This window comes from Prionailurus bengalensis, chromosome C2 (genome assembly GCF_016509475.1).
Source record: "Prionailurus bengalensis isolate Pbe53 chromosome C2, Fcat_Pben_1.1_paternal_pri, whole genome shotgun sequence".
Taxonomy (NCBI): domain Eukaryota; kingdom Metazoa; phylum Chordata; class Mammalia; order Carnivora; family Felidae; genus Prionailurus; species Prionailurus bengalensis.
The window spans coordinates 107,027,578-107,171,756 of record NC_057350.1 but is presented as its reverse complement, the minus strand read 5'-3'; the positions used below and the strand labels follow the sequence as shown (position 1 = coordinate 107,171,756).

Genomic DNA, 144,179 nt, shown 5'->3' with positions numbered 1-144,179 from the left:
TATCTCACCAGAATATTTTAATTGAAAAAAAAAAATACACAGCTGTGCATATAACTCATAGCTCTGACTTACTATCATATAATTATCATAGCATTTTGAAGATTTTAAACCTGTCCAAATTTAGCAATAATCTAAACCAAATAAGAATCATATGTATTTCATTATGTGCAGCTTGACCAACTGTATTGGAACATACAGAAACAGAGAGAGTTTAGTAATATAGATTTATTATTACCTATACTTTAATAATATAATAATGTGCCATTTAGGGCTTTTCTTGATTAAAAGACAAGAATCTTCTTTGCATTTATTTGAAGAGAAAGACTGTAATGAGAAGCAAGTGTTGACAAAATGGTGGAACAAACAGAAAGGAGATTATAATTACAGACATCAGAATTCAGTTTAGGATGTGTATATATATATATTGCTTCTTAAATGATAGTTTGAGGAGTAAGAGATTATTCATTCGATTTGGATGTAGATGCCCCAGTTATTTTCCCTGAACAGGTAGAATTTCTCCAAATAGTTCAGATTCTTAAACATATGTACTCACCCTTGGTTCTTGTTTCTTTATAAGTCCCTGGAAATTTGCCCTTTCTATTAATCTGTCATCCCTTATTCTCCTTTCTGATTTTCTTTCATCAGTTATGCCTGAATACATTTTCCAGGCTACATTCTTAAACTAAAGAAAAAAAAAAACCTGCCATCAATATTTAGTCATTTAAACCATTATCTTCTTATGTGGCAACTTCTTTATAAAGTAATATGAATGTGGCTCAATTTTTTACTCTAAAATCAGAAGAAATAAAAATTTAACATAACAGTATCTCTTGGTGATAAATAACATGTTTACAACTTGACCAGTTCCCCCGAACTCTTTTATTTATTTTTTTTTTAATTTTTTTTTTTTAAATTTTAGAGGGAAAGAGTGTATGCAAGTAGGGTCAGGGGGAGAGAGAGAGGGAGAGGGAGAACAGTGGGAGAGGGAGAGAGGGAATCCCAAGCAGGCTCCATGCTCAGCACGGAGCCCAACAGGGGCTCAGTCTCTCGAACTGTGAGATCATAACCTGAGCCGGTATCAACAATCATCAAGAGTCGGATGCTTAACCAATTGAGCCACCCAGGTGCCTCCACAAAAACTATTTTTAAAGTTGATTTAAGTAATTGATCGTTGTTGTTTTTTGTTTTTTTTTTTTTTTATTTTAAGTGCTGTACCTAACAAGTTAATATTTGGAGAGGGTCTAATTTTATTAATCATTTGTATTTCAACTTATTCCTGAAAGTGAATTTCATTATATATTATACTTTGCATCCTAATGCTAAAATTCAACTTAAGTGTTAGGAACAAAGTTTCTACTAAGAATCAGTTTTAGGGGCAGGCACCTGGGTGGCTCAGCCAGTTAAGTGTCTGACTCTTGATTTCAGTTCAGGTCATGATCTCACAGCTTGTGGGTTTGAGCCCTACATCTGGCTCTGCTCTGACAGTGTGGAGCCTGCTTGGGATTCTCTCTCTCTCCCTCTTTCTCTGCCCCTCCAGTGCTCTCTCTCTGTCTCTCTCTTTCAAAATAAATAAATAAACTTTTAAAATATTAAAAGAACAAAGATGATTTACACTCCCTAATTTTGAGATTCACTATAAAATTACAGTAATTAAGACTGTGTACTATAAAGATAAACATATAGATACATGGAACAGACTTAGAGAGATAGAAATTAACTTTCACATATATGGCCAATTAATTTTCAACAAAACTACCAAACAATACAGTGGGAAAAGGAAAGTCTTTTTAATAAATAATGCTGAAAAAACTGAATATCCTTATGGGGAAAATAAGTAATGACACTTATTTCACACAATACATAAAAATTAGCTTGAAATGTATTATACAGCTAGAAGAAAATGTTTGCAGCCTTGAGGTAGGCAAATATTTTTTTGATAGACACAAAAAAGCACAAAATTTTAAAAATAATAAATTGGACTTTTTTTTTAATTTAAAAGTTTTGCTCTTTGAAAGACACCATAAAGAACAGAAAGGCAGAGTGGGGCGCCTGGGTGACTCGGTTGGTTGATCGTCTGCCTCAGCTCAGGTCATGGTCTCACAGTTCATGAGTTCAAGCCCCAAACTGGGTTCCCTGCTATCAGCACTGAGCCCGCTTTGGATCTTCAGGCCCCCTCTATCATCCCCTCCCCACTGGCTCGTTCTTTCTCTCTCTCTCTCAAAAGTAAATAAACATCAAAAAAATGTGTTAAAGAAAAGGCAAGTCACAGAATGGGAGAAAATACTGGCAATACATATTGACAAAGGATATATCCAGAACAGATATAAAGTTTTTGAAACTCAGTGAGAAGAATACAGACAACCTAATTAAATAATGACCAAAAGATTTGCGACACAATTTAAAAAAGAAGTGAATGGTTAATAGAGCACTAAAAATGCTCAATATCATTAGTCATCAGAGAAATACAAACTTACTGTATAATCCAGCCATTCCAATATTACATATGTACCCAAGAGAAGGGAAATACACAAAGACATTACATAAATGTTATAGTAACTTTATTCTCAAAAGCCAGAAACTGGAGGGGTGCCTGGGTGGCTGTCAGTTAAGTGTACGACTTCAGCTCAGGTCATCATCTTGTGGTTCGTGAGTTCCAGGCCTGCTTCCGGCTCTGTGCTGAGAGCTCAGAGCCTGGAGCCTCCTTCAGATTCTGTGTCTCCCTCTCTCTCTCTGCCTCCTCCCCTGCTCGCAATCTGTCTCTCTGTCTCTCAAAAATAAGTAAACATTTTTAAAAAACTTTTTTTTAAGTCAGAAATTAGAAACAACCCAAATGTCTATCAGCAGGTGAATGGATAAACAAATTGTGGATATTCATGTAACAGAATTCTACCAATAATAAAAGGAACAATAGATCTACCCAACAACAAGGAGCTATTACAAAAACATGTTGAGTGAAAGACATCAGCCATGAAAGAGTATACCATTTGTATGAAATTCTAGAAAATGCAGACTAACCCATACTGGGTTTCTTTAAATGTTATAGTTTTATATGCTGCACTTCATTAATATAGCAAAATACTCTGCTTTTAAGAAAAAGAAATTAATGTCTTCTAACATCCTCCCTACCCCATCTCTGTTTAAAAGATCAAAATTTTATATAAATTTGATAAGCATATGAAATAAGCTTAAACAGCCATGTAGTTATCAGATTCAAAAGCTTAGGAGACACCTGTTACATTGAGAAATATACAGAATTTGACGTGCAACGACTTGTTTCATATTCCAACTCTGCCTCTTTTGGGTCCTCTTAAACTTTGAGAGTATCAGATACTGTATTTGAAAAATGGGGATATTATTTATTACCAAAAATTATGTCTCTTTGAGAATCAAATAAAATAACAATTGCACTTTGTAAACAAAATAAATCCCTGTGCCTACCCACAGTCAGCTCATAATTCCTTATAAATAAGAATTCTTGGGGCGCCTGGGTGGCTCAGTCGGTTAAGCGTCCGACTGACTCAGGTCATGATCTCACAGTCCTTGGGTTCGAGCCCCGCGTCAGGCTCTGTGCTGACAGCTCAGAGCCTGGAGCCTGTTTCAGATTCTGTGTCTCCCTCTTTCTCTGACCCTCCCGTTCATGCTCTCGCTCTCTCTGTCTCAAAAATAAATAAATGTTAAAAAAAATTTTTTTAAGATGAAATCTAATAGAGAATGAACCATGAGAGGAAACAGAAGATATCTTATGTTAATGATTCAAAGCTTTGTTGTTGTTGTTGTTGTTGTTGTTGTTGTTAGAAGATTCCTGAATATACCCTGTACTCCCTTCCCCAGTATCATGGTGTTAAGGGTAGGCAGCAGCTGTGCAACTGCCAGAGGTGACGGGGCTGGCCCCAACACCAGTGTTACTGACATTTTCCCAGTAAGTTTCCTTTTCCCCAGTTTTATTTCATATCTTAATGCCACATAGGTACCCTTTGTCTAGCTAGTGGGTGGCCAGAACATAACAACTTACAAACAAAGGCAAAGGCATTACTGGGTTGATAGAGGGAGAGAGTTGCAGGGTTGTTTGTTTGTTTGTTTGTTTGTTTGTTTTTTATCTCCTCTGCACCTAGGAGTGAACATAACCAATGCTTATTGGGGGACTATAAAGAGAGTACATCTTTTGACTTTCTCTGGGTTGGAGGAAGGAGTGGATTGCTGCCTTTGGGTTCAGTATTTATTTCTGGAAAATCTGTCTTTTTACTACAGTCATCTTCGTATAAACTGCTGCTTCCACACAGTATAAGACTGTGGAGTCCTTACATGTACTTGTAAACACACTTTTGGATAAACGGTTCTTCTGATCTTCATTTTCAGTACTCTTCATTTTCATTTTCATTCCATTTTCATCTCATTACTTTTCAGGTTTTGACACAATGTTTTTAAATAAGGATTTAAATATAAAACATTAACCCGAGGTAAAGAACTAAGGGATTTTTATATGCCATAGTTATTCATTCTATTTCTAGTAGTTGTTGGACTCTTACATATGTGTATACTAGCCAACTGTTATTAATATTCCTATTTTCTTTCTCTAATTTGTTACCAAATTATAACTTTAGTACAATGATGCATTACATTTTAATCATGAGAAACCATAATAATACCATTATATTTGAACCTGAACTATAATATGAATTTGTGACATCTTATTTTTATATTAACATCTGTATTTTATAATGTATGTGGTGTGTGTGTATACATATCTATGTTTATTGTAGATACATTTGACTACATTTATATGTTCACAAAGGTTTATATAGAGACATTAAAAAAACAAACAGGCATAGGCAGCCATGGGTATTCGTTATATATAAAGGTTACTGGGGATGCAAAGATATAAAAGAAGAACCTAGTAATTGCCTTTAAGATCAGAGCACAAAGCATTAGTTTGGATTTTACAAGGCCAGCCAGCAACAAAAGAGCAGTAATTTATGAGCTCAGCGTAAAAGAATAGCATAATTGCATTAAAAATTAATGCTAATGAACACTAAAATGGGGAAGGTGGTTATGATGAAAGTTTGTATTCATCTTCTCTGGTTTGAATGATGGCTAGTGGCTTGATTAATGGCTTAATTTCTATCAATTAGCGGGGAAAAATCTCCTGCGAGACAAGGGTAAATTGAGCATTGAATTACATATCTTGCTTTTGTGTGCTAAGAAAAAAGAGCTGCGTATCTCTGATATTAGCCACAGTGACAAATGTGGTGTGCCCTGCGATGTCTGCATTAGCTCTCCTGACAGGCAAGTTGTGTGTGGTTATGGGGTGTTTGGAGATGGCTGGCAGACAGCATTCGCTGCAAGTTCCTTAGAAACATACAACTCTTCCATCTACAGAATTTTAATTAGAGTCAATAAGAATTCTAGAATTAAAATGGACAGCAAACAGTGACTTCAGAGTCTGTATTCTGCCCTATTAATCTGGTATACTTCGAATTATAGTCCTTTCTCAGTCCTGTTAAAATAAGAAAGCTTCCAGTAGCTTTAGCTTTGTTGGAGTTATTATTTCTTGCCATTCGTTTAAAGTAGGTTTGACTACCCACGTTTGTTACACTTGAAGCGAGCATAAGGCAATAGTCTATGTAGTAGATTACATAGTAGTTAGGGTTTAGCCAAATTTGCAGAAACCATTTTAGTTCTTTGCAACAACAATTGCTACACAATTAATAAAGAACAGTTCTAAAATGGTAATTTACTACTCAGGTTGTTCTCAGGCTTAAATGAAAGAATAGCCAGGTTTTCTAAAAACTTTATATTTTTTAATTCATTGATAAAAGTTTTCAGGATATGACATTTATAATTCTTTAAAAACTTTTTCAAATGTGTAAGCTTCTGAAAATATCATTTGTAATCTAGCTCAAGATAATGCCAGAAGACCGAGATAATATTTATGGCATCTTCTCTACCAAAAAAAAAAAAAAAGCCACATTGTATTGAATGAATAAGCATTAAAATGCAGAATAAGAACAATACCAAGAACATTTATTATTTCTAGTAAATGGATGGGAAGGAGGAAAAAAATAATCTGTTAGTTGGCAGGTGTGGGTAAAGAATTTATTTGACTAGGAGGTAATGACTAGATCACGGTTCGTGAACTGCATCCCATTTCCACCACCAACTAGTTATGTGACCTTGATCAAGTTATTTAGCCTTAGTTTCTCAACTGTACAATGAGAATAATAGCACTGTTTCTTATAGTTATGATAGTTAAATGAGGTAACCCATGTGAAGTGCTTAGCACAGGGTGCCATAAATGTAAGCTTCTGTTACTGCTGTGATTACTACTTCTTCCACCAGAACAGCTCCTCTGGCCTTTTCAACAACCATTTAAATAAAAAATTAGCCTTTGTGACCTTCCTCACAAGGTCATTCCAGATATTGATGATCAAAACAAAGTGTCTGTAGATTTACAGACACTAAGCTAAAATGCATTTGCTTTATAACATGATTTTTACCACACAACTACTATTTTGGGGAGTTTGCGTTACAAGGCACCCATTAGGAAGTGGCAGGACCTCCCATCTCTTGAGTCACTGGAGGATGGGAGGCCATGAAACACTACTTCCCCACTCAGCCTGCAGCATTCAGTGAGCCAGGGTGGAGTCCAGCGTCTTGGGGGTGATAAAAGTCAGCTGGACCTTTTGTGCCTTCTCAAAGATGTGCGTAGTCCTGTCCCCTCTTCCAGTCATTCCCACAGCCCTGCCACACCACAGGTGATGCCCCAAAAGGTGTGAGCTAAAGCTAGTTACTGTGTGGCTAAACTCCTAAAAGGTTGCCAGCCTTAAATGATACGGCCAGAAATTGAGGTTATATCCAAACGTTTTAGCCAACTTCCACGTCTCTACTACTACTACTACTACTACTACTACTACTACTAAATTAACACTCTAGTACTAAGTCTGTCATTTATGAAGTCTGTCATTTATTAAGTGCTTTTAGTGCTTCCTTACCCTGTTCTAGCACATGTATCATCTCCTAAATTTTCTTGGCTTGATCCTTCACATGATTCTTCTGTCTGCTGGATTCTGCATGTCAGAGAGTTTTCCCCTGATCATCCCATTTGAAATAGCTCCTGTTCTCCTTTCTAGCCTTCTACCTGCTCTATTTTTCTTGATATTGTTTATGTACATGTTCATTATTGGTCTCTCCCATGACAAATATAAGCCTCATGAGGAAAGAAACTTATTTGTTTCTAAACCCTTGTATTTGGAACAATGCCTGGTACATTGAATGTGCTCAAATATTTGAAACGAAGAAAGGAGAGGAGGGAAAAAGAGTCACCTCTCAGCCATTCTGTGATGTTTAGGTTGTTATTCCCATGACACAGAGGAGAAAACTGAGACCATTACAGCTTGAACTGCTTGCCCAAGGTCACACAACTGGTTATTAGCAGAGATAAAGTGTAATCCAGATAGTCTGAACCCAGAGCTCTTTAACTACTTAAAGACACCTAATTTTTTAAGTTACAAAAACTTCTTATAATTTGACATTCCCTCTCTCCCCGCAAGAAGGTGGGTTTTTTTTTAATGGTTACCTTCATGCCTTTTAATTTTTAGTTTTTCAACAAAAGTTTATTGACGGCTTACTAAATAATAGAGCATACTACACTAAGTCCTGGGGTTGACAGAAAAAGTTATGTTCCCTCTAGCTGGGGAAATGAAGCTTTCACTAATGAAGAGATTAATATCAGTGCAAGGCAACATATGCTAAGAGCCAAATGAATTATGGAAAAGGCCCTTTTCTCACAGGTGGCAAGTGAAGGTAATAGGGAAGATTAAGAAAAGGTGAAAGCATTCTAGGTGAGAGGAGCTAAATGAGGTATTCAGTGTGTATTTTGTTTTTTAATAAAACCTAGCCTGATACCCACTTATTAAAATGTTTATCAGAAACTCTTCACTGGTACAGTCACATTAAAGTTACTCCTATTACTTAATTTGATACAGAAAGCAGTTTAATATAAGATTAGTCTGTCTTGGACCTTATCCAAAGAGGGTTGTTACTAGAAGCCTTCAGGAGCCTCATTGACATATATAACCTGGTACTGTATTATCGGCTTCCAGAAGACTAATAGACCAGCCACATTCTATTTAAGTTTTCTCATCTTTCAAGTTATTTGTGGATATCATTTCTGGGAATTTGTGCCCAGGGATCTGGGTCTTATGAACAGTCTTAAAATATTGAGGTTGGATTTCTAATATTTGCTTTATGAAAGAAACTTATTTAAAATATACTGTTTTGGGGGCGCCTGGGTGGCGCAGTCGGTTAAGCGTCCGACTTCAGCCAGGTCACAATCTGGGCTGATGGCTCAGAGCCTGGAGCCTGTTTCCGATTCTGTGTCTCCCTCTCTCTCTGCCCCTCCCCCGTTCATGCTCTGTCTCTCTCTGTCCCAAAAATAAATAAAAACGTTGAAAAAAAATTTTTTTAAAAATACTGTTTTGAAGGGAAAGCAATGCTGTGTCTTGTTAAAATTTGTGTTCATGAGAAACTGTTATAATCACCTTAGATTATTATCACCTTACTTAGAATTTCAAGTAAGCTTTGTGGCTTTTTCCTGGTAAGCTTTATTTGTTTATAGTCTATTGAATAACTATCTTTGTTTACTGGCCAATTTGTTTGCTTTTTTTTTTTTTTAATTGTAATAGCAGTTGAAAATGCTTTACATTTCAGACTGGTTTGTTTTCAGTATCTATATTTTACCATAAATAGGAATTTCATGAATATTTCCATTCTTGACTAAAATTTGAGTCCATTTAAACAGAAAATAAGATATTCTTTTGTATTATTCATGTATTTATAGCAATACTATTAGTATATAAATATTTTTTTCCTGGAAGAGTAGCATGAGTACCTCAATAACTATGAGGGCAATTGACCCAAACTCTTTGTAACATAAAATGCATTTTAACTTTGGGGAAATTCATAAAATATTAATATTCAAAAGGAGTCAATTGAAGATGAGATTTTCATGTGTAAGATACCTTTCATGAAACATTGGCAGTTATTCCATGATTACATCTTGGGTAATAGTGCCATCTGCTGTTTTCAGCCTTGTATTGCTGCCAGTTTAGAGAGATTGGTTTGTGTAACCCACAAATGGTATATAGATTAAAATTTTGTCTTTTCAAATAAAAGGCTTATATCAGACCTTATCATCTTTACTAACATATCTTAATATTAACTTTGTGTTTCACTTGATAATATTTTTAAAGAAAATTCTTCAAAAGCTATGTCATGTGAAATTATCAAATACACCTTGAAGTGGTAGGTGAGCCTAATTTGTATAATGCAACATCAATAGTGACTAATAAAATGTTTGACTAGAACTTTTTATCACATAGGAAACAAAATGACTTTCCATGTGGTGAATTAGTATTGATTTTTTTTAATCTGTGGTGACTTAGATTTCTGACTTAATTATTTTTTATTTTACTATAATATGTATCCCTTCCACTGAAAGTTTACAAACTGCCTATGGATGTCATTTTATTTACCAATAATGTGTTTATCAGACAGGATCAAGGGCTAATAGATACGTTTCCTTCGTGTTTGCCATGTTGATATTTAAAAACATCCCATAACTTTGATTCTCCCAATCATGTGTCCCTTGGTCTTTATTTTTACCTCATGACTGATAAATACAAGATAACCTTGTATGCTAGGCATTCATGCCAATCATGTAAATGATAAGGAGTTTTAATTCACATTTTTCCCAGTCAAAATTGGTAAAGAATTTTTAAATGACAAATTGATATGTAAACCTTAAAGAACCTGAATTTAAAACAATTTACTATATATTATTGATGTGTTTTATTCCATTTCCCAAAATGACAGGATTATATTGAACACATACATTTGTATGACATTGATACTCGAATTTTGACTATGAAGCCATTCGATGCCTGTTTTTAGACAGCATGAAGCTGAGCTATTTTAAAACGAAAAATGTAAATCTCCCATGAGTTTTTCAATTTTGACTTAGATATCTCTCTCTTACTCTTTAAATATCATACTCTTTAAGTATGGTAAAATGGTTCTTGCATTGAAACATACAAGCTCTGTTGGTTTATTTTCATATTGTAAGTGAGGCAAACTAGCTTTCCCTTATCTGCCCTGTCACTTTGTTAGTCCTGAAGTGATCTTTAAAGAAACACAAAGACAACGTTCTGGTTTTCTCTAATCTTTTTCCTTCCTTCCTTTATTATTTCTCCAGTGGTGTTTTGTTAAACATACTGACCCTTTGGCCAGCTTCCATGATAACACTTTTATTTGTTTTAGGAGCTGGTTGTTTGTCCATATTTAAAGCTGTAAACACTATAAACTTTACACATCAAGTACTATTGGTGAGCTCACCTCTGACTTTTAGTACTAATGATGTGCTTTGTAAATCCAAATAAGAGAATATGTTGGAGAAAAAAATCCAAGACTTCAAATAGTTGATATACATGAGACATCATCCTGAAGTCAGAAATATTCTCTTTTGGTTGAGAATTAATTATGGCGAAATAATAGTGAAACTAATTAAGACCTGCCCAAACAGATGTATTTTCATATTGACAAATTAAAGTTGGATCACATGGAATGGTATCCATTGTGACTTTTCTCTGCCATATTAACACTGTTATACATGTAACTAATAAAAATACCATCCACAGGTATGAGATATGTTCACATTAATAAATTAGCTGGGCAAAGAATTTTCTCTCATTTTTTATGCTCAATTAGTACGCTGCATAATTAAAATCCACAGGAGCTTTTATTCTAAAGCATGTGGAACTGTTTGCTCATCCATGACACTCTAGCAGTGCTTGCTTTTATGTTGTAAAATATATTCTTTCAAAGATGGGAGTGTTGGCTCTGGTGGCTGTTGCTTCCAGACATTCCATGCATTATTTTTCACATGAGAAAGGACTGGTTACATCTGTCAGGGACACATCCCCAGAAGCGTATTTTTCCCTTAAATAAACTGGAGCTTGCATAAGACTATGTAATTATAATTTGTGGGGGTGCCTGGGTGGCTCAGTTAAGTATCTGACTTTGGGTCAGGTCGTGATCTTGTGGTTCATGAGTTCGAGCCCTGCTTCAGGCTCTGTGCTGATGCCTTAGAGCCCGAGCCTGCTTCAGATTCTGTGTCTCCCTCTCTGTCTGCCCTTCCCCCACTCACACACTCTCTCTCTCCAAAATAAATAAACATTAAAAAAATTATAATTTGTGATTGGCCAAAAGTTGAAGCAAATATTTTTCATAAGTCGTTAATTTTTATTGAAATTATTAAACCAAATTTCTTTTCATACTCTCTGTAACACTTAGCCTTTTAAGCTTAGATCTGCTGGGATGTGAAAAGTCCTTTGGTGCAAACAACTACCTTATTGCCACACCACTTATTACAGTTGTTTCTTAGCATGTAAATCCAGTTATTGTCCATAAAGTCTAAAACCCCAAAATTTTTTAGATGCCCTAGTTGAATATACAGTGACTCCTAATTCAGCCATGTATTCCTATCAGCCTAGAGCAAGAGTTTAAATCGTGAGTGTGTGAACCATAAGGTTGCATTTTTCCAGCCTAGGGAGAAAGAAAAAAAAAAAACAAAGAAAACATTTTTTTAAGGAAAAAAAAAAACACCTAAAATATGAAACAACACATGCACATGGCTATTTAGGAAAGCACTAATTATAAAAACAAAAGACTGCAAACAGCTCAAATGACCACCAATAGGGCATTGGTGAGGAAAAAAACTATCATAAAACCATAAAATAGGTAACTGTATAGTTATAAAATAGAATGGGGAAGTCTTTATACTGGGGTGAAATGATATTGAAGACATATTGTGTAGTATGTTAATTTTGTGTAAGAAAGAAGAGAATATGTATACTTAACATTTTCAGAAAGAAACAAAGGAAGGATAAAAAACCAAAATCTCATAAAAATGGTTACCTATGGATTGGGGAAAGAACTGAGAGAATGGGATGGGAAAGGAAACCTAGACTTCTCTGAATGATGTTTTGTTTTGACTTCAGAATCATGTGTTTTATGCAACTAAAAAATATTAAAGACAAGAAATAAAAAGTGTTTTTTGTTCCTCAAAAAATTAAAAATAGACATACCATATGATCCAGTAATTCCACTAATGGATATTTACCCAAAGAAAATGAAAACAATTCAAAAAGGTATCTGCACCCCTATGTTTATTACAGCATTATTTACAACAACCAAGATATGGAAGCAACCCAAGTGTCCAACGATAAGTGAATGGATAAAGAAGATGTACACGTGCGTACACACACGCGCGCACGCGCACACACACACACACACACACACACACAGAGGAATATTACACAGCCATAAAAAAAGATGACACCTTGCCATTTGCAACAACATGGATGGACCTAGAGGCTATTATGCTAAGTGAAATAAATCAGACAGACAAAAGAAAACACCCTATGATTTCACTTATATGTGGAATCTAAAAAACAAAACAAGTGAATAACAAAAAGCAGAATCATATGCAAATACAGAGAACAAACTGATGGTTGCCAGAAGAGGGGGGGTTGGGAGATGGACAGAATGGGTGAAGAGGAGTGGAAGATATAGTCTTCTAGTAATGGAATGAATACATCATTGGAACAAAAAGATATAGTTTAGGGTAATATAGTCATTGGTATTATAATAGCATTTTATGGTGATAGTAGCTACACTTGTGAGTATAGCATAACATATAGAGTTGTTGAATTATTGTGTTGTACACCTGAAACTAATGTAATATCGTGTGTCAACTATATCAAATAAAAAATATTAATATTATTCACAAGGACAGCAAGACCTCAAAGACCAAAGACCAAAAAACAAGACCTAAAAATCAAAAATGAATCCAAACAAACTAAACCTAGCCATATACCAAGTTGGTAGCATAATCACATGGAAAATTATTTTAAATAACCTTAGAGTATAGTGTTTTGACAGTTGATTCCTAAGATCTAAAAGAACCATAAAGAAATGTTAAACTGTGTTAATTTATCTTGTTGTTAATAGTGATATTTATCTTGTTATTATGAAACAAATACATACTCAACTTTCATATTAGGAGAAACAGCTAAGTACTTTTGACCATATCATTAAGACTTAAAATTTTTAAAGTGAAAGAAAAGACATACAAATAAAAAATCAAAGACTTTAAAAGTCCTCTAATCTTTAATTTGATTGATAGTATCAGCAAGAACTCATATTGTTTTCTCTTCTTAAAATATGTATTTCCTATCCCACCCACTGAAAAAGCTGAGAAGCAGTGACAGACTAATAACAAAAAAGACCCCGGTGTCCCAGTTACTGTTTCGGAATATCATTCCCCACTAACAGGAGTCTGAGCCCTTTGAAGAAACAGCTAATTTCAGGTCTTGGATAGGGACTATACAAAATGAACCTGGAACATCTGAGTCACCCTTAACTATATCAAGAGGATACAGGACCAACTTCAAGAGATTCCCACCACCCAAAGGTAGAATAATCTGAGCAACAATATATTAAAATGATTACATGGAGTAAAATATGTTAAGTATATAAATATTCAGGAACTCATTCATCTTTGGATCAAAATTGACAAGTAAAGGGAAAAAATTAAGCATTTATTCTCCCTTTCCTGTACAGACTATATACTTCACAGCCAGTGAGGGAAGTTCTTCATTACATAGAAATCAGAGCTAATAAATGCAGGAAGAATAATAGAATTAGAAAATCACCATTTTACAACATCTCATGAAATAATGGGTCTAATCAACAAACATTAATGTCTGCTAAAAACATTAAGTGAAAAGTTGATGAAGAACTTTATAAGAGGGTCAGGCTGACATCAACTTAGACCCACTGATCAATCTTAACATCTTTAAAATTGGGAGAAGCACATCCTCATATGGTGTGATAGGAATTACAAAGCATCACCTATGACGTGTTCTTGACTAAAAGAAATTGAACTTGAATCTTATCCAGTCACTAGATCTAACTACTGGCTTACACAAAATACGAAGGATAGAGGAACATGTTAAATGACATCATGAGAATAAAATCAGCCAGATCTAGAATGTAGAAAAATTTTAAGTATAAATGATCCATTTTCTCCAACAAATAAATGGCAATGAAAGGGAGGGACTGAAGACTGTCAGTGATTAAAAGGGTTTAACATACTTATCAAACAAGTCTAATGTGTGGACCTTGTATGGATCCTGTTTTAAGCAAACTACCTATAAAAAAGACGTTTTTTTTTTTTTTTTAGACAGTGAAAATTAAACATGGACTGTATAAGATGATATTAAGGCATTATTGGTAATATTGTTGGATATAAAAATGGTATTGTAGTTGCGTTACTGTTGTTTGGGTTTTTTTTTTTTTAAAGCCCTTACCTGAAATACCTACTAAATACTTAGGGGTAACATGGTACAGTGTCTGGGAGCTACTTTTGAGTACTCCATGTCTACCTAAAAAGATGAAGTGAGGATCAATAAAGTAAATAAGAAGTAACAAAGTTCATGACTATAGAAGCTGAGTGATGGGTGCAAATGGATTCATTGTGCTGTTATTCCTTTTATATGTATTTCCATAATATTTTTTTAATTTTCAAAGCCCTCCCACTAGATTAGCCCAGATTAGCTTATATCATTATAGCAATGACTTCTCAGCAATGTTTTAGGTTTTAGATGAGAGCCTTAGTGTGTAAGAATATTATATTTGTGGATCTCCGGGGGGAAATAGTTTTTTGTTACAGCTTAACTATAACATCTTTTCATCCAGGTAAATTCCAGAAGTCATAAAATTACTTCACAGAAAGAAAGAAACTTGCTTAGAATAGTGTTGTTAACAAGCTTACACACAAAATACACTGACATTATACCCCCCCCCCTTTTTTTTAGACCAAGCCACCCTGGTAGAACAAGTAAAAAGAGTAAAAGAAATTGAAGCCATTGAAAGTGATTCTTTTGTTCAGCAGACATTCAGATCAAGTAAAGAAGTCAAAAAGGTAAGTTTTCATCCAGACATTATGAATAAGCCTTTAGATCCCCTCTGAGGAGGTGCTTTATTAATGGATTTTACTTAAATGTAAGTGCTTCTTCTAACAGATAGATGAAGTAGGGTGAGCGAGTGTCAGCATGTTATTGAGAGAGAGAGAACGAATCAGTGAGAATCCGTTCAAGTTTCACTTGTAAAAATATATCTGATGCCATTTTTATTTTAAAATTCACTGAGAAGACAAAGTAAAATGTCAACAGTTCTAAAGCAGTAATATGCATTTTATGAACATATAGTTTTCTTTTCAAATGCCTGCATCTACTTTTGAATTGACATTTCTGGACAAAAGTTAGAGGAGAGCTTTAACAATCAGATTTTTACCCAAATAGTAACATATATCTACACCCTTTGCCCAGATGGGTATCACTTATTCAACTCTAGTAAAAGAGTTCTGATTGGCATTTTATTTCTGTTGAATATTGCATGTATTCTTTCAGTTAGTGTCAAGGCTGTCTTTAGGAATCTGTTCCTTGAGTCAGAAAAGGCATTCTACTGTGAAATACATGTATTCTTTAATAACATACATGTAATAAAGTCATGAATATTATTCAAAAATATTCTACATCTGTAAATACATTAGTGACTATACAGTATCCTGCTGATGAATTTACCATAATTCATTGATTTTTTCCTTGATACTAGATATTTAAGTAGTTGTAAGCTTGAAAGTATTACATACATATTTGTAAATATCCATTATTATCCTCGTAAAAGAAAATTTTCAAGTTGGAGATATTTGCTTAAGGTTAATATTGTTTATCTTCATATATGTTCCCAAAGTCATCCTCCAAAAACATTGTACCAATTCAGATTCTGCCCACAAGTGCAAGATGTCTGCCTCTCACACCCTGGTTAACACCAAATCCTTATCAGATATTTTTACATTTACTGACCTGATACGTGGTCAGGTAGAATTGACCTTTTGTTTTTCTATTAGCATTTCCCCTGTTGCTGGTGACATGGACATCTTTTCAATTACCATATACTTTTTAAAATAATTCATCCTGGAGAAGTGACTTGAGCACTGGCGCCTGGTGCATAGCAGTAGACAGCCCTGGTTATTCCGTGGTCCTTGCCTTGTTGTTTCCTGAATTTCATTTGAACTTTTTATAATTTGCCACCATAACTCCTAAAAAATGGTGGAACTCTACAATGGACATCCATAAATATAGTTGCTCATTTTATTTACTATCTTACTCTTTAATATCTTACATATAAAGGTCATTCACATGTCCTCATAGAATTGTAATTTATTTTGTTTCCTAGTATTTGCTTTCTGAAGTTCATCCTGACTTCCCAGCTCTGACTGGACTCAAGATAACCTAGCATTTTCTTTCTGTGGAAATACTCATTCCTCTCTAGTTAATACACCAAGTTTTCCTCTAAACAACTTTTTCTCTTTGGTACTAATTATTAATATAATAAACTTATTTTTACTTCCATTTTTTTCCTCCAAGATACTAGTAGCTCTTCCAATAACAAGCAAAATCAGCAATGAGCAAGGATATTGATCAGAAGTATACCTGATAAGGGCGTCTGGGTGGCTCAGTCAGTTGAGCATCAGACTTCAGCTCAGGTCATGAACTTGTGGTTCATGAGTTTGAGCCCCGCGTCAGGCTCTGTGTAGACAGCTCAGAGCCTGGAGCCTGCTTCAGATTCTGTGTCTCCCTCCCCCTTTGTTCCTCCCCCACTTGCACTCTGTCTCTCTGCCTCTCAAAAAAATAAAGATTAAAAAAAGAAGAAGAAAAAGAAGAAGAAGTATACCTGATGTAGTGTAAAGAGGGTGAGCTTTGAACTCCAAGAGATCTAAGTTTGAATCTTAACTTCCACACTTCTTGCCATGATCTTCAGTGAGCTTCTCAACCTCTTTGGGCCTCAATTTCCAAATTCATAAAATAGAACTAATAATACCTACCTGTTGGATTTGTTGAGGAGTAAATATGATGATTATCAAATACTTAACATGGTTCTTGATCCAATAAGTGCTTATTTTTAAATAGCATTTTATAACATCTAAATTATTTGATATTTAAGTACATTCTGTAAACTAAGCATAGTGCTTAAAAACTTCTACTGTAGTTGCTCAGTCTTTTTTAAGTATAAACATCTTACCCCAGTTACATTTCTTTTTTTTTTTTTAATTTTTTTTTTCAACGTTTATTTATTTTTTGGGGGACAGAGAGAGACAGAGCATGAACGGGGGAGGGGCAGAGAGAGAGGGAGACACAGAATCAGAAACAGGCTCCAGGCTCTGAGCCATCAGCCCAGAGCCCGATGCGGGGCTCGAACTCACGGACCGCGAGATCGTGACCTGGCTGAAGTCGGACGCTTAACCGACTGCGCCACCCAGGCGCCCCCCAATTACATTTCTTAATATGCCCCTGATTTTCTCCAAGTATCCATGCTCAGCAGTAAGGCAGACCTCTTGCTGAGAAACACAGAAAATCTTTAGACATCTGGCTTTACCTTTAAAGTCTTTTGAAAGGTATAAATGTATTAATATCTGTATATTTCAATTCCAGAATCTGTAATGCTTTCACCTCACTGTATCCGCTAAGAAAGTTTTAAAACTTATTTTTTTTTTTACATTTATTTATTTTTGAGAGACAGAGAAAGACAGAGCGTGAGCAAGGGAGGGGCAGAGAAGGAGACACAGAATCTGAAGCAGGCTTCAGACTCTGAGCTGTCAGCACAGAACCCTACACGGGGCTCAAACCCATGAACCACAAAGTCATGACCTGAGCCGAAGTCGGACACTTAACCAACTGAGCCACCCAGGCGCCCCTCCCCTAGGAAAGTTTTAAAAGATTATTTCCTTTAACATCTTAAGGTTATTAATGTTAAGATAACTGGCTAAATCCAAGAGAAAAGCTCTTCTTCCTAAATCTCCAACAAAACCCTATATAGCTAAATGGCTTTCCATGGGACCAATAGAAAGGAATTTCACCTACATCGCTGATCAAAGGGACCACCATTATTAATTATTTTAATAATTAATTTCTGTTGCTTTAGTTTTTAGTGATGAGCTGGAATTTTCTCTCAGCTTTAATACAGCTTTTCTTGTACATCTAATTCAGATGCCACTGTTAGGATTCAGATGAAATAGAGACCTCTCATAAGGAACATAAGGACCATTCATGAATTTGTATGGAAGAAATCCATCTATGGTTCCAACTGGCTTTTAGAAGAAGTGGCCCTTAACAGTAATTCACACAAAGAAATAAAATCAATTCTGGAAGGGAAAGCCTAGAACTGAATAGTTCTAGATTGGATAAGTATGACAGAGAAGCAAAAGCAGCCTAGAAATTATTATTGATCCAGCACTGTGAGTTGTGCCACTTAAAAATATATTCAGTTAAAATATTTTCTTTCTTTCCTCTAAAATTAAAACCAAATTATAATAAATCTCAGGTTTAGCAATTAGGAAGCAGTGGTCAAAAGCATGCGATATAAGGTCAGACAGATGTAGGGTCAGGTCTGATTCTGCCATTTACTGGCTGTGTCCTTAAACCATATGATAAACTCATGACTCTCATATCTTTTTTTTTTTTAATTTTAAATTTATTTTGAGAGATAGAGAACAAGTGGGGGAGGGGCAGAGAGTGAAGGAGAAAGAAAGTCCCAAGCAGGCTCCATGCTGTCAGCGCAGATCCCAATGTGGGGCTCGATCCCACAAACCATGAGATCATGGACCTGAGCCAAGATCAAGAGCTGGATGTGTAATTGACTAAAAAAAAAGATCTTGAAAGAAAGATAATACCCCTGCCAGAAGTTTTTATAAGGATAAGCAAGATACTTTACATAAAACAACCAAGCGCCTGGCACATAGGAAGCATTCCAGAAATGGAAGTGTTACTGCTCTTCTCCCTGTTCCTGCGTCCACCTCTTCCCCTTACTGAATGCTGAGGGCTGCATTTGTCTGTGGCTTCCTTAAAAGAAATTGGAGATGCAAGGGTTCTCATTTTGGTTCAGTCACAGATTGTTTTACATAATTTTTTTTATGGTCTGTAGATCCTAAAATTCTCATTTGAGGCTTGGTGACCTATTGTATTACTAAGCAACTGGTTAAAAAATTACTTCGCAGCTTTACAGTTTACTAAACTTACTGGTTTAGTATACACACATCAGCTTTGGGCCAATTTGTTTCAGCACAGCATTGGGAAACATTAAAGCACTAATAAGAAAATGATGGAAAACAATGGTGTATTGTAGCCCCACTTTGTTTTTTATATTTAAATAATCTAAAGTAACTAAAATAATAATGGCTATCTTTAATGCTAGACATTTACCATATGTGATTTGTCTAATATACCAGTAACCTTTATTTACAGCTGAGTAAGCCGAGGCTCAGCAAACTTTATAACCCACAGTCAAAGTGCTAATAAATGACAAGAAGGAGCATCCAAACAATATTTATTCAGCTCCAGAGCCTGTGTTTGTTTTTACTAATCCAGTGTCTCTCATAATTATGAATTCAGTGCATTTTTTCTATTGAAGTATAAAGAAAGCGTGCATTCACTAACTGGAACATATGCTAAAAAAACAAGATGGCATTTACCTTGATGAATGTACAGTCTAAAGTATTAGACTGTATCCAACACCAGATTTTTATTAGTCACTGCATTTCAAAATGATCAGAAAAGAATTGCTGGGCCAACAATGAATAAATTTACACTCAACTGTAATATAAAACAGAGAGCCAATTTATTAGTTTAGAAAATGATATCCCTTTCCAGTTTCTAAAATATCTGTGTCTGCAATATAAGGTAGGGATTCAGGATGCCCAAGAAGCTGAATTATTTATCAGGAGATTACTTAGCAAAGGGAGGTAAATTATCAGGAGGACTATTTTATCCAAATCATGGGGAGATACGGGCTATCCCTGATGCATAGCAAAGACTAACTCTCCTGAGGACTAAATTACTCATGACCCAAGTTTCAACATCTTTCTCTCCTGGACAGTTCTACACATACTGGTATAAAGTTTGTATGTCTGAAAAAAAAGGTTTCTCTATACTAAAACCCCCTTCAGTTGATAGAGTCTCTTAGCTGTGTTAATTGTACTGATTAATCTAGAGAGCTGTTACTATAAAAGTGGCTATTACAATAACATGCTAGACATTGTGTCTCCGTCAACACATATCGATTTAACTAGTTTAACTCTCTGCAATCATGTATCTCTTGTGTGAGTAGATAATCTGATAGCTCCCACTATATAATCAACTTCTGGAACCAAGATGCAGTTTGTGTCCCAAATAAGCCTATTGCCAGTTATTCAACCCTAAAATTTTTGTAGCTAACAGATATTCACCTATGTTCAGAAAGAGGGTAAATAACCCTAAGCAGCTGGGTCATTTATTCTTTTACTTGAGGTGCATTTTAAGCCAGGTTTTCCAAGCTGAACCACCAGGTGGCAGTGCTACTCAAAGCCGGATATTGATAGTGACCGTGTTGTGGATTTTTCTTTAAGTCGCATTTTTCTCAGTTTTCCTCAAATAAAGAAGCAATTAATGATCCTTGTCATACATTTTTAATTACTAATTATTAAATAATAATAACTTCCATGCTCTCATCCTAACCTCTGAAAACTGTACCTTAAATGTGTATAAGCACTTCTCAAAAGAAAACCTTAATGTTCTATAGGTAGATACAGAATGAGAAATTATTTCATTTTTATAAATAGGATGTTATCTCTGCCACCTGAATATGTGCAATCCACATCTTTGACAACTAAAGTAACAGCACTTCACTATTTTCAAGGCAGTTCAACACTGCCAGCCTCCTGGCTAAATAGAAGCATGACTAAGATATACAGAATTGCATGCTCTTCTATTCTCTGCATGGCAGCATAGACTACCAAAAAATGATATCTGGACCTCATTGGATTAGCATTCTTCCCACTTTGCCCTATACAGAATGTTGGGCTTTACTGTTATATGTCCTCAGTTTTATAAAGGGTGAGTATAATACCACAAGGCCTCATGGGCCCGGTATGTTGGAGACATAGAAATGTTTGACACCTGGGGGGGAAGGGGGGAATATTGGCCTCATAGTATAAGAAGACAACTTCTAAGTCAAATTTAACAGTTATTTGTCTAAGTATCTCTATGTCCCTTGTTACAATTTGTGATTATGTATTGATTTTTATTTTGATTTGTTTGTAATCTGTTGGCCGGTCCCATTCACAAAATATAATCTCTAGTTGGGGCAGGGACCATATCTATTTTACTGTCCCTTGGTACCCAGTGCTTAACAATTATTAGCACTCAATAAGTACTAAATAGATGGATAACCAGTTCTAAGATAAGTCATCCTAAGAAAGGATTAATCCATGTAGATTTCATTTTCTAGATGTCTTTCCTGGTGACGTTTGTTTTACCCTTCATTTAAAAAAGTGGATGTTCAGGGGCGCCTGGGTGGCTCAGTCGGTTAAGCGTCCGACTTCAGCTCAGGTCATGATCTCGCGATCCGTGAGTTCAAGCCCCGCGTCGGGCTCTGTGCTGACAGCTCAGAGCCTGGAGCCTGTTTCGGATTCTGTGTCTCCCTCTCTCTCTGACCCTCCCCCGTTCATGCTCTGTCTCTCTCTGTCTCAAAAATAAATAAATGTTAAAAAAAATTTTTTTTAGAAAAGTGGATGTTCAGTAGTAGCTAAAATAAAGAAAATGGAAGTTCAAAAACTACACATACGGAACCAGTACTTTAACTTCAATTCCAACTTCTCATCTAGTCTATTTCATGTTATCCCTGCAGACTTGCTGCTAATCAGCCACTTCCCTGTCCTCCTTTCTCAGGGAGGGGTGTGCTGGAATTAACCTGATAAAGCATAACACTGCTGGCTCCTTCTAGGCAGCAGCAACGATTTATTAGTCTTCACGTGCCCAGCATTGAGCACAATGCCTGGCACCTAATATTCCATAATGGAATATCATTCAGCAATAAAAAGGAATGACGTCCTGACATATACTGAACCTTACATGGATGAACCTTGAAAACGTGCTGAGTAAAAGAAGCTGGGGTGTCTGGGTGGCTCAGTCGGTTAAGCGTCCGACTTTGGCTCGGGTCATAATCTCATGGTTTGTGAGTTCAAGCCCTGCATCAGACTCTGTGCTCAGATCTTGGAGCCTGCTTCAGATTCTGTGTCTCCCTCTTTCTCTCTGCCTCCTCCCCTGCTTGTGCTTGCTCTCTCGCTCTCTCTCTCTCTCCCTCTCTCTCAAAAATAAATTTAGAAAATAATAAATGAAAGAAGCTGGTCACAGAAAACAAAACCACATATTTTATGACTTCTTTTATATGAAGTATCCAGAATAGGCAAATCCATAGTGACAAGAAAGTAGATTAGTGTTTGCATAGGGATGGGAAGGCTGGGAGAAGTGGGGAGCAGTGACTGCTAATGGGTATGTGGTTTTTTGGGAGAATGATGAAAATATTCTGAAGTTGCTTGTGGTGTTGGTTACAAAACCCTGTGGATATGCTAAGAGCTATATGAATAGTGATATGTGAAATATATCTCACTGAGGCTGTTATTTAAAAAGCAAAAACAAAATAACCTTTGAATTTTTTTTTTATATCTGAAGAAGCCAACTAAATGCTGGAGATTTGTCACAAGCTTGTTTTAACTAATAGAATTTAGTTTTATGAAATATATTTTTCCATAGTATGGACTCAAAGTACCAATTTCTTAAGAAAAGTATGCTGATCATAAAAAATGATAAACATTCTCTCAATGTTTTTATATCTGCTTATTTTATGACTAATTGTTTCTTATTCAATAACCTAGGGTCTTTTCGTGCTTTATCTCAAAGGAGACTAAACGAACAATTACAATTCAAAATCTGAGATATTATTAAAGCAAAATTTTAATTGTGTGTTGTGATCTAATTAATGATATATTTTATGTTTCAGTCGGTGGAACCTGGTGACGTGAAGCACACAACTGCAGCATCAGGACCAGCATCAGTAGTTGCTGATCCACCCAGTACTGAAAAAGAAATAGACCCTAGCAGCATCCCCACTACCATCAAGTACCAAGATGACAATTCTCTGGCCCATCCAAATGTAAGAGCCTTAAATCGTAAGAATGTCAATTGAAGTCTAGTTGACTGAAATTAATTCAAACTGTTGTCCTTTTTTGCTGATGACAAGAAGACCATTGGAAGAAAAGGATTCATATGTTCCTATTCGTTACAAATAAACAGCTAACCCCCATCCCTTAGAGCAGTGACATTGAATCTGGTGTGGCCCAAATCATGTTGTCTGACTTTTAGAAGTATTCTTTCTATGCTTAACAAAAATAAGCAAAAAAAAAAAAAAAAAAAAAAAAAAAAGATTTTTGTTTTCTTTTTAATCTGGCACTAAAAGATCTAATTCTGGTTCAGCTCCAGTTGGTTCATTGACTGTGAACATGTCACTGACACACATATTTTTCTGTCTACTCTGAAGTGGTATCATTCCACTGTGTCTCTGATAAAGGGTATAGGAAATACACTTCACAAAATAAGGTGTAAAATTGTTAACACATGATGCTGATATTAGTCCTTTTACTCCAAGACTTTCTGAACATTAACTCCAGATAGAATATCTTCAATTGAGAAGGCAATTGTTAAACTGAGAAGTAGCCAAAACTTGCGCTAAAAGATGTATTCTATAAAGATGTTTTCTATGATTCATGTTATGTAAGGTCAAATCCAAGTTATTGGCAAACTATAACATTTTTCCTTTTTCTTTTCCTTTTTTAGCTATTTATTGAGAAAGCTGATGCTGAGGAAAAGTGGTTCAAGAGATTAATTGCTCTCCGACAAGAAAGGCTAATGGGCAGTCCTGTGGCCTAAGTGAAATACATATGGTTGAATTGACAGTAACATTGGAAATTTAGGTTTTAAAATCCCAGTATTAACGTTTTACTCTTAAAAAGCAGTTAGCTGATTATATTAAAAGGTAATACCATTTCATTTTTTTCTCACGTAGGCTTGAATATTTGTTGATTTGAACTTAAACATTGCGAATATTAAAACTAGTGTGAAATTTAACAATGCATGAAAATGTCATACTGTTAATAAAGCTAATCTTAAAAATATCAGTGATAATAAAAATAAATGGTACATAGTAGTGTTTCTGAGTACAATTTAGAAGATACCAGTCGTCATGTAAGAACACAATTTTGCATATGTAAGAATCAAACTATATCCTATACATATGAGATTTCATCTTCCATGTATTATGAAACCATTTTTGAATCTTTTATTTCACCTTATTATAAAAATTTAGGCAGAATAAAAAGCACTCTAACCAACCTAAGCAGAATGAGCATTTTAATCTTAAAAGAAAAACATTTTTTAAAAATTCTTGACAAATAATGATTTTTGCTTAGAGATCAGCATTTACGAAGTATTCCTTTTTAAACATGTTAGCAGATCCCAGCTCATTCTTCTAGAAATCATATGTTCATGCTAGACCTCCTCAGTTGACCAAATACCCAAGATGGGGAAATCATTTCTGAGGAAACTGAAAAAGAGCTCTCATTTCGGCCTTACTTAACCAACTGCTGTTCCCTGCAGAGGAAGCCAGCTAATTGTAATTTTGATAAGGCTGTCTGTCATTGTAGAATACCTTTCTCTAGTAGCTGAATGAAAATCAACTATGCAGTCGTGCTAAACATGCCAGAGATAAGATTCTCTAGGCCTTGCCTTACAAAACTAGTTTTCAACAACTGCCATGAATATTTCCTTTCTATTTTGTTCTGTTGTCTGGTCTCACTCTAATTTAGTCTCTCTGGAGACTATACCTCAGAATACAAGATACGCAAAGTGTTTGGGAGAAGATTACCAATATTTAGGACAGTTTAAAGCCATCTTTGTTATATTTCTGAGACTACTACAATTCTAATTCCTGTTAAAAAATTTTTTTAAATATTAAGATTCCAGGTGCAAAAGGTCTGGAAAATAGACTGATGACAAAATACTTGTTTTCATACAAGAATGGTTCACATTCTAAAATAGATGCCTGGGTTTTTTTTTTTCTTTTTAGCTCTCAGTAAAAGTGCCCAGCATAAACTAAAGTTTGTGTGATTTTTAATATAGATAGGCACGTTTTTAGTGACTAAAAAAGAGCTTACAATTTTTGAAATATTTTGTATTTCATTCTTTGCATAACTTGTAAACAGTAAAAGTACACCCTTTTGGAAAGTATACCTTAGTGGTCTAGGCAAGACTCTGGGTTGTCATTTGGGCCACTAGTTATTCTCCAGAGAGCCTGGACTAGGCATTTTTTTCTCAGTATGCCTAATGTTCCTTACCGGTAATATAGTGAAAATATTATTATATACTTTAATTATGTTTAACACCAGTGTTCCTTTGTGGCAAGTAGCCCAAATACAGAAGTTTAAATTACAATTGATTTGTATTTTAAAGCTAAATACAGAGATAAAGAATCAAGTTTTTTTTTTTTAATTAACTAAACTTTGGTCCCTGCAGGAACTCAATGACTATTCCCCTCTTTCCTGATTGCCAGTATGATTCATTTTAATATATTATTAACTTCATTTACTTACATTCCTGTTGAAGCCTACAATATTACCACACAAGCCAAATCAAATTTAATGAGAAAGACCTCAGAGACTACTATCAAATATATCACCATACTCAAGCTAGGTGATGCATCCTGGCTTTCTTTAATATCCTAATATAATGAGTCTATAAAACAGAATAATCCCTTTCATGTCACTTGACTAATGATAACAATTTGGACTTAACATGAGACCTCAGTGTTTCTTGAAGCGTTGATTTCATACAAAATGATGAGTGCTAGTAATATAAGTTGGTTTTTCATTTCTGACTGCATCCTCAGGGAAAATGGAATAAGAACACTAAGTCACTCACCTGCTGCACTTCAGCATCCTCACATTAAAATGAGGATGCTAATAGTGGACCTGCTTTCTTTGGGTTTTCAGTAAAATAACATAAAAGAATGCCCTTTATAGAAAAAGTATACTATTTTGTCAAAATAACACTTTGGCATGGTAGCCATCTTCATGAAATACGGAACAAATAGTTGCATGTTATGGTGCAAAAGCTACACCTCAACATCCATGTATTCCACATGTATGCGCTTGAAATGCCACAGCCAATGGATTCCCCCTCCCTCCCTGCCAAGAACACAGGAAATCCTACTTGCTCTGCAGTTAACGACCTGCCATCTACTTACTGGAGGGACCTCAGGTCTTCTTCAGTCAAATTTACCCACTTATTCGTTAATCTTTTTTTGAATACCTAGTTTGCACTGGGTACAGTGCATGCAGTTGGGTATACACACGTGAATCTACTGGGGATCCTGCCTCCTCAAGGCTTAGTTATGAAGCCCAGACATGTAATATGATATAACTAATAGAATACTTAGTGGCAGAGGAGAGGGCATGGTTGCAGTCGAAAGAGAAATTACTCCAAGTTAGAAAATTAAAGAAGACTTCATGGAAGAAATCCCAACTGACAAAGACTTGAAAAACAAGATAGCTCCTGGAGCCACAAGAACTCACAGCCACCCCCCTCCATCTTCCTAATAGTTGATCTAGACGGCTGGGAACCATCACAGTGCTAATGCAGGGAAGAATCTCTCTCACGAAAGACCCAAGTGGCCCTGCCTCTCAAGAAAATATTTGAGGGGTGCCTGGGTGACTCAGTTAAGCAACTGCCTCTTGGTTTCAGCTCATGTCATGCTCTCACCATCACGAGATTGAGCCCCATGCTGGGCTCTGCTCTGACAGCACAGGGCCTGCTTGGGTTTCTCTCTCTCTCTCTCTCTCTCTCTCTCTCTCTCTCTCTCTCTCTTTCTTTTTTTTTTTTTTTTTTTTCAACGTTTATTTATTTTTGGGACAGAGGGAGACAAAGCATGAACGGGGGAAGGGCAGAGAGAGAGGGAGACACAGAATCAGAAACAGGCTCCAGGCTCTGAGCCATCAGCCCAGAGCCCGACGCGGGGCTCGAACTCACAGACCGCGAGATCGTGACCTGGCTGAAGTCGGACGCTTAACCAACTGCGCCACCCAGGCGCCCCTCTCTCTCTCTCGTTCTCTCTCTCTCTCTCTCTCTCTCTCAAAAATAAATGAATAAACTTAAAGAAAATATTTGAGTCTTTACAGCAGAACAGGAGTACAAATGGAGGTAAGAAAGAACACTTTGTGAATTCTCTAATCATCTTCACCTTTTATCATAGGGATAGATGTTGATCAATATATTTAATTCATGGGGTTTTTTTTCTAAATCAAAGAAAATGCTCTATCATCTATATTTCCAAGTTATTTTTACTATCATTGGATCCCAGCATCTAGCCCATTCCTGACACAAAGAAGTCTTTCAATAAATACTTTCCAATGAAGGAAGAATAGATTTGTCCATGTTGAATGAGCAGTCTATTTAATAGTCTGGCTATTTAAATGAATCAGGCTATTGGGGCACCTGGGTGGCTCAGTTGGTTAAGTATCCAACTTCGGCTCAGGTCATGATCTCACCGTTCATGAGTTCGAGCCCCGTGTCAGGCCCTGTGTTGACAGCTCTGAGCCTGGAGACTGCTTTGGATTCTGTGTCTCCTTCTCTCTTGGCCCCTCCCCTGCTCGCTCACTCTCTCTCTCTCAAAAATAAACATTAAATGACTCCAGCTATTTATTTGGAGCCAGTACAATTAATCAATCAAAAATTCTATACCAAAAGAATTGAAAGTAGGGTCTCAAAGAGATGCTTGCACACCCATGTTCATAATAGCATTATTCACAATAGCTAAAACATGAAAGAAACCCAAGTGTCCATGGATAGATGAATGGATAAGTAAAATGTGGCCTATATATACAATGGAATGTTATTTGGCCTTAAAGAGGAAGGAAATTCTGAGTGAAATAAGTCAGAGAAAGACAAATACCATATGAGCTCACTCATATGTGGGATTTAAGAAACAAAACAATGGAGAGGCATCTGGGTGGCAGTCCAACTCTTGATTTCAGCTCAGGTCATGATCTCAAGGTTCATGAGTTCGAACCCCACATCGAGTTCTGTACTGACAGCCCTGAGTCTACTTGGGATTCTCCCTCTCTCTGCCCCTCCCTCGCTCACACTGTGCTCTCTATTTCTCTCTCACAGACAAAATGAATAAATAAGCTTAAAAAAGGAAAAAAAAAAAAAAAAAAACAATGGGCAAAGGGGGAAAAAAAGAGACAAACCAGGAAATAGACTCTTAGTTATAGAGAACAAGCTGATGGTTACCAGATGGGTGAAATAGGTGATGGGGACTAAGGAGTGCCCTTGTCGTGATGAGCACTGAAATGTATAGAACTGTTGAATCAGTATATTGTATGCTTGAAAATAATATAACACTATATGGTAACTAACTTAAAAGGAGGAAGGAAATTCCACAATATACTACAACATGGATGACCCTTGAGGACATTATGTTCAGTAAAATAACCCAATCCCAAAAAGACAAACACTGTATGGTTCCACTTTTATGAGATACTCAGAGTAGTTAAGATCATAAAGACAGAAGGCATAATGGTAGTTGCCCAGGCTGAGGGAGGGGGAAATGAGCTATTATTTAATGGGTAAAGAATTTCAGTTTCACAAGGTGAAAAGAGGGGTGCCTGACTGGCTCAGTCAGTACAGCATGCAACTCTTCATCTCCGGTTGTAAGTTTGAGTCCCACGTTGGGTGGAAGGATTACTTTTTTTTAAAAAATCTTAAAAAATTAAAAAGAGGAAAAGAATTATGGGGATGGATGGTAGTGATAGTTTCACAGTAATGTGAATGTATTAGTACCACTGAACTGTACATTTAAAAATGGTTGGGGCGCCTGGGTGGCGCAGTCGGTTAAGCGCCCGACTTCAGCCAGGTCACGATCTCGGGGTCCGTGAGTTCGAGCCCCGCAACAGGCTCTGGGCTGATGGCTCAGAGCCTGGAGCCTGTTTCCGATTCTGTGTCTCCCTCTCTCTCTGCCCCTCCCCCGTTCATGCTCTGTCTCTCTCTGTCCCAAAAATAAAAATAAACGTTGAGAAAAAAAAAAATTAAAAATGGTTAAGATGGGGGCGCCTTGGTGGCTCAGTCGGTTGAGCGTCAGACTTCAGCTCAGGTCATGATCTCACATTCCATGAGTTCGAGCCCCGCGTCGGGCCCTGTGCTGACAGCTCAGAGCCTGCAGCCTGCCTCTGATTCTGTCTCCCTCTCTCTCTGCTCCTCCCCTGTTCCCCTGTTCTCTCTCTCTCTCTCTCTCTCTCTCTCACAAATGAACAAACATTAAAAAAAAAGAAAAAAAATTTTTTTAAAAAGTAAAAATGGTTAAGATGGTAATTGTTACGTTTATTATACCACAGTAAAAAAAATTCTAAAATAAAATGTCATCAGTAGGTAGAAAGTGCTTTCTGTTGCATTTGGGACTTTGACAAATGGAGCAGAGTTTAAGCAAGGATCTTACTAGTTCTACCCTACACCAGACTTTCTGGTCTAATTTTTTTATTGCTTAAATGATATTGCAAATGATGTGGATGTGGTCATTCAGGGTCCACCCGCTGGCTCCTATGATTGCTGTCCTTGCAAGGCCAGTGTTCAAGAAATAAAGGCTACCAATATAGTAATACCGTAAACTCAACAATGTACCGTTTTATTTTTAGATCTTGAGAAGGAATGGCAAAATGATCCTGCTACAGCTCTCAGACAGAATGATGAACTGAACTGACCCTAACCCTCTCTTAGCATCTTGCAACATGGTACTTGGGCTTAAATCCCACAGTGTAAAAGACATAGTAGAGTGCAGGCTCCCTTCTTGGTCTTTTTTAAAAATCAACTGCTAAAATCCCTTGTCTTCCATAAACTCCATAACTACAGTCTATCTGCCTGTGCTTATTCCACAAAAATTGTGCCATAAAATGAAAAATGAAATTGGAATTTTAAATAGTTGAGAAATAAATGTTTTCCAAATGCCAGCACAATGACTGAATGACTATTGTTAAAGATTAGGTAGATTTTTTTAAGCAAATTCTGTCACTGGATTGTTTATTTAGCAGCACTGTAGCTTTTCTCTTTTCTCTTTCTGCTGTAGTAAGTCTAACTGACCTGGAGAAGATAACTCCTATGGCAACTAATTTATTAATAGTTTGAAAAATACCTTTTTCAAAATGCTGTGTATATGGGCCCAACACACTTCCACTGCATGACTCTGCTCAAAATGCTGTGTAGAATCACCTGGAATCTCAATGTGTGAGGTGAAAATGGAGAGGCATCTAAAATGATGATCTCCCATAAATATGCTTTTCTCCATGTTTATTTCATTAAAAAGAAATTGTAGGGACGCCTGGTGGCTCAGTCAGTTAAGCATCCGACTTCAGGCCAGGTCATGATCTCAGGGTTCGTGAGTTCGAGCCCCACGTTGGGCTCTGTGCTGACAGCTCAGCCTGGAGCCTGTTTCGGATTCTGTGTCTCCCTCTCTCTCTGCCCCTCCCCCCCCTCTCAAAAATAAATAAACATTAAAAAATTAAAAGTAAAATTTGTATACCTACCATAGAGCATAATCAGCCTGTCCTGTGTTACTTAATAGCTATTCCACAAAAACAATTCAAGGGGAAACCCTATTCACATTCACACTGTTCTCCTTACAACCAAGCTTATGTTTTAAGGTCATGTGGGCTACTTTCAGAAAAGATGCTCAGAGACTTTTAACTTCCCTTCTTTATAATTAATAAGAACAAATGTGTTAGCATTCACCACAGCCTAGAAAATACCAGAGACTCCATTTTTATTTGTTGTCCTTCACTTGAAATTCCAATTTCAAAGCATTTTCATCTTGCAATAATACCTGTGCAATGTAATTCCAAAGAGACGTTATTCAATTAATTTCTAAATCCCTTCGAAAGGCATTTACAGCTTAGCTTTAAAAGAGTTATAAAAATATGTTTTTATCTCTTTATTTATTATTTTTATTGAGAAGCTACCTTAAAATTCTCACAATCTCTGGAAAAAATGTCTGTCCTCTTACCAGCAAAGACAGCATGATATTAAAATGTATTTTTACTTTGGGAGTCAAAAAAAATGATCTAATATTTAAATGTTATTGGGGGGTTTGAATATTGGATTCTAGTTCAAATGTGGAATGTGTACATTAAATGAATGGCCACTATTTTACTAAACTAATTCTGTTTCTAAGTACTTAAAAATTTTCTCAAGTTTCATGTATGTTTTCTATAAATTACATAATTTAATATACCCTGGTACAAATGGTCTCGTACAATTTATTAAATCTGCTCATTTGCTAGCCTTGCATAAATACAAGCAACAGCTTGATAAAAGAATATAGATAGTGAAAGTTATATCAAGAATTAACCTTTTACAGGGCACCTGGATGGCTCAGTCAGTTAAGCATCCAACTCTTGATTTCAGCTCAGGTCATGATCTCACAGTTTGTGAGTTCGAGCCCCACCTCAGGCTCTGTGCTGACAGTGTGGAGCCTGCTTGGGATTCTCTCTCTCCCTCTCTCTGCCCCTCCCCTGCTCACATTCTCTCTCTCAAGATAAATAAGTAAATAAAAAGAATTAACATTTTTCTTAAGTGATATGTTCAACATTTTTGTGATTTGTGAGTTTTTTTCATTAAAAAAATTTTTTTAAAACACAAAAGGAAAGTCAAGCCATCTGTATGCAACCAGTTTTTTAATGTAAAGAAATGTCTGCCCCTCCTGTTATGCCGTTGCTTTGTCTTTCCCTGAAAAGTGACCATTGTTAACAGTCCTTCCCAACCTTGCCGTATGTTTAAAAATATATATCTCTGTGGAGATATTGGTGCATGGGCTCTCTTTTCAGACCATGAAAACAGATTGGTCTGTAATTAACTTTTTTCCCTGATATGCTGTCAATAACTTTTTTGAAGCAATATATCTACATGCCTCATTCTTTTTTTTTTTATTTTTTTAACATTTATTTATTATTGAGAGACAGAGAGAGACAGATCATGAGCAGGGGAGGGAGAGAGGGAGACACAGAATCCGAAACAGGCTCCAGGCTCCGAGCTGTCAGCACAGTGCCCGACGTGGGGCTCGAACTCACAGACCAAGAGATCATGACCTGAGCCGCAGTCAGATGCTCAACCGACTGAGCCACCCAGGCGTCCCGACATGCCTCATTCTTTTTTAATGGCTGCATAGATTTCCTAAAAGTGAAATTGCTGTCACAGAATATGCACATTTTGCATTTCAACTATAACAGCAGCAGTAAGTAAACAAATTAGATGATTTTATGCAAATTAGGATTGTATCACTCTCTTCAAATAATTTAAGAACTAAAAATAATTTTATAATCAGAATACATTTTATGTAGCTAGTTCCTTCCATATTCTCTTCAAAATAATTCTTCACAGTGTCCCAGGAGGCTAAACTTTACAGACTGCATCACCCAGTTTCCCTTGCCCTCCAGCTTCTGGTTGGGTTCAGCCAATAGGAAGCACCAGCAGGACTTCAGAAGAAGGAGGAGAGAAAATCTATACCTTTGCTGGGCCATGTTTCAGTTGTGGCTGGTTTCCTAAGGCCACAGCTCTTGTAGGCTAGCCCCTTTCCCAAAGGTGCATCTCTCACTGTGTTATACTAACAGCTCCTTCCTCTCATCCCTTCAAACCCAGGGGCTGAAACAGTTTCCTGTAGCTACTACCACCTGATTGGGGCCCTTAACCCTGCCCACATCCCACATCCCACATCCCTGTATTTAATACCTTCATTAAACTCTTTTTAGTATGTCATCTGTTTCCTGCTGAGACCAAAGCTGATAAAGTTATCTTCAAGGGCAGTGTATCAATTAGGACTAATTAAGTATATCAGTTTCATAACAATAGCATAACAGCAATAGCAACAACAAACCAGCTCAAATAAGAAAAATGTTTCTCTCTCAAGTAAAGAACATTTAAAGGCAGCTGTGATGGACTCATATGTCAGGGACTTGGGCTCTTGTTCCACCGTCTTCAGTAGATGGCTTCCACCACATGCTTCAAACATGGCTGAAGCTGTATCCAACATTCTCACATTCCACATGCCCAGATTCCAGGCAGCATAAAGGATATACGCTCTCCCTTTTAAAAAGACCAAGAAGTTAAAGTTAAAAGAGACTTGGCCCACAATCGTAGAGTCAACTAATCTTCGACCAAGCAGGAAAGAATATCCAGTGAAAAAAAACGTCTCTTCAACAAATGGTGTTGGGAAAACTGGATGGCGACATGCAAAAGAATGAAACTGGACCACTTTCTTACACCATACACAAAAATAAATTCAAAATGGATGAAAGGCCTAAATGTGAGACAGGAAAATATCAAAATCCTAGAGAAGAATACAGGCAATAACCTCTTTGCCTTCAGCTGGAGCAACTTCTTACTAGACAGGTCACCAAAGGCAAGGAAAACAAAAGCAAACATGAACCATTGGGACCTCATCAAGATAAAAAGCTTCTGCACAGCGAAGGAAACAATTAACAAAACTAAAAGGCAGCCTACAGAATGTGAGAAGATATTTGCACATGATATCCAAAAATCTATAAAGAATTTATCAATCTCAGCACCCAAAAAACAAATAACCCATTTAAGAAATGGCCAGAAGACATGAATAGACACTTTTCCAAAGAAGACATCCAGATGGCCAACCGACACATGAAAAAATGCTGAACATCACTCATCCTCAGGGAAATACAAATCAAAACCACAACGAGATACCACCTCACACCAGTCAGAATGGCTAAAATGAACAACACAGGAAACACCAGATGTCAGCAAGGATGTGGAGAAAGGGGGACCCTTCTTGCACTGCTGGTGGGAATGCAAATTGGTACAGCCACTCTGGAGGACAGTACGGAGGATCCTCAAAAAAAACTAAAAACAGAACTACCCTATAATCCACCATTTGCACTCTTAGGTATTTACCCAAAGGACACAAAAATACAGATTCGAGGGGTACATGTACCCCAATTTTTATAGCAGCATTATCAACAATAGCCAAACTGTGGAGAGAACCCAAATGGTCAATGAATTATAAATGAATACAGAAGAGGCGGTATATGCTAAGCAAAATAAGTCAGTCAGAGAAAGACAAATACCATATGATTTCACTCACATGGATTACTTAAGAAACAAAATAGATGAACATAAGGGGGTAAGAGGAGAGACAGAAACAAACCACAAGAGACTCCTTTTTTTAACGTTTATTTATTTATTTTGAGAGAGAGGCTCAAAAGGAGGAGGAGAAGAGAGAGAGGGAGAGGCAGAGAGAATCCCAAGCAGGCTTAATGCGTGTCTTGAACTCACAAACCGTGAGATCATGACGTGAGCCGAAACCAAGGGCCGGACGCTTAACCAACTGAGCCTCCCAGATGCCCCACCACAAGATACTGTTAATGACAGAGAACAAACTGAGGGTTGATGGAGGGAGGTGGGTGGAAGATGCGCTAGATAGGTGACGGATATTAAGAAGGGGACTCGTTGTGATGAGCACTGGGTGTTGTAAATGATGAATCACTGAATTCTATTCCTGAAACCAATATTGCACTGTGTATTAATTAAAATTTAAATTAAAAACTTAAAAGAACTTCAAAATTTATACCATACCAACTAAAACTTAATCAAATGACTACTTTCCTAGTGCAAGAAAGATTAGGAAATGTAGTGTGTTAGCTCATCATAGTAGAAAATACTCTGATAATTATGAATCATAAGATAATATTTCCCTTAAAAATATAGTAAGATCCTAAAATGGACTCTTAACTATAGAGAACAAACTGATGGTTACCAGAGGAGAGGTGGGTGGGAGGATGGATGAAATGGGTGATGGGAATTAAGGAGGGTGCTTGTCCTGATGAGCACTGAGTAACGTATAGAATTGGTTAATCACTGTATTGTACACCTGAAAATAATATAAATATAGTAAAATCCTGAAAAAACTCAGCTACATAGACCATCTACACATTCAAATTCCCATTAATTTAGAAAACAATTTTAAGGAACACAGCTGGGGGCGGGGAAGGGCATGTTCCCTTTCCCAGCTCTCCAAAGGCTAGATACCTTTTCATGAAGTTATATTAAGCAGTAACAGCAATAGCTTTATGTGCAAACATCTCAAATATGAAGTAAGTGGCATTTAGAGCCCAAGAATTCCTAATCACTATTGCTCCTTAGCTTTCTTCCAGACCAATACTAATCAGTTAAGAGTAGTTCTCTGAGCCTGAATGTATCACCTTAAGAGAGATCTGGCATGCATGTTTCAGCTTGACTTTATGTCATAATGGAATGATCTCTTGGGTGAGGGTCCAGGGAAAGGAGGCACCAAATCATCAATTTAACTCTGGTGCCCAACCACCTCCTTTTACATTTAAGTAGTTTCCATGTCTTTATTCAACTTTTTCTCCTCTAGAGGGGGGAAGAAAAGCCCTTTCATTCATCTTATATTGTAAGCACATGGAAAACGCTGAATTCAATTCTAATTCTACATTTATCAAGCAACCTTCTATCGGTGATTTCTGTCTTCACCAGCAGAGTCCTGTCAACAAGTATTTTAATTTGCTAAAGATTGAATTAACCAGTTGCATGATTGCATGCGAATGAAGCAATAAATTTGAATTTTTTATACTTCTCTTGCTCCTGAGAAACCAAGAGAAACCATCTAAGGTAAATGAGAGGCACAGTCTGCCTCTTACTGTCCTTAGAAGAAATGGTTGAAAACAGGTCTACTAATGCTTCTACCCTTTCCAGTCAATGTGTCAGGGGTAGCAGATCATTTAGAAATTAGGGGCAGAGGCCCCAACTAGTAATAGAGGCCCATTTGCCTGAAGCATGCCCTTGCTTATAGGTCTGGAAACCAAGTGAATTGACAGAAGGGGATGGGGTCCAACAAGGGAAATAGATGAGAACCCCAACTCCAACATGTAAACCAGAAATAGCAGTATGTAGTAAAGTATTTGTTTCCACTGTGATGGCTTTAAAACATGTCTGCAGGGGCGCCTGGGTGGCGCAGTCGGTTAAGCGTCCGACTTCAGCCAGGTCACGATCTCGCAGTCCGTGAGTTCGAGCCCCACGTCAGGCTCTGGGCTGATGGCTCAGAGCCTGGAGCCTGTTTCCGATTCTGTGTCTCCCTCTCTCTCTGCCCCTCCCCCGTTCATGCTCTGTCTCTCTCTGACGTTGAAAAACGTTGAAAAACGTTGAAAAAAAAATTAAAAAAAAAAAAAAAAACATGTCTGCAAATTCTTTGATACATTTCCTATTGAGGAGTGAGGGGCTAAGTCCCCTTCCTTGAATCTGGGTCAGTCTTAGGGACTTGCTTTTAACCAAAAGAATGCATCAGAAGTATCACGGCATAACTTCCAAGTCTAGTTTAGGAAAGGCCCATGCCTAATTCTCAGGATACTCACCCTTGGAGCCCTGAGCTGCCATATAAGATGACCAACTACCCAGGAGCTGCCCTGTTGTGGGAAAAGCCGGGCAATATGGAGAGTCCACAGGTTGGTGTTCTGGTTCATAGTCCCAACCAGTCAATAACCCGCCTGTAAGTGAACTCCAACATCTGAATCACCCTAACTGGGGTCCAGAGATTAGCCATCATCATTTCCCCGTCTAAATTCCTTTACCCATGGAATCTATGAGTGTCATAGAATGGCTCTTCTATACCACACAGTTTTGGGGTGGTTTTTGCCTGGTCAGAACACCAATGCTATTGAGTCACTGAAAATCTGGTTGAACCACATACTGGTAAAGCACTGATGTTTATATGCGGGTCTGCCGAAAGCTGGGTGGTTGCCACCACTGAGGCTGCATGGCATGGTGCTATGAACATGAGCTATCGAGTTAAATCTCTGCTCTGCTTCCTAAATCTCTGTTTCACGATCTATTAAACAGAAATGGTAATTCCTATCTTGCAGAGTTCCTATGCGGATTAGAGTTGATGTGTATAAAACATTCAGCACAGTGCCTAGCAAAGACCCAGAATCGATTAAAAAAAAAAGTTTAAAATAGCAATGCTATTTTACGTTTTTATGTTTCCTGTCATTTCACTTAGAATGAAGCTTTATTCTCTTGTGAGTGATCTTATTTTATAAAGCCAACTCACCATATACAGCTAAGTTGGACAGACAAACCTATAAGAAGGTTTGGGTTAAATGATAAATATAATTAGAAAATGAGAGTGCCATGTGAAAACAAATACAGGGTTATTTAGTGCCTTTAGCTAGAAATCAGCATGTCATATAAAACTGCCATGTGGAAGAGTGAATGAACCGTAATCATCAAAATGACTGAGAATTAAGAAAGAAAATTAATTCCCAAAGGAAATCACTGTAGATCTCATTAGTTCAGGGATAACCTACCTTAGGACTTTAATTAAAAATAATATTTATTCCAAATAAATGAGTGCTGACAGGTTTCTGCAGAATCCACAATCTTGGTTATGCTAAATCTTCTTATATTAAGGCAGACATCATTAATCTCATTTGAGATGCCCTCCAGTCGGACAGCTCTTACAGCACTGGGGCAATTTCTTGCAGCAGCCTTTTTATCTTCACAAAGGAGTTATAACTCATGCAGATACCTAATGCAAAAAGGTCTAGGCAATTAGAGACATCACTCTGAGATCCACACTGGCATTTTATCACGTTAGAAAGCATCTCATAATGAGTTTGTTCTCAAATGGAGGCCAATATCTCAACACTACCATCAAATTAACAGTGGTTATTTTATTATTTTATTTACTGTTACCATTCTTGCTTCCAGAAAAGCATCAGGTGTTCTATGAAAATTCATAAAATACAGCAAGATAAAAGAGAAATTTTAACAATTCAATGAAGAAAATAGAGCAAAAGAGATAATGAGGGTGGAAAAGGTAGGAAGAAATTGGAAGAAATCAAGTTAATATCCAAAATGCCTACTATAAAGTTTTATGAAGGTATGCACTTTCAAGCTGCCAGCTCATTGTTGGCTTTTATTTCAAGTCGTGTTTAATGATTAATTTTAAGAATTTTGTTTTGTACCTATTCTGATTATTTTTGTAGAAATTACTAATAGACGTATGCACTGGGTTGAACAGTGTTTCCCCGAAATGCACGTCCACTTCAAATCTGTGGTGCCCTTTTGGGAAATAGGCTCCTTGCAGATGTAATCAAGTTAAAATGAGGTCATTCTGGCTTAGTTTCGATCCTAAATCCAGCGACTGGTGTCCTTGTAAGGAGAGAGAGATTTGGATCCAGATACAGGGGAGAAGGCCATGTAATGGCAGAGGCAGAAATCAATGCAATACAGGGATAAGCCAAGGAACACTGAGCACTGTCAACCAGGAGGAAAGAGGCAAGGAAGGACTCTTCCCTAGAGCCTTTAGATGGAACATGGCCCTGCTGACAGCTTGACTTCTAACCTCCAGAACTGTAAGAGAATACATTTCTATTGTTTAAGCCAACCAGTTTGCTGTTAGTCTGTTATGAGAGCCCTAAGAAACGAGTAACAGTGCTTAAATATTTTTCCCCTAATAACCTAGGATACATGCCCAGTGTGAATATTAAGGCCTGAAAGGAAAAAAAAATGAAGTAAAAGAAACAAAATTCTAACCATGCTGCCTAGTAAGCTTTTTGTTTAAAACCTATGGCTCTCCTATACACCCTGGCTAGCGACAGAACAAATGTAAGTGAACAAGTGACAAATACTAAGAGGGAAAAGAGATCTTGGAAGCATCCAATCCCATTTAGTTTAACAGATTCTTTTTATGTGGATAAATGGGCTTTTAAAATTGTAATACCTACATTGTTAGATTCTAATTTTTCCAAAGCCATCCAGGGAGGATAGACTTCAAAAAAGGGAAAATTGGAATACAAGTAAATAGTGCACAGGCAAGATGATTTCAGGACCACTTTAAGACTGCACAGAATTAGAGGGGCACCTGGGTGGCTCAGTCGGTTGAGCGTCCGACTTCGGCTCAGGTCATGATCTCTCAGTCTGTGAGTTCAAGCCCTGCGTCGGGCTCTGTGCTGGAGCCTGGAACCTGCTTCACATTCTGTGTCTCCCTCTCTCTCTGCCCCTTCCCTGCTCACGCTCTGTCTCTCTCTGTCTCAAAAATAAATAAAAACTTAAAAAATATATTTAAAAATAAAAAAAATTTAAAAAAAGACTGCACAGAATTAGAAAGTTAATATAATACCCAGAACCTGATAAATTTATGCTGGACTTTTGCAAACCAGATGAAAATATTAGTTTGCAATCTAAAGATCCTGCAGAAATGAAACTACTGCCTCATGGCCCTGGTATTTTAAGATATGGGTAGCCAGCGATGTGGTGGTGACTGGTGTCCACTCACAAAGGCCTTTTGTGAGGAGTCAGGACACTTAGCTCTCACAGCACAAGACTTGCTGTCAACACAGTTCTGAGTTACGTTCAGAAGACAATATGTGGATGTTACCGGGCTCGGGTATCCTTTCATGCCATGAAAACTCACACTCTCCGTAACTAGATCACAGACTCAAAGCCTGTGGGCCAGATCCAGTCCACAGGCTTGTTCTGTTTGTCTTACTCAGGTATTTTGTTTTTAATTAATGGCTAGCTTTTAAAAATTGGGAGATTCCATATGAAATTCCATATCACCAGTGGGCATGAATTTCTGCAGGGCAATCATCTGGAGCTGAATAGCAATTTCCCCCTTGGCTGGGGGGCAAGCCCCCCAGTGCCCCACTGTGCACCCCTCCAGGAGCCCGTGGCCCTACAGCACAGGGTTAAGAGTACAGGTTCTCGGTCCAGACTCCTGGATGTGTGACCTTGAGCAAATGATTTCTCCTCTGTGGCCCTCAGCTTCCTCTCATGTAAAGTGGGTGTAATAACAGTGTCCATCCCATTAGATGGTTCAGGGGACTGAGGGAGTTAAAACACGTAAAGCACTTTGAGTGTGCCTGACACAATAGTGTTTGTTGTTACTTTGATTATTAATTCTTACCATCTTACCTATCCCACTTCCCTCATTTTTATTCCTTGCCTGGCCTTTATTGTTGTGTTTTTGACTCCAGTTCCAGGTCATAGCCTTGCCATCATCTGGAGGGAAAGGAGACAGTCTACCATGTGCCAGCAAAGATTTGCGTGGTGTATTAATAAGAGCCCAGAATCTACAGTCAGACAAGCTGGCTTTCAATCCCAGCTCTACTTCCTAACAATATGTCCTTAGACAGATTACTTAGCTCTCTAAAGCCTGTGTTTACTTACTTCTAGAAAAATAGCAATGGGAGATATGAATGAAGGGGAAACTAAGTATGACTTGGAGGCACTTATTAACCCCCTGACACCACTTTATCTTATTATCCCAAAATACATGCCCGGGATAGTATTAAAACTTGCATGGCCTTGAAATTAAAAAAAACTCTTCTAAGATGGAAGCACATTTTTTCCCCTACCATTTCAAATAGTAGAAGTATCTAAGCATAAGACAAATGGATGAAGGCATTTCAAGTTCTTGATGTTTTCCAAAGTAATTCCCTTAACCCCTGGACAGACTTCTCAAATCATTGCCTTCATAGTGAGACATCCACCCACAGCTTGAATTCTCTCCAAATCTTATCAAAGATTTAAAAATAACTTTTAAAATAGCACTTTAGACAGTCACATTAAACAGTTCCTGAGAACAGATGACCTCAACGGTATTTCTTAAAGAATACTTTCTACTATTCAACTTGTTTTAGGCTCTATGATTCTAAAATTTTTCATTTTTTAGAAAAAGCAGCAATGTGTTTCTTCTACACACAAAAGAAATAGAGACAGTCACAACATCAAAGTGTTGACCCAATAGAAAAATCCTTATAAAATTATTTCCTGTAGAGAAAAGTTTCCCAAATCTCAATGATGATAAGATTAAAAAGAGCTGAATGTTAAACTGATTTTTAAAATGAATCAAGACATGCACAAGAATGATCATATAAGCTTTATTCTTAAAAGCCAAAAAAAATTAAAGGAAGGAAGGAAGGTAGGAAGGAAGGAAGGAAAAGGAAGAAAGAAATGAAGGAAGGAAGGAAGGAAGAAAAGGAACAAAACTTGATCAACAGTAAATGAGTAACTTGTAAATGCACACAATAAAATACTTCACAGCAATGAAAAAGAATAAAGTACTGCTATATGTAACAACATGAATGATTTGCAGACATGATGCTAAGCAAAAGAAACAAATCTCAGAATACTGGTTACCTTTGAGAGAGATTGACTGGGAGGGATCATGAGGGAATTTCTGGGGTATTGGAAATGTCTTATATCCTCAACTGAGCTGTGTTTTCATTGTTTTATTTGTATGTAAAAATTTATTGAGCTGTATACTTAAGATTAGTGAACTTTGGGGCACCTGGGTGGCTCAGTCAGTTAAGTGTCCGACTTCGGCTCAGGTCATGATCTCACATTCCGTGAGTTGAAGCCCTGCATCGGGCTCTGTGCTGACAGGTCAGAACCTGGAGCCTGCTTCACAAAAGGCCTCTCCATCTCTCTCTGCCTCTCCCCCTCTCACACTCTGTCTGTCTCTCTCTCTCAAAAATAAATTATAAACATTAAAAATTTTTTAAAGATTAGTGTGCTTTATCACATGTAAATTATACCTCAATTAAAAGTAAACTTAAAAAATGAATCAGGTTTTGGATGTGGATGTTTATCAACTACATATGGATCCATTAAGGGCTCTGTAGAAAGTTTGAGTTTTGTCACTACAAATAAAAATTAATATAACATATTTGTATTTTACATTGTCATTAAAATTGTCCTTGGAGTAATAGTCTTGGTTTTATTCATTAAATAATATTTTTGTTGTTTGTTTTTCAGGAAAACCTCTTCATGTACTTAAACCAAACAATCTACATCAAAGTTTGAACGATCTTGGATGCCTCATGTTTATGTACTTCCATACTATTGAGTCCTTTTTTGTTTGAGAGCTGGCTATGGGTGTAGTGAGAAGAAAATGACCTTGAAATTGTTAGATCAGTACTGGAATCCTTAGGGGGGAAGCAAATCACTCCTCCTTTCTGAATTTCTGTGTTCTTACCTGCAAAATGGAGACGATGCCTCCCTCATAGGTCTATTGAAAGAGTCCATTGAGAGAAAGTTTGTAAAACTCTTGGTACACACTTTTTAAATGGAAACTACTGCTAAATGAAAGAGAGCATTTATCTCTTTGTATTAAAAAGATCATGGCATACAGTCCCAAGTAGCCAAGCCTCAAAGATTTACCTCCGAGAAATGTAGGAAAAGCCAAAACTTTTGCCCACATATATTAACAATAGTATAATCTCTGGCTCAGCCCTGAGCCTACAGTGGGTCTTCACTTCCTCCACAGCCTTTTCTAATATCTCCTTCCTCTCTGGCCTTCCATTACTAAAACAAAACATTCCTTTGCTTCTCTCCTAGGAGCTTCCTGTCTACCACCTGAATGTTAGTCCCACTCCAGGGCCCGGAGCCTCTGCTTCTGCCCCCAAGAGGCTGCCTGAAGCATCTTTCCACCAAGGCAGATAGTAGTTACCCATACTCCAGAAAGTGACATCTTCTTTACATTTTTTTCCAATAAAATAACTCAGTTACAGTTTGTGAAAAATAAACAGCCAGCCATGAATGAATGTACACGTCCACAGAAATGGAAAATAAATGTAACTGAAAAAGTCTGCTGCTTGTTTATAGTTCAGTGTGAATAAAACTCCAGCCCTAGGCTCAGTAGCAGGCACCAAAAAGAAGTGAACATTGGAAAATTCTTTCTGTAAACTCAAACTTGCTTTGGATTTTTATGGCACTGGAGGATAAATGTGAGTGTATTACTCACAGAGATGGTCCTATTGGCATTTAGGGCAAGACAATTCTTCCCTGTACTGTATTGCGCGGCACATGGTGAGGTGCTCAGCGGCCTTGGCTCCAGCCATTGAGGGGAATAAAGACGCCTTCAGGGAGGCAGCATGGTTGAAAACCAACTACAGCTTGGCATTGTCTCCCTGGGGGTGGGGGATGTTACTGCCAATGAAATGGGAACTCAGAATGTAAATTAAGTTTAGTTGCAGGAAAATACATAATTTTTTTTGTTTGAGAGGGACAGCGCACAGAAGGTGGGGGGGGGGCAGTGGGGGGGGGGAGAGAGCCCATGAGTTTGTGGATGGAGTTTGGTACTCATTAACTCCTGTCTGGTGGAAGGAATTCAGGCTTGGGAGTGGGGCTGCCATGGGCAAATGTGTAACACCTGAGGGGACACCAAGCATATCATATGCACTGCAGATTTGTGTATTTATTAAACAATGTTACCGTCAGTAAAGGTATCTTGAGAGAAAGGCAGCTGTTCCCAATTTGGACAATGATGCCATACTGACTAGACTTGGCCCTGACAGGGAGTTTGAAGACCTTGGGATCTATGCTCTTATTAGATGTCACGTCATTGCTATGCACCATTCCCCCATCTACCATAAGAGGACGATGTAAACCTATCAGAGGCTGGTAAGACAGCTAACTGAAAAGAAGAGAAATGCTAAGAAGAAAATTAATCCCATCTTTTAGAGAAAACGTATTCATGACACAATTTTCAATTTAAAAACAGAAATTTGGAAAAATAAAAATCCTGGCGTTAGGACGGAGGTTTCCAAACTATCTCAGTCCATGAGCCCTTAGTGCCTCAGAGCTGTTTGGAAATACCAAACAATTCTGTTTACTATGTAGTAAGGTCCAAACAACTTAAGTCCTAAAAACTCAGGAGCATTTTTAAAAATAATGCACATAGGGGCGCCTGAGTGGCTCGGTTGGTTGAGCATCTGACTTCAGCTCGGGTCATGATCTCACAGCTTGTGTCGGTTCGAGCCCTGTGTCATGCTCTGGGCTGACAGCTCAAAGCCTGGAGCCTGCTTCAGCTTCTGTGTCTCCCTCTCTCTCCACCCCTCCCCACTTGCCCTCTATCTGTCTTTCTCAAAAATAAATAAACATTAAAAATTAAAAATTAAAAAAAAATAATGCACATAAATTGAAAGAAAAATAATTTTATGTCATTTTTTAGTAATCATACTTACTAACAGATGTGTTCTACTCTAGCACAACTCGCCTTCTCAAACTTTGGAAGCAGAGTAAACTCTGCCACCGGCAATTCCTGTTCCACATGGATTTCCATGGGGTACTTCCTTTTTATCATAGTAATTTTTAAAAACCTAGCTTTCCAAAGATACGCATCATCTAAAGGAATATAGCACAATCTAATATTGAAATGTGAACTATTTCAAATACTAGTTTGTGCAATGTCCAAAAGATGTCAAGTTTCTCAAAATTTTAAGAGTCTCATGATGCCACCTGTGAATTTGCTGTAACATCTCATTCCTGGAACACAGCTGAAGACAAATGGATTAGGACAATGAAACCCTAGATACATTGAAAGTAACTGTGGTAAAGGTGTTTATAATGGCCTACCACCGATGGCTCTGGTGATCTATGATTAAGTCTGAAAGTCCAGCACTCAAGAGCCTGTTTATTTCTTCTTGGGCACTTGAGATAATGTCTTTGAAAGCGTTTTAAAAATTCTGAAGTGCTGTAACAATGGTAATTGCAGAATTAGCTGCTGAAAGAGCTGTCTACTAGAATGTAAGCTCCACGAGGCCAGGGAGTTTTGCATCCTCAATGCCTAGAACAGTGCCTGGTATATAATTGGTCCTTAATAAATAGTTGATGAATTAATGGATAAAAGAAAAGAGGACTCATTGACATTTTGACTCTTGGTGTTTTTAATAGCGTTGTAAGGTTAGTGTTGGTCTTTCTCTGTATTTTCTCAATTCAGTTAGTGATCTTCCTAATGAAACATAAGTTGACGTGTGGTTAAAGATTACGTATGTACATAGAAGTGCTCAGCAAATGATTGATTTTTTATAGGGAGGCAAAGTAGGGTGGTGGCAAGGATATAAGCATTGGGGTCGGACTAATCTGGATTTGAACTGACAGGACATTCACCAGATTTCTATGGGTCTCAGCTTTTTCGCATGTAATATGGGTATAAACATCTTAGCATATAGGATTGCTGTAGGGCTTAAATGAGAAAATGTATGTAAAGAACTTAATGCAGTGCTTGGAACATAGGACGTATAGATAGGAGCTATTATCCCAAAACATAATTTTCACTTTACTTAGCTCATCTCATTCCTCTGAAGGTAAATTTCAGGACATATGAATAGATCGTATGTTATATGTACCAGACTACCTCATGTTACATACACATGCTACCTCAGGACCTTTGCGTTGGCCTGGAGTGTTTTTCTGATAGATGTCCATTTTCTTCCACTGAGACTTCTCAGATTTACCTTCTCGATGAGTCCTACACAGAATTTCCATTCATAATTCACAAGTCCATCCCCTTACACCTATCACCTTTTAACATACTACTTTCCATGCCATTTATTTTTATTCCGCTCTTACAAGAATATAAATTCCAGGACAGGGATTTTTGTCTGTTTTGTTCTCCAATACCTTAGTGTCTAGATCAGTGCCTAACACAAGGTAGGCCCTCAATAAATATTTATAAAAATTGAATTGTTGGTTTAAATATATTTCCACTGAATCTTATGCTTTTTAGTTTGGACCCACTATTTAGTTTGTCAGTATGATTCTGAGAAATTATTACCTGCTTTCATCCTGCATCTTTCAGTGTGACCAATCACCCACATTTCATGCGACCAGCCACACGAGGGGAAGTGCCAGGAATCCATCCCTGTTCAATAACTAGCTGTGTGAATCTTGGCGATTTACTTAGCCTCTCTGTTTCTTGGTTGCCTCACTTATAACTGAATATAAAAGCCATCTCTACTCCACAAAAATCTTGTGAGGATTCAATGAGTTAATGCACATGAAGTGCTTACAATTAGCTATTGTGATTCTATTTATAGTCAAATCTAGGCCCCTCTCCCCTGTAATCCTGCTCTAGCCTCTACTGCTCCCTGTTGGGAAATTCATCCTCTCATACTTCTTTCATTTCCCATATCTTACACATCAGGTCTGAAACTATGAGGTCTCTTCAGCTTCAACTCTTCTCCATTATTATTATTTTTTTTTTCTCAACGTTTATTTATTTTTGGGACAGAGAGAGACAGAGCATGAACGGGGGAGGGGCAGAGAGAGAGGGAGACACAGAATCGGAAACAGGCTCCAGGCTCTGAGCCATCAGCCCAGAGCCCGACAGGGGGCTCGAACTCCCGGACCGCGAGATCGTGACCTGGCTGAAGTCGGACGCTTAACCGACTGCGCCACCCAGGCGCCCCATATTATGTTTTTTTTTTAAAGCATTTGCTATTAGGCCCAAATTGCTTTTTGGATCTCCAGGTAACTCTGTCACGAACCTGTGCCTGGAATAAAGCTTTCATGTTTTGACAATGTGAGCCTAAGGAAAACCCCAGTGGAAACAAGGGGAAAATTTTTCCTCCAAGTAGCTTTATTCGACTTTAATCCAAAGCTATTTTAATACTTACTATCATTTATCACCAATAATCTACCCCATTTCATTTAAGGGGGTTTTTGTTTTTAGATTTTTAAAAACCCTGTCCCTCCTTAACATCTTGGGTTGTACTATTTTAAAGAGAAAATAATTTCAAGTCTTCTAAAACACTTTTTTTTTTTACCATGAAACTAATTTATAAAATCCCTAACATGTATATACTCTTTGAACTTCATTCTGAGGCCAGAGGAGAAGAAAATATCCTCTTCCTGGAAGGGCTACGCTATCTTAACTTGGACAGCGTAAAATCTGCCCTACCTCACACCACCAGTCTCAGGAAAAGGAGGCTGCCAGCGAACTTGGCTAAAGGTGGGGAGGTAAGAGGTCCAAAGGATTAAATTTCCAGCTCCCAAAATAACCTCTGAGCACTCCTGCCACCTCCAAATCAGGTCCTGCATGCTTCTTCATGCTGGAAGAGTGCCACCTCTCTGGCCTGGTCCCAGAAAGCCCTGTGGAGCCCTGGATGGCCCTCTGTCTCCACAGAACAGCCCCCTAAAGAGTCTGGGGTGTGCACTGTATTTAAGGTAGACATACAAGGTGCATCTCTTCTTATACTCTTATCATTCTTCACTTTCTTTAATGTCCTCTTTTTCTTCTACCTTCTCCTCCACCTGCCTTTAGACTAGTGGAGGGTCTCAGGACAGTGTTTTCCAAAACTCAGTAATGTGAGTAGCACTGTCCTATATCCTTCCCCTGCACCATGTCTGAATCCCACCTGTATTATTTCTTTAAGTTAGCTCACTTTTTCACTTACATTTGTAGACACTAGCTATTAATGTATTGCACTGTTTTAAATTTAAAACCATTTTCATTTGCCATAAACAGAAGGCTCACATGTAGATACAATTAAAACAAAACTACATAGTACTGGAATTTTAGTTGGATATGGGGGCTTGCTTCAGGCCTTATGACTGGGTCTACTCTGTTAGGTTAAGGAATTCTGGAGATGTATTAAAGACATATTAGTAGCAGAGTGAGACTTGTGCCTTGAAATGGAGACTGGAAAGAAGACCAAAACGAGAGCAACTCTCTCATCTTCTTTTGAAATGCCATATCTACATATAACAAGCATTCCCACTTTGGGAAATATTGCTTTGTTGAATTTTAGACTCACAAAAGGCAAATAAGTTTGTGAAACTTGATAAGTCTCATTTCTTTCAAGCACTGAGTACATTATTTATTAACTGTACTCAAAAACTTGTTGCACATTTTTTCTCATTATTTGTGCCCAGCTTTTGACCAACTACCGCAGTGTTTTTGCATATGACTCCTGTGGATCACAAAATGCAGCAAGTGAATGGATCTTTGGAAGCCATCCAGCCCAAATGCCGAGGAAGATTTGCCCAAGGTCACACAGAGAGTGGTCTAATTTTTGTGTTCCTTGTTCCAAGGAACAAGCTATCTCGTCCCTCAGGAGTCTTCATGAAGGGCTGCCTGACTGGAGGGAAGCCAAACCTCTCGCCTCCACTGTGTTGACTACAGTTGCCATGGCAACGGCGCATTGTTCCACGCCTCGTCTTGGTGACGTCAAGATAACAGCATCCAATGGGAAAGTAGCTCGGCGTCATGCACCGCCTTTCCCGGCGGGCACCGCCTTCGCAGCCGGGAGAGAAGCGTTGACTGTGTGCGGAAGGCTGGCTCGGGTCGCGGCCGCGGCGAGTCACATCCTTTTCCAATCTGTCCGCGTCCGCCGCCACCCGTGACGGAGCCAGGATGTTCGGGATGCTGAGCAGCAGCTTTGAGGATGATCCCTTCTTCTCGTGAGTGGGGAGGGAGGGGCGGGAGCCCACGGTTGCGCGGGAATTCGGGGATCTTGAAGGGAGCTATTTTAAGGGACAAGAGCGAGTTAAAACTCTGAAGAGGACGAGAGGGAATTTAAGTAACTCCGGGAGGCGGTCTGGAGAAGAAAAGGACTCGAGGCCGTGAGAGGGAAGGGAGAAGAGAATTTAGGGGTGTGGGAGATTGGGGAGAGAAGAATTGGGGGGGCTTGGGGGGGAGAGAGGAAGACTTGGGGGTGTGTGGGGGGAGAAGATTGGGGGGCCGTGGGGAGGGAGAGGACTTGGGGACGTGCGAGGGAGGGGAGACAAGGATTTGGGGGCGTGAGGTGGGGAGAGGTGCGAGCCGGCCCCTGGCACTGGACTTCGGGTGCCCGAGCGAGTTCCCGCGTTCAGAGGTCCGCCTTGGCAGCCGCAGAGCTTTGCAGGTGACGGTAACTGCCGTTTAGGTGGAATTTCTGGTGAGAATTATGCTTACAGGACCCTTTTCACACCTGTTTCGATCCCAAATGAGGGGCAGGGAATGTCTTACAAGATGACAATTGTTTGTAAAGGGAAACATTTTTAAAATAGCATTTTTCATAGTATGTGCTTATGAGAGCACAAGAAAGTTGGAGAGTTATGCTGTCCCTCACCACGGAGTGGTTGGAAGTTGCCATGTTCACTGTTTGGTTTGTTTCTGCTTGCTTTGTCACAAAGCTAGCCTTGTTTGTAAAGGGACTCCTTTTTCTGCCAAAGTGCAAATAGGACAGGGAAGCAGAGGGTGCATTTAACACCGCAGGTAAACAAGCATCAACCCTGTGGACAGTCCCAAGTGAATTAACGTGATGCCTTAGGAAGAAGGCATCCAGAACTTAGTTACTTCATTATAATGTAGTTTTCTTGGGGGTGGGTAGGTTGCCTGTGGGTTTTTTTAGTTCTTCCTTTGGCAATTATATAAAAGTAGTACAATCTAGTTGAATTCCCAAGACAGGAGGATTTGTGATACTTTTTTGCCCAAATGTTTTGCCAGTTTGAATTTTGACTTGGTGTCCTAATTTATTTTAATCAATTAAATTCTTATGCAACTTGGAGACATTTTTTAAGAAGTTTAAAATGTTGACAGTTTACCACATAGATTGTTTCATTGTTTTTTTAAAAAAAATATCATGGTGGCTTAAATGTGTTAGTAATATTTTAAACCAAATAACATAAAATAATAATTGAAAGGATAATTAATGGTAAAAAAGATGAAATGATTAACATAGAAAAATATAATGATTAATATTTTATTCTAAAGATTATTCATTAAAATTAAGGAGTGTGTGGATTCAGGCAAATTTATTGTGCTGTTGTAGTTAACTTGTTTGGGAGCTGTTGGGACATTTACAATTAATGTCATTTTAACAAATTTTAAATTTTGTGCTATATTATGATTTGCTCTTGTAAAAGCCTCTGAGAATAGGGACTAAATATATCCATAGATTAGTTGAGCTGTTGAAATGGTTCCTAAGTAATTGTGACAGCAGTACAATGGGTAACAGTTAAGAAGATTATGGTAGACAACTTTTGAGTTGTATTATGTCCTTGATTATATCAAAAAGAGCAATGGCCTTAACTAAACCATGAGTGTATAATTAGTACCTTCTTTAAAACGTCTCGCAAAAGTGTAATTTAAACTCTTGGGTAACTGTCTGAGCAAAAGCAATGAACCCAAGAGTCAGGGTCAGAAATAGTAACAGATCACAAATAGTAGGCATACATCAAAGAACACTCTTCTCCATGCTTAGGATGGAAAGGACCATCAGTTATAACTCTCCATAGACTTTTTCAAATGCAGGCAGCCGTTTCATATAAATTGAGGATAAAACTATTGTAATTAACTTTATAAAATAGATGCATGCTTATAATTTCGTTGCTCCACATTTAACTATATAAAGAGTAAACATAATTGGGTGGGTAGGGGAGTAAAGAAGAAAGAGAATGTGAGTTCCTATTTATTTCCAGTAATCTGTCATTTGACACATCCCCTTGACCCCAACCCCAAACAAAATGAATATCCATTACTCAATATAAGTCAAACATAAGGAATTCATAAAGATGGCAGACTCCTTATCAAATCATCCACTGACCTTAAAAAACACAGAAAGGTTCTATGCCCACCATCTTTTGTACAAATATTAGCCCTATTACTAACATTTTGTGTCATTGGGGTCCTTTGTTGCTAATTTAATGTCTGACATGTAGAAAGTATTCAGTAAATATTGTTTAATGATAATCTGGTGTCCTTTTACCCTGTTTTTTTTTTTTTAATTTTTGTTTTTCAACGTTTATTTATTTTTGGGACAGAGAGAGACAAAGCATGAACGGGGGAGGGGCAGAGAGAGAGGGAGACACAGAATCGGAAACAGGCTCCAGGCTCTGAGCCATCAGCCCAGAGCCTGACGCGGGGCTCGAACTCCCGGACCGCGAGATCGTGACCTGGCTGAAGTTGGACGCTTAACCGACTGCGCCACCCAGGCGCCCCTTTTACACTGTTTTAAAGTTAATCTGGTATTTAGGTGATTGCTGAAAGTATTTGCATTCAACATATGCTGTTGTTGATGTTGACACTCCTTACTTTGAACACTACCATTGTCTAAATAACCATTAGTTCAGTTCAAGGATACCAATATAAGCACACAGTCTAATTTACTAATTATTCAAAAGTGGGCAAACAAAAAATACTTTTTGGATATAAAATTAGAATTATTAAATAATTTGAGACTGGTAAAATACTGTAATCAAATTGTCAAATGTTTAAAAGATTTGAGTTAAAAAAACAATTAAAATCTATAGTCTTGATTCAAATATGTTCATTTTAATTTTTTTAATTTTTTAATTTTTTAGAGAGAGTGCAAGAGAGAGTGGGGATAGAGAGAGAATCTTAAGCAGGCTCCATGCCCAGCGTGGAGCCTGACTCAGGGCTTGATCTCATGATCTTAAGATCATGGCCTGAGCTGAAATCAAGAGTCAGACGCTTAACTGACTGAGCCACCCAGGTGCCTCCAAATATGTTCATTTTCAATGTTTACTATAAATGGTGTGTCTTAAATGTTTCATGAGAAAATTAGAAAGAAACTTTAAAAGTGATATGTTGAAGGTTAGTGTTTTATTATATGTTTGGAACCTTTGGGGGGGGATATCTGATGTTGCAAAACTGAAATTCAGTGAAAATTGCTGTTCCTTCTTAACTGAATAATACTTGTAATTTGGGTCAGAACATAAAAGCTGAAAACTGGCATTTCTGGCATGCAGTTTGCTTTCAAGAATATCACTTTCCCTTCTCACTTATGTTTGCTTAATAAGAAATAGAAATGCGTATGTATGGACAGGAAAATTAATTTGTGGTTAAAAGGGTTTTGGCATTTATACTGTATCCTAAAAGCATTGATTATTTAGTACAGAAGTTTACATATATCTGGTATATAGGTCTACTTTGTGCAGAAACATGAACTTTGAATCTTCTGAACTACAGAAGGAAATTCTGATCATGCAAGTCTACAAAGAACAGCTATGTTACCACGTATCAGCTGTTAGATATTAAAGGCTCAGAAACAAGTTGGCAAATCTATTGGCCTTAGTTTTAATTGTAAATGTTAGCCTTTCGGGGCGCCTTGGTAGCCCAGTCAATTGAGCATCCGACTTTGGTTCATGTCATGATCTTACGGTTCATGAGTTCGAGCCCCACGTCGTGCTCTGTGCTGACAGCTTGGAGCCTGGAGCCTGCTTCGGATTCTGTGTCTCCCTCTTTCTCTGCCTCCCCCCCCCCCCCCCCCCACCGAATCATGCTCTGTCTCTCTCTGTCCCTCAAAAATAAATAAACATAAATAATAATAATAAATAAATAGCCTTTCCTTTAGGGCACCGTATGTGTTATGACCAGTCTTTGGTCAAAGAACCCCTGCATATTTTCACAGGATGTTACTTTTTCCCATCTCTTTCCTCTCAGTAAGAGCTAAAACTTACATATCTATAATCTCTTTAAATAAAAAAAAATTATTTTGCTCTTTGGAGGTAGTTGAAGGAAGTTGAAGGCTTTGATTTTTTTTTAAATGTTTATTTATTTTTGAGAGAGAGTAAACATGCATGAGCAAGGGAGGGGAAGAGAGGGAGGGAGAGAGAGAATCCTAAGCAGGTTCCACACTGTCAGCATGGAGTCTGACATGGTGCTCAAACTCACGAACTGTGAGATCATTACCTAAGCTGAAATCAAGAGTTGGCTGCTTAACCAACTGAGCCACCCAGGCAGCCCAACCCTGGCTTTGACTTAGTCACTGAGTTGAAAGTGAATACATTCCATGGACATTTCATTGACTGATATTCTCTTGAATAAGAATATTGTCATAAAACAGGCAATAAAACAAAAGCACCTTTCTAAATAAGCTTTTGTGAACAATGAATGTTTGGGTTAAGGTTTGGATTTTCAGGATCCCATTTTATGTTAAGACCTAACAGCTATTGTGATTTTTAGCACCTAAAAGTTTGTTCTCAGAAATATTTTAATATAGATATTTAATATAGATATTATAAATGAACTTCACAGATTTTAAGATCATATTTGATGGAATGAGACACTATGAGCTTTGAACTGAAAGAATTTCTAAAGTAGACTTTTGGGGCATTCTGTGGTTCATTAGGTATAAACCATCGAATTAGGAGCTAAGGAGCATAACATGATATGACATAGTTGCTGGGTCAAGAAATGGCATTTGGTAGCATCTAATCATATCATAATGCTTAGTTTTATCAGGAAACATTGTAAAAATCCACACAGAAGTAGGGGAGTACTTAAAGGATGGGAGAGGCCATAGTCATTCCTACAACCCTTTTAACATCAAAGGCTTCTGCCACATCACCATTTTAAACTGTGCTTCTAAACAGTGGGGAAATAAAGACTTGCCTATGGAAATGTAATTCATTCTTCAAATATTTCTTAGGTTTCTATTATAGGCCTAATGCTGTGGACTGTATTATAAATTTGTAGAAGTCATGGCCCATACCCTCAAGATTCTCTTTTGAGTGTAATATGCATTATTTCTAGTGTTAAAACTTAGATCACTTTTGGATTTTCTTTATGGACCTGTATACCTCATTGGAACTAGGGAACATTTCTTTATCATCAAGAGAGCAGTAACAATCTGCTAATAACTTTTTTACCATCACTGTGTATAGTGGAAGGAAGGCATTCCCTTGATGAATGGAACTGCCATGTCAATTATCTGAGACCCATATGTTTAAAGAAAAATATATTCCTTTTTACTATATTATTGTATTGGCCAAATGAAATTGTAACTGGCCATATATATATATATATATATATATATATATATATATATATATTCCTGAGAGAGAGAGAGAGAGAGAGTCTTAAAAACAGGAACTTATTTTGAAGTAAAACATATTATCCATTAAAAAAAAAGCCTTGGGGCGCCTGGGTGGCGCAGTCGGTTAAGCGTCCGACTTCAGCCAGGTCACGATCTCGCGGTCCGTGAGTTCGAGTCCCGCGTCAGGCTCTGGGCTGATGGCTCGGAGCCTGGAGCCTGTTTCCGATTCTGTGTCTCCCTCTCTCTCTGCCCCTCCCCCGTTCATGCTCTGTCTCTCTCTGTCCCAAAAATAAATAAAAACGTTGAAAAGAAAATTAAAAAAAAAAAAGCCTTTTGGGGCACCTGGGTGGCTCAGTCGGTTGAGCTTCCAGCTTCGGCTCAGGTCATGATCTTGCGGTCTGTGAGTTCCAGCCCCACATCAGGCTCTGTGCTGACAGCTCGGAGCCTGGAGCCTGCTTCAGATTCTGTGTCTCCCTCTCTCTCTGCCCCTCCCCTGCTCATGCTCTCTCTCTCTCTCTCTCTCTCTCTCTCTCTCTCTGTCAAAAATAAACATTAAAAAAAAAGCCTTTTATGTTGAAATTATTCCCAATCTAAAAAAAAAAGAAATTATTCCCAGTCTGAGTTAAGTTAATTTTGGTCAGGGGGCAAAAATTTATTTTTCCTAGCTTGTGATAGATAAATAATATGAAGTAGAAAAAGTACATTTGGTGTCAAACATCATCCTGTTTGGTTGTGGTTTGTGTTAGCAATCTTAAAAGAGGTAGTATGGCCATCATAATAGCATAAGTAAATTTTTTCTTATTTAAATGAAAATGCATCCTCATGGAAAATCTGAAAACTATAGGAAGTTTGGTAAAGGAAATCATGCAACCAAGATTTTAGCTACTATCATTTTGGTGCACTTCATTTCCATTTTCCATATGTGAAAAATATTTTCCAATATTAGAACAAAGCTTTATGGTCATAAATACACTCTTTTCCTCAACATATACCACAATCATTTTCCTAGTCTTTAGATATTCTTTAAAGCGTGAATTTAGTGTCTGCAAGTATTGCATCCTGTGGATGGACAAAGAATATTTTTAAAATTTTATTTTTGAGAGAGTGCAAGTTGGGGAGGGGGTGGAGGGAGAGAGAGAAAGAGAAAGAAACAGAGAGAATTTCAAGCATGCTCCACACTCAACATGGAGCCCAACATGGGGCTCGATCCCATGACTCTGGGATCATGACCTGAGCTGAAATCGAGTTGGATGCTCAACCGACTGAGCCACCCAGGTGCCCCTTCATATAAATCTTTGACCACGTTTCAAATTATTACTTTAAACTAGTTTATGTGTATGAAATGACTGGTTTGTAATATATGAACTTTATAAGGCTTCATCATATTTCCAATTTATTTTCCTAGAATGAAACATCAGTTTTCAAGAGAATAATATGAATAGGTAGAAAAATATAAAAGCAATTGACTTCTCACCTGAGAAAACAAACTCTGCATTAGGTTAATTTTTAAAATCATAAAATAGCTCCTTGCTACCACAAGAAATCTTGGCTTTAATAAAAAAGACTTTAAGGTTGAACAAGAGAACTTTTAGTCTTATCTCTGAGCAGCTGCTGTTCTGGGTAGACAAGAATTGAACTCACTTCAGGGAGGGCCCATCCAGATTTCTTCCTGAATGGTTCGGACAGGTGCAAAAGCCAGACTGTGAGCCCAATTTTGTCTTAATGCTTTTTCCAACAGGCAGCCTTTTGTTCATGTCACTCAAAAAACAAAGACGTTTTTAACAGTTGTTCTATATATAAATATATCTACTTTATTTAAATAAAGAGATATGGACAACATATTAAATGAGCCACATTTAGTTATTGAATTTGTAGCCCAATTATAATGCAATCAGAATAATAAATCTTACTAAATTTTACGTTCCTATAGGAAAATAATAGCTGTTAAATACTCACTTATTCATAGAACAAAATCTAGTATTCTCTGAAGTATTTTTCTTTTTTTTAAGGTTATTTTGAGAGAGTGTGTGCTCACGTGAGTGGGAGAGGGGCAAAGAGGGAGAGAGAATCCCAAGCAGGCTCCGTGCTGTCTGCAAGGAGCTCCGTGCTGTCTTCAAAAAGCCCCACGGCGGGCTCAGTCCCGCGAACCACAAGCTCATGACCTGAGCCAAAATCAAGAGTTGGACTCTTAACCAACTGAGCCAGCCAGGCACCCTTGAAGTATTTTTCTTCATTGCAGTTCAAGCTCATCCACATATCTAAAGGGAAAGTTGACTGGTTTTCTCAAGTGACTGCATATTAATAAGAATGAATATTTTAATATCTACACTTGTACCCATGTTCTAAGCTGTAAATATCCAGTGAATATAGAGCTCTAAGCAAAAGGACTGTCTTTTGGATCATCTGCTTTAAAATATCAGGTAGTGTGAAATCCTTTAACTCCACATAGTTCTTTTTCTTTTTGTTCTTCTAAGATTTTTTTTAATGAAAATTTTCAAACACATACTACAGAAGTATAACAATACTGTGTATTGGGGCACCTGGGTGACTCAGTCGGTTAAGCATCTGACTCTTGATTTTCTGCTCAGGTCATGATTATGCACAGTTCATGGGATTGAGCCCCGAGATGGGCTTTGTGCTGACAGTGTGGAGCCTGCTTGGGATTCTCTCTCCCTCTCTCTCTCTGTCTCTCTCTGTCTCTCTCTGCCCCTCTCCTGCTCACCCTCTCTCTTAAAATAAATAAACTTAAAAAAACTTAAAAAGCAATTCTGTGTATTTGTCACCCAGAATTTCAAAATTTATACCTGCTTTATCTGTCTCTATTGCTGCTGGTGTCTCTAATGTATTGTAAAGCAAATTCAGATTTCTTGTCATCTAACCCCTATGTATTTCCAAATACATTTCTGAAAAATATGGTCATCTAACATAAACACAGTACCATATCACATGTAATAAAATTAAAAGAATTTCAATTACTTGCTATCATTTGACATTAAGTATCATCTAGATATGAAATATTTTGGAATAACCTAGTTTTTGAGCTAAGAATTAGAAAATCGTTTCTTAGACAACTCATTTATGGGTCTTAGAACTACTTGAAACTTGGGGCACCTGGGTGGCTCAGTCTGTTAAGCGGCTGACTTTGACTCAGGTCATGATCTCACGGCTCATGAGTTCGAGGCCCGTGTTGGGCTATGTGCTGGCAGCTGGGAGCCTGGAGCCTGCTTCGGATTCTATGTCTCCCTCTTTCTCTGCCCCTCCCCCACTTGCTCTCTGTGTCTCTCAACAATAAATAAATGTTTTAAAAAAAAAAAACTACTTGAAACTCTGTTCTTTTAAGTAAAAAGTGGAAGATCCAGACACCAAATTCTGATTCCTTAATTATGAACTTAACTTGATCTTCATATCTTGTTTTTTTGAAGCATAAAACAACTCCCTTTCTGCTCTCCATTGTGTTAAAACCTAAGGTGCTCATTGTGTACAATTGATCTATTTAATTTTTAAATTGTTACAACTTCCTTGTAATGCTAGTTGCCTATACTGTTAAAATAGTGATTCTGAAATCCTTAACAGGTGGAAGATTTAGGAATAGTAGTCTCTTTAATTTTCTGTGCCTATCACTTTTATCAATAAGACAGAAATCCCAAACTAAAAATGCCACAAGAATTCATGGAAAAATGACCTTATTTATGATATTTTTCTGCATTGTATGTATGATATCTTTACTTCTTTGTTTCTTATTATGTTAGTGTGTTTTTAGTTGGAAAGGATGAAATATGTATACTATCTAAATAAAGCTAATGTCTGGGGTCTTCATTTTATTTTACTTTCTGAGTGAATTTGGTACAACTGTGTTTTTTAAGTTACTACCTATCATTTATCTAAAATGACTATTCATCCTGAGCGATTCATTTACTAATTTGGTTAAGAATAGTTTAATTTTCCTGTAAAAATTTTTTGTATTCTGTTTCATTAAGAGTATCCTTAACCTGCACACACCGGAAAAAACACTTTCTTTTAGGACTTTGCATAAAATTTGTCAGTGAGGAAGGAAGAGGCTGGAAAATAGAGCAGTGTTACCAAGTGGATCAGTATGTAAAGGATAAGAGAGTTATGGCAGGAGAGTAAATGCAGAAGTAAGAATACTAACATGTTACAATTTTTTAGAATATGGATTTGTGAAACATGTTTTGTAAAGTGGTTATCAATCATCTAGACCAGCAGTGGTCCTAATGCAGAGATGGTTGGAAATTATCATGTTGGTAAGGTATGTAGAGGATCTGCTATTTTTCTGCTATATTTTTCTGTTTAACCGTCTCTTTACTCATTTGATATTGGGCAAGAATAAACAGATCTGTAGAATAAAACAGTCTAGAAATACTCTCATATATAGCCTCCCTGTAGGTTCATGTAGACAATATTTATTACTTATTATTTTTAAGATTTTATTTTTAAGTAATTTCTACCCATACCCAGCATGGGGCTCAAACTTAACCCCAAGATCAAGAGCCACACACTCTACTGACTGAGCCAGCCAGGCACTCCTCATCTTTTTATTTTTTAATATTTTGTAATATTATCAAGTGCACCTGGGCAATGGCACTGCTTTCTGAGAAGATTAAATTGTGATTGATGGGATTATTGGCACCTTGTTCTTTATTTTTAGTAAAACTTCACTGCTTAGATGTTGTGTTTCTGAACTGCAAAGCAGTGATCTAATTTACTTAAGCACAGTAAAAAAAAATCCTTTAGATAAGTTAAAAGCACTCACCTTTGCACCGTATATGGTAGAATCAATCATTCACAACATTCTGTGTAATAAATTTCTACATTCATTTTCGGGAATTATGTCCCAAGTTTAATTAAAGCAAAAAGGCCTCACAACTATATTGTTTTGGAGTACAGTTTCTGCCTTAGCATATTTTTAAAACTAATGCCTAATTAATAACATCTAGGAAATATTAATTTATTAAACAAAATTTAACAGCATCTCACCATAAACTTTGACAAGTTAATAACTTTAGGGTTTTCACAGAATAAGATAAATTGGCATACTTTATTTTACAGCATTTTAGTGGGATTTGTGAAGAGATAAGCTTTAGTACTATTAAGAAAGAAAAACGCATTTATACAGCCTGGAGTGAACATTTTCATTTGATTTGGAATTACAGAAGTCTTTTCTCATATCAATTTTCCATATTTATGTATGCACTATAAGACTTTTTAAAACTTTTTAAAACTTTTTAAATCTTAAAATTCAATAACATCCAACATTTGGTAATTAATACCTTATTTTATAAAGTATCTAGGTGCTTTACATTTTCAAAAAGGTGTTTTTGGAATATGTAATACATGCTTATGGCAAAAACTCAAAATGTATAGAATACATGGACAAAAGACTCCCTCCTCACAATGATGTGAATATACTTAACACTAAACTGTGTGTTTAAAAATGGTTAAGATGGGGAAAAAGCTCAGTAAATTTTATGCTTATGATATGTGCACTTTTCCGTATGTGTTGTCCTTCAATAACATGGCTTATTGAGACCAGGAAAAAAAAGGACTCCCTCTCACCTCTGGTCCTTTGTTACCCTCCCTGCATGCAACCACTGTAACCAGTTGGCTGTATTGCTTTCCAGGGATATACGCTATATATTTATAAGCATATATACATGAACTTCTTGTACAAATGGAGGTATACTACATATCTTGCTAATGGAGGTATACTGTATATCTTGCTAATCCTTCCATGTCAGCACATAAACATCTGCCTTGCTCTTTTAAAGGTAGCATAATATTCCACTTAAATTCTTTTTAGAAGTGCTGAAAAGTTTTTTAATGACTTTTTTCCTATCCGTTTTTCATTATTGTTCCATCAGTAAAGAAACCTCTGTGGGCTAGGTAATTTTGGACATAGAGTGAACAAGAGAGATCTGTTCCTTTTCCTCAAGAAGCTTTTAATCTAGTGGAAAAGACAAGCAATATTTTCTGTATGTTATTTTGTTTCCAATAGTCTTTACTTATAAAGAAGGCTTTCACAAATAACAAGACTATTTTTAGCATGAATTTTTAAAAAATGTCTCCTTTGACTCTCAATAATGGTAACCTATGCCTTCTTTTTGAGGGAAAGAAAGTAGAAAAGAAGATAGTGAAGAGTGCTTTAAAGAAAAATGATAAAATAGTTTGAATAGTCAATACTACTTAGAAGTGCTGGAATGGGATTAAAGCTGACGAAAGTAAACCTTCCTACCTACATTAGTTCAGTTGCAGAAAACAAATTTACTCTGGTGACTTTAGGAAGAAACTTTAGGAAGAATTTATTACAGGACATTAAACAGCTTAGAGAATTGTTGTGATGGCTTAAGAAACAGACTCTAGATTAAATTTTCAAGAATGACTCCTAAAGCCAAGTCACAGATCTAGACCACCAAGGGCGTAATCGCCAATTCTCCCATTAGGAATTGTTGAATTGGAAGGCTGCTGTTACTGCTGCTGGCTGCAAAGCCATGGTGTCCCTGCTAGGTCCCATACTAGCAAAATGGATTTCCCTTTCCTGTTCCCCAGTACTCATAAACTCTAGTGATCAGACACTTGGAGTTCTGCTAACACTGCTACGGAAAGACTGTGTACTTCTGTGAACATGATTACCAAAAAAGAGAATAGTACATACAGACTCTTTTGCACTTTTACCTTCCAGTTCTCAGATAATGGCCCGTAAGTGGCAGAACCTAAATCCAGAAACTTTGCTGTAGAGTCCACAAAATTGTCTTAAGCTTTCATATATATATATATATATATATATATATATATATATATATATATATATATATATATATGTTTTATTTTATTTATTTTGAGAGAGAGGAGAGAGCAAGGTGGGGTCAGAGAGAGAGGGAGAGAGAATTCCAAGCGGGCTTCACACTGTCAGTACAGAACCCGATGCAGGGCTCAGACTCACAAACCATGAGATCATGACCTGAGCCAAAACCAAGAGTTGGACAGTTAACCAACTGAGCTGCCTAGGTACCCCAAGTCTTAAGCTTTCTAGTGTCTGAAGTATGGAAAGGCAGTTGATAAGAGGTTGAAATGTATTGAATGTGAAAAACTTTAGATATGTCAGAGGATAGTGCAGTCATTTAAAAATAACCAGAGATACCAGAAATTAAATTTTTGATCTTAAAATGAAAAAAAAATGAGATAAGGAGAATTTTCACAAAGACTAGTAACCTGGGAAACTGAGCCAAGGGATTTCTTCCAATATGCAGGACAAAATCATAGAGGGTTCAAGGTTCTACAAGGAAGGAATGGATAGAATGGCAAATATGCAAAGAAATATGTTGAGAGCAATTTCTGAAACTAACAAAATACTGAAATCCTTAGAACACATATTGAAAAGGGAAATTTGAGGGTTGACAGGATATATTTTTTAAATTCTATACCTGGACCAATAATAATGTAATTTTGATACATTAAAAAATATATAAAGAATCATAGACCTTCCAGAGAGTATAGCTCCCTTAGAAAGAATGAGAACCAGATTGTCATCAGACTTCTCTTAACACTAAGTAAGGAAGATAATGAAGCAACATCCTCAAACTAGTGATGAGAAATGGTCAGATTTGTGTACCCAGATGCCCATTGTTTGAGTGTGAAAGAAAACTAGACATGACTACTAAAAATTTACTGTGGTCAAATTAATAGATGTTAGAATCCAGAAAAGAAATAGTAAAATTCAAGAAGTAATGATAATTAAGAAGCAAACCAACCTCAGCTTTTCTTGGTAGAGGGAGATTGATGGCACTTGCCATCTTCTTTATTCTTCCTATGGAACCAGAGTTCACCCTTTTCGTCTCTTGAAGCTCGCACAGGACAGATAAAAAACCCAACTAATATCCAGCCCATTCCTGAAGTTTTGAGTTTGGACGACTTGGAGAATAATGACTGTGCCTTTAATAGAAACAGGGACGTAAAGAGGAAGAAAGGAAAAAGTTGGGGCGGGGGGGGAAAGGCTAAGGAAAAAGTGTTGGAAATGTTAGGTTAAAGACTTACCAGGATAGAAATAGGCAAATGTCCAATAATTACTGTATAATTATTTGTAATTTATACTCCTGAGTATTTTGGAAAGTATTACAATGTCTTGGCCAATATGAAGTTGAAAATTGGCTTTAGCCCTACAAAGATCAGCTCTCTATCCCCACTGCCTGGCACAGTGCCTTTTACATAGGTATTCAGTAAATATTTGTAAAATAAATGGAGACCATTTGTATCAAAACAAGCAGAAATTGAACTTAGAAGTTCCTGATGAAATGGTTGAAGAGGATAGATTAGTGTTTATTCATGTGAGGTTCTTGGAATGTCTGAATTAGAGTTAATAGAAATCCTTGCTTAAATGCAGGTTATTGGGCCATGCCCCAGACACAATAAATCAAAAATCCTTGGTGTATGTTTCAGGACTCTGCATTTTATCTCCCATGATTTTTAAGAATGTTCAAGTTAAAAGGAATAGCCCCACAGAAGCCAGAAAAAAACAAGAATGGATAAAGGGTAAAACCTAGAGAAAGTACAGCTCTCCCTCAATTTACAGTGGAATTACATCCTCATAAACCCACTGTAAATTGAAAATAGTGTAATTTGAAAATACATTTCCTACACCTAACCCACTGAACACCATAGTTTAGCCTCCCCTATTTTAATGTGCTCCGAACACTTGCATTAGCCTACAGTTGGGCAAAATCAACTAATATAAAGCCTATTTTACAATAAACTGTTGAATATCTCATGTAATTTATTGAATCCTGTACTGAAAATGAAAAATGGAATGGTTGTATGGGTACATGATGGTTCTCGGTGTACAGGTTGTTTGCCTTCGTGATTGTAAAGCTGACTGGGAGCTGAAGCTGCTGCTGCTGCTCAGCATCACTAGAGAGTATGGTACCACGTGTTCCTAGTCCAGGAAAGGATCAAAATTCGAAGGGCAACTTCTACTGAATGCATAGCATTCTCACACCATTGTGATTCCAAAAATCATCAGTCCAGCCATCATAAGTCGGGGACTATATGTCTTTAGGAGACGGTACTTTTCAACATTTTAATGTCATATACAATTAGAAAATATTTACAAAGCACCTTGGGGTAGAAGAAGGAAAGACTGATGGAAGCCGGAAGTAACCCGCGCCAGTGGCTTTGGCAGGCTTGGGTCCCACCCAGCTGCTTCAAGGCTGAGCGTGTCAACATCTTGACACGCTAGTTACGTTTGACTCTCTGGAAGCTCTGTCAAGGGTGAGAAGGAAAATGTTCAATCAAAGGAGAATTTAAAGGAGACATTTGTCAAACAAGTCTCCAAAGTTAGATATGCTGCTGAGTATTCAAGGAACCGGAATGACCTTTGGGTTTCAGTAATTGGAAGGAAGGTTGAGGGAATCCTTGGCGTTTTAATGTGAAAGTGAAGGGAAGGAAAGAGGCATTTGTAAAAAAATAAAGCTACAAGGAAGTAAAGGATACAAGTATAGATGACTATTGGAAGATTTTAAGTGCTAAAGGGAAGAAGACAGTAGCTCAAAGAGTATCAGGAGTTGGGTTGGGTAGGGAGGGGAAGTATAGTAGATGACTTACTTTGCTACATTAAGAACAGAAAGTAGTTTTCATCAGTATGGATTTTGTTCTTATTTACTTTTTTTTTTAACTTTGTGATCATTTAGTTGTCTTTTATTAAAATCTTTTTTAATGTTTATTTGTTTTTGAGAGAGAAGAGCACAAGTGGGGAAGGGGCAGAGAGAGATGGAGACACAGAATCCCAAGCAGGTTCCAGACTCTGAGCTGTCAGCACAGAGCCCGACACAGGGCTCGAACTCCCGAACTGCGAGATCATGACCTGAGCCGAATGGATGCTTAACCAACTGAGCCACCCAGGTGCCCCATGTGATCATTTAGTAGTCTTAAGAAAGGACATCAAAAGTCACCTTGAATTATAAGAGGAAATAATAATTACAAATTAGGCCATTTAGTGCCGAGAGAATGCTGCCATTGGAGTGTACTTCAGGAGCTAATGCTTTCAAGATCTCTATTGACTTGTCATAACTTAGGTTTATATTCTGTATTACTATCTTAATCGTCAGTCATAGAAATCCCATTCAGCATTCTAGTGCCAGGTTAATCACAGGCTGTATTTTCTAGCATTTTAATCTTCTGAGACTATTTTATGCAGACTAGGAGGAACAGTTGGAAATTGTTTTAAATACTATGATTTTAGGACTATATCTGGACTATATCTGAAGTATTTAGAATACGTCCCTTCCTTCCAAAGATGTCCATGTCCTAGTCCCCAGAATTTGTAAATATGTTACTTTACGTGACAAGGGGAATTAAGATTACAGATGAAATTAAGGTTATGAATCACCTTAAAGTAACCTTAAGAGAGTAACCTTTATTACCCAGGTGGGCTCAGTTTAATGATGCTTTAGAGAGTTAGAGAGATTTAAAGACGCTTTGTTGCTGGCTTTAAAAATGGAAGGAAGGGCCACAAGCCAGAGAACCTGGGCAGTTTCTAGAAGATTGAAGAGACAAGAAAGAAACAGATTTTCCCCTAGAGCCTGCAGAAAGAATGCAGCCCTGTCAACACCTTGATTCTGGCCCAGTGGTACCCATTCTGGGCTTCTGACCTCCAGAACTGTCAGAAAGTAAATTTTTTGTTTTAAATCACTAAATTTATGGTAATTTCTTACATTGACTAAACTAATATAATATCCAACTTTTATAATCTTAATTTTAAAACATTTTTGTGTCAGACTCATGTCAAGTCTCATTTTTGTGTCAGACTATATGTTCCTCTAGACCAGTAATCAACCTCTGTCCTTGACACTCAGTATACATGATAAATGTTTATTGAATTTGAACCATTCTCTATATCAGATGGTCTGTGCCATTTTTGGGGAGAGTTGTTTACCATTCTCCACTCACCTGGGTGCATGCTACATAAAGAAGCATCTGTATTGCAATCAATATCTGCAGTTCTGAAGCTTTTCCTTAGTGACTTTTGATTGGAGAAAGGGTATTCATTTAAACCAGAGTTGGTTTTCTCTGGCTCAAGTGCTTTAATACATGAGACTTGTGTCTTCTAATCAACAGTTTCAAGGGCTTCTTGTGTCTGTTTCAACTGCTCTAGAGTAAGACCACCTGTCCGAGAAACCCCATCCTCCTGAGGTTTGTGGAAGCTTATATTTTAATTCATACCATCCCAAACATAGTCTCAAAATTTGGTGAAAATCAAAAAAAATTTTTTCATGATACCAAACAGACCTACAGACAAACTATTTTTATAGATTTGCATTCATTTTGCTCCTAGTCTTTAGATAAAACCAACAAAATTGAAGAATTAGAATGAGGATAGTTTTGGATGTGTTATATGCTGTGCTTTGGGATGTAATAGGTGTTATTTATTGCTGCTATAATTTAGTAGCTTAAAACAACAAACATTTATTATATCATTTCTGTTGGTTAGAAATCCAGAAACAGCTTTCTGGGCTGTTCCGGGCTGGGTGGTTCTGACTCAGGGCTTCTTAGGAGGCTGCATCAAGTTGTGAGTCAAGGCTGCCATCATTTCAAGGCTTGACCGATAGAGAATTTACTTCCAAGTTCTTAAACGTGGTTGTTGACGTCTCAAAAATCTGCTTCTAAGCTCATGCAGGTAGGCCTGTCCACAGGGCTGTCTCACAGCATAGCAGCTGCTTGCCCCAGAATGAGTCATCGTGCTAATACAGTGCCCAAGCAGAATCCACATTCTATTAGGGGCAAGTCAGTAAATCCAGCCCATACTTAAAGGAAGGGGATCATTGGGGGCCATCTTAGAAGCTGCCTACCACACATATAAATTAGTGAGTTCATTAGTTTACCAGAGACTAGATAATCAAGTTTATAATATTCCTAACTGAAATTAAGTTCAATAATGTCAAAAATTTTTGTAAGAAAACCTAAAATAAATTTCTCATATTAGAAGATATAAAATACAAATAAGCCTTTTAACTTTTAGATAGGAAATTCAGAAGGTACATTAAAATAATCAACACAGTTTACTTTTTTAAACAATACTTCCCTCAGATTGTCTACTTCTATCTAACTTCCTGTTTCAATTCTTCCCTTCATTTTAAAAATTGTACTTATGCCTCATCTTCTAAAAATAATTGAAAGCAGCTTATGGAAATATATAAAATGTTTTGAGAACGGAAATTAGTTATGCAATGATGACACAGATAAAAAACTAAGTCAGAAATAAAACTACTACGCAAAGGTCTGGCGAAACTGAAGACCTAACAAAGATCCATGTGGCTGAATAAGTTGATGTTAAGAGAATGAAAAGGCAAGTCCAAGACTAGGAAGCAATACTTACAAGACAGACATCTGATAAAAGTCTTATGTCTACAATAAATAAAGAACTCTTACAAGTCTACAATAATAAGACAAACAACCTGGTTTTTTTAAATAGGGAAAAAATTTGAACACATTTTATCAAATAAGATATATGAATGACACACAAAATAAAACCCCAATGAGAGGGGCGCCTGGGTGGCTCAGTCGGTTAAGCGGCCGACTTCGGCTCAGGTCACGATCTCGCGGTCCGTGAGTTCGAGCCCCGCGTCAGGCTCTGGGCTGATGGCTCAGAGCCTGGAGCCTGCTTCCGATTCTGTGTCTCCCTCTCTCTCTGCCCCTCCCCCGTTCATGCTCTGTCTCTCTCTGTCTCAAAAATAAATAAAAAACATTAAAAAAATTAAAAAAAAAAAACCCCAATGAGATACTATTACACCACCATTCAAATGAATAAAATCAAAAAGACTGATAATACCAATTATCAAGCAAGAATGTAGCACAACGAGAACTCTAAGTTCACGTTTTTTATAAAATTAAACAATCACCGCACAACTCTGAAATCCTATTGCTAGTTATTTTACGCAAGAGAAATGAAATCATATATACATAAAAAACAGTACATGAATGTTCATAGAAGCTTTATTTATAATAGCAAAAAACTAGAAACTGTTTATTATTACATTGTGACATAATCACATACATACAATGTACCTAGCAATAAAACTGAATAAATGGAACAACGTGGATGAATCACAAGCATTATGCTAAGTAAAAGAAGCTAGGCACAAAAGACAACATAATGTATGATTCCATTATATGAAATTCTGGAAAAGGTGAAACTATAGTGACAGAAAGCCTGTCAGTGGTGGGGCGCCTGGATGACTCAGTAGGTTAAGCATCCAACTCTTGATTTCAGCTCAGGTCATGATGTCACGGTCTGTGAGTTCGAGCCCCACAAGGGGCTCTGTGCTGGCCATGAGGAACCTGCTTGGGATTCTCTCCTGTCTCTCTCTCTCTCTGTCTCTACTCCACTTGCTCTCTTTCAAAATAAATAAATAGGCTTTCTTTATCTTTTTTTTTTTTAAGTTTGTCAGTGGTAACTAGGGTTAGAAGGAGCTAATTATCTGCAAAGAGGCAGGATGGAACATTGGGGGTAGAAATGTTCTACACCTTTGTGGTGGTGGTTGTTACTATAATGCATTTTTCAAAATTCATCAAACAGTATGACTAAAATGGATAAATTTCATATTTAAATTAAACCTAAACAAAGCTGAATTAAAATGAAAACCTCTTTTATAACATAAGCATAATCCAGTTGAGTGGTTTACTAATCATTTGCACTTGAAGTTTTTATTATTATTTTTTTAACCTCCAAGGTGACAATATGACTCAATCTGAGCTCCTTTGAGATAGGGTTATGTATACAAATACTGCACAATTCAAAGGAAAGCTCTTTCTGCCTGAGACTACTGAAGGAAGACAGAATTTTTGAGCTTCCTCATGATGACATTAGAAGGTTGGAGTTTAGAATGAGAAGTGGGAAGGGTAACCCCAGGAGGATGAAACTAAGGTGGGGAAGTCTGAAAGGGGGACAAACTATTAGGGGGCTCCAATAGACTACAGGGAAGAGTAAGATTGCCTTGGTAAAGTGCACTCCAGTGGTGATGTGCCTTAACTTCTAGAGTGAGCAGTAAGGAAGTGACCAGTGGGTCAGTGATTTTCAAACTGAAATGAAGTTAAGAAACCACTATAATAAGGCAATAAAATTTTACGTTCTTTTTAAAAATGTTTTTTTTTTAATGTTTATTTATTTTTGAGACAGAGACAGAGTGCAAGTGGGGGAGGGGCAGAGAGAGAGGGAGACACAGAATCTGAAACAGGCTCCAGGCTCCAGGCTCCAGGCTCTGAGCGGTCAGCACAGAGCCTGACGCGGGGCTCGAACCCACGGACTGTGAGATCATGACCTGAGCCGAAGTCGGACGCTCAACCGACTGAGCCACCCAGGCGCCCCTTAATGTTTATTTTTGGGAGAGAGAGAGAGAGAGAGAGAGCATGAGCAGGGGAGGAGCAGAGAGAGAGGGAGACACAGAATCCAAAGCAGACTCCAGGCTCCAAGCTGTCAGCCCAGAGCCCGATGCAGGGCTCGAACTCACAAACTGTGAGATCACAAACTGTGAGCCGAAGTCAGACACTTAACCGACTGAGCCTCCCAGGTACCCCTAAAATTTTACAGTCTTGAATGGGACTTGGGGTGATTGGGATAACATCAGATTAAGAACACTGATATTTATACAAATAGAAAACAGCCTGGAACATGGTTATTGCTATATGTATTTTTAAATAAAATACATATCTTTTCTCAATGAGAGGTATTTAATATTAATAATAGAATTATAGCAAGTAGCATTCATACATGGGCTAAGAAGAGGAGAAGGTAAGGGAGATTAACATTTAACATATTATATGGACTAGATACTGTACTTTGTGCCTTCAGATTACATGCTTTAATCTCAGCAACAGGGATGTGCAATATTATCCTCATTTTACAGCTATGGAAACAGGTTCAGAAAGCAGGCTTGGGTTCTAATTAATTTGGGTACTGTGTACACAGAAAGGATACTATTCCTCAAAGGTTGGTGAAAGGACTGCTTGAGTTATGATCACCAGGGATGCATGTCCACAAATCACACCCAGAACTAATAAATGTGATTGGAATGTTGTGGGGGAGGGGGGGAGGACAGAAGTCTGCATTTCAAACCTCATTACCTGCTTGGTAATTTCAAAGTTTGAGAACAGCTATCTTAAGACTAGAAAATATTTTTACTATGCGGTGATTTCTGATATTAAGAGTTCTTAGCAGGAGCGCCTGGGTGGCTTATTCAGTTGAGCGTCCGACCCTTAATTTTGGTTTAGGTCATGATCCAGGGTCGTGGGATTCAGCCCTGCATCGGGCTCCACGCTGAGTGTGGAGCCTGCTTGGGATTCTGTCTGTCTCTCCCTTTGCTCCTCTCCCCCTCTCATGAATGGTCTCACTCTCTAAAACTAAAAAAAAAAAAAAAAAAAAAAAAAGAGTTCTAAGAACTTAAGAGTTCTTAGAAACAAAAGTTAGCCTCGTAAAGGTGATCTGTAGCTTTATTTTTGACTATTAAGATAATGTATATTTACAGTGTTGTAACATAGCTATAGTTCTCAATGCTCATATTTCATAAATAAGAGTTAAAAAATAGGCCAGCATAATTTTTTTTATGTTTATTTTTGAGAAAGAGGGAGAGAGGGAGACAGAGTGTGAGTGGGTGAGGGGCAGAGAAACCGAGAGACACAATCTGACGCAGGCTTCAGGCTCTGAGCTGTCAGCACAGAGCCCATCACCGGGCTCGAACCCACAAATCATGAGATCATGACCTGAACTGAAGTCAGATGTTTAACCGACTGAGCCACCCAGGTGCCCCAAGCCAGCATTCTTTATTAGTTCTCAGTAGAAGTTATATTGGTGGCTACCTAGAATGACCTCTACCTGGTAGCAAAATTTTCCGGTCCTTTTTTTTTTTTGCCATTTTTCTTATTGCTGGCTTAAGCTACCCAAGATGTGTCAGTTTGTGTTTGTCATTTTTATACAATAAAGGATAAATAAAGGTGTATTTATACATAGATGAATTATAGTAGATAGCAAATGGAACAGTTTCTGTATTTATGAGTTAGTGGGTCTTAGCGAGATAATTCTACTTGCCTAAACTCTTCTTTTGTCTCTTCAACAAGAATATTAGACCAAAATAATTCTTTGTAGTATTTAGCTGCCTACGTATTAATTATTTAAATTCCAACACTTACTCTTGAATGATTATATGTATTTTCAACAGTGATTCTTTTATTGCACACCGAGAAAGTATGCGACAGATGATGAGAAGTTTTTCTGAACCTTTTGGAAGAGATTTGCTCAGCATCTCTGATGGCAGAGGAAGAGCTCATAATCACATGAGACATGATGATGGTGAAAATTCTTTGACTGTAAGTTCTTTATTTTAAACTTAGCGAGAAAGTCCTATGGGAATTTGAGGAAAATTATTACAGAAGAATGTATCTATGATGTTAAGCTATTAATAATGTTTGTGTTATAGAGATAATTGTTATATATAAAAGGGGGAACCTGTTGGAAAGCTAAATTTTTTAACAATGAATTGTTAACTCTATAGAATTCCACTGTGCTACCAAAACTTTAAGACCATAGGGTTATATATTATAAGCCAAACTTAAAGCATTATTTTTCATATGTGCATATAGTTTGTTGTCATCTTAGAATTTCCTCCCATGTCTTAAGTTAGAACAGGTGAGGGGACTATCCTTCCTAACCTATGCAACACTTTTTTTTCCCACTTTAAAAAAGCAGCGAAAGCTATAGTGTAATACTTTATAGGACCAGGAAAAAACAGACTTCTGCATGGCTTCCTTGGACCTTCAAAACTTAGATTAACTTTTAACTGTATCTAAAAATCTTGCATAACTGCAGTATATTTTCATAAGTCTTATCTGAGAGCAAAGCTAGGAGGTTACAAACGTACTCAACTAAAAAATCTAGGATGTTTACATACCTTAACTACTTTCTTCCCTGTTAATTTCGTTTCTCTTGCTTTTTCCTTCAGAATGGCAGTTCTAGAATAAAAGTCCACAGCAGTTTGTTTTTGTTTTCTATTAATTAAGTTTTGCTATTACGTAAAGTCTTTCATACTTAGATATAAACATATCATATGTGTCACAACCTAGGGGAAAAAAGTGAGCCATATCTCACCAGTATAAATTATAAATATGTAGTAAAGAATAAGTTTTGGCTAAAAGAGAGGCTGAATATTTCAAGGGGTTTGAAGGATAAAATTACATTTGCCATTTTTTTTTTAATTTTTTTAAGTTTATTTATTTATTTTGAGAGAGACAAAGACAGTGTGAGCAGGGGAGGGGCAGAGAGAAGGAGAGTGAGAATTCCAAGCAGGCTCTGCACCATCAGCACAGAGCCCAGTGCAGGCTCGAACCCACGAAACCATGAGATACCATGACCTAAGCTGAAACCAAGAGTGAGCTTAACTGACCGAGCCACCCAGATACTCCTACATTTACCATTTAAATGAAAATTTCACATTCTTTTTCATCTTATTCCAATATATATTACTTTTATTCCAATTTGCTTTTTTTCATTTAGTGAATACATATATATATACATTTAAAAAATATATAAATATATATACATTTAAAATATATAAATATATTTTAAATATATTTTAAATCTATAAATAATATATACATTTAACATATACATTTTAAATATATATATATATACACTTTACTTTTAGGGTTATCAGTTTCTATGAAAGTCTAAAATTAAGATCAAAGGAAAAATTATCAAGGAGTGCAGAGAAAATCAATTAACACATTCTGAAACTTTATCTTTCATATGAGCATTGAAATATTTTGTATATCTGCTATAACAATAGCAAGACAAGAATAGGGCTGTATATAGTACTTTGTATTTATGTGCATAAATGAGCTATTTGTAGCTTTTATAGAAGAAGGAAGAAGTGGCAATTTTATTCCCAGTGGAGAATGACATTATATCCTATCAACTATCTTAGAATGCTAACACCAATCCACTTTTTGTTGTTCAAACTGTATAGAAATCCTTTGCTAGCCAAGAGTACTGAGTATTTTCCAAGGGAAGTAATAATTTTTAAAATATTACAATTTATAAGTTGTAATATAATTATAAATTATAAAATTGGTGGGGCGCCTGGGTGGCTCAGTCAGTTGGGCATCCGACTTCAGCTCAGGTCACGATCTTGTGGTCCGTGAGTTCGAGCCCCGCGTCGGGCTCTGGGCTGATGGCTCAGAGCCTGGAGCCTGCTTCTGATTCTGTGTGTCCCTCTCTCTCTGCCCTCCCCGTTCATGCTCTGTCTCTCTCTGTCTCAAAAATAAATAAATGTTAAAAAAAAAATTAAAAAAAAAATTGGTTGCAGCAGATTTTTCCAAGGAACATTTAGCCTCTCTTTTAGCCAAGACTCATTTTTGTGTGTGTGTTTTATAACTTATATTGGTGAGGATTGGCTCTCCTTATATCCTATAGGGTGTATATATTTGACACGTGTATGTCTAAGTGTGAAAGACTAAATGTAATAGCAAAAATAAATTAATTAAAGCAAAACCAAACAAACAGTAGCAACAAAAGACCTCTCTGCCAGCTTGAACTTTTCTAAGTCAGTGTTTTATAACTAGATGTGAAAGTAGGAACAAATAGAAATTGACTGCAGAAGATGGAAAAGACTGCTACTATCTGAAAAGAGCACAGCCAAGAAAACAGTAGGCTTTTTGAGCATGTTAGCTATCCTAGTCCATTTGAACTTTCATCAAAATTCATATAAAGCTTCTCTCTCTTCTCATGAAATTATAAATTTTTTGATTAAGCAGTGAGCCATTAGCTGTTGCTTTTAAGCGTGGTGGATGAAAATCTACATTTCAGCTAGACATCTTGATATTTTTTTTAATTTTTGGCCCATTTCTTGACATTTGTCATCTCTATCAGCCATTTTATGAAGAAAGCAGAGACTCCTACAAAAGTAGGTGAAGCTAACTATGCTGTTTTCTTATTTATATTATTAGCATTTTCTTCAGTTCATGATAATTTTATGGGGATTTTTAATTTTTTTTAAAGTTTATTTTTGAGAGAGAGAGCACATGAGCAAATGGGGGAGGGGCAAAGAGAGAGGGAGAGAGAGAATCCCAAGGGAGCTCCGCACTGTCAGCATAGAGTCCTATGCTGGGCTCGAACTCAGGAACCTTGAGATCATGACCTGAGCTGAAACCAAGAGTCAGACACTTAACCAACTGAGCCACCCAGGTGCTCCTATGGGGATATTTTTAAGCCAGTTGTCCATTTTGGGAGGATTAGTTTTGTTAAAAACTAGATAATTTAATCTGTAAATATATTTAATTAAGCAATTTATAATTCAAGGTATGACATGTGACCATCAGACATTTAGATTGAGTGATGACACCAGAGTCAATCTAAAATGTTTTTCTTTTAGGGGTGCCTGGGTGGCTCAGTCGGTTAAGCATCTGACTTCAGCTCAGGGCATGATCTCAGGGTTTGTGGGTTTGAGCCCTGCATAGGGCTACTGTGCTGACAGCTCAGACCCTGGAGCCTGCTGATTCTGTGTCTCCCTCTCTCTCTTTCCTTCCTCTGCTCTCACTCTGTCTCTGTCTCTCAAAAATGAATAAACATAAAAAAAATTTAATATTTTTCTTTGAAGCGAAAAGAAATAGAGAAATTTTATTTGTGCATTCAGTGCACTTTGGAGATTACTCTTCTAAATATATAGTATACATATATATCATCTGATATAATTTATTATACAATTTAACATAAATACACATTTTCTCTATTTTTCACCATAACTTACATAGGGAGAAAATTATCACTGAATGATGGTAAAACCTTACATATACCATTTACCCAAAAATTCAAATTTTACTTTCAATATTTGAAACCTCCAAGTAATGAAAATTTTTAATTTTTATATTTATCTGCCTAAATTTTATTTTTACTTATCTGTACCTACTGAGGAATACAATTTGTGAACTATTAATTTTGATAATTCCATTTATTATACTTAACATTTTTTTATCAAAGACCCTATATATTTTTAAATCTGTGTTTGTGATCCTTTCTGAAGTCTATATTTTTTATTCTATATATTAGTTCTTGGGAGATTCTCATTAATTTTTTTGCCCAATGTCTCTACTTATCTTTTGAAATGTTATTAATGTAGGTAATTGCTTATTTTTAATCAGTTATAGGTAGGTTAACTCATTTTTTTTTTAATATTTATTTATTTTTCAGAGAGGGAGAGAGACAGAGTGCGAGCCAGGGAGGGGCAGAAAGAGAGGGAGACACAGAATCTGAAGCAGGTTCCAGGCTCTGATCTGTCAGCACAGAGCCTGACACAGGGCTCGAACCCATGAACTGTGGGATCATGACCTGAGCTGAAGTCGGACGCTTAACCGACTGAGCCACCCAGGCGCCCCAACTCATCTTTTAAAAATATGGAATAGTTGAGCAAAGGAAAGATGATACTTTAATCATTATACCTTTGGTGTGAATTTGCATTTCCTTTGAGAAATGTTTGTCTTAATCTATAACAAAGACTTTTTCTTTCAACTGTTTTTGGTAAATAGGATATAGCAGTCATATTTAAGAGTGGTATATGGTTTTGAATAACAATAATAAGCAGGTAATTTTAAAAATCTATGTTAAGGATTTTTTATTAAATGGTTTAAAATTTTTATCAGCTCAGAACTATGTGATTATGTAGTATATTTCTTTCTTTTTCAGGGATTATCATTATACATATCATAACCAAAATTAATTGGATTTTTTTCCTAGGTAATGAATTCTCTTATGCCTTTTGGCAGTTTTGGTGGTATGGTTCGTATCATGAGACACAAACCATTTTAGCAGTATTTTCTGACAAGTATTTTTCATTAACTCAAGCAAAGTGAATTGGCATGCAGTTTCACTTAATTTCAAAATGGCTTTTTAGAATTTGTACTGAAACCTGTTTCATGTGTTGATCTTAGAGTGTTCAGGCATGTTTTTTTCTGAATTAAGTCATATCAACATAAATAAAATCAGTCTTCAAAGAGAAAAAATGCATTTTAATAGATGAATATTCATTTGATTTACAAAAGGGATCCCCATAGTTGTGTTTGAAAGTTTGGACACTTCCATATGCTGTGGTGACTTTCCAAAAGATAAAAAAGTACCAAACTGTAGCTAGAAGAGCACATTTGCAGAAGCTCAGATTGGCTGCTTTTTCTAGCACTCTGTTGTTAACTTACTCATTCTGCTTTCCTTTCCCATGTCCAAGTATGGCTACTCTGCAACCAGCTTTTCTCCTGCTATTTCTTTGTTTTCCGTGATGCTAGTTTCTAACATACTTAAAGGCAGTCTAAGGAGTAGCAGAGAATAGCATGACCTTAGAACATTTCCTTTGGACGCATCTATGCTCTTATGCAAAAGTTTGTTTATTTTCTTTTTTAGACTTTAGCCCTTTGTCTCCTTAAAGTTTGACATACCATATTTGTCCTTCCTCACCAAAGTTATTAGTGGGACAAACAACAAATTAACTCTGTGCTATAACTGCTCACTTATCAGTAAAATGATCAAGAAGTTCAGCGTGCTGTGGAAGCACAGATAGAAAAAAGCCTGGTACCTAGACCTTTTGTGGTGTTGGGTGGAAGTTAATCAGAGATTTCCAGAACCTTAAGGATTATTAGGAGTTAGCCAGGAAAAGCAGGGAGAGGGGGAGAACAAGGGTGTTCAACACAGAAGAAAACACATGTGCAAAGACCTGTTAGCTAGGAAGCTCAAAGATGTTTAGGATCACTTGGCCCTGGAGCACGAGTTGGAGAGTAGATACAGATAAAGATACGGAGGTAATCAGGGACTTCTTTTTGTGCTGGTAAGAACTGGGGATATTATCTGAAGAATAAGGAAGCGGTTGATGAATTTTCACCAAAATGGCAATAGAGTCAGGTTCTCATTTTTGAAAGATTATTGTGCCTATAGGGGAAAGAAAGACTAGAAGGGACCACAGTGGAGACAGGCCAGGAAGCTGTTAAAGTGTTCTGGGAAATATTACTAATGGCTTCTACTTGGGTAATGCCCGTGGTGATAAAGAGAAATAATCTCGTTTGAAAGAGAGTTAAAGAGGTGAATGGGTAGAACTTGGGGATTTCTTGTATTGAAGGAACAGTAAAGAGAGAAAAGGAAAGTATTATGCCCATTTTTTGACATGAGAAATTAGCTAGATGGGAATGCCATTGAGCTAAGGAACAGAGCATTCATACTCATATGAACAGATAAGAGAACAGAGGTGGTCAAAGGATCATTTCTGTTTGGGATATTTTGCATTTGAGGCAATAGTTTATCTGGTTTACAATTTATCTGGTATCAATTGAATATATGAGTTTGAGCTGAGTTAGAGATAGTTTGTTCATTTATTCATCAAATGTTTAGGGAGTCCTCCTGTGTGCTAGGAATTATTTTGAAAGTATTGAGAATATAGTAGTGAATAAAACAGAGAAGATAACCCTACCTTCACAGAAATTATTTCTATAGAAGGAAGACAGGCAATAAATAACAAAATAATTTCAGATAAAGTACTTTGAAGTACACTAAAGGAGATGAAGCAAGGTAATGATATAGTGACAGATGGAAGGTGAAGCAGAGATTACTTTAGACCGGTCGCCTTTCTGAGGAGGTAATACTTGAATCATGAGAGGATATGCTGAGAGCCAGTATAAAAACATTACAGGCAGAGAGAAGAGCATGTGTTCAAAGTTCCCAAAGTCCTTAGGAGCTCACTGGAATCTTAGCTCTAATTTGTACCCCCCACTTTTTGTCACTCCAAGGTGTTGGGCCACCCCACAGCAAGTACAGATAAATTTTTAAATGGCTGATGTGACAGTGAATTGAGAAAACGGCAGAGTGTACCCAAACATCTGATCTTTTCTTCCTTCTCGTCTTCTTACTTGGGCTAGTCCTTCTAACGCTCATGAATTTTGTCTTTTATACAGCCCTGATTTCTCAACCTGGTGTTGAAACAAAATATTCAGAATGTTTCCTGAATTGTGTTGAATCCCTGAAACGCAGATTGTGCATTGTGTACCCAAAGATACATGTATCAGTATCTCACAAATGTGTCTTTGTTCCCTGATGTGATAAGTGCAAGTTCTAAAGAATTTAGTTTTCCTATCTATTTCCCATTGTTACAAGTAATAAAAACCCAATGGAAGGCAGAGATAGAGACAGGCCTTTGATAATTCTTTATTGAGTCCCAGCTTGGCATACAGCAAAAGAATCTCCAGAGGGACTGAAATACTAGCATTAAACTATAGTCCCTTACAGAATTCAGAAGACTCCCGTTTAAGTGGAGAAGTTCCTTGAATCAAACACTTCTGTTTTATAATAGTAAATAATGCATTGGGTGACACACTAAAATGTGTGCTTCATTTTTAAGTTCTGGTGAGTGTTCTAGTGATAAAAACTAAAATCAGTGACTGATTTTTGTAGAGCAGAGCTTCTCAACCCGACACCATTGATATTTGAAGCCAGATAATTCTTTTTTCTAGGGAGTAGGGGACTGTCCTATGCTTTGTAGGATTTTAGCAGTGTCCCTGGCCTTTACTCAGTAGATGACAGTCATACACCTCCTTGGTTGTGACACACAAAAATGAGTATAATTATTGACAAATGTCCCAGAGAGTCAAAGTCAATCTTGGCTGAGAAACCACTATTCTAGAGCAATTCTTAATTATTCTAAAGAAGCATATGTCATGCTTCAAGGGAATGCCCTACTGAGCCTTCCATGGTAGGTGGCAAATTCCAGGCCTACTAGTAGAGTGAATTAACCTCTATCCCTTGGATCCTCTTATGATGTAAGGACAGCCTGCACCCTCAGGCAGTTTCTGTCACCTGTGTTGTACTAGTGGAAGTGACATTGGTATCTTATACCCAAGTTTTATTTATTTGCATGTTGATGTATTGAGAGGGAGGAAGGAAAAACTTGAAAACTATTCTATTCTAGAGCTGTCCCAGCCCAGACACTGCTCGGCATTTAAATATTAACTAAATTGTGTTTTGAGAAAGTTGATGAATGTGTGTTTATCTGTATATGTTCATGCATTTATATATGTGTGTGTATATGTATCTATACATGTATGTATGCATGAATTTATAGTGTTGCAACTCTCTATTTATATGTTGGTTGTTTGGAATTCTGTATATATGCTTCCATTTTTTCCTTAACAAATCACTTTTTTGTATAGTCCTTAAATTATCTTTGCCTGGTTGATTACTGCATGAGATCCCACTGCAAAAATCAAGAAAAAAAAATTTCAGCTGTTTTGGGAAGGTTGATTTGCTTCTTTTGTGTTGTACATATAGTTAATAACATACTTCCTAATATCCTGTAGCGTACAGATGTCAACCCTTTTCAGGCAATGGACCGAATGATGTTAAATATGCGAAACAGTATGCAGGAATTACAAAGAAACTTTGTAAGTACTAAAAAATTGATGAGAACATTATTTCAGTTATTGGTACCCATATTATAGTGGCTTTCAATATTTTTTAAATTTTTTAATGTTTATTTATTTTTGAAAGACAGAGAGACAGAGCATGAGTGGGGGATGGACAGAGAGAGAGGGAGACACAGAATCTGAAGCAGGCCCCAGGCTCCGAGCTGTCAGCACAGAGCCCGACATGGGGCTCGAACTCACGAACCATGAGATCATGACCTAAGCCAAAGTTGGACGCTGAACCGACTGAGCCACCCAGGCACCCCTCAACTTTTTTTTAATCATGGTCCACAGTGGTTGAAAAATATATCTTACAGTATGACCCAGTACACAATACTTGTGTACTATAAAAATATGCCTGAAATAAAAGTTTTGCGAGAAAATGATCATACTGTTTACAGAGTGTGCCAATATTTTCTGTTTTAGTTCATATTTTAAAAATCCTGGTCACAACCTACCAAATTGATTTTACAAACTATGAGTTTGAAAAATAGCATTAATTAACTTTCAAAATTAAACAACCTCAAAAACATTTGTTCTGCTGAAGGTCACTATTGTAAATGGACATTTTATATGAATTTAGATTTTTAAATTATTTGTAACTTGTCTACTTAAAAGGATTTGTAGCACCTAGGAAATTTTTAGTGTTTTGTATTGTTTTTTTAAAAAACTGAAAACAGACATTTTAGGAGTGATGTTAATCACTGGATTAGATCCATGCAATCCAAATAGTTACAAGCTAGTACTAATACTCTTACTTTTCTACTTGTACTATTAACATCAAAAAGAAAAATAATAACTTCATATTGATGAAGAAGACTCATATTATTTTAGTCATCCAGTTTAGAATCTAAGGATCATTTCAGAATATCCAAATCTAGGGCATTATTAATGACATTCGTAATCTAGCAATCTGGTACCCACAGGAGGTGTAAAACTTCTTGGTATATGGCTAGTTGGTTCACTGTTGGCAAAATTACACACAAGGGTCAACCACTAACTATAATAGTATCATAGGCCTCAGGACACAGCATTTATATTTAAATCTAAGCTACAAGTCTGTGATCTCAAAGACTTCGGGATCTATGAGTGAATCACTTGTTATTATTCCTCACAAGAAGAGTGAAAATTGGTACCTACAATGGAAGGAGATTAGGACCTTCCTGGAGGTGCTATTTGGATACACCATAGCCTTAGTAGAATGTCTAGCTAGTATTGTTACTTAGCTGAATCCTCTGACATAAGTCTTCATATTTGACAAAACTCTCTGGATTTACATTTTATACTTACCTCTAGGGTCACCTTTCAGTGGATCCAAATGGACATTCATTTAGTTCTTCCTCAATTATGACTTATTCCAAAGTAGGAGATGAACCACCAAAGGTTTTCCAGGCCTCAACTCAAACCCGTAGGGCTCCAGGAGGAGTAAGTATTTTCTGAGCATTCTTGGAGCTTTATAAAATTTGGAATGATACATCACCTATATCATATTTTAATTATTAAAGCTTGATACAGTTCTTTGGGAGTAGGGATGAGGGGGAGAAGACACCATATCACTGTGAAAAACAGTAATGCTAGCTGCCTTTCCTTAGTTTAAGGCAATTTTTGTCTCCCCAACCCCACCTCAGGTGCCTTTTTCATGTAAATTTCTATTATTGATGTTTGTTATTACCTTTACATCTTGACCAGGTAAGTAGACCTGAAAAAAGTCTTTGTTTTGTGAAATAAGTGTCAATTTTTAATTTATATCTGAAGTAAATGAATTTTTTAACTCATAAAATACAAGTATACAGAAAATATATAGAAAATAATATAATAAATACCCATATTCCTTCCACTCAGTTTAGTTAAATCATAAAGTTTTTCTCTATTTGCCTTACGTTGTCTCTTGCTTTGTTTTCTTTTTAAGCAAAAATGTTACAGATGCAGTTTAAGTTTCTATGCACTCATCCCTCCCTGGTTCCTTTTCCCTTTTACTTTCTCCCCCAAAAAGAACCATTTTCCTATATCTGGAACTTTTTCTGATGTATATTTTTACAATTTTATTACTTACATATGCTTCAAAAACAATATAATGAATTATTTTATGGGTTTCTTTTTTTTTTTTTTTTAATTTTTTTTTCAACGTTTTTAATTTATTTTTGGGACAGAGAGAGACAGAGCATGAACGGGGAAGGGGCAGAGAGAGAGGGAGACACAGAATCGGAAACAGGCTCCAGGCTCCGAGCCATCAGCCCAGAGCCTGACACGGGGCTCGAACTCACGGACCGCGAGATCGTGACCTGACTGAAGTCGGACGCTTAACCGACTGCGCCACCCAGGCGCCCCTATTTTATGGGTTTCTAAACTTTATATAAATGGGTTCATGCTGCGTGTGTCCTCTGCAACTTGACTTTGCTCAGTAATATGCTTCTGAGATTTATTCGAGTTGATACGTGCAGCTGTTTCTTTATTTTGACTTCTATATATTATCTAAAATATGAATATACCACAGTTTTGAATCTATTTTTCTGTTGATAGATATTTCTAATTTCTCACTTACTTATCTTTATACATGTCTCCTTGTGCAAAAGGTCTAGGAATGTTATTGTTGGTTTGGAGGAGGTGAGTGCCTTCATCTTTACCTAGAAATTACTAAGTTACTATCACACAGCGATTGAAACAGTTGGCTCCCAGAAAGTCTGATAATGAGTTCCCATTCCTACACTTCCTTGTTAGTACTTACAGTAAAAAAAAAATTAGGTTTGCCTATTTAATAGGTGTGAGTAGTTCATTTTTTAGTTCTTACATATGAAGACATACCTTTTAATGATGCTCTTGCCATAGGGCAGACATTTTCATTTTAACTTGCTATAAGTGACATGCATCTTAAATGTAAGCAATTTATTTATAGATATCCTACAGCAAACCATGCTACTATTAATAGTCTTTGGCTATCACTAATATTCTAATGACCCATAGAGTTGATATGTAGGAGCCATGAGATTTCAAGCCCATCAACATGACTACTGAATAATTAGTTGCCTTTATTTGTAGGAATGCTAGCATGTACTCCTAACTATTACTTTGTTAAGGACAGTGTTGAAGGCACTAAGTTTTATATAATTATTTGTTTTAATATTTGATTACAATTTAGAAAAAAAGGTTAGATTATATTGGTTCTATTTGCCCTAGACATTTTAATTTTGAGCAGTCCAGGAAATATCAGAGAACTATTATCACAGTTTCACTGCAACTTAGCAGGGGAACTGAGTACCCAGTATTTTTGCAGCTGTAGATTTATGGTCTTACCTCTATAGGTAAAGAGGTCCTGAGAAATTTAGAATTATAAATATTCTATATATATTTAAATAATAACTCACTTTTATAGATAAAGGAAACTAGGAGAGCATTGAGAGATTCTGACAGTGGACTAGAAAAAATGGCTGTTGGTCATCATCTTCATGACAGAGCTCATGTCATTAAAAAGTCAAAGAACAACAAAACTGGAGATGAAGAGGTCAATCAAGAGTTCATCAATATGAATGAAAGTAAGTTGTCACAGAAAGTAGCATTCTTCCTCTTAAAACAGCAGCTGTACTGGTAGAACTTGAATGTTTTCTGTAGAAACATTTCATAAGATGTCCTTTTGAGGTAGGTTATGAATAGTACATGTATGGACTACCTTATCAAAGTAATAAAATTGTGTATTCATTGTTTCATAGTAGATCTGTTTTTTACAGTGGTTTTGGTAATGTTACTTATTTTTTGTTTTATACTTGGAAATGGAATCTTTTGAATTGTCATTTGGTAAGACTGTCAGTAGGCAAAATGAGTTTTTTAATATTTCTGGGGTATATTTAAAAAATGAAGAAAGAAGAAAATTAAAATTATCTATAATCACAACCTCAAATAACCATTATTACTGTTTTACTATATTTCTTCTTAATAGTTTTATGTATATATAAACACATAAAATTTTTTTTAATTAGTATTTTATTGTCTAGTTTATATTGTGCTTATTTTAATTCACCATTATAATTGTGAAACCAATTTCCTATGATGTTGTCTTTCAAAAATATTCTAAATGGTTACCTAAAAGTTTTATCCTGAATAGGCCATATTTTATTTAAACCATTCTTTACTGGCAGACACTTGAAGTTTTGTATAGATAAGATTTTAATTCCTTGTACTGTTAGATAGTATATCATGTATATATCAAATAAGTCTTTACATTTTCTAGATTTTATATTCATTCTTCAATGCATTTAAGTCCTTTCAGTGTCCTAACTCTTGTCATTGTAGTTTTTGGGTTATATTCATCTCTCATTTTCAAAAAGCATTTTCAAAAAGTGTTTTGTCTTAATAAAGGGTTTAAATTACCATTTTAGTAAAAGAAATTCTCTTAAGGTTGGGTTGATAAAATTATTCTTCGGCGATGAGATGGAAGTTACATCTTAACCTTTCTTTAATTTTAACCTTTGTAGTTTTGTCATAGTTAAACATATGAAGAGTACTTCACAATAATTAACATGTTGAGGAAAAATTTAGTGAAAGAACACATACATTATAAAGGCCATCTGGAAGAACAGTATTACCATTTGACAGCTGTTATTATCAAAGTCAGATTACCTACTTCATAACAACATAAATTGACAGTCAAGATGTGCAACCTATCAGGAAACTGACAACAGAAGCTTGTGTGTTAGGCCAAGTTATGTAGGAAAATGGTGAGGTTAATAGGAAGTGCTTGTTATTGAAGGAGTTTCCAAGTACAGAGGAAAAGTATGTTCACCAGGAGATGACCCCCCAAAAAGAATGTGAATCAGTATGATTTGGTCAAAGGGTCCATTGGGTGGAATAATATGATATCCAGGCAGATGCATGAAAGACCAGATCGTCAATAACCAAATTGTCAATAGGAATAAAAGAGGGACAAACAAAAAAGGAAGTATTACCCTGAGTCAAAGACCTTTATATTTGGAGCACTTCCCTGCATCTATCTTGAGGTTAGATGATAGAAGCACAAAGCCAGAATCAAGTATGTGGAAACAAAGCATTTACTGACAGTTGATATCTTAATACTTGCCCCTTTATTTTGATATTTAATGCAGGTGATGCTCACGCTTTTGATGATGAATGGCAGAATGAGATTTTGAAGTACAGACCAGCGGGACAGTGGCGCCATGTGGAAAACCCTAAGATGCGAAGTGTTGGTCATGAGAATTCAGGCTCCCGAGAACTTAAAAGAAGGTTAAAGTTATTTCTAAAATAAAGTGTGCTTTTTAAAGAAGAATTAGAAGAAAAGTTATGAAATTTTACCTCTGTATCAGGAAGTTTTGATTAACATCTGTTGTTTATATCAACAGTATATTTTGTGAAGAATATAATAATTTTACATTATATCTGAGTCTGCCACACAAATTTGAATTTGTATCTAAAAACCAATAATATTTTAAGATTGTATCACTAGTAACTCACTAGCAAATTATGCCTCAGAAGATAGGGGCTAAAATCCTTCTAAGGAAGTGTGATATAGTTATTTTTGTAAAACAGTTTTTAGTCTAGATAGAGTAGGAGTCATATATTTCATGCCAGGTGAACATATTGGTGTCTAGAGATATGATAAGGGGAGAGGGGCTCTATTGGAAAGGCTTAACAAACTTCCCTAACAAGTCAATGGCAAATGCATTTTTAGACACTTGTATAATAAACAATATCTGCACCTATATTAGGTATTAGATATTAGATATTTTGGAAGAATTTTTCAAAAACTTTAGCCTTCTTTGGGATTACCTTTTGGAATAGCTGTGAAATATAAATATGCTGAAGCCATACCTTAAAGATTAGAGATTTTTGTACATTTAATGTGTATGGTAGAGTTAGAATTTAATTTGGTTCTCTGGGGAAAAAATGGAAAACAATACCTAATTCCTATTAAAATTACACTTGAGAGAGAGAGAGAGGCTTCACCAGGCCTTAAAACAGAAATCTATTCTAGGCCATAAGAGAGTGGAGGATTGCTGCAGAAGGTGGAGGGCTTCACAGAACCAGCGATGGACAAGTGGGTACCAAGTAAATCAGAAGCCTTGTGCAGAGTGTCATGTGCCAGCATCTTTTATTTTAAATTACTTATTTAGGAACTTAGAGCCCTAATATTTTCTATAGAAAATTTGCTCCCATGTTACTTTTAGACAATATTTGTCTCACTTTGAAAAGTTTGTTGATAAAAACTTCACAGTGCTAATTATGATTATGAAATCCAGGTCCCTGTTAGAGAAAACATGTTCTTTTTTTTTTTTTTAATTTTTTAAAAATGTTTATTTATTTTTGACACAGCATGAACGGGGAAGGGTCAGAGAGAGGGAGACACAGAATCTGAAGCAGGCTCCAGGCTCCGAGCTATCAGCACAGAGCCCGACGTGGGGCTCAAACTCACAGACTGTGCAATCATGACCTGAGCCGAAGTCGGATGCTTAACCGACTGAGCCACCCAGGCACCCCGAAAACATGTTCTTTATAGATGATCTTACATCTGTGGCCCCATCAGTGGCATTTTTTGTAAACTAGTATAGTCTGATAGAACTTTCTGAAATGATTTCCTGCGATGACAAAAATGTTAGGTATCTATATCATCCAATATGGTAGCCTCTAGCCACATGTGGCTATTAAACCACACTTGAAATATGGCTGAGGCAACTGAGGAACTGAATTTTAAACTTTATTTTATTTTAATTAGTTTAAATTTAAATAACGTGGCTAGTGGCTAGCATGTCGGATAACATCTCAGGAAAGTAGCTGTTGCTTTCTTAAATGTTAATGAAATAGTCTCCCATGTGTTTTGCTTTTTAAAAAAAATTTTTTTTAATGTTTATTTATTTTTGACAGAGAATGAGAGACAGAGCATGGGTGGGGGAGGGGCAGAGAGAGAGGGAGACCCAGAATTCAAAGCAGGCTCCAGGGTCTGAGCTGTCAGCACAGAGCCTGACGCAGGGCTCGAACTCACAGACTGTGAGATCATTACCTGAGCTGAAGTCGGACGCTCAACCAACTGAGCCACCCAGGCACCCCTCCCATGTATTTTTGAAAGCTATTATTGAAATTTTAGATAAAACTCTCTATAAATTACAGTGGTTTTATCATGTTTGTATTGAATTGTAAACCATTGGCCATTTAAAAAATGGTATTAATGTTCATATTATATTTCTCAGGGAGAAACCTCATCAAAGTCCAGCCATTGAACATGGAAGAAGATCAAATGTTTTTGTGGACAAACTCAACATCAAAGGATCACCTGTGAAAATCAACAAAAAATAAATAGGCTTGCAGTTGATTTGTTTAGTTTTGATTGTTTTAACAGAGAAAGTAATGGTGCTGGGTAATACACATAAGACCAATCCCTTGTTAAATCAGTACTGTACTTAACAACTTTCTTCTGATATCTGAATGATCTTGGAAGTGCTAGCTTTATATTGTCCCTACTTTAGGAATAAAACTTTGATTTTCAACAATTTAAGTAAGTTGCTAAACTTTTATTAAACTCTTTATTTTAAAACATACTGATTTTTAAAGCTGATTTTGCTTTCTCAGTTATCTTCCTATTGGCTATGTGTTCTTTTATATGTTCCAGATTGAATTTAGAACTAGTTTTGTCATATGTATTAATTATAAGAAAGTAAAATGGTAAAAAAAATAGTCTTGGTTTTCACTAACAATACTACAGTGATGTTAATAAAGATAAAATTATTTAAATCAAATTTTATGTGTTATGTAGCCAGCTAGCTTAAAGATTAAAAAAAAAAATAAAGCAAAGCACCCTAGTACTGTTTTATGAGAAATTAGTTATTATTTTGATAAATTACATGAAAAATAATCAATTCTGAATTTCAAGAGATTTAAAATTGCTAATATATATGAGTTTTAGGCTTATAATTTCTTTTATAGTATATTCTTTTTTGTTCTAGATTACATTTTTAACATTCATCAGACTTTATATTGACCTTTCTCTTTAACTTATTAAGGTAGCATATTTCTGCTCTTCTTTCCTACAAACAGCTTAATCTGTCTCCACAGTTAACATTCGAAAGTTGGAGTGTCCTTGGAGAAACTCTACTCAGCCTTTTGTGACATTTAGAAAAATGCATTTGGTATTCTGTAAACTTGAATGATTGATTGTCTCAAAATTTCTTAGACAGGAGATTGTGTGTTTGAGCAAGGTACTTAGTAAATCAGTTGTTCTCTTTTATACCATTTAAAAATTCAGCTTTAGCTCTTTTATTCTAGAATTCAAACATTAATCTGTTTTTATAGAAGTTAGATTTGAAGTTTATGAGAATATAAAATCTTAACTCTTAAGTTCTGTTTCAAGGGGGGAAAAAAGAACAGAAAATCCACTCTCACTTCATAATCTTAACATCTTGTTTTTTTAACTTTGGAAGTAGACCTATGTGATTGTGCTTATGCTCTCCTGATTGTCTGTATTATATCAGTCAGGGTGTTTCATACTTTTAATTAGTTACCAAAATAAGATGCATACATGTCAATTCATTTTTATAACAAAAAGTGAGTGTGTATTAAAGATGTTAACATTCTCCTGTTATGCGTAATTTAGTGTACTAATAATATAACATATTGGGAAGTTGTCATAAGGCATAAATTTGAAATAACACTTTTGCGTAAATTCAGTTGATAGAGCAAAATCCCAATAGAATCGACACTGTAATTATTCTCCTTCTGCCTAAATCTTACATTGGTGATAACTTTAATCATTATATTCAAGTATGAAAACACATTTTAATAAATACATTAAAACAGTATAACTTTTATACATCATATAGCAATTAGAGCATCCATAGCTATTTTTTTCCTCCCAATTTGTTTACCATAGAGAGTAAATAAAAATTAAATTATATATTTCTTCTTATGCCACAGTGCTTCATAAGGGGCCACTTGTAAAAATATGTGACATATGGAGATTAAATGTCAATTCTTTATGTTCACATGATGCTGAAATCGCTTCTTTTCAGAATTATTTTTACCATATACTGCTGAGGCCAACCAGTATAGGAAGGAAGGCTCTCTGTAGCTTGTAGTTCATATTATTTTTTCTTTGGGGATGACAATTGATCTTTCTGGAACCCTGGATCTTTTGGGAATGGAAAGATAGTAACTATTCGGTGAATGTGGCCTTGACAATAAGGCCAAGTTGCTTACTTAGGCTCCTTGCCACATTAGAATTTTTCCTGGTACCAGGCAGTCTCAGTAATAGGTTTTCATTACTCTGCCTTCATGACTCCATTATCCTTTATTACAGGGCAGGGCAGGAGCACACTGGAATCAGATGGTGCCCTAAATGTGGCAATATGATGGTATTTGGAGATCTTGCTTTGGGGAGGTGACTAAGTCATGGGGGTACAGACTCATGAATAGGATTAGTGCTTTTATAACAGAGACTACAGAGAGCTCCCTTTCCCTTTCTATTAATTTCTGTTTCTATAAGCCAATATATTGTTTATGGTATTCTTTTAATGTTTATTTGTTTTTGAGAGAGAGAGAGAAACGGAGTGCCATCAGGAGAGGGGCAGAGAGAGGGAGACACAGAATTGGAAGCAGGCTCCGGGCTCTGTCTGTGCTGTCAGCACAGATCCTGACATGGAGCTCGGAACTTGTGAACTGCGAGAGATCATGACCTGAGCTGAAGTCAGACACTCAACGAACCGAGCCACCTGGGCACCCCGACTGTTTATGATATTTTTATCGTAGCAGCCTGGATGGACCAAGACAGTGGTCTTAGGCTGATTGGGCTAGGACAAATTGGAAATTCTACTGAAGTGTGACCAAGACCCTGACTGCAGTGTATTAGGACTTTCAATTTGGTAATAATGTTCATATCTGAGACCTCTTGAGAACCCTCTGTCCCTGATTACATGGATCTTGCAGTAAATTCGCGTTCTGATGATCTCTTAGTCCCCAGTGTTATGCTTATTGTCTCTTGGGGTTTGGGGATTCTGATCAGACTTTGGTGTCCTCTCGTGAATTTGACTTTAAACACCATCTCCTATCCTCTACTTGCCCACCATCTTATATTATTTGTCTGTGAAAACTTTCCTCAGTCTTGTCAGTTGCATGAGAAGTTTGCTTTGGGAGAGACCTTCTATCCACCCATGTTGCCTTCTAACCGTGTTTCTCAGGTCAGTAGTCATGTGGTTTAACATTAGGGTTAAAGCCTGAGACAAACATAGCAGTGTTTTACATTTGATAGAACACCAGGCAGTTTTTCATGGGTTTGTCACCTAATAGACTTGTACTACCTCCTGGCATAATTTAGGAGAGAATTGTAATGGCCATTCTGGGGAACTTGGAAATAAACAAGACTTGCACTTGAGAGGCACCTTGAAGAACAATATCAAAGAAACAACAAAGAAACAAAACCTCAGGAGAGCCTTTGTGTTATTTGTCTAAAGGAGACCACTTTGTTTATGTAGGAGACTGGCCATCTTTTATTTCCATACTTCAGAGCTTTGTATGGCTTATATTTAAACTTTATCCTGTATTGAAGAGGGAAAGTAATTAGCTTTTACAGGAATACTTTCATATTTATATTATTAATTAAACAAGGAAACTATTAGACTGAGGCTTTAATGCTTTAGTAGTACATGTAAGCAAACCAAAACAAACCTATAATGCCTCAAAGTTAAGAAATTGAAACCTAAAGACATCTAATCATAGCCAACTAGGCTTTCCCATATAAGGCAACCAGTTAAACTACAGCCAAACAAATAATTGCTTTATAAATAATAAATATAAATAAATAATAAATAATATAAATAATTTGCCTCTTCTCTATAAGTCTCCCTTAGCTCTAATTAGTGGAGACCTTCTAACCACTTCCTGTTTGGCCACTGCCTAATACCAATAGATTATTGTTCAACCTTGATGAGGAGCATAAGGCAAGCTGACAGTCCGCAAACACCCCACCCCCATCCCCAGGTGGGGTATGTGTGATACTGCTTTGCTAGAGGGAAAACAACCTTAGCTTGACAATAGCTAGGCCTCCAGTATCCTGTGAGTTTTCTTTAGCAGATGAAAATCTCACTGGAAACTTCCCCTGGACTTTACCTCCCCCCAACTCCATAGTATAAAACCAGTCTCTCTTCATGGTCCCAGGGCAGCTCTTTCTGCCCAAGGGACCTGTCCCCATGCTTTAAATAAAATCATCTTTTTGCACCAAAGATGTCTTCAAGAATTCTTTCTTGGTTGTCAGCTCTGGACCCCACGAATCCGTCTGTCACCCCCAAAAAACCTCATCAAACATCACATTTTTTTAAAAGATTTTTAATTTTTTAAAGTAATCTCTACACCCAATGTAGGGCTCAAACCTAAAACCCCAAGGTCAAGAGTTGCTTGCTCTACCGCTGAGTCAGCTAGGTGCCCCTCAAACTCAAAATTTTTAATATGCCATCTGGCTCACCATTTTTTCTGCTTCTCTCCCTATTTTTTCCTCCCACTTGAAAATTTTTAAAGATGAATTAAAAAAAAAAAAGTCATTCTGTCATATGTGCAATCTAGGAATATCTACTCCAAATAAACAATCTAAAATGTCTAAGAGAAAAAAGCTAATAAACTATTTGTGCTGCTTTTGCATAAAAATATGGACAGTGTAAGTAATAGCTTTTGTTAAATATATTTTGTTAGTATGATTAAAGATAAAAGAGGAGCTTTTAAATATGATTTAATGAGGGGTGCCTTGGTAGCTCAGTTGGTTAAGCCTCCAACGTCAGCTCATGTCATGATCTCATGGTCCGTGAGTTTGATCCCCACGTTGGGCTCTGTGCTGACAGCTTGGAGCCTGGAACCTGCTTCAGATTCTCTGTCTCCCTCTCTCTCTGACCCTCCCCCATTCATGTTCTATCTCTGTCTCAAAACTAACTAAACATTGAGAAAGATTTAAATATGATTTAATGATTATGAATATAAAGTTTATAAAATGTTTTTTTAAAAAGCTTTATGAAATATTTCTGATAAGTGGATGGATCTGGGTGAATGAATGGCTATTTAAAATCAACTATATGTCTTCTTCCAGTTTTTATTATATAAAATTAATGCTAATAAAATCTTCTAGTTTATATAAAACTAAGGTTGAACTTCTCATTTAAAGTTTACAAATTTCTGGGGCACCTGGGTGGCTCAGTTGGTTAAGGTTCCAACTTCAGCTCAGGTCGTGATCTCACGGTTCCTGAGTTCAAGCCCCAGGTCAGGCTCTTTGCTGAAAGCTCAGAGCCTAGAGCCTGTTCCAGATTCTGTGTCTCCCTCTTTCGCTGCCCCCCACCCCGCCCCCCCACTCATACTCTGTGTGTGTCTCTCAAAAAAAAAAACCAAAACAACTTTACAAATTTCCTGTATTGGTCTTATGGGTCAAGTATAAGTTACCATTGACTCCATTAAGATTACAAAATATAAAATGATGTTTAAACAAAATTGTAACACAGATGTCTTCTAAGGGGAGGGGGGGTTTAATCTTATAAGATTATGATAATACTATCAATTATAAGGACTGAATGTGTTCGTTAAAAATGTAATTTTTCAGATCCCCAGTTAACTTTTCCAGACCTAAGAAAAAATTAAATTAATTCTTGGATGAAACTTGGACAATTTCTAAGTAAAAATGGATACAAGGTTTTGGTCACTAGAGATAGTTTCAATTTTATTATACATTATAAAATGACTATGAATTAACAGTGTATAAATGCTTTGGATGATATTGTATATGTGTATTTTGCCACTTTGAAACTTAATCTATAATATGTACTCATAAAAATTTAGCTAGACAGCTCTTGGTTTTCTGCCTTTCAGTTTTCTCTTTGGAGTAGAGAAAAGTTGATTACTTTGGTTAAAAATGCTTAATTAAGTATATTTGGTATAATAATTACAGAAAAATGAATATATATGTATACACACAAGATAATGAGTATGAATTTTTACTTAAAGAAACTATTAAAGTTTAATTTTATTATAATTTTCATAATTATGTATTTAATTTATATATTAAACAAATACATATAAAGGTTTATAAAGACTAAATTTTTGAAAGTCCATAAAAAATGTTTTAAAGTTATGTTCAACGTTAATGGATTTATTCCTCAAATCAGCTTACAAATCCTTTATTGCAAATTAATACATGGATGATTTACAAAAAGTAAATTTGAAATTCATCATTGAGATTTTGGTTTTTCTTTTCTTGGCTCTTGTAATTTGATTTCTGTTTATTTGCTCTCATTCACACATTCATTTAACAAATACTTGTGGAGCACCTAACACATGCTAAGGGATACAGCAATTAACAAAACCAAATCACTCTGCTTATGGAACTTATTCCCATTGGGAGAGTCAGACAATAAACAGGTATAGGAAGGAAGGAAAATGAAACAGCATCGGAAGATAGTAAGGGAGGAACCCTCTGTTTTAGAAGAGTTCCTTACGGAACACCTCATTGATAAGGCTATTTGAACAGAGAGAAGAAAATAAAGAAAAAAGCTACTACACTATTTAGGGAAGAGCAAAGTCTGGTCACATGAGGACCAGCAAGGAGGCCAATGTGGCTGGAGCAAAACCAGCAAGGGAAATACCGCCATGTTAGCCTGGCTGCCCAAGCAGGGCGCTTGGCAGCACTTTCTCTGAGGGGAAGGGGAAACCATTGCAGATTTTTGTTTTTAATTATGAAAAATTTTGAACCTACAAGTAGAGATAACAGGAACAATGAACTCACTGGAGTATTTTCATCAGAGAAATGACATGGTCTGGCTTAAAAGGAGCCCTCTAGTCAGTGTTGAGAATAGACTGAACTGCCTTGGGGCAGAAGCAGTGAGATCCTTTAGGAAATCTGTTATACAGCAATTCGGTTGAGAGATGGCAGTGTTGAGAGGTGGGGAGACAAGGTCAGGTTCTAGACCTAGTTTTGAAGGTGGTGCCTATAGAATAAACTGACAGATTACACCAGAGCTGTCAGTGGTGTCGAAGTGACTAACATTTTTGGTCAGGGCAACTCGAATGGAGTTTCCATTCACGAGATAAAGACTGCAGAAGATTTTGGGAGGAAGAGCAGAAGCTCTGTTTTAGACATACAGAGTGCGAGATACTCCTAAGACAGCCAAGTGGAATCGTCAAAGATGCGGTCTTCCATAAGTACTGAACATGTAACATTTAACATCAAACAATGAACTTCTTGAAATGAGAAAAAAAAAACAAACCTGTAATTGATAGTTAATTTTTCCACGTTCTTTTCAGGTCATGTCTTACGGGTCATTTTTTTTTTTTTTGTATTTGTAATGACATAGATAATAATTTTGCATTTTTTTCCACTTAAAATTGTTACAAACATTTCTCCACATTGCTATCTTGGTGGGGCTGTTCAAGCAGGACCTTCTAGGCACTTTGATGGAGGGGAATCTATTTCAGATTTTTTTGAAGTTATGAAAAATTTCAAACCTACACAAGAGACATGACAGCAACAATGAATACGCAAAACAACCATGTTTAAAAGGTTTCATCCTTCCAGGAGCATGCAAATGTTTGGTTAGCTGGTCAAAGCGACGACACTTTCTCTTCCAAGTCTACAGAGGGCGCCCAGGTGTTGGAAGGCGCTGTTCGGCTCTGAAGTCCGGAAGCCTCTCTTTCCCTTCCTCTCACCTCCCTAGCGTCCTTCGCCCCGGATGCGTTCTGCCGGCGCTGATTGCCGGCGTGACTTTGAACGCTTCCAGTTGTGGAGCTGGTTGCTGAGCAGACCCAGAGTCACCGGACCTTTACACCAGTTCTGCGCTCGCCTCAATGAGGTTGCTGGGAGCAGCCGTCGCCGCGGCTCTGGGACGTGGGCCGCTCCCGCGGGTCCCCGCCAGCCTGGGATGGCAGGGGAAGCAGGTACTAGAGCCCGGCGAGGCGAGACCGAACCAGGGACTGCGGACGGGACTTTGCTGTTCTCCAGGGCTAGGGAACAGTGATTTCTTCCCTGGGACCTCCTGACAGCTCCGGAAAGGAGCTGTCGTGCCTCAGTGCTGAAAAGCCTTTCGGTACCTGCACATGTTCTCGTTCGTGAGCTGCGTCTCAGTACCTTGGGAGAGTGGACAAGGCCACCGATTATGGTTAAGCCTCTTTTTGGTATACCTTAAAGAGAAGTGACTGGAGTGAAGGTCAGACCAGCTGAAAAATTAGTGTGCTTAGGGTTCGAACTCCAGGCTTCTGACTGATCATCTAGTGCTCTTTTCACTGCACAGTGTCCTTGGGCTGGGTTATTTGATTTGGCGTTCAAACCTCCCGGTACTTTTCTTTGCATTTCTGTCTTTTGCGGAGGTTGCAGAATGGAGTAGGATTGGGTAGGACCTGAGCCTTTACTACTATGCAAACGTCGTTTGCTTTCCTTGCTGATATTCATGGAATTTTGTCTAAGTGTCCACCAGAAACCATTTAGTATTTGCCCACCTTTTCTAAGGTCTCCTGTTTTCCTTTCCTCAGAAGTGCTGCAGTACATTTTGGATATGCAGTCCTATAGATAGAGGCTTATATTGTGTCCTGATTCCATAAAATGCAGGATTCTCTCTTACTCTCACCCCCACCAGAATAAAATAAAGTTTTTAAAGAGTGATTGTTTTTGTACAGAAGGAATTGGAAATTTTTTGTGGGCTACTTGGAGACTGCAAACATCCTTGCTAGCTGTGGACTACGCTACAGTAAGGGAGAAGGGGGAAAAAATCAAAGTAAAATTTAAACTAAAAACTATTTTTTATTAAAGTACTTGTTGGAAATTGTCTTTCTGGTTTTATCAGCCCCAGCGTATAATTTCAAACCTGTAACATTTGGAAAAGTATCTGTCCCCTTTTATTTAATTAATTAGCTTCTTTGATACCTGTATATCTTTTCAGATTTATTTATTGTTAAGAATGTGTGTATCCCTTCTGTCTTCTCTTGTAGTTTCTTCTTTGGTTACAAGAGTCATAGATTGAGGCATTCATTCCTTCTCTTGCCTTTCCAAGCTATCTCAAATGATGTTTGGTGTCCATTGAGATACATTGGTAGAAAGATACCAACCAACCAAATTCTAATTGCCCATTGTTATCTCTTACAGAAAGTGCGTTGATACAAGCTCTCTTATTTTTTCAGGTTAATTGGAAAGTCTGCCGATGGTGTTCATCAGGGGTGATTCCTAATGAAAAGATACGAAATATTGGAATCTCAGCTCACATTGATTCGGGGAAAACTACATTAACAGAACGAGTGCTTTACTACACTGGCAGAATTGCAAAGATGCATGAGGTATGTGGTTCATGGTTGATTCCAGGTTAGCGAGAGCTTGGTTTTAATTGTTTGGTCGTTACGATTTAATAAACATTACAAAACCTGAAAGAGTAAATGAATGGTAACAGTGGACCTTTAGTCAGAGACCTGCCACAAACGGGATAGTTCATACTGGCTTGCAGTGTGGTTGTGAGGAATCCTCCTAGAGACCATCACTGTGTAGTTTCTCAGTAAATTGTCTTTTAGGAATGTTAAGTCTACACCTGCAACTAATGTAACATTGTTAATTATACTTCAATTAAGAAGTCATGTGATGTATTAAGCTGCTGTTAAAGTAGTATTTACATAATTTTTAATGTTATGGAGAGATGTTTATTAAGTGGAAAAACATTTTAAAACTGTATGTAGTATGATGTTTATAGTTACAAAATACACGTGTCAAAAAAATTTTTTTTTGGATTTTGTGGAGCAGTGGTGAGTGCTTTGGGCTCAGATTTAGGGAGTCCAGCGGTGGCACACTGGACCCGGGGCTCAGCATGGAGCAGGTGAAGGTGCAGGTTGCTGTGGCTGTGGCCCAGGAGCCGCTGTGGAGGATGCAGGACAAGTGCTTCCGGAAGTGCATCTGGAAGCCAGGGGCTCCCTGGACAGTTGGGAGCAGAAGTGCATTGCCACCACATGGACTCCTGGAACACTGTGTTGGAGCCCTGCAACTCACAGCTGCAGCGGGAAGACTCTGCACCAGCCCCCACCCCCCTCGTTTCCATAAATGCCCTTTGTGAGGCAGGGGCCCCCTTGTGCTTTCTGCCTGCCTGCTGTGAGGATGAGGCCTGTGCCTCCACACTTGGGATGCAGCTCCCCTCCCACCTGCCAACAAGTGTGGCTTGGGGCTTGGGGGGTGGCCCTTGGGACTTCTCAAAGTGTTGGCAGCCCAACAGCACTTCCCCTGGTGTGCCCAGGCTCACCTGCTGCCTTGGGCATAGAATCCACATTTGGATCTGGAGGCGTGGTCAGGCCCCACCTCAGCTGTGACCTGATGGTGGGCAGACAGATACATTACTGAGAGGGGAAAAGAAAAGAAAAGAAAACGATTTTTTGTAACTTTAAAGTCTCCTGAAGAAATGACCGTAACATTGAATAACTTTCCATTTCTTCAGAGGAATCTCATCTTGTTAAATCACAAGTACGTGGAAAGCTCAATCCTTCCCACCTAGGACTCAAAATCCACATGTAGTAGAGCAGGGAAAAATCTGTTCTCTGAACTTCTGCTCATGGACTACCACAAGCCTGGTGGGCAGGAACAGTGTGAAGGAAACAAGGTTGGCTCTAAGACTGAGGTGATTGCTCTACGTTAGTAGTGCTGAGAATAACAATGAAAAGAGAGGCAGTAAATAGAGGGCAAAACCTGGAATCACTCTTCTATTTCACAAGACATGGTTTGGTGATAGCCTTCTCGGAAAATTGCATCAGTTAACTGTGTGTGTTCTAGTTCCTTCTCAGTAAAGATTTCTCTCCTTGGGATGCAGGGACAGGGAAATCTGAGTTGCTGTGTTTGTGTTTAGGTGAAAGGTAAAGATGGAGTTGGTGCTGTCATGGATTCCATGGAACTAGAGAGACAAAGAGGAATCACTATTCAGTCAGCAGCCACCTATACCATGTGGAAAGATGTCAATATCAACATTATTGATACTCCTGGTGAGTTGAATTCTTGGTTTTATTGCAGCTTGTTTTGACAAAAGCACATTTAGTTCTTTATTATGACCCAGCTTATTTTTGAGTGTCAAGTAATACTCAAAAGTGTGACTGTGAATTCCTGTTAGAGAAATCTGACTTGGGACCTAGAGCACTTCATCCTTATATGGTTCCCTTGAAAAATAGTACAAATAAACTGTGAGCAGGAAGGTTCTTGCTTGTTACAAGCTGTAGCTGATTTAAAGGTGCCCCGTGCCCTAGTAGTTTTTTGAAGAGTTGGGTCCCTGGACCTTATGGTTAGTAAATGGTATGGTGGTTGAAAAAATCCACACTTTAATTAGAAGGCTTATGTCCTGAGCAGAGATATAAAAACGTATAATTGTGCGTGTTATAAAAATTCATACTGCTCTTTAAGACCTCACACACTTTGTCTCATTTAGGACACGTGGACTTCACAATAGAAGTTGAAAGGGCCCTGAGAGTGTTGGATGGTGCAGTCCTTGTTCTCTGTGCTGTTGGAGGGGTGCAGTGCCAGACCATGACTGTTAATCGTCAGATGAAGCGCTATAATGTTCCATTTCTAACTTTCATTAACAAATTGGACCGAACGGGCTCCAACCCAGCCAGGGCCCTGCAGCAAATGAGGTACTGAGCCTTAGAACAGGAGGGGCTGGGATGATCTGGATAAGAAAGTTTACGTCCAGAAGGACAATTAATTCAGTGTCATTAAGCTTTATTCCTAATTTTTTTTTCTCTAAAAAATATATTTACGTGAGTCACTTAGTAAAAGAAACACTGAAGTCAGGGGTGCCTGGGTGGCTCAGTCAGTTAAGCATCTGACTTCAGCTCAGGTCATGATCTTCAGCTCAGGTCATGGTTCAGGAGTTCAAGCCCTGTGTTGGGCTCTGTGCTGGCTCAAAGCCTGGAGCCTGCTTCAGATTCTGTGTCTTCCTCTCTGACCCTCCCCCACTTACATACACTCTGTCTCTGTCTTTCTCAAAAATAAATAAAACATTTTTTAAAAACTTAAAGAAAGATTGATGTCATTAGTTTTTGTGGTTGTAATCTCATCAACTGCCTTCTCTGTAAAACGGGGAAAATATGACTTAAACTGTAGGGAGGTTTAAGGTGAGTTCAGAAAACAATCTGGCAATTCACTGTTTTGCTGCGATTAGAGAAGTAATCTAGAGTAGATTTTGAAAGTACTTTGTATATTTAGACAAACCTAGAGAATCATCACCTATTTTAACCTTTACATGAGGAATTTTAATTAACATCCATAAATAGTATGGTATATAGTCCCTTGGGTTCATATGGTAATATATTTGCTAAGACAAGAGTAACACTTCCTTTCTGTAGCAGATGTAACTTAGTAGTAGTTGTAGCATTGTACCTTTTGCCCAATACTGTATATTTCACATAGCCTTTGAAAAGAGTTGAAGCTTCACTTTGCACTTTTTGTAGACGTGTAAATATAGCTGCCAAGTTCCTAGCTACAATTCACATGGCAGAGCTGATGAAAATGGACAGTCAAGTTTGTAGTAGTAGAGAGACAAAGAATGATGTGTCTGGTGACAAAATCGGTATTGAGGAACTTCCAAGTGACAGCATTGCTGTGTGTGCCTGATGGAAGTGATTGTATTTGGGAATATGAACATGAAATTCTTCTTTATTGGGTATTTGTAATATTTTCCTGGCAAAACAAAGTGTTTTCAGTTTTTGTCCTTATTACTTCTATTTTACTTGTGCTTGGCAAGAGATGGACTGTTTCCACCAAGTCTTTGTCTGAATTCCAGGAAAATTCTCTTTTAGCATTTGACTACTGCGGTTCTTTTTCTGCTCTACTCCCTTTTATCTGCATTCTGTATCTCTCATTAAACAGATGTTAGAAATTCTAACATCTGTTCTTCTGGTTCCGGTGTCCATGTACTAACTTTTCTACCGTACATTCTCCTACCTGTTTTTCTCTTCTCATTTTGGATTGGGTTATGAGAGAATTCTTGAGGTCAGTCTTCCAGATCATAAATCTGATAGTCATGTGTGACCCTTCTGTTATTTAGCCTGTTGTTTTTCTTTTTCTGCAATTGTGTAATTAATTTCCATAATCCTTCTCTTTTATCGCAACATCTTTATTAATAAGGGTGATTACTTCTCAGGTCTTTACATTTTCTTTTCTTTTAGTAACTCTCTCCTTGGAATTTAGTACTGGCTTTTGAGCTCACACCTCTCTTTTAAGTTATTGGTAACCTTCAAATATTTGGTGATTCTTAGTTACCTATCCATAGCTATACATGGGAGCCTAGAGTGTAGACTTAACAATGGTAGCTAGAGCGTATTTCTTCTTGAGTGAGAATTCCTGCTACTGAATCCCTTCAGTGATCGTGTCTGATAAAGGGTACAACCTAGGGGTGCCTGGGTGGCTCAGTCGGTTAAGCGTTCGACTTCAGCTCAGGTCACGATCTCGTGGTCCGCGAGTTCGAGCCCCGCGTCGGGCTCTGGGCTGATGGCTCAGAGCCTGGAGCCTGCTTCCGATTCTGTGTGTCTCCCTCTCTCTCTGCCCCTCCCCCGTTCATGCTCTGTCTCTCTCTGTCTCAAAAATAAATAAACGTTAAAAAAAAATAAAAATTAAAAAAAAAAAAAAGGGTACAACCTAACGGTGAGTGTCTGATTTTTAACACACATGCTCAGAGGTCTCCTGTAAGAATTTCCTCTTCAGCTAGCTATAGTCTGCTTGCTAAAGTCAGCTGGTCTAAGAATGAGAGTTGGGCAAGGTGATCCCACTTCCCACTGTGCTTTAATTTTCTGACCAATCACCATTGACTTGTTCTTCTGCCTTCTGTTTTTAATCCAGAGTATTCTGGGGGTCTGATGGGAAAACACTTATTTTAGAGTTCTTTTGTTGCCTAAATAGGGTTTTGGCTTTCTGAGCTTGATGAGTTTGGCTGTTCCCAACTGTTTTATATCTTCCCTCCCAGTTCCACAACATCTGCCATTGATGTATTTTTGTTGTTTCAAAGGGATTTAGGGAGAAAAAAATGAAGTAAACTATGTATTTTTATTTTTCAGGTCTAAACTGAGTCATAATGCAGCATTTGTGCAGATACCCATTGGTTTGGAGGGTGATTTTAAAGGTGTAATAGATCTTATTGAGGAACGAGCCATTTACTTTGATGGAGACTTTGGGTAAGTTAGAAATATGTTACTAAAATCTTACATTTTAAAAAGCATCAAAGAAAAGGAAAAGGATGAGTTCTTTAAACATAGAGAAAACATCTTTTTAAAATGTGGCTGGAGGACTATACTTCAAAATGACTTTGTTTTAATGCCTTTAATCCTAGTTGCTTTCCATTTTGCTTAGTATTTATTCCAAGGGAGAGTATGTTACTTTTTGGGTAATTTGTATCATGTTGTGACATGCATGGTATGATAAAAGGAGGCATTCAGCTCCAGCTAGGAATAGATCTCTTTTTCTACTTGTTCATTTTTGTTCATTCTGCAGAGTTTTATGGAGCAGCTGCTATGTCCTGGGTATTGTGATAAAATCTGGGAAGAATACATGGATCATAAGTGCTCTACCTACTTTATGAGATTATAAAGATAAAAGGATAATATGTAAAAGCAGTTAAAAATAGTACAAATGTGGTTTGGATAATATAAGAAGCAAATTGGTAATTTTTTGACCTGGTACTTGGTCCATCAATCACCTTTTGAGTGGCCTCTGCATACAAAACACTGTAATTTCCCAGTGGTTATCAAACTTTGACATTCAGAAAAATCACCTGAAAGTTGTTAAAGCACATTCCTCGATCCACCTCCAGAAGATTCTTATTCAGTAGATCTAGGGTGGAGCCTGGAATTTGCATTTCTAGAAAGCTCCCAGGTGCTGCTGCCATTGTAGATCTACAGACCACACTTTGAGTGGCACTGTTTTGGACAATGTGGGAAATCATAAACTACCCTTCCTTATGAGGAGTGGCCCCCCGTAGCCTGGCAGTTTCTCCAAACATAATTCCTGAGAGGTTTTCCTTCTCTGCTATGAAACTGGGATTGCTAGGCTGGCAGGTGGGTGAAGGGTGTTGTGATCAGTTAACTATCATTTGTCCTCATCAGCTGTCTTGTAGGCAGAGAAAGAATATATGCGGTTCTCTCACTTTTTGTGTGACCATCTATTTCTTAGGATGTGAGGTCAAGAGAACAGAGATATTTTAATAAAGTTTATTCAGTGCTGTGTCCCCAGCCCTAGAACTTCCTAGTACATAATAAGTATTCAAAAAATATTTGTAAATGAATGAATAAATCCACTTTCCCAGAATTACCAGGGCACACATTTGTCTTCTAAAGTAGAGGCTCTTAAACTTTGTTGTATGCTCCCACCACAGATGAAATTTCTTAACATACCTGAACCCTCTCCCAGCCCTAGACCACTGGGTATGTAAATTTTGAAAACCCTCCACAGATGATTCTGACCCGAAAGAGTAAGAACCAGGGAGCTTGACAGGAAGGATGAAATTACGATCTGAAGGCTGTGAAGACCATTCTTTAGGATAGTAAGAATTATATTCTGACTATTTGCAGTTGACTTCTTTTATTTTTTTTAAGAACGTGTTTTCTGAAAAGCTTACTTTTTTGAAATTAGTTTCCATTTTTAAAGAAATACTTTGAAAGTCTTTGAGACTGACATTTTTAAACATCAAGTATATCCATTTCTCAGTTGTGTATATTTTATTTGTGAGTCTTACCTATTCAGCCCCTAGAGGAATGGAGAACCTGGGGTAAAGGTTGAAGAGTTTGTCATATTTACTAACCTTTTTTTTTTTTACTGTAAATTAGTGTATTCTGTGTTAATATTCTGTAATTGGGTTTGTTAATAGAAAGGAAGAGAGGTCTCTATTCCTGCTTGTTAGTGACTGTGATGTTCTGGTTAATTTGGTTAATAGAATTTTCAAGAGTCATATGAGCTTTGGAGTCAGATTGGCTTTGAATCTTGGCTCTTACATTTACTAGTAGTACAACCTTTGTGTAAATTTTAAAGTTAGTCTTTACATTAGTCTTACATTTCATTTTAATGCAAATATATCAGAGTTTTTTCTCATCTAAAAAAAATTTAGCCATTAGGGTTCATCTTTTTCATTGGTGCTTTTTATTTTTTAATTTAATTTAATTTATTTATTTTTTTAATATGAAATTTATTGTCAAATTGGTTTCCATACAACACCCGGTGCTCATCCCAAAAGGTGCCCTCCTCAATACCCATCACCCACCCTCCCTTCCCTCCCACCCCCCATCAACCCTCAGTTTGTTCTCAGTTTTTTTTTTTTTTTTTAATTTTTTATTTATTTATTTTTCAACGTTTATCTTATTTTTGGGACAGAGAGAGACAGAGCATGAACGGGGGAGGGTCAGAGAGAGAGGGAGACACAGAATCAGAAACAGGCTCCAGGCTCCGAGCCATCAGCCCAGAGCCTGATGCGGGGCTCGAACTCACGGACCGCGAGATCGTGACCTGGCTGAAGTCGGACACTTAACCGACTGCGCCACCCAGGCGCCCCTGTTCTCAGTTTTTAAGAGTCTCTTATGCTTTGGCTCTCTCCCACTCTAACCTCTTTTTTTTTTTTTTCCTTCCCCTCCCCCATGGGTTTCTGTTAAGTTTCTCAGGATCCACATAAGAGTGAAAACATATGGTATCTGTCTTTCTCTGTATGACTTATTTCACTTAACACTCTCCAGTTCCATCCACATTGCTACAAAGGGCCATATTTCATTCTTTCTCATTGCCACGTAGTATTCCATCGTGTATATAAACCACAATTTCTTTATCCGTTCGTCAGTTGATGGACATTTAGGCTCTTTCCATAATTTAGCTATTGTTGAGAGTGCTGCTATAAACATTGGGGTACAAGTGCCCCTATGCATCAGCACTCCTGTATCCCTTGGGTCAATTCCTAGCAGTGCTATTGCTGGGTCACAGGGTAGATCTATTTTTAATTTTTTGAGGAACCTCCACACTGTTTTCCAGAGCGGCTGCACCAGTTTGCATTCCCACCAACAGTGCAAGAGGGTTCCCATTTCTCCACATGCTCTCCAGCATCTATAGTCTCCTGATTTGTTCATTTTAGTCACTCTGACTGGAGTGAGGTGATATCTGAGTGTGGTTTTGATTTGTATTTCCCTGATGAGGAGTGATGTTGAGCATCTTTTGATGTGCCTGTTGGCCATCTGGATGTCTTCTTTAGAGAAGTGTCTATTCATGTTTTCTGCCCATTTCTTCACTGGATTATTTGTTTTTCGGGTGTGGAGTTTGGTGAGCTCTTTATAGATTTTGGATACTAGCCCTTTGTCCAATATGTCATTTGCAAATATCTTTTCCCATTCTGTTGGTTGCCTTTTAGTTTTGTTGATTGTTTCCTTTGCTGTGCAGAAGCTTTTTATCTTCATGAGGTCCCAGTAGTTCATTTTTGCTTTTAATTCCCTTGCCCTTGGGGATGTGTCAAGTAAGAAATTGCTGCGGCTGAGGTCAGAGAGGTTTTTTCCTCCTTTCTCCTCTAGGGTTTTGATGGTTTCCTGTCTCACATTCAGGTCCTTTATCCATTTTGAGTTTGTTTTTGTGAATGGTGTAAGAAAGTGGTCTAGTTTCATTTTTCTGGTGCTTTTTATTTTTAATTGAATATCCTTAAAATAGCAACACAAAGCATTTCTTTTCTTAGTCAAATTGTTCGATATGAGGAAATTCCAGCAGAATTCAGGGCAGCAGCAGCTGACCACCGGCAGGAGCTGATTGAATGTGTTGCCAATTCAGATGAGCAGCTTGGTGAGATGTTCCTGGAAGAAAAAATCCCCTCAATTTCTGATTTAAAGGCAAGTGCTCTCAAAATAAGTCTTACATTAACCAGAAAAAGCAGTGGGGTTTTTTGTTGTTTGTTTTCTGTGGGAAAAAGACATGATGCTTTTATGCATGGCTTTTATTAATGAAATCTGAGCAAATTTATTTAACGTTGATTTTTTTTTCGAAAAATACTTGGCTGTGACATATAACTCTTTTTTTTTAAAGTAAGGAGTTCTGTAACATCTTAAAATGGGAAAGCAGTTACAGTTTGTTCTAGAAAAAAAAGATATTTAAACATCCAACCTCTTGGGTATACCTTAAGAAAGAGGAAGATAAATATAGAAGCGTTATAGCAATAAAGACAGATTAAGAGACAAGGCTGTTAAATATTTGCAGACTAAATGTTGATACGTGTAGTATTGTACTATTTAGAAGGGCTGTATAGATTTCTTCACTTGATCAATTCTATAAAAATAAGATATCTGTCTGAGACTGGTATTTATTTTTTGAATAGACAGTTTTTCCACAGGAGATGTACACATGGTCAATAAGCAACCAAAAAGATCAGTAATCATTAGGGAAAGCAAATCAGAACCATAATGATATTTCACTTTATCTATGAGGATGGCTATTTAAAAAAAAAAAAAACCAAAAACCCAGAATCAATTTTTTTCTGTTAATGTTTTCTTTTTTTTTTTTTTTAATGTTTTTATTTTTGAGAGAAAGAGAGTGCGAGTGGGGGAGGGGCAGAGAGAGAGGGAGACACAGAATCCAAAGCAGGCTCCAGGCTTTGAGCTGTCAGCACAGAGTCTGATGCAGGGCTCAAACTCACAAACGGCGAGATCTTGACCTGAGCCAAAGTCGGACACTTAATCCACTGAGCCACTCAGGCATTCCTGTTATTTTCTGGTAAATAAAATACTTTCAGGCATCCCTGTTATTTTCTGGTAAATAAAATATTTTCAGGCATCCCTAGTTATTTTCTGTAAAATGACCAGTATTGGCAGGGATGTGGAGAAATTGAAACTCTTGTGCATTGCTAGTGGGAATGTAAGGTGATGCAGTCACTGTAGAGAAAGTATAGCCATTGTTTAAAAAAAAATTAAACCTAGAACTACCATATGATCCAGGAATTCCACTTCTGGGTAATATCCAAAATAACTGAAAGCAGGGACTCAAACAGGTATTTGTACACCTGTGTTGATAACAGCACTATTCACAATAGCAAAAACCAGGAAACAATCCAAATGCTTAGCAGTGGATGAATGGATAAACAAAATGAGTATGTACATGCAATGGAATATTATTCAGCCTTAAAAAAGAATGAGATTCTGATACACATTATAGCATGGATGAACTATGAAGACATGCCAAATGATACAAACTAGACACAAAAAGACAAATATTGATGATTCCACTTACATGAGGTACCCAGAATAGTCATAATTCCTAGAGACAGAAGTAGTGGTTACCAGGGGCAGTGGTAGAGGGGTGCATTAAGGAATGGAGAGTTTAATGGGTCAGAGTTTCAATTTGAGATGATGAAAAAGTTCTGGAGATGGATAGAGGTGGAGGTGGCATAGCAGTGTAAATGTACTTAATGCCACTGAGCTATATACTGAAAAATGATTAAAATGATAAATTCTATGTTTATTTTACCATTAAAAAAACATTCATTTTACCAAACCACATGGTACACTTAGCAGAGATCAGGTAAATAATTATTGTGTGTAAGACCTTGTACTCATGGGGGTTATAGTAGATCAGATGCAGAAGGGAAGAACCCTATTGAAGCTGAGGATGCTTTAATATATCTCATAACTTGAGTCCTTTAGCATTCACAAACTATGTAGGAAGGTATAGGTCAAGCATTGTGTCCTGGGAACCACAGCGCAGAGTTAGGATTTTATCTATTACTGGGGTTGTGTCAGATCCCCAAGACCATTCCCTGGTTCAGTGATTCATGAGGATCACCCAGGGTTCTCAACACATTATCATACTCTTGACTATGATTTAATACAGTGAAAGGATACAAGGCAGAATCGGCAAAGGGTAAAGGCACATGAGGTAAAGTCCAGAAGAAACCACGTGTAAGCTTCCAAGAGTCCTTTCCCAGTGGAGTCATGGCGGGGCAGGCCACATTCCTCCAGCAGTGAGTGGTGACCTCACCTGTGAAATCCCAGCTACTGGAAACTCAGTGCCCTGGGTGTTATGAAGGGCTGGTCACAGACATCCTCTGCCTAGTGTGTACCCATATTCCAGACTCCCAGAAGGAAAGCAGGTGTTCAGCATTACACCACACTGTGCAAACAGTGTAGGCCCAGCAAACCATTCATGGTTCTTGGAATGCTGGGAACCCTCCTGAAATCCAGGTTCCCAGACACCTTCCAGGGGGACAGCCTTGCAAACAGGCTTTTCTAAGCCTAGTCGTTTCAGGGCTGCTCTGTTTACTGTTTTCTGCATAGGATACATGGGTATACTTTACTTTCTGTATTGGATATATTATTAGGGACAGTGGAAAGGCAATAACTTTCAAGTGTGCATGTGATTCTTATGAAAACAAGGGAAATTTTTGGAAAAATAAACCTCTTGTTAAATCTACCACCCTCAAGTTTTTCTCTATGCAATTAAACTAAACGTGGTAAGATTCTTTTACGTCCCTACTTGCATATGAGAGAGGGGCAAAAAGTCTGTGTTGTGATCATGTGGCATAGGGATAATCTAAGCCGTTAGTAAGGTAGCCATTTGTGGATCCTAGCGACAGCAAAAACAAGCTTTTGTGATAATTTCATATAGCAATTTCTTTCTTGTTATGCATATTTTCCCTATTTTATACTCCCTTTATCGTATGCAGCTGTTATGCTACTGTTCACTGTGGTGCTGTTTGGAAATTGTGATTGTACATGTTTCTTGGAGTAGCTAGTTTTCTATTTTTTCATGAGGACTGAGAAAGACTTGTACACTGGCTCCGTATTTCTGCTGTGGCGGCTTGTGGCTACAGCACTGCTGTTGACCTCTTCCGGCTGCTAAGACCTACAGCTCCTCAGAGGCCTGCTTAGCTGGGAGGGCCACCTGGGGCATACAGCTGGGACACATTAATAGTGCTTGCAATAGAGTGGGGTATGACCTGGAGGTTGTTATTTTAGAGCCTGTTACAATCATGGCCCTTAATTTGTGAGTGATTTGTACTCCTTGGCTTCCTGTATGTGTGTTATTTTTTAAAAAAGAAAACAAATCTGTTAATTAAACGTTTTTTAATAGATGCTATTTTTCATTGTTTTAAAAAAATTTTTTTTTCAACGTTTTTATTTATTTTTGGGACAGAGAGAGATAGAGCATGAACGGGGGAGGGGCAGAGAGAGAGGGAGACACAGAATCGGAAACAGGCTCCAGGCTCCGAGCCATCAGCCCAGAGCCTGACGCGGGGCTCGAACTCACGGACCGCGAGATCGTGACCTGGCTGAAGTCGGACGCTTAACCAACTGCGCCACCCAGGCGCCCCTTTTCATTGTTTTAAACATTTAAAAACATACAAAAGTATACATTAAAGAAAAAATCTCGCATGTGATTCCCATTTGCCTAGTTCTCTGCCTCTTCCTGATAACAGGTTACCAGTTAATAGATTGTGGTGTATCTTTCCAGAGATTGTGTGTTTTACTTTTCCTTATGTTTTACATAATTGTTAGCATACTGTTTACACAATTCTGTGTGTGTGTGCCTCTTTTTTTATGTGTATGTATGTATTTTTGGTCATATTGAAAATTAGTGACACTGCAAGAGTGTCAAAAGTGGTTATACAGTGAATCGCTTCCTAGCCCTGAAAAAGGAACTGATTTTTTTTTTCTTGTATTTTGGCCTTAAGTTATAGAGGACCTGATTCTAGTCTGCACAATAGCCTGTACTCCAATGAGTACCAGTTCATTTTATTCACTTGTTGGTTTGTAATTAATTTGAAATACAAAACTTTTTTTAAGGTTAATAATTATTAATTTTTTTTTCTTTTGTAGCGTGCAATCCGAAGAGCTACTCTAAATAGGTCATTTACTCCTGTCTTTTTGGGAAGCGCTTTGAAGAACAAGGGAGTTCAGCCCCTTCTAGATGCTGTTTTAGAATACCTCCCAAATCCATCTGAAGTCCAAAATTATGCTATTCTCAATCAGGACGAGTAAGTCTTGGAAATTGAATCTTAGTTTAGACACAAATATTTTAACACGTACTATGAAAGAATTTAAGAGTGGTTCTTTTGATTAAGTTGTGTTTGTGTTTTTTTCCCTGTAATTTACTAAAATCAATCGCCCATTTCTATTTGGATAACACTTTTGACATCTAGAAAAATATTATACCACTTTCCATATCATATTGTGTTTGTGAGTTAGAAAGAAGTATGGTTTATTATCTACCAAGGTTTGCATCATTAGTAAATTTTTTCATTTGGGACCAGCTGGTTTTGGTCATACCCCCCCAAAAAAGCTTTGCGAAACAAACTTTTTAAAGGTCTCATTGATTATTTTTCTTTTCTTAAACTGGCACTTCTGTGTTTTTAGTCTACTCTGGTCCTGTCACAATGTAGTAATTAAGCCCTGAGAAGTTATTCTTACTCATCTCTTTCAGTGAAATTTCAGTTATGGGAGGTACAAATGTTTAGCATGCATGTGCTTTTGCCCAGGTAATACTCTGATGAAACAAATTGATATACAAGAAATATCAAATACTGCATCTCACAGATTTACATTTCTTTTAAGTGACTCAAAAGAGAAAAACAAAATCTTAATGAACGCTGAAAGAAACAGTTCCCACCCGTTTGTAGGCCTGGCTTTTAAACTGGAGGTAAGTGGCTTTCTAATGTATTTAATTGCTATATGTAGAAATATTCTTTTAAGGTTTTCTTCCTGTTACAAAATGACTATGAAAGATTTGGTTACAGATTGCTCTGCTAAAAGCACCCCCCTCCCCCCGCCTTCCATACAGCCTCTTTAAAAGGAAGTTACTGTACACAGCCCATGCTTAAGTGGGGAGGAATTATGCTCTACCCCCTTGAGGGAACAGTATCCACTGTCAGTTATGTGGATGTTGTCTTCTTTCCCCCATTTATATTTTTATTCAGTCATTCCTTTATATCAGTATGGCCTCATGGATATTTATTGTGAGATACAGTGAATAGTACGTTATTTATTTTGTTGCCCAGGTTTGGCCATTGGAGCTCTTTCAGTTGCTCCTGTGTTCTTTCGAATACTTCCTGACTTTGTGGCACTATAGGATCCTCCATGCTTATCATGTGTACTCCCTGTCCCAGCTCTAGAATCAACCATTTCTCTAGGTGCTTTGGTTCTTTTTAATCAAGAATGATATTAGAAACCAAGATTCGAGTACGGGGGTGTACTTTTTGTTAGGGTGTCGTTGCTTCTATTCATATGTTGTAAGTGGAGAAAAAAGGTAGATAAGTTCGAAGTGTTAAGAGTGGTTATTTCTGTAATGGGATTATATTTTGGAGGTGTTTTCTTAGTTTTCATTTAAAAATTTATACAATACACTTCTTGTAAAAGAAAAAGATAATTTTTTTTTTTTTTTCAACGTTTATTTATTTTTGGGACAGAGAGAGACAGAGCATGAACGGGGGAGGGGCAGAGAGAGAGGGAGACACAGAATCAGAAACAGGCTCCAGGCTCTGAGCCATCAGCCCAGAGCCCGACGCGGGGCTCGAACTCGCGGACCGCGAGATCGTGACCTGGCTGAAGTCGGACGCTTAACCGACTGCGCCACCCAGGCGCCCCGATAATTTTAAATTAAAAAGTACAAATAACATTGCAGTGACAATTTTTATGTGTAAAGCTTTTAAAAATATATATATGTAAAAATGTCTTCTTAGGATTCCTAGAATGGTGATTACTGAATTAAAGGAATGAATGCTTTCTTGCCAGATTCCTGTCATATTCTCAGAGTAATGTATTATTTCAGTGCATCTTTATCAGCATTGAGTATTATTTATTTATTTTAAGAATTTTTTTAAATGTTTATTTTTGAGAGAGAGAGAGTTTGGCTATTGTAGTTAATGCTGCTGTAAACATTGGGGTGCATGTACCCCTTTGACTCTGTACTTTTGTATTCTTTGGGTAAATACCAAATAGTGCAATTGCTGAATCGTAGGGTAGTTCTATTTTTAACTTTTTGAGGCACCTCCATACTGTTCTCCAGAGTGGATACACCAGTTTGCATTCCCACCAATAGCACAAAAGGGTTCCACTCTGCATCCTTACCACCACCTGTTGTTTCTTGTCTTATTAATAAATTTCAGCCATTCTGACTGGTATGAGGTGATATCTCACTGTGGTTTTGATTTGTATTTCCCTGATGATGAATGATGTTGAGCATCTTTTCTTGTGTCAGCCATCTGGATGTCTTCTTTCGAAAAGTGTCTTTTCATGTCTTTTGCCCATTTCTTAACTGGGTTGTTTGTTTTTTGGGTGTTGTGTTTGATAAGTTCATTATAGATTTTGGATACTAAGCCTTTATCAGATATGTCATTGCAAATATCTTCTCCCATTCTGTTGGTTGCCTTTTAGTTTTGCTGATTGTTTCCTTGGCTGTGCAGAAGCTTTTTATTTTGATGAGGTCTCAGTAGTTCATGTTTGCTTTTGTTTCCCTTGTCTCCGGAGACATGTCTAGTAAGAAGTTGCTATAGCCAACGTCGAAAAGTTGCTGCCTGTGTTCTTTAGGATTTTGATGGCCTCCTGTCTCACATCTAGGTCTTTCATCCATTTTGAATTTGTTTTTGTGTGTGGTATGAGCAAGTGGTCCAGTTTCATTCTTCTGCATGTTGCTGTCCGGTTTTCCCAACACCATCTGTTGAAGAGACTGTCTTTTCTCCAGTGGTTATTCCTTTCTCGCCTTGTCGAAGATTAGTTGACCTTATAGTTGTGGGTCCATTTCTGGGTTCTCTGTTCTGTTCCATTGATCTATGTGTGTGTTTTTTTGCCAGGACCATATCATCTTGATGACATAGCATTTTAATGTAGCTTGAAATCCAGAATCATCATGCCTCCTGTTTTGTTTTTGTTAAAATTTCAGAATTGCCTTGGCTATTCAGGGTCTTTTGTGGTTCCATACAAATTTTAGAATTGTTTGTTCTAGCTGTGCAAAGAATGTTAGTGGCATTTTAATAGTACTTCTGTACTTTTTAAGTTTGGAATATTTAATATATTTTTATATCAGTCAGGGTTAGCTTCTTATTGCCTTAATTCTTCAGAAATTTCTATTTTTATCCATTTATTCTTCTAAATGAATTTTAAAATCATTAATCAAATGTTTAAAAATTCCTCTTGGGAATTTTTTTGCTATTGTGTTAAACCTGTAAATTAGCATGGGAAGAATTGGCAACTTTTAAAGCATATCTAATTGGTTAGTGTTAATATTGAGGAATTGATCCTTGATTATTTTATATTCAGTTATTTTAAAGAATGCTTCTTTGTGGGCGCCTGGGTGGCTCAGTTGGTTAAGCATCTGACTTTGGCTCAGGTTGTAATCTCATGGTTCGTGAGTTCAAGCCCTGCTTTGGGTGACCCCCACTTCTCTCTCTCCTTTCCTCTCACCCTCTCTCCCTCTCTTTCTGTCCCTTGCTCAATTGTGCCCTCTCTCTCTCTCTCAAAAAAAAAAAAAAAAAAAATGCTTATTTGTATAGCTTTCCAGGTGCTTATCAAAGATTTTCTAGGTGTATAGTACAGCTTTACCATTTCTGATAATATTTTTGTTCTTTCCAATATATATTGTCTTTCCAATAATTATAACTGATTTGTGTTTACATCTTAATTGTATTAAACTGAACTTATGAAATAATATTAGAAGGCAAAAGGATATTTCCTTATTACATATACAATTTAAAATTATTTTCTAATTTTTATTTCAGAAGAATCAGAAGTAATATCTTGGATTGTGATACCAAAAAGACCAGCAACAACCATTTAACTCATGTATATTCAAAGCTGATATTTTTAAGTATTTTATGGCAATAAACCAAAACACATATATAAAGTATACTACTAAAATTGATAGGGAATAATTGGAGGTTGTTGTGAAGTTTTTCTCCTAATTTTGATTCTTACATCTCTTTTTTCTTCTTTCTGCCCTTACCCAATCTTGACTTCTAGGCTGGGCGATTTGGACAGTTAACATATGTCCGCAATTATCAAGGAGAACTGAAGAAGGGTGACACCATCTGTAACACGCGGACGGGAAAGAAAGTGCGGGTGCAACGGCTGGTTCGCATGCATGCCGACATGATGGAGGCAAGTAGAGGTCCTTGTTGGGAGATCAGAAATATCGCTAATGCAATTCACATGAAATAGATCTTACTTCTTGGTATGCTGAGCCCCACAAGAAAATCACTTCTACTTGAATGTGTTTTCCTAACTTCTTCCTTTTTACTTAGATATGCTATAATTCTTTTTTTTTTTTAATTTTTTTTTAACATTTATTTATTTTTGAGAGAGAGAGAGTGTGAGCAGGGGAAGGGCAGAGATAGAGGGAGACACAGAATCTGAAGCAGGCTCCAGGCTCTGAGCTATCAGCAGAGAGTCCACCCTGGGGCTTGAACTCATGAACTGTGAGATCATGACCTGAGCCGAAGTCAGACGCTTAACTGACTGAGTCACTCAGGTGCCCCTGCTATAATTCTGATGTCGCACTTTGGTATGGGCTAAATTACTAGATGTTAAGGACACATTTTATGCCACTGTTTGTGATTAGCTCTATTTCCTCAATGGCCAAGGTTAAGGAGAAAGGACAACTGGTTCCCTAAGACTCAGAACACAAGATTCAGCACCTTTCTCAAGAACTGCCATCACAAAGAGTATGTAATAGGTGTTAGGACAATGTAAGTGGTTTTCAGGGGCAGTTGAGAGTAATTAGTTCATACACAGTGTCCAACATTGTTCAGGGAATTAACTTTCACAAGTATGGCCTGTGTGAAAGCCCTATTTAACCCTAGAGCTTTTTATTCCTATTATAGAACCAGCCCCCCAGAAGGACCTTATTGGTGCTGAAATCCATCTGAAGATTTAGAGCCTCTCAAGATCTTATCTGGGAAATAAACTTTGGTTTATGGCTTGAATTTTTGAATTGGTTCTGAATCTATCCATGCCTTCTGTGGTCTTTTAGGATTAAGTCTTGATAGAAATGCTAAGTGTGTGAAGTTGTCTCCTCCTCCCGCTCTTTCCCAAGTCACTTCTATTCCTAGAGAGGTTTATTTGTCAGCAAAAGCTTATGACATTCAGAAATTTGTGGTAACCATAACTTTGTCTCTCCTGGAAGGTGAGTGAGCAGTCTTTCAAAATTGGATGCAATTGCTGTTTTGTGAGATAGGCAGCAGGGAGCATTATAGAGGGATTGGTGATTGTCACGGCCGTTTGTTTTTATGGGCCGGCCAGAGGCTAGGAGATGTGTTTATCTGTGTAAATGTTAGACTCAGGCACACTTGCTCATTCACAGCCACAGCTGTTATGAATGAACTGTCAATATAAGTGGACAAAAACTAGGAAACTTAAGAGGCACCAGTGCTTTGTTCTTGATTTCCTGTGTTTACTTGACTGCTTGCATCTGTGAGAAATTAAAATTATTTTAAGTACATGAGCTGAATTCCCCTGCCTTTGTTTTCAAAACTTCCTTTGCAGTTTTTCCTCTTACGTCTTTGTCATACATATGTCATTGTTGGACTGTGGCAACACGTATAATATACATCCTTTTTTGTTTGTTTTTTTATTTAACTTGAGAGAGAGAGCGTGCACGCACACAAGTGCAGTGGAGGGGTAGGGAGAGGGGGAGAGAGAGAGAGAGAGAGAGGAGAGAAGAGAGAGAAGTAGGCTCTATGCTGTCAGCGCAGAGCCCGATGCGAGGCTCGATCTCACGACCATGAGATCATGTCCTGAGCCAAAATCCAGAGTCGGACACTTAACCTACTGAGCCACCCAGGTGCCACCCAGGTGTAATACATCCTTTTTAATCCATAGAAATAACTTTAGAAGTGTGAGGCTCTGGGTACTGTCACTACTACATATCCTCTAAATAATGATGCCATAGCTCTAAATGTCCATTTAAAGTAAAATCTTGTCAATCAAGATATGGTTTAAATAAAGGCCCTATTCAAGCTATATCTTGCTGTGGTTGATTGTTGGTATCACACTGGTTCTATAATTCATTCTCTGTAGAATCCATGGTGAGATGCTGCCATACTTGTTTATGTACAATGTGTTTATTGTGTAATTACTTTTTAGTTACTATGTCCTGATTTGTATTACTTGCAAGCATTATTTTATGTTATTCCTTTATTTAGGACGTTGAGGAAGTGTATGCTGGAGACATCTGTGCATTGTTTGGCATCGACTGTGCTAGCGGAGACACATTCACAAACAAAAATAATAGTGGCCTTTCTATGGTATGTCATTTCATTTCAAAGCTGTTTGTCATTTGAGTTTTAAAAGTCTTTGTTTTTATATAGTACATTTAGTACTTCAGAAAAAACAATCACAGAACTTTTTATTTATTGCCACAGGCATCAGTAGATTTGTTGTGGGTGGCTCTTTGGATGTCAGACAAATGCTCTATGTAAGTTATCTGGTTTTTCTTAGTAAAATAATTCCACGGTCCTGTTAGGTTTAGCATGGAGGGAGAACTCTTCACTAGATACACCAGGACTGTGTAGTGCCCATTCCTCTACTCTTGAGATCTGCCTCCCCATAGGGGATTCCCTTCTAATTCCTGTTGCCATAATCAGGCCGGTCCCAGTGGAGTGCCCCTTACTTACTAATCTAGCAGCCAGAGTGGACCCTTGCCTCAGTCCCCCAGAGAACTGGAACATGTAGACTAGGGGATAACAGAGTGGAACCCTGCTTGAAGGCGAGGTGCAACTACACAGTCTTACTGCAGACAGGCTGCCCTGTGGAACTCAATGGCTTTTCATCGCTGAAGGATCCCAAAGGAAAGAGCATGCTTGAGCAGTTCCTGCCTGTGAATCCCCTTCACTCATTTCCCTTTTTTGCGCCTGTAGGAGAGCAGGCTCTCTGACAGTAAAATCGTCTGTTCAAGCTGAATTCAGTAAAGAAAGAATAGGAATACACAGGGGATAGGAATTTGCAGTGAAGGAATTTATAGTGGGTTCTTTACATAAGAACTGGTCTATCCCTAATAGATGAACACTATAATAGTTCCTGTATTATGTGATGCAGTCATAATTTTATAATTTAGTTTTTCTGTATAAAATATTCTCTAATATCTATGGTTTTACATTTTGACTTAAGATACTACAAAAAAATCAAAATCTGTACAGGTTTTGGGGGGGATCTAGAGAAGGGGCATGTTTTGTAAACAAATATTATTGATAAGGCCTTCTCTAAATATTTGTCACTAATAATATGAGGGACTGGAGGTTGTGGGAAGTGCTTTAGGCTTTGAAGCAAATAGACCTTGATTAGAGTCTCACCTTTGCCGTATACTCCTTACTGACCCTTGGCCAAGTTATTTTGTCTTCTTTCCAAGCCCTTAATAATTTAATTTGTAAAATGGGGATAATAACATCTGCTTGTCAGAGTTGTGATTGATTGAATGAGGTATCATACGTATAAAGAATCTAGTGCCCTTTCTCTGTTTTATCAATGGTCATGGTATATTTTGATTAAATAAAGTAACTTATCAAAAGATGGCAACAGTACATGTAGCCACTAGCCAATAAGAAATTCCACATCTTGGCATTGGGTTCATTATGATTATGTTTAAACTGAATGTGTCAGTAAACTTAGAGGTCTTAAACAGTTAATAAATAATTTATTTTTGTTATTTGGGGAGGGAGGAGATTATGTAAATGTGTGCATTTATTAATGTATTATTATATTGATACATTTAATATGAAACAGACCACACTATATATCACATTATATATCATCTAGCCTAAACATGTTGACTAGTATTTATACTTTTGTAAGTAGCACATTAAAATTCATTCATTCCTGGACCAAACAGTACTGTATTTGAATTCTTCTCTGTTCTTTTAAAAAATGTTTTAGGAGTCAATTCATGTTCCTGATCCTGTCATTTCAATAGCAATGAAGCCTTCTAACAAGGTAGGAGATGGGTGTCAAACTCAGTATATCACAGTAAAAACTTGAGCTCACAATGCATATAGTATCTTATGATAACCAGCAATCTCATGGTCTCTATTTCTTCTTTTGGTATTGAGATTACCTTTTTTTTTTTTTTTTTAATGTTTATTTATTTTGAGAGAGAGCATGCATGCACAAGCAGGGGAGGGGCAGAGAGAGAGAACTCCAAGCGGGCTCCACACTGTCAGTGCAAAGCCCGACTCAGGGCTCAATCCCAGGAACCCACAAGATCATGACCTAAGCTGAAATCAAGAGCTGGACGCTTAACCGACTGAGCCACCCAGGCGCCCCGAGATCACCTTTTAAAACTACCAGTCTGGGGGCATATGGGTGGCTCAGTTGGTTAAGAGTCTGATTCTTGGTTTCGGCTCAGGTCATGCATGATCTTGTGGCTTCGTGGGTTTGAGCCCCGCATCAGGATCTATACTGGAAGTGTGGAATCTGCTTGAGATTCTTTCCCCCCCTCTCTCTGCCCCTTTCCCACTTGCTCGCTCACTCTCTCTCTCTCTGAAAATAAATAAATAAACTTAAAAAAAAAAACACCCAGTCTGTTGGTAGTAATTACTTTTCACACTATATCTGAAAAAATCGGTGGTATTAAAATTGGTACGAGACTGTACTTTCCAACTCTTTACATTATCACTAGCTCCAAAGTAGTAATATTTTCCTAGATTCACATCATAAAGGAATGAAAAGGGGAAACAGGGACATTTGTCTTAAGTTGTAGTAAAACCCCACTGAAGTACATTAGATTACTGTATAGATTAATTGCCTCATGGATTATAATACATCTCTGGATTTGTGGTAGTTAGGAGGTACATGTCTGGTTATAATGTGGAAAGCCTAAAACAAGACTGTTTTTCTTTCTATGATTGGACTTGATGTCATTTGCTTTTTATGAAACCAGAATTGCTTGAATAGGTTTAATTTGCATTGCTGTCATAACCGAGTTCTTAGAGTTGCTTTGACATTCATAATAGTCATGTTAATATCATAAATTGAACTCATTCATGCATTGAGTGAACATTTTATGACCTCTTGTCATCTGGGAGCTATTGTTTACAGAACATACTATGGTTTATTGTCTTGTGAATACATTAACAGGTACTACTTCCTCATTTTTGAGGAAATGAGATTTTCCAGACCCTTCTCGATACAGAAAAGAGGATGTTGAGGGAGTAAGAAACATTAAATCCTTCCATATCAGAAATTTGAGAAAAGGCAAACCTTGCATCTTACCACACAGTGAAATGCCACAGTTCTAGGTGCTTTGCAAAATTGTTTGCTTTTCCCTTCAGAACGTTCAGGGACAGAAGTTAATGATACTATGCTTCTTCATTCCTAATTTGGAGTCTATGTAAGGTATTTAACTGTTGATAGTTCACAACAGTAGAGGGAAATCAAAGGCATCAGTATCTAAAAGGTTTTTTGGTGTCTTAGGGCCATCTGCTTGCTGGAGTAAAGTCAAATTTAATTCAAATAATGAAGTCACTGCATAAAGCTGTGAATCTCGATAGTGGGGCAGAGATGATTTTCTAGTAAGTTCAAAATACATAGTGTAGCGAAAAGGCAAGAGACTTCAGAGATCGACTGACCCAGGATTCAGTCCCAGCTTTGCCATGCACTAGCTCTGTGGCCTTGAGCAAGTCACTTCACCTTTCTACACCTAGTTTCCTCACCTGTGAAATGTGGATAATTCTGTCTTGCAGCATTGTAGTTAGAATTTGAGGAACATACACAGAGCATACACATATAGAATGATTCCATGCACATGTGATAGCTGTTAAATACTGGTGATCCAGGGTGTGTTAGTTTCCTATTGCTGCCATAAGAAAGTACCACAAACTTGGTGGCTTAAAATAACACAAGTATATTCTTTTACAGTGTTAGAAATCTGAGGTAGTTCTAATTGGCTAAAATCAAGGTATTGACAGAGCTGTTTTCCTTTCTGGAGGCTCCAGGGGACATTTTATTTTTAGCTAACTCAGATTGTTGGCAAAACCCAGCTCTTTGTGGCTGTTAGAACTGGGGTCCCCATTTCCCAGATGACGGTCACTAGAGGCTGCCCATCTTCCTGGGCTTATGTCTTGTCTTCAATGCTGTCAACCATGAAATGAGTCCCTTTTGTGCTTCAGATTTCTTCTGCCTCTTCTTCCCTCATTCTATCTCCCTGACTTAACCTTCTGTACTCCTCTTCCTTTTTAAAGATTCTTCAGATTCTTCATGGTAATTTCCCCATCTCAGTGTCTGTAACCTTAATCATATCTGTAAAGTCCCCTTCACCTCATAAAGTAAATTCACAGGTTTGGGAGGATTAGGGCATATCCTTAGAGGACCATTATTCTGCTTACCATGTATGGAATTACATCTAAGAAGAATAAAGGCACATCCAACCACATCCAAGCAGGTTGTTTTGAAAGGGGGAAGTCCCACTGTGGCATTTGCCTTATTCTTGGTCTTAACTGTTCTGCTTGAAGCTACAATCAAGTCTTGGTAAATATACTGATTCCTTTGATTGTGTATAGGATTTCTAAAACGTAACAGTAACATAGGTTCTTCTTTCCCCTTCATGGGCAGTTTTCCCCACAAGTGGATAGTTTCTGTATATCTGAGAATAGGAAAGGGCATAGGTAAGTCTTGGACTCTTGTTTTCTATCTTGTTATAGAAAGAATTCTGTCAGCTAGCCATTCACTGCTGTCCTGACTGTGTGGTGTCCAAGCTCAAATATTGAAAGGGTATGGCCTAGAAGCTAGGTGGGGATCATTGTTATTTCCTAACTGTTAATGTATTTGATTTCATTCAGTAAAGTTCTTTCAACAGTCCTATTGCTTATCATGCTTAGTAAAATGTGTAATGACTTTCTGTTTTTAAAGAATGATCTGGAAAAATTTTCAAAAGGTATTGGCAGGTTTACAAGAGAAGACCCTACATTTAAAGTCCACTTCGACACTGAGAGCAAAGAGACAATCGTATCTGGAATGGGGGAATTACACCTGGAAATCTATGCTCAGGTAATGAATAACAAGAAAATTAACTTAAATTCATTGTATTTATGTTTCTGTTTTGTTACAAGTCAATAGTTCTCAGTCTAATGACTGTAAACTAATAGTAGTTCTTCAGACTTCATTCTGGTTGCTAGTCAGATGTGGCATACTGTGTTACAAATGTTACTATGTGTTACAAGTTAATTCTTTTTGATTTCTGAATCCTTTTATTTGTAAAATATTGTAAACTGCTAGAATCAAGGCTCAGTATTTGCAATAAGACCATCCATCCATTCCCTACGTCATTGTTAGTTGGGTCAGGTAAATCCTGGACCCAGCCTTAGGGAGACCACCCATTGGGAGAGACCTGCTGAGGAAGTTGGCCCATCAGTATCCACTCTTCAGGCCATTTCTTGCCTGTTTTCTTTTCAAGTTAGTGCTTGAAGATCATTAGAATATAGATAATAGAGTAGATGAGCCATATTTTCCTAGGAAAGTTCTTCTGTGTCTGTGAATGAAAACAAAAGCTATATGACTTACGATTAAAAATTCTGGTTGTGATCACATTGTAGAAGTTAAGACAGTAGAAAACTGACAACATTCCAGTGAATATGTAATAGTATAGAAAAAAGGTGTGAAGTTTTAGTGGATAGATTAGAGGTAAGTGTAAGTTCATGAGTCTTAAGTAGAATTCATTTACATAAAATCTTTAAAAGCAGTTTGTATTACTTAATATCATGTCTCTAACCTTTCTAAGATACTTACGTGATTTAAAGTTTGTCTTTTTTTTTTTTTATCTATTATGTTTAGACAAGTGCTTCAGAGATAGTTAAGATTCTTAAGATTGTTCTTCTTTCAGTTTATTTGTTTAAACATACCAAAATATTATCTCCCCTGTTCTTTTTAGAGGATGGAAAGGGAATATGGCTGTCCTTGTGTCACAGGAAAGCCAAAGGTTGCTTTCAGGGAGACCATTACTGCCCCCGTCCCGTAAGTATGCAACACAAACGTACTAGGAGACTGGGACTGAAGCTTTTTATTATGGGATATACATACCACTATTAGTATTGGGACACTTTTACATCATGACACTGTTACAGAATCTGTATAGTTCTATACTGTAATGAAGACATTTATACAGAGTGACACTTTGCAATTTGGCCCCATAAGCTAGGGATCCATGAAGATCTGGAATACACAGCATTTATAAGCATGTTGACACTTCATCCAGCGTTAGGATCTTCATTTATTCCAGTTGTGCTTCCTTTGGCAGACGGCTGTTATGCTTTACTTTAGTACCGTATTGTGGATGCCAGAGAACTTGCATTTGCCAAGGAATAATCTCCTGCAAGTAAAGGAAACTAATGCTGTGATAAAACTCAGAAAACATTTAAGAAAACAGTGTTGGGTTTATAGAACAAAATAGTCCTTACAAAGAGCAGCATAAAAGAAGTTAAATGGCTACCAATATAATATACTTTAGCCTGGTATCTATTTTAATTTACATGAATTCTTACTTAGAGTCAGAATTATGACTTGGGCATACGCTGTGGCTACAAGTCTCCATTTTCAAAGTCCCATCAGATAAAGGTAAAAGGTACTTTACCTGAGATGCAATGTCATGAAGTAGAATGGTGTAGTCAAATTCAATGAAGTCATCATTTCTTTGCTATCATAAAAAATAAAAACCTGGTGTTTGAAACTTCTTATCTTTGGCAGAAATGATATGTTCATTTTAAAATTGAGCTTTCATTACTAGATGATTATGATACTTGCATTTAATAAGTAAAAATTAAAAAATTGAATGTTATAATCTACTTAGCCTGATCAGATAAACTGTGTTCTTATAAAGTAAGTTTTCTTTCAACCTACATTTTAAAATCATGATTTTCCACCTGGTACTCTAAAAGTTGTGTACCCTTGGGGTGCCTGGGTGGCTCAGTCTTTTCAGCAGACGACGCTTGATGGTTCGGTTCATGATCTCATGGTTCGTGAGTTCAAGCCCCATGTTGGGCTCCGCCCTGGCAGTGTGAAGCCTGCTTGGGATTCTTTTGCTCCCTGTCTCTCTGCTCCTCCCTCATTCACACACACTCTCTCACAGAATAAATAAATGAATTTCGTGTACCCTTTTTAGGTTCTGGGCTGCGATAGCTGCTTTAGAGTATTAATGATTAAAGAGTGTCATTTAAGATTCCTTAATGTTTCCATTATGCAGAAAAGCATTATTTAAGGGATAAACTACTGGAATGAGTGTTTACATTAAAGGAAACCAATTTTATAACAGAAATTTTCTTTTTAAAAATTGAGAATAGTGAAACTTAATGTAGTTATCTGGTTTTATAATTAAAGCTTTGTGCTGCTTATTGCTTTGGACATACAAAGTATTTATACCATCTACACCATATACACAGAAATACTGCATCCACAGACTTTAAACTACATTCACCAGAGATTTGCTGTACAAGGTTCTTGGCTTATAATCAATGTACTGAAACAAACCCTAGCCTCCGAGGGGCAGCACGAGCTACTGTGGCTCAGTTGGTTAACAGGGATTATAAATGTGCAGTAAACCTTTCTGCTGAAATTTTAATTAATGCTTTAAAACTTTGATGAACAGTTACAGGAGTTTTCTTTCATAAAACTACTAGTACTGTCTTGTGTATATTTTGCTACAAAAACATGCCTTGAAAACCATGATTATGACTGTATAATTTCTGTAACCTGGACCTGTTACTCAATTATTTGAGGCCTCAGTACCCCTACAGGAGTGTTGTAACCAAAGTTGATATCTACAGAAATGCATTAGAAAAAGGCTGTTTCCGAAAATGTTGTTGTAGATTTGTTAGGGATTTGGCATCGTGTTGTGACAACTGTATAGGGTGTCCTGCCCCCCAGTGCCCGTAGGTATCATGTTACAAAAGCCTGTGGAGCAAAGGTGCTCCAGTTGCCTTGCAGTTTGTTACCAGCAAGCCAAAACAAATCATGTGGAAAGTCCTTTTCACTTACAGAGCTCAGACTGTTTGTCGTGGTTTCTCTGTACTGTTTTTCTTTATATCTTTTACATACCAACAGTTGACTTTTTAACCTCTTAATAAGGCTAAAATGTAAAGCTGACTTTATCTCCTTAAAGTCTAGAAAGAGGCAGTTCTAAATAGTCCTATGAGACTTGAAACACCAGGCTATCAACAAGAAACGGAGGTTGTAGATTATGGCTAAAGGGGTTATAGGAGAAACTTATATACAGCAAGCTTCACAAAGATTAAGATTGTAATATTTTTGTTCCAGCTGATCCCTGGGGCAAAAAAATGCCAGCATGTCTCTGAGTAACACTGGCACCACCATTTCAATAGAGGAGGAAAACAGAGGTAGTTTCAGTATTGCATACCTATAGAAATTTGAACACAAAATTTAGATTGCCAAAGGATATAATGTTTTAAGCTGAGCACAAGAACTGAATGCTGTACTGCCTATAACTCAATATTTCACTCTCTTGGAAACTGCAGCTTCACTGTTTTTAGCCTTGGTTGTAAGTCTCCTTCAAAATAACAGGCTCACTATTTTTAATATAAAATGGCTAAAGGAACACTGTTTATCCAATTATAAATCATCCTACTTTCTCTAAAATGAACTTTGTTAATAGTATATGTTATACAAATCACTTACCACTTGCTTGACAGTTTGTATTTTTACCATTTTAAACCATGTGTTTTCAGTAGAATTCTGCCATATTATATAGCCACAGGCAACCCAGGCTAAATGTCGAACTGGCTTCATTTCTGGAGATACGTTTCCAAAACTGTCTGGGGAGGGAAACATTTATATGATAAATGGAATTACTTTATATATGCAGTATTAACCTTTAAGAAAATCTAAATCTAAGTCATGTGTTTGTTTCCTTCAAATGTGTACAGAATATAATTTAAGCCCTGGATCTACAAAGTTGCAAGGCCCTTTTTTGTTGAATTAGATTGGTAATGAATATTTTTGCAAAAGCCAGTCTATTTCCAACATAATGTTAACATCTAACAGTTTTGAGGATAATTAATACTGATCTTAAAGTTGAAAGGAAATTTTCCATGCCATATTTATATACCTGGAATATTCTGTGCTTCAAGTGGTTCCTTCATAGACTTGAGTCTTTGATAAAATGTGTTATCTTCTTTATCTGGGTTCTTTCCAATTTCTCCTTCAAATGTGAAGTTGACTTCTGGTGCAGTATCTTGTCCCGTTAGAGGGTAAAGTACTTCAGCTGTACAGTTCAGTGTAACTTGCTGTTTGAAACATTTTGCAAAATATCTTTACATGTAGAAGGCCATCCATCACTAGCTGTCATTCTTGAGGTACAACATTAAAAGTGTTGGCCTTCTAATGGTGTTTGAAACTTCAGAGTGTCTATTACAGAGGTATCTAATTGGGTGTGGCCTACAGTTTTCTTAAAGATATCTAAAATAGATAACTTATTTTGTAACTTACAGGGTTTCATAATCTTACAAGTTCTTCTTAAAACTTTAACTATTTCAGTATTAATGGGGTGTCCACTTGTAAGGCTAGATTTTAGTCTGATTTTATATACTACCTCTAGCCTTTGGTTACTTTCTAAGTCTTTCTTTTACTCCACTCTCTGCTTCTGAAATAACAGAAATATTCTCAAACCCAGATATAGTAATCTTATCTACATATAAAATTAGAAAATGTAGCATTGGTTCTGCTTTGAAAGATGGCTGTCTAGCAGCTTAGATGTCTTTTAATAAATCTCATGTTAGCCTGTATCTCCTCTGAATTATGCTCAATAAAAGGGCAAGCTTTTTATAAAATTTCAAGATGGTTGCGTTACAAATTGCAGTTTCTTTCTTTTAAGTTTGTCTCACTAATTATTTGGCAGGAATGTATTTTTTAAAAATTTCCTTGCCCCATTACTGAAAGATTCTTATCTGACATGGTGGTATCATTTGGTCATTTTATTGCTCATAAATATCTTTCAAATAAATCAAAAACAGAATGAGAAAGGCAGACATTTAAGAAAGTGATGATGACTGGAGAGTAAATTACTTCACTTGTTCATATTAGGCATAAGTTCAGACTGTCCTATGAGTATATAACATTTTTTAAGGGAATTTATTTGAACTGAAATGTGTAGAGTCTTTGCTAACTAGCTCAATAGAATTACCTCATGTATCTCAATATATTTTAAAAAGCATAAAATCTGACCTATGCATAGTCATTATTTTTTTCAAGGCAGGGATTTCACAACAACTTAATACGATTTTATCAGCAAAGGTGATCTAAAATATTTCTAGAATCAAATTTTATTTAATAATAAAGGACATTTCACTTACTTTTTGGATAATTTCTTCCACAGAAAATTTAAGGCAATACTTATGTCCTCTTCCTGGAATCTCCTATTAAGAAAATGTGATGAGTTATTACAACAGTAACTCAGTTCTTTGTATTGTTGGAAGAATACACTCTCATTTGGTTGGGGGCAGAGGGCTGACTGGCGGGGGTAAATGATCAAAGCCTTAGACCTTGAAAAAGGCATGTCACCATGTATAGAACTTCAGATTCAGGAAGTCCTCTATCAGGTTTATTTTGGATGAGAACAGAGAGGGGATTAAAAACATATATATATGACAGGTTATAATTCACTTTCAATCATCAGAGGACTTCAGCCTCTGGATCTGTGATCCTAAATTCTCTACAAAAGAAATTGTAAAACATCTTTTGATTCTAAGACGAAAAACAGGATATACCAAAGAAAAGGTTTTCAGAAAGCCCTGTGTACCTTCCAAATCGTGTTCAATGAAGGTGAATTCCATTTTGGGGCAGATTACTGCACAGTGGCTAGAGATGTTAAGTATTATTTTTACTTACACATTAGTGGACCTACAAAATGAAACTTTAGCAAGTAAGACAAATGTTTAGGTATTTCACTTTTGAATCAAAGATACAATTAAGAGTTTATACCTCATTATCTGGTGCAGTTTTGAAGTAACATCTACTCCCTGTCAGCTCTTATAGCCTATTAGTTGTATTTTATATCAGATAACTAAGCTTGTAGTAAAATGGAAACAAGGCTGGTTAGTGGTAACTTTGGCTGTAAGCATTTAATTTAACCCTTTGCCAGAGGGAGCACATCTTTTACAGCAGTCAGTGGCAGTGGTGTTTGGGTAGTTAAAGAAACGCTTCAGCCCAGAATGCTTTTCTCTGACTTTGGTTGTTGGTTTCTCTTGCTTTTGCTTCCCCTTCATTTCCGTCAAAGGGTCTGGTAAGGATTGTTCTTAAATTTTAGGCAAAGAAGAATCGTTTGGAAGACGGGGAGTTTTTGTTCAGATTAGCATAGTAGATGAGAAACACAGTAGCAGTTTTAAGGTTCTTTTGAATGGTTCCTACAGGTTTCACTCTGTAAAGGGTAAAATGCCGCCCCACATTTAGAACATTTTCCCATTTCTTTGTAATAGTGCCCACTAAAAAACGGCCTCTGCCTTTCCAAGAAAAAAACAAACCGCCCTCACTGCCCTGGAGTGGCAACTATCTCCAGAACTGTTAACTTCCCTAGACTTGCCTAGTCCCCAAACGGGCAAGGGTGGAGTGGAAGGGAAGTCGCACGAAGAACGAGGCTGAGACCCTCCGGAGTGGAGGGAAAGCGAGTAGGTGCGGGCCCCCGCCCGCTGCCGTCTGCTGGACTCACCTCCATGCTGGCTTGTTTGATAGTCTGCACCATAAACACCTTGTGGGGGGTCCCCTGCTGGTAGTTGATGCAATTCTCCGCCACCGAGGCCGCCCTGGAGGCCGGGAAGTGGGTCGGGGGGATTTCCATTCTTGGTGAGCGGCGGGTGGGTGAATGCACCGAGGCTCTGAGGCTCTAGCTTAAGGGACGGGACCCAACCTGTGCACAGAACCGGTGCTTCGCTGGTCCAGGCTCCTGCTGGGTAGCTGAGGCGGAAGAGTCGGCACGCCTGGTTCGGGCTGGGCGTGGGCAGGCTCGCCAGCTCCTACCTCCGCCCCCCCCCCCAAGCCCCCCCTTCCCTCCTTCCCTGCTTCCGATTCGGGAAGCTGCCGCGGGGCGCTGGGTCCTGCGGCACCGCCCTTTTGCTGCCTACGTTTACTCGCTGGTTCCTGCCAGGGCGAGGGTCCTGGCCTTCTTTCCGGCTGGAGGGGGTGGAGGTGTGGGGAGGTGGGTTAGGTTGGCAGGGACGTCTTCCTTTCATTGACCTTTACTGAAGTTCCGGGAGGGCTTTTCTATCCTTTTCCTTTATGGAGCGCCTCTGGGGATTCCGTTTTCCTCTCCATGGAAGAAGTATGGTTGCTTCACAGCCTGGAGCACACCTTCCTTGTGTGCAAAGGGACAAAGTGCAAAGGAGCTCTAGGTAGTGAGTTCATTACTTTCTCCTTACCATTCTGAGAGTCCGAGAGCCGGCTCTGTTTAATCCCCCCTTTCTGTGGGGTTTGCACCAATGCTGCCCAATCAGGGTATGAGAAACTGCAAACCATAGTATTAATGGGGATCAGGAGAAATAAAAAATACACCCGCACCCCTCTCTCCCTTACTAATCTTAGAAAAATGAGGTTTTGCTATAAACCATGCTTCTTACTTTATGAATCACTTTGAAAATTTTACTTTAAGAATTAAAACATAGGGGCGTCTGGGTGGCTCAGTCGGTTAAGTCAGACTCCTGGTTTCTGGTCAGGTCATGATCTCACCTCACCATTTGTGAGTTTGAGTCCTCATAGGGCTCTGTGCTAACAGTGCAGAGCCTGCTTTGGATTCTTTCTCTCCCTCTCTGCCCCTCCCCTGTTCGCTTGCTTGCTCTCAAAAAAAAATTTTTTTTAAGAATTAAAACATACTTAAAGCACTGCACTGAAGTAATTTCTAACAAAGGCAAGAGTTTTTAAAGCTGCTTAAGCAAGCACAAACTTTCAGTAGACAGTGCATTTTCATTCTCCAGTTTTCTTAATTACCTTCTTGTTTTAGTTTTCAAGAGCCTGGCTGTTGTTTGGATTTGCTCTAGATCAAGAAGTTAAGGTTCCTTTTTATCTGTATGGCCAAACTTTCACTTTAGCTTGTTGGCTTGGAAATAAAGATCCTTTGCTTTTTTCCTCAAAATAGATTTTTGAAGATTCTTTGGGTAATCAATCATATGTGTTGTGGCACTTTTAAAAATAAGTTTAAAAATGTATTTGTAATGTACTGTCTTCCTCAAATACCCTCTTTAATTTACTAATAAAGTCCTTATTTGGAGTAAGTATATATTTTTAAAAACGTAAGGAGTGAGGCATTTCTGTCTTTTCTAGTTATATTAGCCAATAGCTGTCAAGTAAGTAGGGGATGAAGGGTTAGTTTCTCCTCTTAAGGCTTTTTTTCAAAAAAATTGAAGGTTGTTTTACTTTTTGGGGGGTGAGGAGGTGAGTCATTCATCTATCAGTCAACGTCTTAGGTTTTCATTATGTGTGTGGGGGTGGGGTGTGTGTGTGTGTGAATTGTTTGAATCATGTGTTTCTATGATAATGTCCAGGAAAGAAAGGCTGAGTGCATTCTGATGATACTGAAAGAGCTTGTTGCTGATAACATTTTTAGTTTCACAATTGCTAGTTAACATCTCCTGGCTATTACCTGTTAGAGTTGTGAGAAATACAATATGTGAGTTTCCTAGATAAAGTCACCATTTGAAGCTTCATGAGTATGGTTACCATCTCTGCAGATCAAAGCTAATTATGTAAGTTGTGACATATTAGACATTTACTAACAGCACACATGCTAATTTATGTTCTTTTGTAAGTATAATTATTACTTTAAAACTTAACTTTAAACTATCACTTTAAAATGTTTTAACATTACTAAAATCATTTAAATAAAACATTTATTTACCTGGATGTTAAATAAACTGCATTAAGAGACTCTCATTCCTATATTTGAGTCCTTCAAATCTTATTTACTAAAGCTTTATGAATGGTTAGTCAAAAGTCTGTTATCCTCAGATTTGAATAATGTATGGGCTACCTTTAAAGTAACAATCATTGTGGCCCTCCGGGATCAGGTAAATTATTATAATTTTATATAACCACATGAACATAAAACTAAGTAACAATGTCTATGGCTTGCAACCTTAGTACAACAATAAAATCAAAATAAATCTACAAAACAGAGATTAAACCAACACAGTTCTAATTAACATTAATTTTATCGTGAGAGATGACGTTTTGCCAAAACTAAATTGCCGTTCACAGCATGCTAGTGGTCTGATGGCAGGTATGGGTTCTTTTACCTTCAGCAGGCCTATTAGCTGCCTACCAAGTGATGTCTTAGTTCTCTCACTTCTTTTTTGAGCTATTATAAAGTCTGTCTTAGTGTACCAGCCTCTAATACCTTTTGAAGTGAATGCATCATTTGCAGGTTACATAAGTTTATATTCTTGTTAGCCTTCTAGGAAAATGTTTGATTAAGAGTATTGGTTTTGGTGCAAATCCTGGCTCTGCTGCTTAATAGCCATATCCTGTTGGGCAAGTTGTTTAGCTTCTCTGACCACAGGCTTTTCATCTGTAAAATGGTGATAGAAGTTGTACACACGTCATAGTTTGTGGTGAAGAGTCAATAAAACAGTCCATAAAAACTGCTTAGCACAGCCTGGTACCTACATGTTCCATTATTTGGTATCTGCTTAGTTACGATTCAGACACAGTCCCTGCAACTGCATAGATTACTTGTTTGTGAACTGGTCCTTCAGAGCAGTGCCGTCCAATAGAACTTCATGCAGTGATGGAAATGTTCTGTCTGTGCTGCCCTGGACAGTAGCCACTTCCCACATTTGACTGTTGACCACTTAAAATGTGACTAGTACAACTGAGGAACTGGATTTTTAATTTTTAAAAAATTTTAATTTAAATGTAAGCATCCCTGGTTAGTGATTAACCTATAGATAGCACAGGTCGAGAATATATTTGTACAGATGTTATATTATTATGTCAAGTTGAAAACAAAATTTTAAATGTCTGAGAGAACTTGTGCATACCCAAGAATTTGTCAGTGGACCATGGTTTTGGAATCCCTTCAGTAATTCTGTGGTGCTTTGAAGCTGTTTCTCTTCTGCTTCTGTTCTCTTAGTTCTGAAAAATGGTTTTTTCCCTCCCAGGAAAATTAACCTTTCAGCATTTTGTTTTTCACAGCCCATCCTGAAGCTCTTGGCAGCTGGAATATTATATAAAGGCAGTTTATCAGGCACATTCACACTTAGGCTTTTAATGAAATCTGCGTATTCCAAGCTGGCATCTCCTACCAAAATTAACATTTACTTCTCCCAAACCACTCACAGATCTGTATGTAATACACTCATTAATGTCCATTTACCTGCAGTTATCGGAGATAATTTTGATAGCGGCTGGCCTCCTCCATCTTAGGGTCTTGAGGAAGGTTTCATTTAAAAAAAATTTTTTTTTTAACGTTTATTCATTTTTTTGAGAGAGAGCGAGCAGGGGAGGGGCAGAGAGAGAGACACACACGAGAATCCGAAGCAGGCTCCAGGCTCCCAGCCAGCAGCACAGAGCCTGATGGGGGGCTCAAACCCATGATCCGTGAGATCATGACCTGAGCCGAAGTCGACCACCCAGCCGACTGAGCCACCCGGGTACCCCTAGGAAGGTTTCATTTTAAAGGAAGAAATGCCCTGCAGACAGTAGATACTCATGACATTTTTTTTTCCCAGTGAAATAGTGTATGTTTACAAATGTTTAATATGCATATAAAGTGCATATTCTTTTTACGTCATCATTAGTGGTTTGAAGTAAACACTGAGCTGTCTATGTATGTGTCTCTTTAAATGACTTACTTAATGTTGGTCATTATTTTGCCATTATTCTTTTTGGGTGTTAATCCATCTGCAACTCTCTTCTCTGGTGTTCTGTCACTCCATAACTTCCAAGTAGTAAACACAAATAGAAACCATCTGATTAAATTAACTGCACAGCTCCTATTTTCAAGTGACTGTTTTCAGTTGTGGAGATTTAAGAAGAAAACACTGTGTCCCAGGGAAGGGAGGCATTCCAAAAGAAGAGGGTGAGTTCTTTGGAATGTAGGTTACAAGAACAAGAACCTTAGATGGACTTTTAATACTTTTACTTTCCTACTTATGAAGTAAAGAATTGGCAGAATTAAACCCATGGATTACTTTGGTGTTGTATGCCACCATACTTACTCCAAGTAAAAACAGGAAAGAGAGAACTTTTCTTCCAATTTATTTTATTTTTGAGAGAGACAGAGAGACACAGTGTGAGTGGAGGAGGGGCAGAGAGAAAGTGAGACACAGAATCCAAAGCAGGCTTCAGGCTCCGAGCTGTCAGCACAGAGCCCAACGAGGGGCTCAAACTCATAAACCGTGAGATCATGACCTGAGGTGAAGTCGGACACCCAACCGACTGAGCCGCCCAGGCACCCCAGGAAAGAATGACTTTTTAAATAAATTTTGTAATGAAGTTTTATGGCAAGGTCATTATGTTCAAAGGAAGAAGTAAAAATGGTGAAATGCGGTTTTTCATTTAAAGCAGTAGGAGTTATTTCGTTTTGGCAATTACATAATGCTGTCTTAAATTTTTTTTTCCTCCTAAATCACTTTCAGGTTTGAATTTACACATAAAAAACAATCTGGTGGTGCAGGCCAGTTTGGAAAAGTGATAGGTGTACTGGAGCCTCTGGACCCAGAGAACTACACTAAGTTGGAATTTTCAGATGAAACATTTGGGGCAAACATTCCAAAGCAGTTTGTGCCTGCAGTAGAAAAGGTAAAAACAAAAATAACTTTCTTACATTTTTTTCAACAAGCTTATTAATAAAGGTATGAAATCATATATGTTTTAAAAGTTTTATTTATGTAATCTTTGCACCCAGCGTGGGGCTTGAACTCACAACCCCGAGATCAAGAGTTGCATTCTCTTCTGACTGAGCCAGCCAGGCACCCCTCAAATCATATTTCTATCACATTGTCTCCCATAGTTCATTTTAGTTACTGTCCTGCTTCTTTATCTGATTGTTAAGCTTTCCATCTGATTTAGAATCTTCAATTCATTAAGTTCAAGAGCTATAAATATATGCTATGACAATGTGGGGGAAGTCATTGTTTCTTAATCATAGTTATTATGTTTCTTTTGATAAATTGAACCTACCTCATTAATTGTAATCAATAATTAAGATTCCCAACATCTCGGTTCTCCTGTCATCTCTGCTACTTATTAATGTCATCTTTGGTAAATCATGGTGTTCAGAGGCAGTTTCTTCAACTGAGAGTAAATAAAATACTTAAACCTCAATCCCTCACAAACTTGAGGACCAGATAATACTCTATGACATCTCTTTGTAAATTGCCAAGTGCTTTGCACATACAAGGGGTTAGTGCTTTGTTGGCTTACCAGGTCACAGGCTTTAAGACTGTTGTAAACCTTCAGCAACTGTCTGTTCTCATAGATTGAGATTTTTAGGTTTTCATTTACCCTTTTAACTTAGAAATATTTACTGATAGATTTTAATTTTGGCTTTAGTGGAGGAAGCATTTTTGGGGGGGATCAGTGTATTTCATTCATTATACTTAATTTCAAGACAATATTTTGTCATTCTCATACTTTTAAGTTGTCTTCTATTCTCCAAGATTAATGTAGGTGAAGGAGAGCTTATATTTTTTCCAACATACAGAGTGTACAGTCTTGCAGTGTCGTAAATACATTGTATTGCATGTGCAGCCATGTGATTGTTTGCCAAGAAAAACTAACTTGAATTGGGGGAGCTCTACAAATATTTAGGTGAAATGACTGAAAAAGAATTGCAAGCTTATCAAATTATACCTTTAAAATATGTTTAGTTTATTATTTATCAGTCATACCTCAGTGAGGCTGTTTATTTTTAAAAAAACTGCATTAGGAAAAATAAAATTACTTTTGAATTCTGGTTCTTACTGACGTATATAATGCTAAAGCTATAATGTATGATCTGCCAATGAGGCGCAACAGGGATGGGTGTCTGGTCGGAGCTCAGTTCATAGCTGTTGAGCCAATGCCAGTTTTGATGGAGGTACTCTTACTTGCCTTTCCTCTGTTTCCTCCTTTTAAGATTAAGAGCAGGCTGTCTGTATGATGGGTTATGACAGGCATGCAATTCCTGAAGATGGTAAGGGTTAGCACTCAGCATCATTTTTAAAACAGCTCACACCTTTAAATGATATGCTTTTCCAAGGTATTGTTCATCTAGATGCCACAGTGATAAAACTTAAATAGTTAAGGTGTTGAACTTTTTAAAACTTCTCTTTTTTTCTTGAGGGATAAAATGTAGTATTCATAAAAATGCTTAACTTCTAAACAGTAAAATGTTTGGGTATTCTTGGTAATTCATCTGCAAGTGAAATCCATTCACTCCAGAGGTTGTGTTCATTCATTAACAGGGGTTTTTGGATGCCTGTGAGAAAGGCCCCCTTTCTGGTCACAAGCTCTCTGGGCTCCGGTTTGTTCTGCAAGATGGGGCACATCACATGGTTGATTCCAATGAAATCTCTTTCATCCGCGCAGGAGAAGGTGCTCTCAAACAAGGTATTCTGAGTCCTGGCACTTGTTCCAAACTGTGTCTGTTTTCCCTGATAGACCATCAGAGCCTCAGAGGGCAGCCCTGCCTTCTGTTTCAGTCTTGTCCCCCCAGAGCACTAGGCAACCCACCAGGGAACATGGCAGGTTCTGGGCATATATTTATAGAATCGAAGTGAGGACAGGTTGCTGTGTTCTCTTTCTTACAAAATTAAAAGCCTACCTTGTTCTCATAAATTATCTAGTAATTTTTGTCTGCTTAAAATTTATAGATAATCTGTAAGTTCTGTTTTTTTTTTTTTTTTTTTTTTTTTTTTTTTAACGTTTATTTATTTTTGAGACAGAGACAGAGCATGAACGGGGGAGGGTCAGAGAGAGGGAGACACAGAATCTGAAACAGGCTCCAGGCTCTGAGCTGTCAGCACAGAGCCCGATGCGGGGCTCGAACTCACGGAACGTGAGATCATGACCTGAGCCGAAGTCGGCTGCTCAACTGACTGAGCCACCCAGGCGCCCCTAAGTTCTGTTTTTAATAGGGAAAATAGAAATAATCGGAATTCTAAGAAATATTTTATAGAAACATTACAGTCATGCCATTTTTAAGTGACTTATTTAGATGTCAGGAATTCCATAATTTATAAGTAATTTTCTTATGTATGATATTGTAGGCTTTTAGGTATTTTGAGGATGGCAAAGTATTTTGAATGAACTCGGTAAACTTCACAGTGCAGACCTTGTGCAAAACTGCTAACATTGTGACCCTTTCTCGCACAGAATAAAGGTGTATTAAAACCCTGATGAACCAGAAACCTAAACAATGGCAAATATATCTGATCCATTGCTTTTTTTTTTTTTTCATGTTTGTTTATTTTTGAGAGAGAGAGTAAAGCGGGTAAGGGGTAGAGAGAGAGGGAGATTCAGAATTGGAAGCAGGCTCCAGGCTCTGAGCACTCAGCATAGAGCCTGACACGGGGCTCGAACTCACAAACCATGAGATCATGACCTAAGCCGAAGTCAGACACTCAACTGACTGAGCCACCCAGGCGCCCCTGATCCATTGCTTTTAAAAGAGAAAAGCAAGTAACACAGCAATTTCACGTCAGGGTTATTCAACAAAGGAACTTGAAACTTGTATCTTGAACCCAGAAAGTTTATTCTCTTTGTCATCTCTTCTGTATTCATTATTAATAATGTCCATAAGTGTCTTAACACAGGGTAATTATATTATGATTCACAAAACATCTCAGAAATATTTTTATCAAAGAGTATCAAAATGGACAGTGGAAAATCAGATAAATCATAGCACATTTTTTAAGCATTCTATAAATCACAGTTTTATTGATTCTGTATGAATTTTGGACTTTGATTTCATGTTGTTTTTCCATTTGCATCTATGATCAGGTGTGGGGCAGTGGTTGGAGAAGGTCACTCATTTCTTGACCAGGCTCTAATTCCTTATATTACTTAAACCAGTGGAAGCCATTCATAATTTGTGTTTTCGTTTTTCACTTGTGAATAGGAGAGAAAATCCTTCATTTTCTTTATTAAAAATGCAGTCAAAATCTGTGGTTTGGAAATCTTGTCATAATCTAAAGATTGTGTTGATAGGAAAATGGGAAATTAAGTCACAAAGAAAATAAGATTTTGTTAGGCATGATTCACATTAAAACACCTATCTCTTGGGGCGCCTGGGTGGCTCAGTCGGTTAAGCATCTGACTTCGGCTCAGGTCACGATCTCACAGTTCGTGAGTTCGAGCCCCGCATCGAGCTCTGTGCTGACAGCTCAGAGCCTGGAGCCTGTTTCAGATTCTGTGTCTCCCTCTCTCTGACCCTCCCCCGTTCATGCTCTCTGTCTCTCTGTCTCAAAAATAAATAAACGTTAAAAAAAAAAAATTAAAAACAAAACACCTATCTCTTCCCCTCTAGGATGTTTATCACTTTAATATATATTAAGATAGACAAATTAGTTATAATCACTTTATGTACTTTTTTCAGCTTTGTTGCAGTATAACTGACAAAATTGTAAGATATTTTAAGTGTACACATGATGATTTGATATACATATGTATTGTGATACATTCTACAATTACAGTTAAGTTAGAAATCACCAATTGTTCTATGCTGGTTCTTGACTGGAAATTGGTAGCTTTCCTGAAGATAGAATTTACCCAAAGCCAGATAATTGGTATGGTTGTCAGTTAACAACTAGCCTTATCATCTTTTTTAATTGCTCCTGTATGAAATATAATTAAATGTAGATATATATGCCCATTGTATACACATACATATCCATGAAAACAGTCTGTATGTGAATATTAACTAAACAGTTGAATATGTGCCATTTGCTTTTTTAATTATTTAAGTGTGATTAACTGCCTGGTGGGTGTGCACTAGATGGTAATTGGGAATTTTGTTTTTTGCCAGGTAAACGTGTAAATAAGCAGGGTACTGGCATGAAAATTAATTACGTTGCTGTTTCCCCATCTGTTACTTAATCACCCATGACTAAAAGACAAAAGTGTATGAGGGTAAAAGGAAATTCTTAGTTCAGTAAGAAAATCAACTTTTCATTCGTATTCCTCTGTTGAATGCCATATGAGAGTTTGGGGGTGAAAACGTTAATAAATGAGCCCCGTATCAGGGTAGCTGAGGCTTATGAGCTATTCTCTATTATCAAAATTGGAAGAAAAATAATTCAAATTCTCAGGTATGTTTTCATTAAAAAAAAATGAAAATTGGAACTGTGTTGAGTCACAGTTTAAACTTTGTCCCGGAGATTAATCAGTGATGTAACTAAAACTGAAATATAAAATTGGAGGTTCTGCTTGGCCACAGGTGTGACCATTGCCATCATTTTCTGTGGCCAGGTTTTAGAAAAAGAACTATGCTTGGTCTCCCCAGAAACATCACACTTGTGGCAATCTACAAGAGAAATAAAAGCCTGGAAATAAGGGTTAGCTCATTTAACTTGACAGTCCCCTTTCTTTGATCTCCTGCCCCATTATGTGATGGGCTTTGAGTTTAAATCCCAGCTCTGCTCCACATTTACTGTGTGGAGATGTGCAAGTCATTGGAACTTCCCCAGGCTGCTTGGAGATAGTAATTCCACAGTATTAAACGAAAGAATGTAAAATTAAATATAAGAATGTATTTGAAAACACTTGAGCATGCAGACTTGGGCAGTGAATGCTAATCACTCTTTCCTTCATGTTACCTTTGACTTAGTACTGTGACATGCCACCCATTCCCCAGCTTCTTGCCTCAAGTGGTCATAATAACATGTATCGATCACTTATGTGCTATGTCTTATGCTGATCATATCTTAATGTTCACAATGACCTTACAGTTGAGAAAACCTGGGACTCAGAGCAGTTAATTGAATGGCTCAAGGTTACATGATAGTGGCAGAGCTGAGAGTTAAACCCCAGACAGAAGTCCTAGCCTTTGACTACCGCCTCATATGGCTTCTTCAGAATCTGGCCTGGTCTTATCAGTGTTATTCCTGGTGGGCTGAAATAAAAATAATATCCCCCCTGCCCACCACTTCAGGCTTAAAAGTTCCCACGCTGATACTGGTATCTTTACTCGTTATCGTAAAAAGCCGTAGACCACATACATGGATCTGCTTGAAGAAAAAAATGCTTTTAGGAGTTGGCTGCCATATGACTATTGAATATTAGCAGGGTGAATTACCTCTGGAGTGTTGTCACAGGGGGTTAGAAGAAGGCGTGAGTAAGGGCAAGATTCTTTGGAAGTGAGTCAGCCAGTGAATTGAGGGAGGAAGAAGGGTGTAAAAGGAGAAAAGCAGGATGTGAGAATAGGAAACTGAGAACTGGACGGGACATCCTCAACAATTAAGTATGGGCACTGTGTGCTTAGCCCTTCCTTCCCTTTAAAACTGACCCTTTCACAATCTAGCTCTCTCATGTTACTCACCTATGGAAAATACTAGATAGTGTGTACTAAATCTTGTCTGCACACATCTTCCTGGGTGCCTTTTTCTGCATTAATTGCATTTATTTAGAGCCAAGGAAGCTCTACTGTTGTGAGAACCCAAGACGTCATGAGAAATAGAGCTGTTTCTACTGCATAGAATTGTTAGTCTGCTGTTTTAGATGTCTGTATAGGGTTCTCCGGGGCTTAGATGATAGAGCTTAGGAGTCTGCAGAGTTCAGTTATTTCTCTTTTTTAGAACAAAATTCACTAATTAGGACTAATTAGTCAAAGGTAGGTCTGAGCTTTGATTTGAATTAGAAAATATTTCAAAGAGATCCAAGTATATTAAATTGCCTTCCTTATAGTTATTGCACTTAAGCTAAGAGTGTCTTTAGGAGAAGTGCTTTAATTAATATACAAGAATGATTGCTAATTAATTATAAACAAATTAATGCTGGGAAAACTATGATTATCTTAAAATATTTTGACATCTTTTCTGTGTTTTGCTTAAAGTTTTTATTTAGAGATAATTCATCCAGTCTAAGGCTGAAGTAATACTCCATACTATCATAACATTAAATTTAAATATGAATGTTTGAAATTTTATTCTATTCTCTTCACATTGTTACAGTTAAACCTCAGCATTTGTCACAGTAAGAGGTATTCTGGTTACATATTAAGGGGGATAAAAAAGCAGCCTGGACACACACATTGGGCATACACATTTTAATGCTTCAATGTCTCTTAGCATCCAGGGTCTTTATTTTGCAGGTGAAGAAACTTGAGGCCTGGTTTCTTATTAGGGGCAGGGCAGAAACTTATGAGGGGCATATAACTTATTAGGGGTAGGGCAGAAACTAGAACCCTGGTCTTCTGATTCTCAATAACATGTTGAAATTGTTTAGAAAAGGAAAGACAGATCTCAGGTGTGACTTGATAATTTTCTCCAAATATATGATAAAAGTTATTTGATGATAAAAATAATCATCTTCTAGGGACCAACCATAAAGAATCAGTTTATCTGGTCAAAGACTTAACAGTTAGTTGTCTTTATTCCTGAAAGTATTCAGAGGGAGAAAATAAGTAACCCTCAACTGGATAGTTTAGATGTAAAGGACTTGATTGAATGTTATGTGAAGACCTCTTTTATATTATTCTCTGCAGCTTAATAATGTTTAAGGATGAAAATAAAGTAATAGAAATATTAGTACTATAATTATGTATTATCTTATTGGAATTTCTGTTTAGGAGAGGGACTATTACTGCTACTAGAAAAAAGTCCAGGTCAAATATTTTAACCTCGTCACTCATGTGTATACCTTTGGAGGACACCCTCTATTTCCTTTTTGTATATCTAGTAGAAAAGAGTTACCATTTGTCTAAATATTAATAAACTAATTTGTAAATTTTTTTTAATCCAGCTTTGGCAAATGCAACATTATGTATTCTTGAACCTATTATGTCTGTGGAAGTCATAGCCCCAAATGAATTTCAGGGACCAGTGATTGCGGGAATTAACAAGCGCCATGGGGTAATCACAGGACAAGATGGGATTGAGGACTATTTCACGCTGTATGCAGAGGTAAGTACTATTGGTCACTGACAATCTTGCTTTTAGTAACCACAGAAGGAAATGAAAGTTTGTTTTTGGACAGTGTAGAGCAAATTGACACATTATCCTGGTTACTTGAGTGTTGTATTTGTGGCTTAGATATGTGTGGCAATTTTTATAATTTGCTATTAGAGCAACTCTTAAGTTGCTAAGCTAAAAATAAGATTTATGTGTGCCTTTATGAATATGTCGTTTTCTTACATAGTTATGTGTCTTTCTCATTATAAGCTTTATTTGTATAGCTGTTTTATCATTTTCTCCCTGATTTACTGGGATCATATTGAAGTCCATTGCCTGCATATGTCACATTACATAAGGCCGCCTAGAACACACTACTATCAGCATATTGAGGTGTCCAGAGGGAAGCTGTATTGACGTTTTCATGGGAGAAACACTTCTCACTGCTTGAGCTGCAGCCAGAGTGTGGAGGTTCTGAGGAGGGAAGGCTGTCAGTAGTGTCCACCCTGTGAAACAGAAAGATTTGGTTTCTAGTTGTGACTGTCAAATGAGTGTGTGTGTGTGTGTGTGTGTGTGTGTGTGTGTGTGTGTGTGTTTGTGTGTGTTATTTATTTTGAGACAGGGAGGGAGAGAGGAAGAGAGGGAGTACGCCTGAGCTGGGGAGGGGCAGGGAGAGAGGGAGAGAGAGAATCCCAAGCAGGCTCCACGCTGTCAGTGCAGAGCCCTACATGGGACTCTGACCCATAAACCATGAGATCATGACCTGAGCCAAAATCAAGAGTTATTTGCTTAACTGACTGAGCCACCCAGGCACCCCTCAAATGAAATTATTTTTAAATAAGGCTTTTACTTGCGATAAAACAAAAATAGATTTCTCTGTCTTTTAATTCTTTTAAATCAAGAGTGGTTAGTAGAAACCTAAGTCTAAAGGAATTACAAGTCTTTTCTAAAATATTTTTCAATAAACAATACTAAAATATCTACTGTGTTTGTTTACAGGTCCCTCTAAATGATATGTTTGGTTATTCCACTGAACTTAGGTCATGCACAGAGGTAAGCAGGTGTTTAAACTTTACTTTAGTGTTCTTTAAGAAACCACCCTACACAGCACTCAAATATGTGAAATCTTGTCTTTGCATGACTTTTCCTTGGTAGTTGTACCACAACAAACAAAATCTCTTTTGTTGTTGTTTTAATTTCTTAGGGAAAGGGAGAATACACAATGGAGTACTGCAGATATCAGCCATGTTCACCGGCCACACAAGAAGACCTCATCAATAAGTATTTAGAAGCTACAGGTCAACTTCCTGTAAAAAAAGGAAAAGCCAAGAACTAACTTCCCTCACTTTAAGCTTACTAGCTGTAACTGAATCTTCAAGATTTAGATACTTTAATGGATTCCAGTGGAAAGAACTCACGCTGAAACAAATTTTAGAAGCCCTTTCTATTATATTCAGGAACTTCTGTTATATTCAAAGACAATTCTATGTATATCTCAACTCTGTTGATTGGTTTTATAGTTCATTGAAACACCTCAAATAAAATATGATTATTACTGAAATATATTTAATATTTAAGGGAAGAGACTGATTTCAGTTATACTTCTAAGAATGGTATGTCAACTTCCTTTCTGAATTTTTTGTCCTAAGAATTTTCAGCATCTAGAAGAGCTAAAACAGTACAAAGAACAGGCCTGTACAATCCATCTAGACCTTATAATAATGAACAACCTTGTTAACAGTTTGTTCATCAAGTAATTATTTTGTCATATTTGCTTTATCTGTTTATATCTCATACCTTTGTATTTAAATTTTTTTAAATTATTGTTTTGCTCTGAACAATAATTTGAAAGTGAATTGCATGTATCATGACACTTCTTGGGGTGTCCTCTTTTAATGAGCAGGCTTTTTTGTGGAAGGCAGCTGTGCTCACCACTGTACCACCAACGCACAGTTGAACAAACTTTTTTTGTTTAAGAGTGGATTTCATATGTTCGTAGTAGAGAACATTTCTCAGATTCTTCATGGGAATATTAAAATGGCTAGTAAATTTCTAGCTGTTTTATGTATAGGTGATTGCTTCAACTTGTGGCTTCTGCACATTTGTAACTGCCTGTTTTTATGTTAGTTTCTTGTGGACCTTTGAAATGAAAAGCAGATGCTTGCATATTTTATTCTTACCTATTTTAATCTCTCTGAAGCTCTGAATAATAAAATATAATTTACGTAGTTGCTGCCTTGTCAGTTTCATTCACTTGGTAAATGCTAGTTGAATTGGGGTCTGTTGGAATTTATCATATATTGTATTCACTGACATGGTGAAAGAACAAATGTTAAGTTTTTGTTTCTAGAATAGGTGGGACTTTCCCAGACAGTTCTACCATGTTGTTTAGAATTACTTCATCCCCAAATCATCTGATGTGACAGACATATCCTGGTCCTTTCCCTTAGTGGATAATAGAGATAAAATAATTATTTTAAATTCCTTTTTATTCTTGACTTATAGGTTTGGTTTTATAACTTAAGGTTTCTAGAAAAAGATTTTTTCAAGTATTGAGCATGTTTTCAAGGCATCTGCTAAATGCTTTAAATGCACTATCTAATATAGTTTTCACAACCCTATGAAAGTACGATTACTGTGTCTGTTTTGTAATAGAGGAAGCAAAAACACAGAGAAGGTAAGTAATTCATCTAAAATCACACAGCTTGTTAAATTTTCAAGTTGATAAATAGCTGTATTCATCAAACCAAGTTCATTTTCCCTATGAATATGTGTGTTGCTGTATAGTAGTATCAAGCCTGAATAATACTGTTGCTTTGGCATTTCATCAGCCTCTTGTACTATTAGTGATGACTTTGAAAATTGTTCCCGATGAGGAAATACCTTCCTAGAATTTAGCTCAGTTTCTCTGGCTATTGCCAATAGTTAGGAATATCAGAACTGTGGTGGATAAATTTGGATGTGTTTTTAACTTGGTAAACATTCTGCTTATAAAGACAGACCATCAGAAAAGAATCTAGATATTTAATCTAACACCAGCATTTCATAGGCAAAAACACAGGCTGACTGATGGGAGTAACAAGAGCGGGATCACGTAGGGACAGATGTAGGAACAGAACCTGCATCTCTTGCCATCTCTTGCTAATTAGTTTGGTTAAAATTGGAAGAGACCGCATCCGAACCAAAGTCTGTAGCCAAAAAAAAAAAGAGAATATTCATAAATGAGGGTTTTTATCTATTACTGTAATGAAGGATAATTGTTGGCTAATATTTTTTTAATGTTTTATTTGTTTTTTTGAGAGAGAGTGCAAGCCGGGAGGGGCAGAGAGAGAAGGGGACAGAGGATCCGAAGAGGGCGCTGCAAGAAAGACCGTATTACTTGTGTTGGAGACAAGTAACAGCTCTAGGTAGTCAGTATTGCAGTGATTCCCAACCCACTAATTCTGACTGCACTTTAAAAGTCACATGGGGAGTTTAAGAAGAAACTCCCATTTCCAGCCCCTAGATACTTGGATCCTTTGGATTCAAGATCTAAAGTTTTCTTTTTTCTTTTTTTTTTTTAATTTTTTTTTTTTTAACGTTTATTTATTTTTGAGACAGAGAGAGACAGAGCATGAACGGGGGAGGGGCAGAGAGAGAGGGAGACACAGAATCGGAAGCAGGCTCCAGGCTCTGAGCCATCAGCCCAGAGCCTGACGTGGGGCTCGAACTCACAGACCGTGAGATCGTGACCTGAGCTGAAGTCGGAGGCTTAACCGACTGAGCCACCCAGGCACCCCAAGATCTAAAGTTTTCCACCTGAGAGGCGCATGGGTGGGTCAGTCAGTTAAGCCTCCAACTTTGGCTTAAGTCATGATCTCATGGCTCAAGGGTTCGAGCCCCGTGTCATGCTCTGTGCTGACAGCTCAGCACCCAACTCTCTCTCTGTCTCTCTCTCCCTCTGTCTCTCTCTCTCTCTCTCTCTTTCTCTGTCTCTCAAAAATAAACATTAAAAGTTAAAAAAATCATTAAAAGTTTTCCACTTGATTCGAATATACAGGAAAGTTTAAAGACCAGTATTTCTTGCACCTCCAAGACATGAAATGGAAGATTTGTTTAGATGTGTTGTATTATTAATGCTCTTTTGTATGATGTTAGAGTTTGGGATATAGGTTCTCAGTTTGATAACTTTACCTTTAAAGAAATATGGTCAATTTTCCGCCATTTCTTTCCTCCTTGCTCACTTGTTTAGTTTTAAATCACTAAAATTTTATCAATTCTGAAGTGTTAGACATTTTCATCTTTAATATTTTTAAAATCCAGATGAGTTTTTAAATTGATGCAAATGGAACTAGACATCCACGAGGTAGTAGTAAATTGTGACATGCAGAAGTATATCCCTTTATAGAAGACACCTATTTGCATTGCTAACACTATAAATTGTTGAATGAGAGCTTTAATTGTTGCTTTTAAAGTGTCTTAAAAGAACTAACACTGGAGTGCATCCTTGAAATAGTCTGTTGTATTTACAATTTATTGTGAGCATTCATTCATTCATTTATCCATTCAAATAAGTGCCAGGAAGCAAGTTAGGTGAAAGTATGACTTTGAAAGCTAGGAAAGGTCACAGAACAGGTCATAGAATTTTCTAACCTGAGGGAAACTGGAATAAACTCTTATGTCATGAAGAACTGTCATTCAGGAGCAAATAGAGAAACTTCCAACTGACTTTCAGAATGTGTTTCATTTCTAACAATTAATAATCCAGGTAGGAAAAATGAAAGTAGAAGGCAATGGAATGCAGACAAAATCCTGGTATTTTGTGTGTCTTAAAATTTTGAAAGTTCTAGAGATAAGGAAAATAAATGTGATGCTGTATATACCCATTATTGGCTCAGTGACTTGGAAGAATTTAGACTTTTTTTTTTTTAATTTAAGTTTATTTATTTTGAGAAAGAGCACAAGTGGGGGAGGGTCAGAGAAGTAGAGACAGAATCCCAAGCAGGCTTTGCAACATCAGTGCAGAGCCTGATATGGGGCTTGAACTAACGAACCCTCAGACCATGACCTGAGCTGAGATCAAGAGTCGGACCCTTAACCAACTTGCACCATCCATCCAGGTGCCCTGGAAGAATTTGGACTCTTAATGAAAAGAAGACTTAGGGATTTTAAGAGTTTTTCATTTTATGTCAAGGCAGATGAAGTAACTTTTCTCTGCAGTTAGCTGACAAAATCAATAGTAAAATTTGGTCAGCAATTTAAGATGTTCTAATAGTGATATTAGGAATATTTAGTTGGTTTAAATTTTGGATGTTTTATAAATTTAGACAATTAGTTGTGTTTGTGTGTTGTCTGTAGAATTCCTCTTCATAATCTGTTATACTGAAATCTGTAAAAGGGTTAAATCTGATTGAATAATGGTCATATTTGTGAGCTTAATCTCACTAATTTAAAAAATGCTTTTATGAGGAAGAGGACTTTGAGATAAGTGAGACTAGAAAGCTGAAAGCCCTTTCTGGCCCTTAATGTGATACTAAAAAGTTGATTAAAGATCACAGGACATTGAATATGCTAGTACTATAATGCTCTCCAGACCTTTTTTGAAGATTACTTAGGGAACTTCAGGTAGAGGTTTTGGTTTTGACTTGGTCTTGTCATGATTTAATTGTTGTAGACTGATATTTTATTTTTTTTAATTTTTTTTAACATTGATTGATTTTTGAGACAGAGAGAATGAACAGGGATGGGTCAGAGAGACAGAGGGAGACACAGAATATGAAACAGGCTCCAGGCTCTGAGCTGTCAGCACAGAGCCCGATGTGGGGCTCGAACCCATGAACTGCGAGATCATGACCTGAGCTGAAGTTGGACACTTAACCGACTGAGCCACCCAGGCGCCCCTAGACTGATATTTTAGAAAAGGTCTTTTCTTTGCATTATTATATAGGTGGGAGATCTGTTGTTTCATTTAAATGGTTGTTTCCTGTGCTTCAGAATACTTAATGGTTCTTTAAATCAGGCAGATTTTGGGAAGGTGAATACAAAGGATTGGGGTTTAAATAGAAAAACATATAAACTAGATCTAAAAAGTAAAAATACATAAACTAGATCTAAAAAGTAACCATATCATCCTAGTTTTTATTTTGTAATAGTCCATGTCTATAAAATTTTTTGCTTCAGTATAAACTCTTCTAATTTTCTAACAGGGTAGACTTAAAAGTAATATTTTGGTATATTTTAAAGCTGATGCCTCCTACTCAGTTACTCGCCAAGGAACCTGGCTAACAAGTTTTGAGACTGATACAAGCATTCCATTAAATGGCCAAGGGCAGGCCACCCCACAATGTCCCGCTTTGGTATATTGATTATTTTGAATAAAAGTTGCTTAAGAGACTAGGCACAAGGACACTTGGACCACACCATCTATGCCCCTGAAAGGAGGAAATAAATCATGCAAAAAGGCACCCTCTCTATAACACAAGGTGAAAACACAGCCTATCACCAGAGATAGGAAATTTAGAGCTAAAGCCAAGAAAGCTATACAAACAACCCTTGTTACTTGTTACTAATTTACTATCCCAGCCCAAATTCAGTTTAGAATTCTTTACTAATTGAAGCTCCCAAAGTTTTCTTTATCCTGTTAATTCCTCACAGATTGTCTATAAAGTAAAAAAAAAACCAAAAAACAAAAAAACCTGCCCATTTTTTAGGTCTCAGTTGCATTATTGGGCCTCTCTGCACATGTAAAAAAACCTCCCCCCCCACCTTGTTAATCTGTCTAATACCAATTAAATTCTTAGACTAGCTGGAAGAACCTTGATGGAAAGAATAAAATTTAAATTCCTCCCCTACAGTTGGCATATTTGGCAGGATCAACTTCCACTGGAGAATTGCTGTGAAGATTCTGCAGTTTTGAAATATTGGGACATCTGATCCACAACCAGCAGAAGGTAAGATTTTTTACCATGTTAGCCTCCCAGATTTGGCAGTAAGCATCTGCCAAATCTAGTGGAGTGAGAGTAATGAGAATCTTTTTTTTTTCCTTTAGAGTAGCAGGAAAAAATAATGTGGAACTAAGT

General features: G+C 37.3%; 4 protein-coding genes across 8 annotated transcripts; 3 read left to right on the top strand and 1 right to left on the bottom strand.

Annotated features, from left to right (window-relative positions):
- Positions 1 to 14,881: 14,881 nt before the first annotated feature.
- Positions 14,882 to 24,190, top strand: LOC122491803 (serine/Arginine-related protein 53-like; the record flags this gene model as incomplete). Its single annotated transcript, XM_043595039.1, has 3 exons — positions 14,882 to 15,040; positions 22,993 to 23,145; positions 23,826 to 24,190. Coding segments are annotated over 3 exons (405 nt in total), but the record flags the coding sequence as incomplete, so codon positions are not given.
- Positions 24,191 to 48,149: 23,959 nt separating this feature from the next.
- On the top strand, positions 48,150 to 85,472 carry MLF1 (myeloid leukemia factor 1). 5 transcript variants are annotated; one of them, XR_006299446.1, is made up of 9 exons: positions 48,150 to 48,320; positions 69,898 to 70,045; positions 74,463 to 74,504; positions 78,056 to 78,139; positions 79,457 to 79,585; positions 81,531 to 81,690; positions 83,254 to 83,392; positions 84,141 to 84,203; positions 85,351 to 85,472. XR_006299446.1 is itself a non-coding variant. In XM_043595032.1 (8 exons), the coding sequence occupies exons 1-8, from the start codon at positions 48,274 to 48,276 to the stop codon at positions 85,454 to 85,456; spliced, it is 855 nt and encodes a 284-aa protein (XP_043450967.1). In that variant the 5' UTR covers positions 48,150 to 48,273; the 3' UTR covers positions 85,457 to 85,472. The 5 variants fall into 5 exon arrangements, 4 of the variants coding, with proteins under 4 accessions (XP_043450967.1, XP_043450969.1, XP_043450970.1 ...); XM_043595032.1 differs by lacking the exon at positions 84,141 to 84,203; XM_043595034.1 differs by lacking the exons at positions 74,463 to 74,504; positions 84,141 to 84,203 and having other exon boundaries at positions 78,080 to 78,139.
- A 7,356-nt stretch (positions 85,473 to 92,828) lies between these two features.
- Positions 92,829 to 139,349, top strand: GFM1 (G elongation factor mitochondrial 1). Its single transcript, XM_043595030.1, has 18 exons — positions 92,829 to 93,052; positions 94,289 to 94,441; positions 95,983 to 96,115; positions 96,553 to 96,757; positions 99,179 to 99,295; positions 102,817 to 102,967; positions 106,943 to 107,100; positions 107,678 to 107,762; positions 111,077 to 111,214; positions 113,257 to 113,358; positions 114,983 to 115,039; positions 117,953 to 118,090; positions 118,971 to 119,053; positions 129,670 to 129,832; positions 131,479 to 131,623; positions 136,973 to 137,133; positions 138,121 to 138,174; positions 138,326 to 139,349. Exons 1-18 carry the CDS (start codon positions 92,963 to 92,965, stop codon positions 138,455 to 138,457), a joined length of 2,265 nt encoding a protein of 754 aa, XP_043450965.1. The 5' UTR covers positions 92,829 to 92,962; the 3' UTR covers positions 138,458 to 139,349.
- Positions 119,085 to 125,138, bottom strand: LXN (latexin). Its single transcript, XM_043595031.1, has 6 exons — positions 124,752 to 125,138; positions 123,400 to 123,462; positions 122,157 to 122,334; positions 121,727 to 121,863; positions 119,670 to 119,732; positions 119,085 to 119,408 (listed from the first exon to the last, which is right to left on the bottom strand). Exons 1-6 carry the CDS (start codon positions 124,878 to 124,880, stop codon positions 119,310 to 119,312), a joined length of 669 nt encoding a protein of 222 aa, XP_043450966.1. The 5' UTR covers positions 124,881 to 125,138; the 3' UTR covers positions 119,085 to 119,309.
- Positions 139,350 to 144,179: the final 4,830 nt, after the last annotated feature.

Coding starts and splice junctions, on each gene's coding strand:
- LXN (XM_043595031.1), bottom strand. CDS start 124,880: ATGGAAATCCCCCCGACCCACTTCCCGGCCTCCAGGGCGGCCTCGGTG. Junction 122,335..123,399: donor TGGAAGAAATTATCCAAAAA/GTAAGTGAAATG, acceptor TGTTTCAAACAG/CAAGTTACACTGAACTGTAC. Junction 119,409..119,669: donor TTCATGACATTGCATCTCAG/GTAAAGTACCTT, acceptor CTTTACTTGCAG/GAGATTATTCCTTGGCAAAT.
- MLF1 (XM_043595032.1), top strand. CDS start 48,274: ATGTTCGGGATGCTGAGCAGCAGCTTTGAGGATGATCCCTTCTTCTC. Junction 48,321..69,897: donor GAGGATGATCCCTTCTTCTC/GTGAGTGGGGAG, acceptor TATTTTCAACAG/TGATTCTTTTATTGCACACC. Junction 79,586..81,530: donor CCCGTAGGGCTCCAGGAGGA/GTAAGTATTTTC, acceptor TCACTTTTATAG/ATAAAGGAAACTAGGAGAGC.
- GFM1 (XM_043595030.1), top strand. CDS start 92,963: ATGAGGTTGCTGGGAGCAGCCGTCGCCGCGGCTCTGGGACGTGGGCCG. Junction 93,053..94,288: donor TGGGATGGCAGGGGAAGCAG/GTACTAGAGCCC, acceptor TTATTTTTTCAG/GTTAATTGGAAAGTCTGCCG. Junction 107,763..111,076: donor GCCTGGCTTTTAAACTGGAG/GTAAGTGGCTTT, acceptor CTTGACTTCTAG/GCTGGGCGATTTGGACAGTT.